Below are 107,290 nucleotides of genomic sequence, written 5' to 3'. Positions count from 1 at the left end.
AAGTGAAAATTTCAAAATCTTAATTTATTCATGTTGGTACCATTTACAATAGGAAAAATGCTTTTTGCACACACTATTTCTTTTTAGGTTTGATGTTATTCTTTCTTTAGTAGCTCTTTGAGGCTTAGTCTTCATCTTAAAATCCTTCCTTAACCTTCAGTTTTCAGTAATTCTTTAGCTGAAAATTAAGTTCTAGGTTGCCCAATATTTTCCTTCAACTCTTTGGTAATTATAGTCCATATTCTACCTGTTCTCTTTTGAGAAGTCTGTTATCAGTCTAAGTAATTTGTCTTTCCTTACTGGTTGCTTTGAAGACTTACTTACACTTCAGTGTATGTGTGTGTTAAATTTAATCGTTTGAGATACTGTAGTTGTGCTTCCTGAATCTAAACATTCATGTCTTTCTTCAATTCGGAAAAATACCGAGTCATTTATTTCTGGAAAATATTATTTATTTTGGCCCATTCTCTCGTCTCCCTTTCTGAAACATGTTGACCTTCTCTTTATCTTTTCCATATCTCTTCATCGCTCCTTCATATTTTTTGTCCCCTTTTCTCTCCAGTCTCATGAATTTCTTTAGATTTATATTTCAATTCGTTAACTCTCTGTTTTGGCTGTTTTTAAACTTTTAAGTGGTTTATTTTTTTATTTCAGTTACTCAATTTTTTATTTCTAGAAGTTCTTTTTGTTTCTTTTTATTTCTTCTAAAGAAATGTGATACATGTGCAGAACGTGCAGGTTTGTTACACAGGTATATGTGTGCCATGGTGGTTTGCTGCACCTATTGACCTGTCCTCTAAGTTCCCTCCCCTCACCCCCTCCCCCACCCCCCGACAGGCCCTGGTGTGTGTTGTTCCCCTCTCTGTGTCCATGTGTTATTAATGTTCAACTACCACTTATGAGTGAGAATATGTGGTGTCTGGTTTTCTGTTCCTGTGTTAGTTTGCTGAGGATGATGGCTTCCAGCTTCATCCATATCCTGCAAAGAACATGATCTCATTCCTTTTTATGGCTGCATAGTATTCCATGGTATATATGTACCACATTTTCTTTATCCAGTCCATCATTGACGGGCATTTGGGTTGGTGTTCTGTGTCTTTGCTATTGTAAACAGTCTTGCAATAAACATACATGTGCATATGTCTTTATAGTAGAATGATTTATACACCTTTGGATATATACCCAGTAATGGGATTGCTGGGACAAATTGTATTTCTGACTCTAGATCCTTGAGGAATCACCATACTGTCTTCCACAGTGGTTGAACTAATTTACATTCCTACCAAGAGTGTCAGAGCGTTCCTATTTCTTTGCAGCCTCGCCAGAAATTATTGTTTCTTGACTTTTTAATAATTGCCTTTCTGATTGGCATGAGATGGTATTTCATTGTGGTTTTGATTTGCATTTCTCTGATGATGTTGAGCTTTTTAAAATGTTTGTTGGCTGCGTAAATGTCTTCTTTTGAGAAGTGTCTGTTCATATCCTTTCCCCACTTCTTGATAGAGTTGTTTGTATTTTTCTTAGTTCCTTGTAAATTCTGGATATTAGACCTTTGTCAGGTGGGTAGATTGAAAAAATTTTCTTCCGTTCTGTAGATTGCCTGTTCACTCTGATGATAGTTTCTTTTGCTGTGCACAAGTTCTTTAGCTTAACTAGATCCCATTTGTCAATTTTGGCTTTTGTTGCAGTTGCTTTTGGTGTTTTTGTCATGAAGTCTCTCTGCCCATGCCTATATCCTGGATGGTACTGCCTAGGTTTTCTTCTAGGGTTTTTACAGTTTTAGGTTTTACACTTAAGTCTTTAATACATCTTGAGTTAATTTTTGTATAAGGTGTAAGGAAGGGGTCCAGTTTCAGTTTTCTGCATATGGCTAGCCAGTTTTCCCCACACCATTTACCGAATAGGAGTTCTGGTTTTATACTGACCTATTTTATTTTTAAAGTGTCTTCCTATATTTTTAGTTTTTTTTTTTAACAAGATGAACTCACATGTGAACAGAAGATATAAATACATTATCTAATTGTTATTAGATAACTAGGCATCTTGTGATTATTTTTAGACAAAGAACAGTGTTGTTTCTGTAACTATAATGACCTACCTGGCATAACAATTAAATTTCTGAATTTCATTCAAAGTTAAACCTTCTCTCCTTCCAAGGTTTGAGTTTTTCAAGTCAGGAAACTGAAATGGAAGAGGGGAGTCTGGTTGTCTTTCATTTTCTTCTCCTTGCCCATGTCCCTGTAGTCAGTAGCCTTAGTTTCTAATCTCTCCGTGGTCTAACCCAGGAGGTTAGAGGAACAGGAGAAAGGGCATATTCGTATAAGGCTGATACTGTCTGTCGGGACAGGGACTCAATTGCTGTCTCTTTTTCTCACAGGATGCTTTTCTGGGTTTCTCAGAGATAACACTCCTTCCCTGCCGTGACAAGTGGAATAAATTCCCATGAGTCAGCAATGCCTTCCTTGTAGTTATTTCCACACTTCTCCAGTCTTGACCCTAGTCTCTTGTATTTTCCCCCTATGAATCATGTTGCTCTCAAGGAGGCCTCTGCAGCAAAGTCCCCTTAAATCCAGCCTCAGGCTGATGGCACACTATGTGAATATTTTTTGGCTCATGAAAACACCAACAGCCCTGTGCTGCCATGAATGAAAGAGCAGCGTGCTCCCAGTGTGGCCTTTTCCTCCTCTCTGCTCGGCCATCTCCAGGCAACTTGGCACAGCTCCTCATTCTGATCCTTAAGCTCACCTAAACTCTAGGGCAGTGCCTCCCAAACTTTAATGCCCATACGAGTCACCTGGGGAATACTGTTAAAATGCAGATTCTGATTCAGCAAGTCTAGGCTGGGGACTGAGATTCTGCATTTCTAACAAGCAACTAGGTGATGCCTATGCTGCTTCTCCATGCACCACACTTTGAGTAGCAAGGCTCTGGGGGATATACATCAGGTTTATTGAATGTCATGTTGTTCTCATTTGCTTGAGATCTAGGGGAAGCACCCTTCTCTTCTGTTTGGGAGTGGGGGAGATAAAGAACCTATTTCATTTATATTTTTCAAAGAAATCCCCTTGCTTGACCTCTTCCACTTGCATTTTTTTATAGACGGGAGGGGACAGACTGCCAGTGCTGAAAGAAACAGTTTTATCACACTTGTGCAAGTGGGGTCTACAGGTCATCTAGCAGGTCATTTATTTATCACACTTGTGCAAGTGGGGTCTAGCAGGTCATTTAAGAATACAGAGTCCTGCTATCTATTTTATTCTAGGCCTTTGGGACTTCATCCACAACTGAAATGGAAAAAAGCCATTAAAATAACTAATTAGAATTATTTTATGTTTTATAATTTCCATAAAATTTTATTACAGAAATGAAAAATATACCCCAAAGTAGAGAGAATCATAATAAATACCAATTTTTTAGTGGGAAGATCAATGATTTTAAAAAAAATAATAATATAAAATATTTCCATCACCCCCAGAAGTTGTCTTGTGACTCTTTTCAGTGAATCCCTGTCATTCTTATTTCTCTCATTATACTTTAGTTTTGTTTGTTCTAGAACTTCATATAATAGAATAACACTCTATGCACTCTTTTATGTCTGTCTTCTTTCATTCATCCTAATGCTTTTGATACTGGTCCCAACTATTGTGGTATCCATAGTCCATTACTTCTTTTTTAATAGAGTAGCATTCCATTGTGTAGATGTACAATTTATTTATCCATTCCTCTGTTGATGGACATTTGTGTTGTTTCCAGGTTTTACCTATTACAAATAGAGCTGCTATGAATTGTTACTATACAAGTCTTTTTATGAACATGTGTTTTCATTTCCCTTGAGTAAACAATTATGAGTAGCGTTACTAAGTCATAGAATAGGACTATGGTTAAATTTGTAAGAAACTGCCAAATAGGTTTTCAAAATGGTTGTACCATTTTTTACTCCCACTGATGCTGTATGAGACTCCTAGTTGGTTTACTTTTCACCAACATTTGACATGCTTAATCTTTTCAATTTTAGTCATTATAGTATATGCGAAGTGATATCTCTTGGAAGTTTTAATTTGTATTTCCCTGGTGCCTTTTGATAATCTTTCCATGGGTCAATTAGCCATTCACTTACATTCTTTCTGCAAAGTGCCAGTTCAGGTATTTTGCTCACTTTTAAATTGGGTTTTTTAATTATTAATTTTTAGGAGATCTCTGTGTATTCCAGATACAAATCCTTTATCAAACACATGTAGAACAAATATTTTTTCCCAGTCTATGAATTGCATTTTCATTTTTTGATGGTATCTTTTGAAGACCAGACGTTTATAATTTTGAAGTCTGATTTATTAATTTTTTTATTTTAGTGTTGTTTCTTGTCTCATAGTTTTTTGCCTATCTCATTATAGTCTCCTATAACCTTTCTTCTGGAAACTTCATCATTTTCCATTTTATGCATAGGTCTACGATTTGTCTCTAAATAATTTTGGTATGAAATTGAGGTGGAGGTTCATGTAATTTTTCCATATAGATACCTAGTTGTTTTGGTACCATTTGTTGAAAGGCTATGCTTTCTCTATTGAATTACCTTGGCTCCTTTGTTGAAAATCAATTGACTGTATATGTGGAAGCCTATTACTGGACTCTATTCTGTCCCATCGATCTACTTAACTAACTCTGCCTCAATATCACACTGTCTTGATTACTGTAATTTTATGGCCTTGAAATCAAGTAGTAGAAATCCTCCAACTTTGATTTCTTTTTCAAAAATTTTTTGATCATTTTAGGTCCTTTGCTTGCTTTCTTAGTTTCTTTCTCTCTTTCTTTCTTTTTCTTTCTTTCTTTTTCTCTCTCCTTCCTTCCTTCCTTCCTTCCTTCCTTCCTTCCTTCCTTCCTTCCTTCCTTCCTTCCTTCGTTCCTTCCTTCCCTCCCTCCCTCCCTCCCTCCCTCCCTCCCTCCCTCCCTCCCTTCCTTCCTTCCTTCCTTCCTTCCCTCTCTCTCTCTCTCTTTCTCTCTCTCTCAAAAAAGCAAAATACTTTTTTGAGAGAAAACCATGGAATAAAGAAGCTTTTTAAATTTTTATTTTATTTAAACTTACTATTATCATTTTAAAATTTTACTTTAAGTTCTGGGATAAATGTGCTGAACGTACAGGTTTGTTACATAGGTATACATGTGCGATGGTGGTTTGCTGCACCTACCAACCTGTCGTCTAGGTTTTAAGCCCCACATGCATTAGGTATTTGTCCTAATACTCTCCCTCCTCTTGCCCCCAACCTCCTGACAGGCCCCTCTGTGTGATGTTCCCCTCCCTGTGTCCATGCGTTCTCATTGTTCAGCTCCCACTTATGGGTGAGAACACCAGGTGTTTGGTTTTCTGTTCCTGTATTAGTTTGCTGAGGATGATGGTTTCTAGCTTCATCCATGTCCCTGCAAAGGGTCCTTTGCTTTCTTATATAAAATTAGAATCAGTTTGTCAATTTCTACAAAAAGGCCTGGTGGAGTTGTGATTAGATAGCATTGATTCTATAGATTGAATTGGGGAGAATTAAAATCTTAACCCATCAACATGGTATAGTTCTTTATGTATTGCCAATCTGGATGACTTTTTATTTCATTTAACTGCTTTTTTACACAGGTAAAATTTCCTGTAGAATGTCAAATAGAAGGAGTAAAAATAAACATCCTGGATTTGTTCCTGATCTTACATATAAAGTGTTCAATATTTTGCCATTAGCCATGCTGTTAGTGGCAGGTCTTCTATAGATGCCCTTTATCAAATTGAGACAAATTTCCTTCTACTTCTAATTTGCTAAGTTTTATTTTTTACTTTTTTGAGGCAAGGTCTTGCTCTGTTGCCCAAGCTGGAATGCAGTAGCATGATCTTGGCTCACTGCAACCTCCACCTCCTGAACCCAAGTGATCCTCCCACCTTACTCTCCTGAGTAGCTGGGACTATAGGCATGTGCCACCACACCACACCCAGCTAATTTTCTGTATGGGTTGTAGAGATGGGGTCTTGCCACGTTGCCCAGACTGGTCTTGAACATCTCGACTCAATCAATTCACCGCCTCAGCCTCCCAAAGTGTTGGGATAATAGGTAACTGTAAGCCACCGTGTTCAGCTGGCATTTTTTTTTTTTTAAATAAAAAATGGGGCCAGGTGTGGTGGCTCATGCCTGTGATCCTAGCACTTTGGGAGGCTAAGGCAGGTGGATCACCTGAGATCAGGAGTTCAAGACCAACCTGGTCAACGTGGTGAAACCTCGTCTCGACTAAAAATACAAAAATCAGCCAGGCATGGTTGTGGGTGCCTGTCATCCCACCTACTTGGGAGGCTGAGGTAGGAGAATCACTTGAACCTGGGAGGTGGAGGCTGCAGTGAGCCAAGATCTGCCACTGCGCTCCATCCTGGGTGACAGAGTGAGACTCAGTCTCAAAAACAAAACAAAACAAAACAAAACAAAAAACCACAGGTGCTAGCTTTTGCCAATTGTATTTTCTGTGTAAATGGAAATTATGATACAATTTTTATTCTTATTTTATTAATCTGGTGAATTACTGAACTTTGATTTTTCAAATGTTGAAACAATCATACATTAACGAGTTAAATCTCAGGCATGCTATATTATCTGCATATGTTGCTACATTTTATTTGCTAATTTTTTGGAGAATCTGTTTTATATGTTCACAAATGATAGTACTCTATAATTTTCCTCTTTTATAATCTTCTTGTCAGGTTTTCATGTTAAAGCTATGTGAGCCTCATGAAATAGGTAGAGAAATTTTCCTTCCTATATTTTCTCAGAGAGTTTTTATAAGATAAATATTATTTTCTTCTTAAATATTTGATAGAATTCATGAGTGAAGCCATCTGGACCTAGAGTTCTGTTCATGAGGTTTTTCATTACATATTCAATTTCTTTGATAAGCATCATGCTAGTCAGACATCTTACTGCTTTTTCTATCAGTTTTGGTAAGTCATGTTGTGTCTGGAAGGTATTCCTTCCGTTGGGTTCTTGGTCTTGCTGTCTTCAAGAATAAAGCCGCAGACCCTCACGGTGAGTGTTACAGCTCTTATAGATGGTATGTCCGGAGTTTGTTCCTTCAGATGTGTCCAGAGTTTCTTCCTTCCTGTGGGTTCGTGGTCTCGCTGACTTCAGGAATGAAGCCGCAGACCCTTGCAGTGAGTGTTACAGCTCATAAAGGTAGTGCAGACCCAAAGAGTGAGCAGTAGCAAGATGTATTGTGAAGAGCAAAACAACTAAGCTTCCACAGCATGGACTGGGACCAGAGCACGTTGCTGCTGCTGGCTGGGGTGGCCAGCTTTTAGTCCCTTATTTGACCCCGCCCACATCCTGCTGATTGGTCCACTTTACAGAGCACTGATTGGTCCATTTTACAGAGTGCTGATTGGTCCATTTTTACAGAGTGCTGATTGTTGTGTTTTTACAGAGTGCTGATTGGTGTGTTTACAATCCTTTGGCTAGACACCGAGTGCTGATTGGTGCGTTTTTACAGAGTGCTGATTGGTGTGTTTACAATATTTTAGCTAGACACAAAAGTTCTCCAAGTCCCCACCCAACCCAGAAGCTCAACTGGCTTCACCTCTCAATGTTTTTAAAGGAATTTGTCCTTTTCATCAACTTGTCAAATTTATCTAATATTATTTTTTAACTTTTTGATGTGTGTAAGAATAGTGATGTCCCCCTTTCATTACTGGTTTGACAATTTGTGGGGTTTTCTTCCTTATCTTGACCAATCTACTATGAGAATATCAGTTTTATCAATCTCTTCAACAGAACAACTCTTGGTTTCCTTGGTTTTCCCTACTATTTGTTTTCTCTTTCATTGCTTTCCATTCTTGTTTTTTTATTTTCGTTTTCTACTTTCTTTGGGTTGATTTTGCCCTTCTTTTTTTCTAGCTTTTTAAATCAGATATTTAGATCATTAATCTTTCACTTTATTTTTTTCTAATACAGGTGGCACCTATGGCTTGACTTACTTTTTTATTTTAAAATTGGTCTATCTGGACATAACCTCATCATAAGTAGAGAAGCATCTGTATAACCAATTAAAACTATAAACATCCTTTTAAGTACTGCTTTGGCTGCAGCACACAAATTTTGATATGTAGTGTTTTCAGTATTATTCTGTTTAAAATTTCTAAATTCTGTTGTGATTCCTTCTTTGATCCATGGGCTATTTATATGTGTGTCACCTAATTTCCAAATATTTGGGGATTTTAAAGATATCTTTTTGTTGTTGGCATCTAATTTACTATCATTTTGGCCAGAGAATAATTTCAAATATTTTAGATTTATTGAAACTTGTTTTATGATTCAAAATATGGTCTATCTTCACAGTGGAGTTTGGGGACTCAGGGGGAAGGGGTAAGAAGGGGGTGAGGGATAAAAGACTACAAATTGGGTTCAATGTATACTGCTCGAGAGAAAGGTGCACCAAAATCTCAAAAATCACCACTAAATGACTTACTCATGTAACCGAATACCACCTGTTCCCCAAAAACCAATGGATATAAAAAATTTTTAAAAATGTGGTCTACCTTGGTGAATATTTCGTGCGTACTTGAAAACATGTATTTTGTAGTTGATGGGTATAACGTTTATAAACACCAATCAGGTAAGTTAGTTGACGGTGTTGTTCAAATCTTCTATAACCTTATTTTTTTGTCTACCTGTCCTATCAACTACTGAGAAGTGTTAAAATCTCCAACTATAATTAGAGATTTGTCTATTTCTCCCTTTAGCTCTGATAATTTTTATTTCATATACTTTGAAGGTTCATTATTTGATGAGTTGACCATTTTATCATCATGAAATGATTTTTTTTCAAGTAATAAGCTCAGTTAAAAAATTACTACAGTATATTGTATCTTTTTAATTTCCACTGCATTTGGAGGTAAGTAATATTATTACATTTATAATTGTAGAGACTGAGTGAAATTGGCCAAGGTTGTACAACTAGTAAATATGGTAGAACGCATAAAAGTTTTCAAACTTGAAGGCTGGGTGCGGTGGCTCAGGCCTGCAATCCCAGCACTTTGGGAGGACGAGGTTGGCAGATCACGAGATCAAGAGATTGAGACCATCCTGGCCAACATGGTCAAACCCCGTCTCTACTAAAAATACAAAAAGTAGCTGGGTGTGGTGGCACACGCCTGTAGTCCCAGCTACTCAGGAGACTGAGGCAGGAGAATCACTTGAAGCCGGGAGGTGGAGGTTGCAGTGAGCCGAGACTGCACTATTGGACTCCAGCCTGGTGACAGAGCGAGTCTCTGTCTCAAAAAAAATAAAAGTTTTCAAACTTGACAGCGAGTCTTAAAAGTCATGGGCATTTTAATTAAGTCCTATAACATGTTTTAGTTTTATTCTTTTGTTTTTCATAACTTTTTACTTATATGCTTATTTCTACACACATTGGTCGTTATTTTCCTCACTCATATTTATACTTTGTACCCATCATTGTTATTTGCCTTTACTATACTAGTTCTATCACAACACGGCATAATGAAAGTAAGCCATGTCCAAGTAATTAAAAAATCTAATATTGAACCTCCTAGAAAGTCTTCCATTATAGCAAGATCATTTATCATGACATATTTTCTTGCTGGTAAATAATAACTAAATTCTTTCAAAGTGAAGTATAAAATTATGTGATTTACTTGTTTTAATATATTTCTTTCGTAATGTTATAGAATGCTATTCAATCTTATATATTTTTTATTGCAAACTGTATGACATTAAAGGCTGAAAACGTCTTAGCCCTTGATCTTCCATTTTAAAGGCATCAACCCTCTGTTTTAGAGGAACTAAAGGTTAAAGCTCTGATTTTTTTTATAGTGCATTCACATTATCTTAGTCTACTGTGTTAGTATTCAAATTACACAAAAACATTAAATATTAATCTGGCCAGTGCCCCTCAAATCCAATTGAAAAAAATCAATCCCGGAGATGAGAATGTTAGTGTCATGTTACAGCTTTCTTTTGCAAAACAAGGAAAAAAGTTTAGTGCATAGAATGCAGAAAATTCTGGCAGGATTTATTTACAACTATTTCCTTTTTCTTTTTCAAGTTTACTAGAATAAATATTTGTGCAGCTGAATGTGTTGTGAGAAGCAGGTCCTTGATGGCTGCCTTAGGCAAAGCCAATATCTAGGCATAGCATGGACATTAGGCTTGGGAGAATGTAGCCTATTATACAAGCTGCTATCACTGTCCACACATGACCTCATCTTTGCCTGGGTGGACCCTCAGCATTCCACAGTTGTTGAACGCATAGAGTCTCCGTAATGTTCTCTTAAAGTATCTTGGTGAAGTGTGTATACATATCTCAGGATGCAAACTTAAGGCAGACAAATATACAACTATTTTTGTAAAAGTGGATCTGAATTCTATTTTGAATTCCCTATTTCTTTCTTTTTTTCTTTGCTTTTCTTTTTTTTTTTTTTTTTTTTTGTCCGAGACTGAGTCTCACTCTGTCGCCAGGCTGGAGTCCAGTGGTGCGACCTTGACTCACTGCAACCTCTGCCTCCCAGCTTCAAGCGATTCTCCTGCCTCAGCCTCCTGAGTAGCTGGGACTACAGGTGCCTGCCACCACGTCCAGTTAATTTTTGTGTTTTTAGTAAAGATAGGGTTTCACCATGTTGGCCAGGATGGTCTCGCTCTCTTGACCTCTTGACCTTATGATCTGCCCGCCTCAGCCTCCCAAAGTGCTGGGATTACAGGCGTGAGCCAACACGCCCGGCTGAACCCCCTATTTCTATCACTGACTGAAGAATTTAGTCTTATGACTTTCTAGGTAACCTCAGGCAAATGCAGCTGTCTCAGTCATTTTAAGTTTATATTTAGGCTTCTGCCCCTTTCATTTTCTCCCTATGTGGCATCTAGGTTCTGAAGAAACTTTAAGGTGTTTTGGTGTTGGGGTAGAGTGGCTGGGTGGTAAACACCTGGCTCACTACATTCCTTTTGGGGGTGATTCTCCCTCCTAATATTTGTATGCTGGCCTCCATCCCTGCTGCATTCACCCCCCAGGTTTCCTTTTAGGTATTTAGCAGCAAAGAACTGACTTGAGTGCTATTCTCCATCACTCTGGGGCTCACAGGAAACTGTGGACTCAGTCCCTCCCGTGTCTATTTCTGCCATGTCACCACTTCAGTACTGCTGTTCCCCATATCAGGTTGGTATGAAGCACTTCCATTAATATTTTCTATCCAAGTCTCAGATGGAAAGCATGGCACAGTACAATATTTCAGGGGTCCCTAACCCCGGGACCACAGACCAGTACCAGTCCTTGGCCTGTTAGGTACAGGACCACACAGCAGGAGGTGAGCAGTGGGCCAGTGAGTAAAGTGCCATCTGTATTAACAGCCACTCCCCATCACTCAAATTACTGCCTGAGCTCTACCTCCTGTGAGATTAGCAGTGACATTATTATAGATTCTCATAGGAGCACAAACCCTATTGTGAACTGCACATGTGAAGGATCTAGATTGCAGGCTCCTTATGAGGATCTAATGCCTGATGATCTGTCACTGTCTCTCATCACCCCCAGATGAGACCGTCTAGTTGCAGGAAAAGAAGCTCAGGGTTCCCACTGATTCTACATTATGGTAAGATGTATAATTATTTCATTATATATTACACGGTAATAATAACAGCAATAAAGTGCATAATGAATGCAATGTGCTTGAATCATCCCAAAACCATCCCCTCTCCCCTGTCTTTTGAAAAATTGTCTTCCACAAAACCGGTCCCTGGTGCCAAAAAGGTTGGGGATCTCTTCTCTATTTGTATCAGTCAGGGTAGTCTGCGTTATGCTGTGGTAACAAATGCTCCCCAAATCTCAGTGGCTTAGAAAGACTAAGGTTTATTTTTCACTCACCTGGCCTTCCTGGGTCAGCCATGGTATTTCTCCCTGCCTTGTTCTCTCCTAGATCCAGGCTGGTGGAGCTGATATTGCTGATACTAGGGTAGAGGAAAAAGAGAATCAAATGAACCTTATGCTGGCTAGAAAAGCTCACACTTTATCAGCCAAAGCAAATCAAATGGATAAGCCTGACATCAATAAGGCAGAGAAGTTGAATTATCCTCTAGAAGGGGCAGCTTCATTTATTTATTTATTTATTTATTTAGAGACAGAGTCTCGTTCTGTCATCCAGGCTGGAGTGCAGTGGCGCGATCTCGGCTCAGTGCAAGCTCTGCCTCCCAGGTTCACACCATTCTCCTGCCTCAGCCTCCCAAATAGCTGGGAGTACAGGCATCCGCCACCACGCCCAGCTATTTTTTTTTTTTTTTTTTTGTATTTTTAGTAGAGACGGGGTTTCACCATGTTAGCCAGGATGGTCTCAGTCTCCTGACCTCATGATCCACTTGCCTTGGCCTCCCAAAGTGCTGGGATTACAGGCTCAAGCCACCGCGCCCAGCCAGGGGCAGCATATATATATATATATATATATATTTTTTATACTTTAAGTTCTAGGGTACATGTGCATAACGTGCAGGTTTGTTACATATGTATACTTATGCCATGTTGGTGTGCTGCACCCACCAACTCGTCAGCACCCATCAATTCATCATTTATATCATGTATAACTCCCCAATGCAATCCCTCCCTCCTCCCCCCTCCCCATGATAGGCCCCAGTGTGTGATGATCCCCTTCCCAAGTCCAAGTGATCTCATTGTTCAGTTCCCACCTATGAGTGAGAACATGCGGTGTTTGGTTTTCTCTTCTTGTGATAGTTTGCTAAGAATGATGGTTTCCAGCAGGGGCAGCTTATATTTTTAAATAATAATGCAATCTACCACTTTATTCCTGGGTTCCTAAACTTAAGGGGAGACCTTAGTGTCCCTAATAACTTAGCCTGAGGAGTGGTGAGGGGTCACAAACACCATGCTCATGGCTTTCAGTGCTATCTCTTCTTTAATTGAAATTCTCCTCCCAGGTCAGGAAACCCTATCTAACCTCCAGGGAGGGTGGTCTGTTTCTTAATCTGTTCTAGTCTAATTGACTGTTTATGGACAAAACATTCATGTTTCACTTCTTTCTGCACTTAGCCCTTTGAAACTCCAGAGAACCCATCTTTTGCAAAATTATAAACGCTGGTGTTTAAGATTTTTCTGCTATGATTTTAAGAAAATCTATTTACAAGCTGAGAATTGATTTCTTTTATTATTTTTCTTATTTTTTATTTTATTTTATTTTTTGAGACAGGGTCTTGCTCTGTCACCCAGGCTGGAGTACAGTCATATAATCATGGCTGCTTGAAGCCTCTACCTCCTGAGCTCAAGCAATCCTCCCACCTCAGCCTCCTGAGTAGCTGGGACCACAGGTGCACATCACCATGCCTGGCTAATTTTTGTATTTTTTGTAGAGACGGGGTTTTGCCATGTTGCCCAGGTTGGTCTGGAACTCCTGGGCTCAAGTGATCTGCCCACCTTGGCCTCCCAAAATGCTGAGGTTACAGACATGTCAGGTGTGCTTTCTGTTTTTTCTTTTAAAAATTTGTTGGGGTTTTTTTTTTGTGTGGTTGTTTTGTTGTTTTTGTGTCCACCCTTGATAAGCGCTCTCAGAAAAATAGATTCCCTTGACTCAGTGAACTGAGGAGTCATGAGGGCAACAAGGAATAGTAGTAAAAGAAAACCTCAATTATTGTCTCCAATAGAATTTCCTCAAAACTGAAAGGTAGGTAAAGTAGTTATGAAAATAGTCTGCTTGGATGGGAGCTTTAGGGCGTTGTTGTCCTGAGTGACTGTTCTAAAGCATGCTTACTGTAGTAGTGGTGGATAATCACTTTCCATCCCATAATCTCCAATGCTTTTTATAAAGGATCTGTAAAAGATTTACAATGTTAGCTTCCTATTTTCTGCTTGAAACTTCCCTTTGAGAATTACAATATTTGCCTATAGTATCGCACTAGCCAAGCTCACAGGTATGCTAAAGTGATACTCAAGTGAATGTACATGAAATTACAATGAACCAGAAACTGAGTAAAACAGGGAGCTTACCTTAGATTCTGTTTTTTCAACATATGTTGATTTTTAGTTTTGATTTTTTTTTATTTGTGTATTATTTCCATGACTTTCAATTGAAGTTACTCATATGCTACTGAGAGATATTCCACAGGGCCACCTACCGTTCTTGTACTCTCTTTGCCAGTGGTTTCTATGGAGTTAACTATTTGCTCAGTCTTTTCTCAGAACTGTTATTTCAGGTACCACTTTCATCTCTCACTTTATAGCTCCCATTTCACTTTCCCACACCATTCACCTGCTGTGGGCTAATTAGTATAGATGAGCAAAATTCAGCAGAGATTCAGTTCAGATACTTCCCAAAGTTAAGAACAACACATCTGTGAATTCCTGCCCATAGGATTGAAGCCCCAAGATGAGTTGGGGACAGAGGAACATGGCCTGTTTCCATAAATCCAGAGAGGAAGAAGCCTTGCCTGAGTCCCACATTGCTTCTCACTGTGGCAGGAGGCAGGCAGTTTTGTATGTTTTTTTAAAATTTATTTTGTTTTTTGGGACAGAGTCTCACTTTGTCACCCAGGCTGGAGAGCAGTGGTGGGATCTCAGCTCACTGCAACCTCTGCCTTCCGGGTTCAAGCGATTCTCCTGTCTCAGCCTCCTGAGTGGCTGGGATTACAGGCGCACGCCCAGCTAATTTTTTGTATTTTTAGTAGAGATGGGGTTTCACCATGTTGGCCAAGCTACTCTTGAACTCCTGACCTTAAAGTGGTCCACCAACCTTGGCCTCCCAAAGACCTGGGATTACAGGCGTGAGCCACCACATCCACCCCCAATTGTTCTTTCAGCCATCACAATTTCATTCTATCAAGCAATGTGGAATGCCCCTTTTACCTCCTTATAGAAACAATGTTATAACTTTTTGTGTTTCCAGGAACACAAAGCACAACACTTATATACATGAAGCTGACCAGCAAACCTTTGTTGAAAGTTTTGAATTACTTTCCAGTCAGTGATCTCTAAGACAAAATATACCCTCAGCCTTTATGCTTGCCATTTTGATGTTAATTTTAATTTGGCTTTGCTAATAAAAACATTTTGGTAGAGAAGTGAGACACCACAGGCCAAACAAGGATTTGTAGGAGGTTCTGCTGGATAATCCCTGGGCTACCTTCTAAAAAGTAGGATTTGGAGGCCACATCTTTCTTTTTAGTTGTCCTTTGCCTCTTGTCTTTTCTTTCCTGCTTCTGCCCCTAGGTATCTTTTTATTTTTATTTTTTATTTTTTTTTTTAATTTTAATCACTGCTTTTCCTCTCTGAATCTGTTTCTCTGTATCACCTTCTGGCTTTCCCCTCACATCTGACCCACATTTGTTTAAAACCATCTAGCTGGAAAGTCTCTTTCTTTTTGCAACACAGCTCCCCATACCGTCTTCACTTTCCTCCTTTTTTAAGGATTCAGATTGAACTCTGTGGGATCCCTGTTCTGCTTTGCAATTACCTCAAGTTCAGGAAGTTCCCAAGGTAATGCAACATAATGTGTTTCCAAAGTGCCTTTGTTAGTAAGTTGTTTGGATTCAGAACCGATTTTCCCAGCACAAGAAGGCTCTTAGTGGTGTTTACAGTCTAGCCTACAACATCTTACTCAAATACTACACATTTGTTGCATCAAGTATTCACTAAATGCTAGTTGTTGAGTATTTCGGTGTTTTCCAGGTTGCCCTTCAGCACCGTGATGTTTGAGCTGAGCTGTTTACTCCCTTGATTGAGCTCTTTTTTTTTTTTTTTTTTTTTTTGAGACAGAGTCTTGCTCTGTTGCCCAGGCTGGAGTGCAGTGGCATGATCTTGGTTAGCTGCAACCTCCGCCTCCCAGGTTCAAGAGATTCTCCTGCCTCAGCCTCCACAGTAGCTGGGATTACAGGCGTGTGCCACCACGCCCGGCTAACTTTTTGTATTTTTAGTAGAGAAGGGTTTTCACCATGTTTGCTACTGAGCTCTTTTTATCATATGCAAGGCTTCTGCTTGTTCTGGTAAACACACGATCTTTCCTTAGCCCTAGCTTCGCAAGTTGCACTTCTCTCTACACAGTTCAACTGCAAGACACCGCAATAATTTTCTGAACACTCAGATGAAATAATACTTTTCACATACTGATGAAAACTTAGCCGTAGCCCTGGGGAGGTTTGAGGCACACTAGGCTATTATGGTCTATAGGATGAGACCCACTGAGTAAGGAATGTCACCTTATTAAAACATCCTCTGCAGGGAGAACAGAATCTCTTTGATGGTAGGGGGCAGATTATCTAACAGGTAGTTTACAAGGTTGAGGTTCCTTGCTGGCACACAGAACGGCCCAGTATTAATGTTGAATGCAAGATGAATGAATGAACGGATGGATGGAGGGCAAAGGGTCACAGGAAGACATGTGGGCACACAACTCTCATTGCTTCCCAAGGGCTTGAAGCCTAAGTGGGAAGGACTTCACCTCACACAGTATTTCCTTTTTGTAAGGTCACCAGGAAAGCACAACTTTGAACATTTCTGTGACTTCGTTATTGCTTTGCAGAATTCAGAGAGAACAACGCCTTCAAGACATTTGTTTTACTTTGCATCTTTCTTTACTAAAGGTGGGTCAGTGGAGGTTTTATATTTCAGTTTTGAAAAACAAAGTATCCAGAACTATTTGCCCCAGGAGGCCAAGAAGCCTCTTACAAGAACCTTAAATGTTTTTGGTTGCTTCTGGGGGCTGTCCGCACCCTCGGGTAGCTTTGGGGTTGAGTTTTCCAGCGTTAGGTCGGGTTTGGAGTAGAGCCTGCCTCCCACGGGTGGTGGGTGTGGGCTGCACTTCCCGCAACCACTTCAAACAAGTCTCTGAGGCCAGAGGGACAGGGGGACTGCATTCTAATACAGAGCTCCGAGGTATGGCTCCGTGAGGCTTGTGGGTACTAGCGGTCCTTTAGTGGGCGCCTTTCCCCCTCGGGGCCGACCACCCACCTGGGGACTATCCCAGGCAGGAACGCATCTGCAAGAGCGCTTCCCTTTGCGCGCAGCTCGCGGTCTTGCCGGTTGGGGGCGCTCTCCCGTGGAAACGTCGGACTCACTGGGCGGGCCAGGACAGGGCGGGCCAGGACAGGGCGGGCCAGGACAGGGCGGGCCAGGACAGGGCGGGCCAGGGCGGGGCCGCTACCCCTCGGTCCCTCCCTCGCACCGCCAAACTTGCCTACGGCTCTGGGCGCGCCGCTGCGGTAGCTGGAGAGGAGGGGTTCTGTCGCCCCCCCCACCCGCCGCGTCCTCCGCTGCGTGTCCGCACCTAGCCGGAGCCCGGCGCCCGGTCGCCCCGTCGCGCTCGGCCCCGAGGGCATGCGGCAGCTGCAGGAGTCCCCGCTCCCTGGCTCGGCGGCGCGGGTGAACGTGAGCGGTGAGTGAGGGTCAGGGAGCGGGAAGGGTACCTTGAGCCGCTGTCAACCGGGCGCGCGTCGTGGGGAGGCCGGGGCGCAGGGTCGCCTGCGGGGCCCCAGTCGGCGGCTTTTCAGGGTTTCCTGGCTTGCAAGCCTGGGCTCCAGACCCACTACAAACCTCTGGGACAGGACTGTCCTGGGGGGTGTATGGCACAACTCGCTTTTTTCCCACCTTTTGCCCCGCTAGGAGCAAAAAGCAATCTAGATGCAAAACTGGCGTTGCGTCCGCTGCTGAGGGCTGACGGGCTGGGCGCAGCGGCGGGGAGAGCGCGGCACAGGTTGCCTCTGCCTTTGCACGTGTGGTTCTTTCCAAACTCAGTCGCACTGCCGTCGATGGTAATTAGGAAGCTGAGGTTCTCTCGTGAAGCCTAGGGATATAACATTTCTCAGCCTCCAGTTACATCTGGTACTGTGGTGTGTCAGTTGGGGAACAGCTTGAACCATGTGCAGGCTTCTAAAGATTTGGAAACTAGTAACTAGCAACACTGTCGGGGTTGTTTGTTCAGGGTATGCCCCCTCACCACCACGAGACAAAAGTGCTTTTGTTTTGTAGCAGAGTTACTTTATTGCTTTCCCTCAACAAGTTGCAGCTACACAAAATTGCTTAGAAATTCCTCACGCGTGAGGAGTGACTGTGAATATTGGAAACAATTTAGTCTTATTAAGGTAATCATTAAAATAGCCCTGAAAAGCATTTGCAGGTCAGTATTCATTTGTTTATTTATTTATTTATTTATTTATGTTTGAGACAGTCTCTCACTATCCTCTGGGCTGGAGTGCAGTGGCGCGATCTCGGCTCACTGCAACCTCCGCCTCCCAGGTTCCAGCGATTCTTCTGCCTTAGCCTCCCGAGTAGCTGGAATTGTAGGCGCCCACCACCACACCAGGCTAACTTTTTGTATTTTTAGTAAAGACGGGGTTTCACTATGTTGACCAGGCTGATCTCTAATGCTTGACCTCGTGATCCACTCGCCTCGGCCTCCCAAAGTGTTGGGATTACAGGCGTGAGCCACCGCGCCCGGCCACGTCAGTTTTTTAAAACAGAGTTATTTCTATGAAATGTTTCCCCCGTAGTTTGTTACTGTCATTACAACGCTTTTCTTCCTCCTGCTTTTCCTCCGAAAGTAGCATTACCTGGTCTTGAGATGTCATTTAGAAATAAAGGGCCTTCTCACGGTTCCGACTTAGTCTGTATCAGAGAATAAAGCAAATGTCAATTACAGACAGTCTCCTCTTTACAAATTTCATGTACCACACAACGTTTCATTAATGCATGGACTTTTGTATTGCTAAGAAGAGTTGTTGGGTTTTCCAGTGATCCATCAACATTTGCTAACCCTGCTTCCCATGGACAGTGGATCCGATATTGTTTAGTGGTCTGAGTGCAGTAAACAGTTTTCCACTTTTGGGGACAGAAGCGACACAGTTAGAAACAGACACCTTGGCTCTGTTAACCCCAGGCTTGTCTAAACAAACGGGACTGTTTTAAAAAGACCAGCAAGCAAACCCTGCCAGTGAGAGTTGTGTACTCGAGATAAGCTTCCAGAGTTGTCTTTTGTGCCTTGAGACAGCAAGGACCTAGTTATCCTGTGGAGATCTGGACATCTAGCCATTTGGACAACATTTATATTGATTGTCACTACCATATAACTAGGAAAATAGGTCACTTTGGCAAAAATTTTTTCTTTGTCTTTAGAATTCGAAACTTTGAGGTTTTGATTTAATTACATATGACACTCCTCTTGTCTAAACATTTCAAATGCATTTATCAACTACCACTTTTTTTTTTATCAGATGAGATCTATTTTAGATATCTTGCTGTTCTGCATGATATTTGTTAGAACAGGCCTGCATATGTTTTCTATGAATGGAGACTGAATTGAGAACATTTAAGTATGAGATTGTTTTTCATGTGTGTTCGCTGGAATCTATTTGAGAAACTACAACATGTTAGCTCTCCATCTCATTTTTCAAAAACACACGTGCACAGTGGAAGAAATGCACACACAGCATTGTAGCCAGGCAGCACCCAGACACACACTGTCAACATCACTTGTACACACATGCCTCAGGCTGGCTGCTTCTCCTTCAAGTTTCTCAGCCTGCTGCTGAGGAGCAGCAGTGCACAATAACTTAAGACCAGCCTCTTATTTCTTTGAGCTGGGGCAAGGGGAATCACTATAACTCAAATGGGAATTACTATAACTCAGATTATCCATTAGCCATTCTCCTTGGAGTATACATTAGTTCAAATGCTTTCTGGCCTGTGATTATACCCAACAGAGTGGTTAAGTCTGATTGCAAGCTTCTAAATGGCAGAGACCAAGCCCAAGGCATTATTAATGTGGTGTAAAGGGAAGACCAAGGCTTTGCAGTCAGACCAGCTTTTGTTCCAGTCCAGGCTTTATGACCTTGGGCACATAGTTTCACCTCTCTAAGCCTTAATTTCCTCATCTGTAAAAATGAAGATTATATCCATCTCCCAAGATTAAAAGAGAAAGCACTGAGCATGGTCTCTCATATACAGGAAGTACTCCTTAAATGCTGGTTGCCCTCTTTTCGTCCTAGATAAAAATTTAAGTATTGACGCTTGTGTAAACATGTGTGCAAATGTATATTCTGGTAAAAGTGCAAAGATAGATTTCTAAGTCTTAGGTGACTTAGAGATGTTATACACACTTTTCTTACCTGCTTTCTCTTTTCCTGGCCATGGGCCTTTTGCTCCTCCCTTTGTCATTCCTCTTGCAGGTACTGAGAGCCTCCCCCTTTCCGGCCTTGATGATCCTTTGTTCCTCATCCCGGATTCTGTATTTGTGGAGGAGTCACCCGGAACTCAGTCCTGCTATGGATGGCAGAGGTGGTGGTAGGGCTGGGGAGCTGTCTGCATAAGTGCAGAGACTTTGTGCCTTTACAAATGGTGGACTAGAGGTACTTGGAGTCCAGGGGTCTGTGTTTGAATCCTGGTCTCACTTTTGTGAGTTCTTGTGACCCTGAATAGATTGTCATCTTTGAATAAGTTTTTTTCATTTATATAATGGGGATAATAATTACATTTATATAATGGGGATAATAACTACCTGTCTGCATGGGTTGTTGTTGGGTTCCATTAACTTATGTATGTAAAAGAGCTTTGTACCCTGTGAAGAGCATATAAATGTTGGAAATAAAGAGGCAGGGCATCCAGATGTGGGCCGCCCCAGGCAGACCCACTCAACTCTGGCTATTGGGGTTGGCAGTATCTCCACAAGCGTGTTTTGAGTGCTAAGGAGGCACTGCTGCAGTTCCTCCACATTCCTCTCTCCTGTCCTCTGACATCATACTGGACGTTGAGGAGGAAATAGCATCAAAGGTTGAGAAACTGCTCTGTGGGGAATGTGACAGCAAGATAAATTTCAGGACTGAGGTTACCTAATACTGCATGATTGAAGGCATAGGAAAAGTTCCAAAGAAACTTTTTAATTTCATGTTGGAATTACCTGTACTGTCTGTGCATCTCAGTTTTTAGTGGACAAACACAAACAGCTGGCCACCTACCCCACAGGTCGGGAGGAGAGTGCTGATGGCAATGTTGGACAATGTATTGGGTCCACCTATACCATCCTCACTCCCCTGTGCCTTCAGGCTGACTTGGGTCTCTTGTTTACTCTGCAAAGTTCTAAACTGACCCAAGGCAGTGCCCCCCACCCCCAAATTAAGCTAATTATTTAATTCAGTCTGAAATATATTTGTTTCTCTCTACCTGTCCTGGCAAGCCGGTGGGGGGACGAAGGGGGTTAGTACCCATTGAGAGGAAGGTTCTGACATCCTGGGTTGTGCCCAAGCCCCTCTTCATCACCCCCAGTCTTATGTCCTCCTCTTTATTCCTCTTCCTTGGCTTGTATCTTGTCCTGTCTGTCTACAGCGTTGAACTCCTCCCTTGCCCATGACCCCTGATACTGCCCTACTCTCATGATCCTGTCACCCCTCTTCAGATGTGAATCATTTGTACACCTCAGACTGGGCCAGACTGGGTGTCACTCTGGAAAGCAACCTGCCCAGCACAGCTTGCCCCACCCCTTCCTGAGGATGTTCATCAGCCCCCCTAATTACTCATCAGCTAGTCCAGTGTCTGCATTGTTCCCTGGGACATTAAGCTGGAGCTTCTACTAGCCCTGGCCTTGACTAACCCATATGCAGATTGACCAGGATGTTATCAAGGGATGGCTTGGCAGGTGGCAGGGCTGGGTTGGAGGGCACATTAGCCCCTCCATAAGCGCACTAGTTTGTCCAAATGCCTTCCAAGCAAACATGCAGTCTAAATAAAAGCAGTGTACTTGCTTTATAAATGCAAGCCCCTGGTCTCCCCTTTTAAGCCAAGCTGTCCTGAAGCACATCCTCTGTAGAAATTCTGGAGCTGCCCCCAGACAGACTCAGACCATGTAATTCAAAGATGGGCAGCGGAATCTGTCAGCAGCATTCACTCCCCAAGGAGGTAGAAAGCCAGAGTTAAGGCTCAGAGCCATTGGCAGTGACTAGTTATAGAACACCAAAGCAAGGGATCAGGTATAGAGTTTATTGGGAACACATCAGTGAATCATTTACCTCCTGCCCTGCTTGATTTTTAATAAGTCAGTTCTTTGAATCGGGGTAAGGAAGGTCTTTCTCTGGACCAAAACTATCACATGGGTCTGGTGAAGAGAAAATAAATAGTATAATCTTTTTCTGTGTCTCCATGGCATTAGGATTGAAGTCTCAATCTCTCCCTCTCTCTCCCTCCCTCCTTCTCTCTGTCTCTCCCTCTCTCTGTATATATATACACATATACACGCATATACATGTATATATGTATAATATATATACATTATATATTATATATATAATATACATCAGTCTTTATTCTGAGAGGAAGTCATAGACGTTGTTCTCCATCACTCTTAAAAACACTCCAGCATAGGCTGGGCACAGTGGCTCATGCCTGTAATCCCAGCACTTTGGGAGGCCGAGGCAGGTGGATCACAAGGTCAGGAGATCGAGACCACGGTGAAACCCCGTCTCTACTACAAATACAAAAAAATTAGCCAGGCATGGTGGCGGGCGCCTGTAGTCCCAGCTACTTGGGAGGCTGAGGCAGGAGAATGGCATGAACCTGGGAGGTGGAGCTTGCAGTGAGCCGAGATCGCGCCACTGCACTCCAGCCTGGGGGACGGAGCAAGACTCCATGTCAAAAAAAAAAAAAAAGAAAAGAAAAAACACTCCAGCTTAAAAAAAAAAAAGCAAGCACTCTGTCCTCCTATATAACCAGCATACACCCATCAAATCAGGAAGTGGACATTGGTACATAACACTAGCATCCAATCCACAGAGCCCATTCCTATCTCATCAGTTATTCCCCAAATGTCTCTTCTACCTGTCTGATCTAGGATTCATGTTACATTTAGTTACCATATCTCTTCTGGAATGCTTCCTCAGACTTTCCCTGTTCCTAAAGTGCTTGCAGTTTTATAGATCCTACATGCTGTAGGATGACTCCCAACCTGGGTGTATTGGGTATTTCTTCACAACCTGACTGAGGTCATGTGTTCTTGGCAGGAATCCTTTAGAAATGAAACTCGGCTCTTCTTAGCTTCTTACAACAGAAGGCACATGGTGCCAACCCATCCCACCACTGGGATATTGACCTCAATCACCTGGTTATGTTTGTGTCTGCCAGATTTCTCCACCTTAAATTTTTCCTTTGAAATGTATTGGTATTTGTGGGGAAGTATTCTAAGGTTATGCAAATAGTCTGTTCCTCATTAAACCTCTACCTACAGACTTACCATATATTGATGACGTCTGCCTGAATCAGCCACTTCTATGAATGTTACCAAATGCTGATTCCTTTTTTTTTCTTTTTAAGACAAGGTCTCACTCTGTTGCCCAGGCTGGAGTGCACTGGCATGATCTTGGCTCACTGCAGCCTCAACCTCCTGGGCTCTAGTGATCCTCCTGCCTCAGCCCCCCAAGTTGATGGAACTACAGGTGTGCACCACCACACCTGGCTTTTTTTTTTTTTTTTTGTATGTTTTGTAGAGATGGGGTTCACCATGGTTCCCAAGTTGGTCTCGAACTCCTGAGCTCAAGTGGTCTGCCTGCCTTGGCCTCCCAAAGTGCTGGGATTACAGGCATGAGCCCCCACTCAGCCTCAAATGGTGATTCTTTATTGCCACCACTCTTTCTACGTTTGTGAGTTGTCGTTCTACTATAAGGAAGAACTTTCTTTTTCTGTCATGTTTTTATTAAGAAGTGTTCATGGATTCCTTATGTATTCAATAAGTTGAAGTCTCACGATTGTTTTTTATTTTAATGCTCAAGTTGTGCTCAGTTTGGCCAACGGGAACCCTTTGGAGCTGGCTCCTGTGTCCTTTTAACACATCCCTATCATTCATTGAGCATTTCATTATTTTCTGGCGCCACCAGATGATCTGGGCTCATCCTGTACTTTCCTCGACCTAGTTAGGCCTCCCTTTTAGTAGAGAATGGTACTTTTGTCTTATTTATATTTTATATATTTAAGGCATACAACATGATATTTTCATGTATTTATCTTAATAAACATAGATATAATGAAGTGATTACTACAGTTAAGCAAATGGACATGCCCATTATCTCATATAGTTACCTTTCTTGTGTTTGTGATAAGAGTACCTAAAATCTACTCTCTTAGCAAATTAGCTGAATACGATATTTGTAATTTTAATTTTTTTATAGACAGAGCCTTGCTCTGTCCTACAGGCTGGAGTGCAGTGGCGTGATCATAGCTCTCTGTTGCCTCGACTCGAGCAGTCCTCCTGCCTCAGCCTCCCAAGTAGCTAGGACTCCAGGTGCTCACCATCATTCCTGGCTAATTTAAAAATGTTTTTTAGAGAAGGAATCTTGCTATGTTGCCCAGGCTGGCCTCCAACTCCAGCCTCAAATCATCCTCCTGCCTTGGCATCCCAAGTGCTGGGATTACAGGTGTGAGCTACCACACTCGGCCTCAATACAGTATTAGTAACTGTAGTCCTTGTGTTTTACATTAGTGGAAGCAGGGGAAAAGGGAAGATGTAGATTAAAAGGTACAAAGTTGCAGTTATGTAGGATGAATAAGTCTTGAGATCTAATATACAATATGAGAATTGTATTTAGACACCGATACATGGAAGGTTGATGTGCCCATTGTTACTGGGGTATTGTTGCTTCTAGATCTTTCAGAGGACAGAGCTAGGAAATATATGTGTATATGTGTACACACATTTATAAATTTTTCTATATTAGGCTGTGTATTATAAAATCATGATTCATACTTATACCTACAATTTCAATCTAACACCCAAAGAGCTTTCTGTTCTTCACCCTTTATATGTTTGTACATATCTTCTCTGGCAGTTAGAAAACCTGACTCTCATTATCTTCAATATTTTTGCTTATTTGCTTAAAGTAACCAGTCTTCCAAATGTGAAGGTCATTCTGCCTCCTCTGTGCCCACCACCTTTGCCACTGCCTCTTGTCCTTGGCTGCCAGGCCTGCTAGCCTGTGTCTCTATGTAGCTTAATCATCAGTCTCCAGTCCCTCTAGCTCACAGCTCTGTGTGGCTTCCCAGCCATAGCTTATGCCTCTGTGTACCTCACCAAAGTCCCCAGCCTCACGTTGCATTCCCAGCTACATGCAGATTGCTCAGTTCTGGGGAAGGAAGAAAAGAGAAGGGAAAGGAAGAGAGAAGATAGGAATGGAAGGAAAGCAAAGATAGGAATAGTGTATATATTTTAAACTCTTTTATTATACATTGCCAAATTGCCTTCCCCCAAAGTTCTATTGGTTTACATTCTCACCAACATGCTACAAGGGTACTGTTTTCCCCACATTCTTGCCAATACTGAATAATAGCCACTTGTTTAAATGTTGTCAATCTGATAGCACTCCACTTTTAGCTCTGTTACAGCTCTGCCACACTTAACCCTGTATTATATGTCTCATCTCACCCTCTAGGTCAGGATTTCTCAACCTTAGCACTACTGACATTTTGGACTGGATACTTCTCTGTTATGGAGAGCTGGCCTGTGCATTGTAGCATGTGCAGCAGCATTCCTGGCCTCTGCCCAGTAGATGCCAATAGTACCCACCCCCTAAAGTCATAACTAATGCAGATGTCTCCAGATATTGCCAGGAATCCCTGGGAGGATGAGAGGATTGGCCCTGGCTGCTCTAGATAATGAGTTTCCTGGGGGAATTTTACATCTTTATACATGTCTTCATGCACCTCTGTCTTTGACTTACATATGGTGAACAGTGAGGGAACGTTAGCTGGACAAGGATGAGAGGAATAAAAGGTTATGTAGAATCCACTACAACAGGACCAGTGGAACTTGTTCATTGCAAGTATGCAACTCTCCACAAATGCAAATTCCAGGAACATCCAACAGAGGGAAGTGAAGAGGAATGTCAGCAAGATTACCTTTCCATGGATTGCTATCAGGTGATTACTTGTCTTTCTGAGTTCATTTTCGCCCCTATTTCATATAGACAGACAATGAGGTCTGTGGCCTATTTCAGCTGATATAGTCTATTTTGCTGAGGGGGAAAGTAGAATGCTTTAGGAGAAGATGTTAATTAACGTCATTTAACATTGTAGAGGTAAACTGAGTTTCTTTAGAGCTTTCTCTGAAGCAGGCAAACTGACTAATGGTTGCTAATTTCTATGATGTATTTAGAGTTTTACTCTGATATTTTCATTTGATTATATGGAATTTCCTCCATGAACACTTACCAAAAATTCTAAGGAGAGATGTGCTTCAAGATTTTTATTGACATTTACCACAATCATTATGTTAGAAATGCAAAATGCTTGTTCCCCAGTGCCACAAAGAAATAGCACTTGAACATAAATTTAATTCTCTTAGCAAGGCAATTTTTACTTTCTGCAGAAAGGGTACACTCACCAGCAGTCTTACCACAAGAGTACACCGAACGAAGGAAAAGCAGACTTATTTATCCCTTACGCATTTGGGTTGTCCTCACTGCTGTGTCCTGCCTGCATCCATTGGCTAGAGCCGAACCTCACAGTCTAAGCCGATACCCGATTTGCTAACAACCTAAAACTTTTTTAAATAGGTAAAGGCAAGGGAGAGCAAAGGAAAAGAGGAAGTTGCTTGCGAAAGATTTAAAGAAGTAATAACATTTCCAAATAAGAAAGGGGCATAGGCTGTGAGCTGGAACATGCCTGTGAGCATGTCCAACAGCTACATAGGATAGGGCTTAACAAAGAGTTATTAACACAAAGCAAGGAGGCTTGAAGAAAGTTTTTAAAAGAAACTATTATTTCTAACATTTATGATTTATTCTTTAACAAGAAGGGAAACTTTGAAGAGGAAACTTTTTACTTTCCGCAATTGTATTTCTTCTAGTTTCAGTAAATGTTTGCAAAAGGCATTAATGTTATTATGGAGAACAAATCTACATCTTTCGTTTCTCTGGGGGTCAGGTGGCAGAGGCTTTGCTTCCAAAAAGAGGCTCCAATGGTCAGTATTGTTTAAAAAAAAAAAAAAAAAAGCCCTGGGCCAGAAGGATGAGAGCTCTTCAGGGTGAATTAGTCGCCGATTTCTAGATTTCTTCTCTGTTAAATGGAGAATGCGTTCACTGGTATATCAGTGAATGTGTTTTGATGGATTACTCCAAGATCCTGATGGGGTGGTTTAGAGGAAGTGTGGTAATATAGTAAGAATGTTAAACATTAGGTTTTCAACCCAGCTGGCTAAACCCCTCTTTCCTGATTGTACACATTCATCTGGGACTCTGGGACTAAAAGGTAGTGAAAAACACCAGCTAGTGACTCTGACTAGAGTGGTAGAGGAGAGAAGCCTTTGGCTTGGGGGTGTTATTGTGGTGACCCACCCATTGTGACGGAAAGGATTCTTCTGTGGTCTCCCCTTCCCAGTATTCTCTGTTGGGGTCCCTTTTCCCCAACCTTTTGGGAATGAGCTCACCCTGGAGCTCAGTGGACTTTCTCTGACTCCTCTAGACCTTGGAGTGGACTGGGGCTTTACATTTGCTATGTCATTCACTTTGTCCCAATAATCTGACGGTTAGATCTTGTCTCTCTTTTACAAAAAAGGAAATTGAAGCTCCATTTTTCAGGTCCCACTGATAATAACAATAATTAAATTAGAACTGTTTGTTAGGGGCTATTCCAAGCACCTTCTTTAAATCTCCTAACAGCCTTAGGAAGAAGTTACCCTTATTATCCCCATTTTGTAGATGAGGAAATTAAGATAGAGAAGATAACTAACTTATTGGTAAGCAAGGCTTTAAAGTCAGGCTTGCTAGCTCCAGGGCCATGCCCTTTTGCATGTGAATATCCACTTTTTTCTAGCACCATTTTTTGTTGTTGTTGTTATACTTTTAAGTTCTAGGGTATGTGTGCACAACATGCAGGTTTGTTATATATGCATAGCACCATTTGTCGAAGAGACTGTTTTTTCTCCATTGTGAATTCTTGGCGCTCTTGTCAAAGATCGGTTGATTGTGTATGTGTGGGTTTATTTTTGGGCTCAGTAGTCTTTTCCATTGGTCTATATGTCAGACTTTATGCCAGTACCATACTACCATACATAGCTTGTAGTATGCTTTAAAATCAGGAAGTGTGAGGCCTCCAGCTTTGTTCTTCTTCCTCATGATTGTTTTAGCTATTCAGGGACCTTTGTAGTTCCAGATGAATTTTAGGATTTTTTTTTATATTTCTGTAAAAAATGTCATTCAGATTTTTATAGGGATTGCATTGAATCTATAGAATGCTTTGGGTAGTATGGACATTTTCACATTATTCAGTCTTCTAATTCATGAACATGAAATGTATTTACTTTTATTTGTGTCTTTAAAAATTTCCTTATCAGTGTTTTATAGTTTTCAGTGCGTAAGTCTTTTGCCCTTCTGATTAAATTTATTTCTCAGAGTTTTATTCTTTTTAATGCTATTGTGAATTGAATTGTTTTCATAATTTCCGTTTTTGGATTGTTTGTTGTTAGTGCATAGAAATAAATGCAAATGATTTTTGTATGTACATTTTGTGTCCTGCAACTTTATTGAATTAGTTTATTAGTTCTAGTTGGTGTTTTGGTAGAGTCTTTGGTGATTTCTTCGTATAAGATCATGTTGTTGATGAACAGAGATAATTTTACTTCTTCCTTTCCAATCTGTATGACTTTTATTTATTTTTCTTGCCTAATTGCTCTGGCTGGGATTTCCAATACTGTGTCGAATAGAAGTGGTAAGAATGGGTATCCTTGCCTTATTCCTCATCTTGGAGCAAAAGCTTTCAGGTTTTCACCTGTTGAGTATAGTGTTAGCTGTGGGGGCCATGCTCTTTAAATACTCTGCTCACCTGCTTATCTACTAGTGTTTGGACCTAAATCCTGTGTTCTGCTGCACTGCATTGCTCTCCTCTCCTCGCTCTCCCCTTCCCCCTTTCCACTCCTGCCTCCCTGCTTTGTTTCAAGCGACAGCAGAGTGAACGTGGCGCTGTCTTAAGCTTAGTCGCTGCAGCACTGAGCCCATACTCAGGCAGGGGGATATTCTTTCTTGGACTATGGTTATTTTAGTGTAGTTACAGGATGATTTTGTCACCATTTCTTGTTAAAGTGAGGTGTTAGGCATGAACAGTTAATCTCCCAGAATGCCAGTTGTATGTTTCACTGAACTTTTTAGAAATTTTGAGTTATCTGACCTTGGAAAGTGCTGTCTGCCATTTACTGAGTGCGTCCTATGTACTAAGCATTTCCTTAAGTGCTCTAGAAATAATTGCTTTAATTTAGTCCATCCAACAATCCTATACGGTTGTCATCATGATTATGCCAGGTTTAGCAAAGGAAAAGGTTCTGGCCAGATTGGCAGTGTGCCAGGTGAGAACCACTGCTAAAAGTGATATGCCTACATCTGACCCAGGTCCAGCTGATGCTGAAGCTTTCCCTTTCCTCCCCTCACCGTCCTGCCCCTACTGTGCCTCACAGCCTGCCATGCTTTCCTTCAGCGCTCAGGTGACCCCAGAACTCCACAGGTCTGGCTGTCCCTTCTCTAACCTCTGTTTTAAATACCCACTCTAAAATGTGCTTTCTGTTCTTTGTTCTGACAAACATCCACTATACAGTGGACGAGTAGAAACAAGAAAACCACAATAAAACCTCCCATTCAGAAGAATTGAAGACATGTAACAGGGGCCTAAAAATGATGAAACCCTGCTGGGCAGGAATTATTAAGACCTCTCTGTCCTGGCAGTGGAGTCAGTTTCGTGGTTGGTCCATGCTTCCGCTCTCTGGGCGGGGCCTCCCAGAAGCCCTGACTTTGTCTTTGTACCCTGGGAAGTCCTTCCTTGTTCTGTACCCTCTCCAGCCACATCTGAAGGGTGTGGAAAGTGTGTACTCCTTGGGGGAGAATGAACGTGGCCCTTTCCGGGCCAAACTGTGGCTTCCCTGGCACTACAATTCCTTATAAACTTGATAGACTTCTAGTCAGTTCCACAGGTCAGTTACCACATCCAGATCCCACTCTGGGTCAAGCTCTTAAGCATGACTTATTTTTCAGCTTCTGTGCTTGGCTCATCTCTCTGCCTTTCTTCAGTAGTGTGTACTCTGGGGTCCTCTGAAGGATGGACTTGGGTGGGAAGATGCACCAATACTCTGATCATTACTACAGACCTGCCTGGCATTGTCCCTTGCAACAGTTTACTGAGAGGTCTTTAAGATAGGCTGAGAGTGGTAATACTATTTTCTGCTCTTTGGAGCTACACGTGCAATTGACTTTTCTGATTCTCCAAGGCCCTCCGTTTCTGGACACTGTCCATTCCTTTCCACCTTTGCTTACATACTTGCAAACAAGTCTTGCCTGAGTTCATCTCTTTCTTGCCTAGCTTGCGAAAAGCTGCAAGGAGCAGCCAAAACAAGCTCATGTTCTGTTTCTGTTCAAGCGATTCTCCTGCCTCAGCCTACCAGGTAGCTGACATTACAGGCATGTGCCACTACGCCCAGCTAATTTTGGAAGATGGGGTTTCTCCATGTTGGTCAGGCTAGTCTCAAACTCCCGACCTCAGACAATCCTCCCGCCTTGGCCTCCCAAAGTGCTGGGATTACAGGCATGAGCCACTGCGCCCAGCCCATGGTGATGTTTTGATACATGTACTATATAGTGATCAGATTGATCAGATCACAGTAATTAAATTGCTATAAACATTTCTAAGTGTTTATTCTGAATTTCTATACTTATTTTCTTGTTGATGGAAATTAGTCCATGGACTACGTGGATTTAGGCTGCCCAAAGGCTTTTCCCTGCTGAGTGTTCAAAGTGGATCACAGGCCTGTTTATGTTCCAACTTGCAGGTAGGGAAAGGAGCACGGAGGAGGGCACCTTCATCGTTTTGGGGCTGACCTGGCAGCAGCACACTTCATTTATGCTCACGTTCCAGTGGCAAGAACCTAGTCACACAGCCACCCTAGCTGCAAGGAGGCTGGAAAACCGAGTGTCCAGTTGGGCATCCTGGTGCCCAGCTTATAAAACCCATTACTCTGTAAGAAAAGGAAAACATGGGCTGGGTGCAGTGGCTCATGGCTGTAATCCCAGCATTTTGGGAGGCTGACGTGGGTGTATCACAAGGCCAGGAGTTTGAGACCATCCTGGCTAACACGGTGAAACCCTGTCTCTATGAAAAATACAAAAAATTAGCCGGGCGTGGTGGCAGGCGCCTGTAGTCCCAGCTACTTGGGAGACTGAGGCAGGAGAATGGCATGAACCCAGGAGGCGGAGCTTGCAGTGAGCCATGATCACGCCACTGCACTGCAGCCTGGGTGACAGAGCGAGACTCCATCTCACAAAAAAAAAGAAAAAAAAGAAAAGGAAAATGTGATTTAGCAGTCTATCCTGCAGAATATAAAGCGAAATAATAATACATAGAAATAATTACAAAAGAAGTCACAGGGCAATATGCAATTATGGGCAAATGAGTTAGAACAGCTGTGAGTTTAGTGTCATACCATCCATTGCAGGAACTTCTTAGAAATGGAGCCTGGGGTCCTGCAGCTTCTTTAATGTAGCCTGAGGGTTGAGGCCAGAGGTTAACCATGCAAAGTTCAAGTGAGAAGAGGCTAAGAACCATTCTCAGTGGGAAAGTTCAGAAACCAAATACCTAGGTTTAGAGCTGAGTTTGAATTCACAAAGCTATGTCCAGAGTGATTGGTCAGGAGCAGATTCAAAGGCCGGGAACACTATAGTAGTCAGGACTTAAATGGGGCCTTAGGGAAAGGGGCTTCAGCAGTCTACCCTGAGCCCAAGAAAAACACCAGAGAAAGGGAGAGCGAAGGATCCTAGCCAGTGTAGTTTGGACGGAGGCTTTCCAGTTCCAAACCATCCTGCCAACTTGCCAATGCTTTATTACAAACAACTCCGGGGTCCTGAAGTCATCGTGATTTTATTCTCTATGTTAAAATCCTGGTGTTTAAAGTTGAAACTTTTTTCCTTATGGTGGCCCCACTATCTTCCAACAGCTGAGCTGAGGTAGGTTGAAAATTCATTTGAGAGCGCATACATGTTGCCCTCATGGTGCCTTTCTTCTTGTTTTAGCTCCAAGGCACATTGGGTTCCTGACATGCAAGTGGTAGCTTAGCATGAAAGAGAGGGCGTGAGAGGTGTCGGGGCTTGTGGTGGTTATTTGGGGTCATCCATATAGAGGAAATAATTTAAGCATTAATATTTTTCGTAGAAGAGAATTTAAAGGGAAAAGAAGACAGGGCTGAGAACCAAGTCTAGAAGTGTCTACAATTCAAGTCTGGTGGAAAAACAGGAGACAGGAATACTGAAGACATTGGGAAAAACCAGGAGAGGCAAGTCATTGAGGCAGCAGGAGGGGAGTTTGAAGAAGGGAATAACTGTTGTCAACTTCCACAGTGAAACCAAAGAAAAAAAGGCTGTAAACAGAAGATTTAGGAGTTATTCAATCAAATTGAATACTTTTAAAAAATTTTATGTCAGATTCTGTTTGTGGTTCAAAAATCAGAGAGACAGAAGGATATCAGCCCTGCTCCTAACAAGTTTAGAAGTGAGGTAAGTCAAATATTTAATAAAATATGTTGAATGTCATGTGAGGTCGTATTTCTCAGCCTTTTTTTTTTCAAGAATACCCTATACTTGGCTTACTTTTTCTGTATCATCCTAACATTGTTCAACACAATTGTCATCAGGTTTCCAAATCCCCTTGTAACCAACTAACTGAAAGTAACCAACTAACTAACACATGGACTAGAGATTTGTTGTGCATCTACTTACTGCATGCCACTGTACTGGACATAAGGGGCACAATCGTGAGTAAGAAACTGTTCTTTTCCTTAAGAAGCTCATGGTCTGGTGATAAAGGCTGACACACAGGCAGAGAATGCGTATACAGTGCAACGTCAGGGGACTCCCCACCCCACCCCATGGCTGAGAGTCCGAATCTAGTAAATAAAAAATCCGCTTTAGGAGCATCAATGTAATGTGTAAAAATTCCAGTTGTGAAGATTAGAGAGGTTCCAAAGTTGAGGATTGCCTCTGATCTTCCCCAAGCATGTTTGTATTCAGATTGGGAGGAGCAGGTGAAGGAGCAGAAGTTAAGAATGCTACAATGAGATGAGGCTGTGGAATATGGAAGAGCTTATTCCTGAGCTCCCTTCTCTGTGCTCTGAGACCCCAAGCTGCTTTGTCTACTTAGGGACTATGTCTGACTTATGTCCCCAGGGTCTAAAGATCATCTGCTGTGATAGTAGTTCCCCTAAGTCTGCAGGCAACAGAGCTTTTCTGAGAGCAACACTTACCCAGCATCCCCCATGGCTGGCCAGTCACTGGAAACACCACTGTGTAGGATAAACCATCGTGCACATCTAAGTGCAGCTCTGTAGCTACATTTGCATTGCTTTTGCCTTGCATCTGGCTGCAGCGTCCTCTTGGGCTCAGGTTGTCATTACCTTACCCCTTGCCAGACATCATAAGAAAAGTCTATTGCTTCCTTCTCTGTAGTGTCTAAATTCAAACGTGGCTAATCCTTAGAATTAAAATGTAAAAAATTAAAATGTAAAAGCATGTATGAAATTTCCATGGTGTACAAGGCCGGAATACAGTTAGAGTTGGAACTGATTCTGATTGACACTGAAGGACATTTGTGAGGAAGACTCCAGTATGCAGTAAACCATGGGTAGATCACTCATTTATTGAATTGCTTACTATCTGCAGAGAAATGTACTAGGGTTTTGGTGTTTGTGAGGGGACACTGAGGACATGAAAAGAATTGTGCTACTGGTCCATGCCCTTGGGAATGGGATGTATTCCCCTTTCTTTCTCTGAGAGTTGTTTTATTTGTAATTAGGAAATATGTACTAGATCATTCTAAAATATTTAAGAAAATCCATAACATGTATGACTTTTCAAATGGCAGTTTCGTTGTTATTACAATGTACTTTAAAAGACAATTGTAGAGTTCCACAGAAAAGAGGTGATACAGTCAACCTAGTAACTGGAGTGACGGGGAGGGGATACTGTTTACAGAGTGAGGGCAGAGATCGTAGAAACCAGCAAGAGATGGTACAGTGTCCCCAAGCTGGAAACAGCAAGGAGTGGTTAACACCTCTCAACCTGAAAGCTAGAGGAGGGAGAAGGGGAGGCTACCCATATATAGAGGGATGCCTGACAGTGGTTAACCCAGCCAACCTACAGCAACCTGGAGGGGAGGAGGCAGGAAAAATCAGTATCTCAACCTCACTCTCCTCCCGCCTTCCAATCTCTTGCTGTGCCTGTCATTGGCAGAAGCTGGAAAGCAAGGAAGCAGTCTCTTAAGGGCCAGCCCTGTAGGATACAGGATAGGGAAGGGAGCTGGAGGATGCATGTGTTGAGATTAGGCACCGCATTCAAATGTGCATTATATTCATTTACATGACCTGGCTACCTTTACTACCAGACAGACATGGGGTAGGAGAGGGAGGCAGGTAGGAGAGGAGGGGTATGAGGTATGAGCCTTCCTCTCCAGTGATGGATGCTACTTCCTGACCAAGGCATAGCATTCTCAAGGAGCCCCTCTGGCTTGTTTGTTTAGCAGTAACAGTGCTCTTCTGTAGTATCTTTGAAGCTTTGATTAGAAGAAGTGTTTCCTACTACAGCTGCAAGCTTTAAAAATATTATTTTCCTTCCTATGTAGAGTTTGAGGATTCAGACAGGCACTAACCTGGGTGTGTATGATCTCCAGAAGCAAGAAGGAGTTGCTGTAGGTCACTGTTAACCTGTTGCTGGCAACAGGATTATTTGGAACAAACCATGTGGAGCACGAGACTCCTGAGTATCCTTATCAGGACAGGAGATGGGAGACAGGTCATGAAATGGAGTGAGAAAGGGAATACAGTACCACATTTGGATTAGGACAGACAATTTAAACCAAAATTTTGTCTGTTGTGAATTTTACAATGTAAAGAAGTAGAATTTCCTTTTCATGGGAATTTGCCTTAGTTCATTTTCTGATGCTATAAAACAGAATACCAAAGACTGGGTAATTTATAAAGAAAAGTAATGTATTTCTCAGAATCTGGAGACAGGGAAGTCCAAGAGCCTGGCACTGGCATCTGGCAAGGGCCATCCCGTGGTGCAAGGGTGGAAGGGAGAAGTGAGCATGCGAGACAGAGAGGAAATCTGGCCAAACTCATTATTTTTAATCAGGAACCCACTCCTGTGATAACAAATCCACTCTCACAGTAACAGTGTTAATCCATTAATCCACCTCTTAAAAGTCCTACCTCTCAACACTGCTGCACTGGGGATTAAATTTCCAACACATGAACTCTGGGGGACATATTTATACCATAGTGGAAGTCATTGGTATAAACAAGCACTTTGAAATGTCTCAAAATATGTTTTTGCGTATGACAAGGTCCTTTGTATAAGAAGAATATCTCTTTCAGCTATGAATGTTCACACTTTAAAATCTGACATTCTCGGCCAAGCACGATGGCTCGCATCTGTAATCCCAGCACTTTGGGAGGCCAAGACAGGTGGATCATCTGAGATCAGGAGTTTGAGACCAATCTGGCCAACATATGAAACCCCATCTCTGCTAAAAATGCAAAACCTAGCCAGGCGTGGTGGCGGGTGCCTGTAGTCCCAGCCACGCAGGAGGCTGAGGCAGGAGAATACCTTGAACCCGGGAAGCGGAGGTTGCAGTGAGCCGATATCGCGCCACTGCACTCCAGCCTGGGTGACAGAGTAAGACTCCATCTCAACAACAACAACAACAAAAATTGATATTCTCAACCCCTTCAAACAGTAAAGCTACTGACATGTGATTATACAATGGTCTAAGGATTATTTGCTGTATAACAGACCATGTCCAGTTATATAATGTATAAATAATATTAATTTTAAGAATTTTGATTAGCATATTTTACTTTTCCTATCCTTTTATGAGTCAAGGGACAAAATGTATTGGTCATCTTTCTAGCCTAATGAGTTACACAAATATTAAAATTTTATAATATATAAAGCAAACACAAGTAAATATTTGTGTTACGTTTGGATAAACTAAGTCAAGGAATTTGCTGATCACATAAAATTCATCTGTCACCTCTTTTATTTAGTTCAATTCTGTATGTTTTCACGTTTCCTTTCCTGTTTAATGAAGATGCTTAAGACAGTCTTCTGCCATCAGGAACATCAGGGGAACAATATCTTTGATTCTAGTTGTTTATTAAACAAGTCCTAGGGTAGAAGCTGTGTATATATACCAAGGCCTTCTGTAAACCCTGCTTGATTGGGAGAGAACAGGAGGTGAGCCCCCTGACGTGCCACGAACTGTCCTCCCTGCCTAAAGGGCTCCGAAACTTGCACTGACACAAGAACCTATTTATTCTGCTAAGCTCAGGCTGCAGTTTTCCCTGCGTGTCGCCATCTCTAAACTGAAGATAACCTGAGATGCTTAAGCTTTGCATTTGTATTAAGTAGTTTTCCAAGCACACCCATTGTACGCTTGCCTCTCTGTGGCTTCTCCTCTTGGAACCTCTGCTGACTAGTACTGTGGAGACTTTGTTGCTACGTGAAACAGGATCTAGATCAGAGCAATTTTAGGTGTCCGAGTTTAAGATTTGTTCTAAAGAGGCCCGGTGCCATGGCTCATGCCTGTAATGCCAGTACTTTGGGAGGCTGAGGCGGGCAGATCACTTGAGGTCAGGAGTTCTAGACCAATCTGGCCAACATGGTGAAACCCCGTCTCTACTAAAAATACAAGAATTAGCTGAGCGTGGTGGCAGGCGCCTGGAATCCCAGCTACTCCAGAGGCTGAAGCAGGAGAATCACTTGAACCCGGGAGGTGGAGGCTGCAGTGAGCAGAGATCGTGCCACTGCACTCCAGCCGGGTGACAGAGCAGAGACTCCTCTCAAAAAAAAAAAAAAATGTTCAAAAGAAACAGAGTAACCAAACTTTAGCAACGCTGAGGGGTTAGCTTTCTCAAGAGAAATGATCTAGAGAATAAGGATACATAAACTGAGTTGTAACCCTACCCTCAACAAGCACCCCTAAAATAAACATATTCGGTTTATCCAAGAATATCAGAGGCATCTCATTCTCAGTTACAGACAATATCTGTTTAAATTTAATCTTGAACAAATTGCCACTCCTCTGTTTATTTTACCATATCAAAGAGTAAAGTAACTGCTCATGAAACATAGGGGCTTTATTTATTTTAAAATTACTGTAGTGTTGTAGAGTCATCCACATGCCTCCTCTTTAAAAATTATTTTTAATATTTATTTACAGAGCAGTCTTCTATATACAGAAAAATTGAACAGATAGTACAGAGAGCTCCTATATTATACCCCCTCCCACACACAGTATCCCTTATTATTAATTCTTACATTACTGTGGTATATTTGTTACAATTAATGAACTGATAGGGATATGTTACTATTAACTAAAATCTGTACTTTAGGTTTCCTTAGTTCTTACCCCTGTCCTTTCGGTGTTCCAGGATCCCACCCAGGATACATATTCTATTTAATCATTATGTCTCCTTAGGCTCCTCTTGGCTGTGACAGTTTTTCAGATTTTCCTTGTTTTTGATGATCTTGCCAGTTTTGAGGAGTACTGGTCAGAAACGCTATAGAATGTTCCCCAACTGCGATTTATCTGATGTTTTTCTCATGATTAGCCTGAGGTTATGGGTTTTGGGAGGAAGATCACAGTAAACTGTGATTTACTCTCTCATCTTCATCATGAAGTAACACGTCTTATCAAGATTACAGACAGCAACATGACTTAGCACTGTTGATGTTGACCTTGATCATCTGGCTGAAGTAGTGTTTGTCAAGTTTCTCTGCTGAGACGTCACTAACCCCGCTATCCCCTGCCTCATTTCCATATTTTGCTCTTTGGAAGGAGGTCCCTATGTACAGCCTACATATAAAGGAGCTATGCTACCCCTCCTTTACAGTGGAATATCTATATTATTTATTTGGTATTCTTCTGCCTGGGAGATTTGTCTCATCTTTCCATTTATTATTTTATTCAATTATTTATTTATGTCAGTATGGACTCATGGATGTTTATTTATACTTGGGGTTATAATCCAATACTACTTTATTTTGTTGCTTGGATTGTTCTAGCTTTGGCCATTGGGTCCCTCTTTTGATGTATTATTCAAAGAGGAATCTTTGTTTCTGGTGTTCATACTACTAGGGAGAGGTCTCTGTTGTGAGACTGTCCTTCAGAATGACCCTGTATGGTCTGCTTAGTTGAGCTGCTTTTCTGGAGGTAGGGAACCCACTCCCTATACCTCTCAGCTTGCAGGACTTGGAGCCAAGTATACCCAGAGGAATGAATGGGTTGTGAGACCCAAATTGGAGAATATACAGAAGCATAAAGTAATAATGCTCAATTTGGGTAAAGGTTAGGGGGCATATAGGCATGAGTGCACAAGCATACTTCATTTAATTCTACATTTAAGAAGTATTTACTGAGTGCCTAATGTGTGCTGGGCATTGTTGCAGGCACCATAACAACATACATTCTTTGCCTTCCTAAGCATACCTTCATCAAAAACAAGGAAAATCTGAAAAACTGTCACACCCAAGAGGAGCCTAAGGAGACATAATGACTAAATAGAAGTTGGGGGAGGTAGATTGTAACCCAAGTAGGTAGTTGAGGTAGGGAGAAATGCTGTGGAGAAAAATAAAGCAGGGTAAATGGCTTAAGGGCAGCAGCAGGTGGAGGCATGGGGTGGTCTTTAGAGAGTGGCAGGGAAGGGATCTCTGAGGAAATGAATTTGAGCAGGAATGAGGTAGAGAAATGAGCCCCCTGGGTAGCTTGAGGAAATGGCTTCTGGGCAGAGGGAATGGCAAGTGCAAAGGCCTTGAAACTAATGGCTAAAATGAACCTCCAGGATTTCATGTGGATTTAAATCTTCCATGCTATCCTGATTTTGCCATTAACATGAATTATTAAAAGGAATTCAGTGAACAGATGTGATTGCTTACCCAGGATTGGTTGCTAGAGTACCAACTAACCTAACATCCAACTCCCATCTGGATAGGGTTTCCTAAGAGGAGAGGACTGGTCTGCATTTGTGAACCATAGAGAAAGAAGATATGCACAGTATTGACTGACCATGTCTTTGATGTAGCATACTTCTTCCTAGGAGGAAGAAGAGATTGTTATCTCTTCTTGTCTGGTAAGATGTAGCTAGAAATAAAAGCTGCTTGAGTGGTTTTCAAATGTCTTAATTTTCATAATTGTTTCCACATTCTGGGCTGGCTGGACATTTTTTCAGGGAAGCAAGTTTGGAGGAGTCTAAATGAAAGCTTTACTCATGAAGTTTTCATTTGGATTCCACATATAGACTTTCTAAACCATCATTTTATGAAGTCTTAAATTACTGAAGTTTGAAGTTGTGGTAATTGCTCCAAAGTTTAGCATCTTTTGTTTCTAGGTTAGAACTATCAAACCCTCTAAACCTTTAGTATAAAAACAAACAAACAAAGAACAGCTTAGGATTTGACAGAAGTAAAGTTGAGCAATGTTAACCTCGTCCTGAAATTGACCATATTGTATCCTACTTACCATAAAAGTTGAAAACATATTTTCAGAAAAGTGTCTTTTCTACCCTTCTTAGGGTTATTTAAGAAAAAAAAAGAAAAGGCCAAAGGCTATTTAGAGTGTCCCCTGTTTTTTATAGTATGGGGCAGTCTTTTAATGTGATTTGATCAGATCATTCTATTTTGGTAATTCTATAACTCTTGTAAGTATAAATATAGTCCTTGGTTCTGTCTAGCGTTTCACATGCCTGTGGAGAGAAAGTATAGTGTTGCAGATAAGAATGAAGGCTGTAGAATGAGGCTGCCTGAATGGAATCCAGGGTCTCCCACTCCTAGTTGTGTGACCTTAAGCAAGGGTGCTTCAGTTTTCTCAAACGCATAATGGGTGTAATAATAGTATCTACATCTTTGTTAGAAGGATACCATGAGATAATCCATGTAAAATGCTTAGTTCAGCACCTGCCACCGATAAGCACTCAAATATTAATAATGAAAAATAGTAATAATAAAGTAGAGATATTATGTACCTGAAAACACTTAGTTAATAGGCAACAGAGCTCGCTAATTGTCATATTTAGTGATTGATGTATAGGTCAGCAAAGGCATTTCACAGAACCTTTTCATTTTAGATGTGGAAAAAGATAGTGTAGGACAGAGATTCATTCATTCATTCAATAAATACTGATCTCGTAGATATGAGCATAATAGGCAGGTTCCCTGCTCTGCTGGAGTGGAACGGTCTAGGGGTGGGAGATGGACAATAAATTCTTAAACACAAAAGGAAATACTGGGTCACAAGCAACTGGGTAGCTCTGATGGAGGTAAACAAGGGCTCTCTGAGAATGAGAGCTATGGAGCTATCTTGAATTGGTCGGAAAAGTGTCTTTGCGGAGGGGACATTTAGGCTAGGACTGAAGTAACTGGTTAATTTGTTGAATATCACAGAATCATGTTTTAAAGGTTAAGGGAGGCCAAGAGATAATAATAAATCAGTCATTTGTTATAAGCTTGCTAAAAGTTTTTGGTAATTTGTAGCTAAGACAAGATGGTAATCTGTAGATGATATGTGCTGGGGAGATCTGTGGTGATGGCATTAGGAAATATTTTAGAGGAGAACTGGTGAAAGCTACATCCTGGTGTGGTTAGGGTTTAGCAAGTCAAGTTTTGGTTATGTGAAGATTAAGTAGAAAACTATTTTATTTTTGTTGTCACTGAAAAACCCTAAAGTGTTCTGTGCTCGTAAGAATAAACTGAACATATGCAAAATCTTTGAGGCTTTTCCTTTGAACATTAATTTGCATTTTTCAAAGCTGTAATTGTAGAAGGAAGATAGAATACATTAAGTAGAATATATGCTCCTAATTAAAAGTCTTGATTTACTTATTACAGAAAATGTGGTAAGAATTTTTTTAAAATGACTTGCAGTTCCACCATTCTTAACTATTTACATTTTGAGATTTTTTCATTATCTTTTTCTATATAGTCAACACACATACATTTTTGTTACGTGTATTGTGTATTAAAGTAATGGCATGGGCTTTTTCTTGTATTACCACAACTTCATAATGGGTATGTTTTTCATGGGCTGTATAGTATTCCATCCTGTCCTATATGAAGTTTTTTTGTCTCATTGCCTGTTTCTCTCAAAAGTAGGATCTGGAGCCAGGGTACAGTGCTGCTTAGTGGGAGTTCTGGCTAATCATAGTTTTTCTGTGATATCTCAACTTTGTAAGACAAAATTGCTTTGCAGTCTCAGGGCAATTTTTGCTAAAAACATGTCTTAAACTATTTTGGTTTTGACAAGGGACAGTTGAATTTGAAGATTTCTGAAGTGAGAATCATTGAGGTTTTAGTGCTTGATATAATTAAAAATTTGACCACATGTAAGAAATAAAACTAAAATTGTAAGATCCTTCAAAATAAAATTAGGAAAATTTGAGCAGTATTTTTGTAGTGTCTTAATTCCACTGTCTTTGAGACATATTCATCTTTATATTTCTAATAAATTAGTCAAAGATAATATAACTTTTAAATTAGAAATATGTATGTAACATAGTAACATGTAGCAAAGTAAAAACATACATTACTTTTAATTAGAAAAGACACATAATAATTGTATTATTAAAATTTCCCATGTGGTGTCTTAGTCTATTCCTCTTGCAATAAATATACTTTAGGTAATTAATAAATAACAGAAATTTATTGCTCACTATTCTGGAAGCTAGGAGGTCCAAGATCAAAGCATCAGCAGATTTGGTCTCTGGTGAGGGCCTGGTCTCTCTTTCCAGAAGAAGGCAAATGCTGTTGTCCTTGAATGGTGGTGTGGCAAAAAGAGTCTCACAAGTTCCCTCAGGCCTCTAATAAGGGCACTAATCCCATTCACTTCCCAATTACTATCTTTTAATAACTAATTATTATATTGTATATCATAATTAATTATAGATTATATAATATATAACATGTATAATTATTAATTATTATATGATTATATATAATATATAATATATCATTATATATTATAATTATTAGTTATATATGATTATATAATATACAATATAATATGTAATTGTATATTATAATTGTTATATATGATTATATATAATATATCATTATATATTATAATTAATTACTATTATATAATATATAATGATATGTTATTATATAACAATATAATATATAATGATATGTTATATTATATTATGTATCTGTTAATAACTAATAACTATTAATATCACTGCAGTTAGGGTTAGGTATCAACATGAATTTTGGAGGCACACAAACATTCAGACCATAGCAAGTGGTTCTCGGATTGTCTTGAATTTCTGTATACTTTCAACATGGTTGAAAGCTGTATTTCTCTTTAAATATTTAAATTGTATTTCACTAGATTAGCACCTTGTATTTAACGCTCATATGCTGCTGGTAAAATTAAAAATATGATCTCTCAGGCTGGGTGTGGTGGCTTATGCTTGTAATCTCAGCACTTTGGGAGGCCGAGGCGGGCGGATCACCTGAGATCAGAGTTCGAGACTAGCCTGGCTAACATGGTGAAACCCCATCTCTACTAAAAACACAAAAAGTAGCTGGGCATGTTGGCACACACCTGTAGTCCCAGCTCCTCAGGAGGCTGAGGCAGGAGAATCGCTTGAACCCAGGAGGCAGAGGCTGCAGTGAGCTGAGATTACACCACTGCACTCCAGTCTGGGTAACAGAGCGAGACTCCATCTTGGAAAAAAAAAATACTATCTTGCTGAAGTACAGTTTGACAAGATATATCAGAAGCCCTTAAATAGATTTATATCCTTTACTTCAATTTGAAATCTATGGGTTATTCCTAAAGAAACAGTTGTCTAGGTATATAAAGATTAATGTGCAAGAATGCAGCCTTGCTTATAAAAGTGAAATACAGGAAGCAACCCTAATATCCAGTATCTAGGGTTAGTTAAATAAGGTGTGGCCTATTCATATAATAGAATATTTTGAAGCTATTAAAATTATACTGTCTGTATTTTTAATTTGGGAAAAGTATGATATAGTATAAATATATGATATATGAATTTATTTGATATTTACAGTTAAATATTGGTGACTGTCTGCCAAAGAGAGTAATTTTTATTTCATCATTATGAAAATTGAGTCTTCCTTTCTTGTAATTGAAAGATACTGGAACCATTTGTCTTTTGAGACTACTCCCAGTTTGTTTTTTTTTAAGCATATAAAATGATATTTGCCTCCCATTTGCTATGGCTGAAAAGCAATATCTGATTTATGTAAAAGTATCATTATACCATTAAAATATAAATTTAAAAGAAGACTGAGATACATTTCTATTTTGTACTACTTAATATTGTTATCTGGTCTTCTTGATTCTGGTTGTGGTATTAGGTTTCAGAATTTTCAGGAACTTTAAAATCTGGGGACTTCTACTAAGCTTTTACTGTCACAGCTCCCAGAGGGCTGCTCAGTCCCTCTGCTGACTAAATGTCTGGTTCTCCAGGGAATAAGCTGCAGCCTCATTCTCAGTGAGGGAGCAGATGGTCATTCTTCCCAGAAGCTAGAACCCTGACGAGCTCAGTCTTCTTCCCTAAGACCGTTCATGGCTGTGACCAGACCACTGTGAGGCAGAACACGTGGTTTTCCCCACCACGTGTAGACAGATGGGCATCCGTGGGGCCTCTGCCCAGTCCTTCCTTGGCCAGGATCCCTCATTTTTGGGATTCAAGAGATCTTTTACTGAGAGGATTAGTGTCTTCCCTATCTGCCTGATGTCCCAGATTGGGGTCTTCTTTCAGACAAGTGTCCCAAGGACATGTCCTCACTTAATGGATTATGTTCTCACATCCACATTGAGTTGGAGATCTGCCCCAATTCCAGATCTCAGTCTTGCCTATGGAAGCCTGATCCTCCACCACCTGCCGTGTTGAGGAATACTGGAAAATCCAGTGAGCAAGTTCACATTGGTACAGTTTGGGTTAGGAGACTATAAGGAAGAAGTGAACAAAAGGTAAGGAAGGAGGGTACTGGGACCAAAGTCTCCATCCCTGCATCATATAGCTAATACATGAATATCAGAGTTGTTTCTTGAAACCGAAAGACGGCAAAAGGAAGATCAGGAGTGGAATCAGAAGTTGTAGAAAACTTGGTCTTTTGGGGAATCTATTTGGTTATGTGAATGGTAATTCAACTCCTATTATCTTGGGAAGAATGTACCTGGAATTACCAACCGCCATTGATTAATGAACATATCCATAAATAACTAATGAACTGGGAGCCAGGAGAAGGCATTAACATAATGTGTTGTCATTGTTACCAGTGCAGAGTGGATATTGCAGGGCTCAGCACATTTGCCCTGTTGATGCCTCCATGATCATTCATTCATTCATTCATTCAGCCAGCCAGCCAACCCATCAATAATTATCTGCCATGAGGCAGACAAAGCAACTGAATCCTAGGGTTATAATGGTGAACAAAAGAGAGATATGCCCTCCTAACCTGAACTGCCTAGTCTGGAAAACAAACAATTAAAATGTGAGCTAAATGCTGTGGTAGGAGGTCAGGGGCTATGTCCTGGAGCAAAGGACATTTGCACTGAGACCTGACACTTCAGGTCTTCAACTCCCTTGATGGGAGTTAGCCAGAAGGGGCTTAGAAGTAGCAATTGATGGTTTAGTGACTGATTTTACAAATGATATTTGTTTCTTCTTTAAATTTCTTTCTAGGATGTTCACTTCTTCTCCACAATGAATGAGTGTCACTATGATAAGCACATGGACTTTTTTTATAATAGGAGCAACACTGATACTGTCGATGACTGGACAGGAACAAAGCTTGTGATTGTTTTGTGTGTGGGGTCGTTTTTCTGCCTGTTTATTTTTTTTTCTAATTCTCTGGTCATTGCGGCAGTGATCAAAAACAGAAAGTTTCATTTCCCCTTCTACTACCTGTTGGCTAATTTAGCTGCTGCAGATTTCTTCGCTGGAATTGCCTATGTATTCCTGATGTTTAACACAGGCCCAGTTTCAAAAACTTTGACTGTCAACCGCTGGTTTCTCCGCCAGGGGCTTCTGGACACTAGCTTGACTGCTTCCCTGACCAACTTGCTGGTTATTGCCGTGGAGAGGCACGTGTCAATCATGAGGATGCGGGTCCATAGCAACCTGACCAAAAAGAGGGTGACGCTGCTCATTTTGCTTGTCTGGGCCATCGCCATTTTTATGGGGTCGGTCCCCACACTGGGCTGGAATTGCCTCTGCAACATCTCTGCCTGCTCTTCCCTGGCTCCCATTTACAGCAGGAGTTACCTTGTTTTCTGGACAGTGTCCAACCTCATGGCCTTCTTCATCATGGTTGTGGTGTACCTGCGGATCTACATGTATGTCAAGAGGAAAACCAATGTCTTGTCTCCACATACAAGTGGGTCCATCAGCCGCCGGAGGACACCGGTGAAGCTAATGAAGACGGTGATGACTGTCTTAGGTGGGTAAGAAAAAGCCATCATTCCCATTCATTCAGCAAATCTTTACTGAGCATCTACGGTGTACCAGGCACTTACTAGGTAGTAAGAATGCAGCAGTGAACAAGAACGGACATAAATCGCCACCCACCTGGAGCTTACACTCTAATAAGGAAAGACAAAATAAGTATTCTAATGGGGATAAACAAAATAAGTAAAATAAGATGAGTCTCCTGTGGGAAAATGAATCAGGGAAGGAAGGAAAACTAAAGCAGGGAAGGGGGCTGAGGAATGCTAAGCTAAGCAGGTATCATTTGTACTTTAAAAAAGTGTGGTGAGGGATGCCTGGAAGATGGCTTTTGAGCAGAAGTGTGAAGGCAGTCAGGGAGTGAACCATACTGGTGTCTGGGGAAGGGTGTTCCAGGTGGGAGAAGCAGTAGGCACAGGAGCCCTGACCAGCAAGGAAGCCACTGTGGCTGCAGGGATCAAGCAGGGGGAGTAGGAGATGAGATCAGGGAGCTGATGAGGTAGGGGGTGGACTACTCAGATAATGTAGGGTCACGTGGTTATAAGGACTTAAGCTTTTCATTTTTTTTCTTTTTTCTTTTTTTGCCAAAGCCTTACTCACTCTGTCACCCAGGCTGGAGTGCAGTGGCGCCATCTCAGCTCACTGCAACCTCCACCTCCCGGGTTCAAGCAATTCTCCTGCCTCAGCCTCCCAAGTAGCTGGGATTACAGGCAGTGCACCATCAGGCCCGGCTAATTTTTGTATTTTTAGTAGAGATGGGGTTTCTCCATGTTGGCTGGGCTGGTCTCAAGTGAGATAAGAAGCTATGGGAAGGTTTTAAACAAGGGAGTGACATGATCTGACTTATATTTTAGTGGTATCTCTCTGGCTACTGTTTTAAGAAACTGCTATAGTGAGGCAATAGCAAAAACAGGAAAATTGTTTAACCTACTTATGCCTGGTGTTCCATTATTGGAATGCTAAGCTTGTGGGAATTATTTATATCCTACTGCTCAAGGTCATTGCCAAGTTCTGATTTTTCACAAAAAAAAATTTGCAACCTCTGGCATACATGGGTTAATAGGGTATTTCAGTACTCAGAAGAGATCACCATTGCCAGATGGTAGTTGAAGGTGATGGTCAGATTCTGTTTTTTTTGTTTTTTGTTTGAGACAGGGCCTGGCTCTGTCATCCAGGCTATAGTGCGGTGGCACGATCTCAGCTCACTGCAACCTCTGCTTCCTGGCCTCAAGTTATCCTTCTACCTCAGCCTCCCAAGTAGCTGGCAGAAGGTGATCCTTCTACCTCAGCCTCCCAAGTAGCTGGGATTACAGGCCCGTGCCACCAGGCCTGGCTAATTTTTATAATTTTTGTAGAGACAGGGTTTCACCATGTTGCCCAGGCTAGTGTCGAACTCCTGAGCTCAAGCCATCTGCCTGCCTCAGCCTCCCACAGTGCTGGGATTACAGGTGTGAGCCACTGCACCTGGCCAGATTCCGGATATTTTTTAAAGGAGTTACTGTTGGGTAAGGTAGAAGGGAAGATGAGAGGTGGAGGAGAAGATGAGGAATGTCATTAACCAAGATGAGGAGGACTGACGAGGAAGAGGTTTTGGGGGAAGATCAGGAGTTTGGTTTTGGACAAACTAAATTTAGGAACTTATTAGACATCCAAGGGGTGTGGCAATTTTATTGAGTGGACAGTTGGATATATGACTCAGGAATTCAAGATTTAGGTCTGGGCTGGAGGTGTACATTTGAGAGTCCTGGGGGGAAAGTGGTATTTTAAATCACAGGATTGCATGAGCTCACCATGAACGTGAATGTGGATATGAAGGAGAGGAGGACCAAGGATGGAGCCATAGGGCAGGCCCTCCAGTGTAAGGAGGTCAGAGGTAAGGGGCAGCCAGCAAAGGAGCCCTAGAAGAGGTGGAAAACCCAGGAGACTCTGGGGAACTAGAAGCAAGAGAAGAAGGCAGTCGAGGAGAGGAAGCATTAGCAGTATACTAACACTGAGTGTACCCCTGAGAGGTAGCGTAAGACCAGGTGTTGCTGGCCTTACTAAAGTGGTGGACTTGTGCTGATCTTGAGATCATCAAATTTGGTATAGCCAAGAGCCTGATTGGAGTAAAATTAAGAAAGAAAGAAAGAGCCTGGGCAACATGGTGAAACCCCATCTCTACAAAAAATACTAAAATTAGCTGGCCATGGTGGTGCGTGCCTGTAGTCCCAGCTACTCGGTGGCTGAGGTGGGAGAATCGCTTGAACCTGGGAGGCTGAGGTTGAATGAGCTGTAATCGCACCATTGCACTCCAACCTGAACAACAGAGCAACAGCCTGTCTTAAGAAAGAAAAACAAAACCAAAAAAAGAAAAGAAAAAAAAAGGGAGGAGAGAAAGGCTGTGAGCCCTGTACCAAGAAGACATGTGGTTTCGTAGAATTTTCCCTTTGCTTTATTTTTTCTGAAGTAGGGGGCCTATTGCCCCACCTCCCCAGTTCTGATTCTGGGTTACAGGTAGAATTTGTAATGCACGGGCAAGCAAGAACTTCTGTGGTTTCACAGACCTTTTCTTATAAGGCATAGAGGGCATTTCTCACTGTGTGTGTGGCTGCGTCAATGGGGACTGTTGCTGAGAGAGGTTCGGGAGTACATTTCTGTCTCTACTCCTTATGAGAAGGAATTATAAAATGAATTATCAGGTAGCAGTTCGTAGTGGAGGATACAGAGTGTGTGTGGTGTGGTATATAAACCTTCACAGTGCCTCTAGGTCCTGAAACTGCTGGTAAGATTTGGAGGTCAGCAGACACAGAGTGTGATTGTTAAAATAATTTCAAACTGAGGATTTATTAACAAATATTTATATAGTGCTTAATATGTGCCATGCATTGTCCTAAGTGGTTTTACAAACATTAACTTATTTAATTCTCATGGAAACCCTGTGAGATAGGTACTATTATACCCGTTTACCAGATGGAGAAACTGAGAGTTGAAGCAGTGTGTCCAGTCTCTCAGCTGTTAACCAATTCACTGTGCAGCTGGCTTCCAGAGTTCACATGTTTATCACCATACTCTGTGGCTACTTTTGATTTATTTGGACTTCTTACTGCTCATCTTTTTGTCCTGTTTTCTGCTTTAACACCGTTGACACTTTGATAAGAAAATGGACAAGAACAAGAAAGAGAGGGTTCACATAATTCAGCATTTCCACTCGAGCTGGAGAAGATACTGATGTTTTTGATAAAGAACGGACTTTGGTATTTACAGATATGTCAATGAACTGTGCTGCTGTCCCTGCTTAACTTGCAGGCATAATCATTTGCTTGGCTATGTGTCTTGAGAAATTACCTGCCTGCTTAAAGAGAAAACTTTCTTTTCCCATCATATTATAATATAGTACACAGCATGATAGAGACAAGGATTCCAAAACCCTAGGTGAAGAGAACAGGACCCTTTGTGATATGGTCATGGTTACTGGCTTCAGTTTTGTATGTAATTTTGTCTGCAACAGATATGGAAGGGGTTAAAAGAAAGGAGCTGGGAGGTTTTGGCAGGTGTGGTATTGGCTAAGAGAAAAACCAGAATCAACAATGAAATTTCCAAGTAGGATAAGAGAAGTCATGTGATTGAGATAAGACAACATTGGAGAATTGGTTAATGGAAGGAAGACAGTTTGGTGTCAAGGACCTCAGAAGTTCCTTAATGGTAAGACGGAGGAACCTGGTGGAAGACAGGAAGTTCAGGGACAAGGGAAATGAAACTCAAGAGCTAGGTGGTGTAAGGCTTAAGCCTTCTAGCTCCTGCTTTCTCTGGATAGCAGAAAGATTTGGGTTTTACCTCCAATTCTTTCATTTTCTACAAGGATGATCTATAGCACATCAGCTCATCTTTTCTTGGTTATATTCCCTCATCAGGTGGCATAGACCATCTTGAAGTTCTTTACAAGTTACAAAGTTCAGTTATCGTTTATAACAGTTAGTAACCAAAGGTGGGAATGAAAAGGGAGAGCAGAGGGAGAGAGAGGGAGAGAGAGAGATTGAGAGAGAGAATATGAATCTTGTGGGGCAACAGCAAACACAGTTCTGTGGATCCAAGCACAGAGCCTCTTTCCTTGACAGCAGTACCTACCACAGTATCTTTCTAGGGAGAAAGCCCCCAATTCCCTATCTACTACATGTAAGAATTCAATTGCCTAAAACAAGCATCTCCCAAATGATAGTATATTAGAAAAATCAACAGTGCTGGCATTAACCATCATATAATCACTAGTTCTGATTATGTGGAGATGAATAGCTTAATACTCATGTCTTTAATAATTGCAGGATTTAAATGTCTTTATGATAAAATGTTAAACCTTTCCATTTATTCCTTGATATATATTTTGTAGGAAAGGTTCATTTAAGATTAAATCCGTCCAGGTGTGGTGGCTCACGCCTGTAATCCCAGCAGTTTGGGAGGCCAAGGCGGGAGGATCACTTGAGGTCAGGAGTTTGAGACCATCCTGGCCAAAATGATGAAGCCCTGTCTCTACTGAAAATACAAAAATTTGCTGGGTGTATTGGTGGGCACCTGTAATTCTAGCTACTCAGGAGGCTGAGGCAGGAGAATTGGTTGAACCCAGGAGGCGGAGGTTGCAGTGAGCCAAGATGGCGACCCTGCGCTCCAGCCTGGGTGACAGAGTAAGACTCTGTATCAAAAAAATAAAATAAAATAAATAAATAAAAAATTAAATCCCAAAATTTCTTCTGAACACTCTTCTTTTATGTATTAGAAAGTCAGTATCTAAGTACATTTTAACTGTCTGTTAAACAATGTCTAAGAGGCACATGGTTGCATGATTTCAGTGAGCTTAATCTTATTTCAGAAGAGGAAAGGGTGGATGGGGCTGCTGAATGTGGAGATGGCTTCTTAGTGGGCTCAGATGTAATCTGGAAGGATAGATGGGATTTGCATGGGCTGGAGGAAGAGATATTTTAAGAGGGAGAAATGGTATACTCGGAAGTGTGATGGCGGAAACATTTAAAGCTTGTACATTACCATGAGGAGGTCCCCACAGAGCACAAATACTTTGCGGTGGCGCAGTGGAAAATAGCTCACCTGTGAACCAGCGAAGTTTAGTTGGCTATCCTCTTTGGAAGGAGAATAGATCAGATGACCTTTGTGTTCCTTTCCAGCTTTAGGATTTTGGTTGAACACAAAAGCTAACAGCATGGGGACTCAGACTCTTGCCTTGAGGGTAGTGGTGGTAGTAAAGATGGTGATGTGAGTTTTCAATCTGTGTGTGCATGATTGGAAAGGCATCTAGGCATCATGTTCTCGTTTCAGCAACCCTGAGGCAAAATGCTTGCTCACTTCTGGGTTAGAGTGTGTGATGGGGCCCTTTATGTGAAAAAAGTTGCTTATTGAATGTTCTCGTTGAAAAGACATTGGAGACATATGATCCTGCTTTCCAAAGAGCACCAAGGCCCTGCCTAAGAAAGGGTTTTGAAATCTTACTTGTCAACAAGCCTAATCAGGTACAGCAACTAAACACACAAGAAACCCCACATGGAAACGTCTCATTTATTGTCAAACAACACACCATGTGAACTGTGCACACAGAAATGTGTTGTTGTTTCCAGAAAATGGGCTGGACTTTCCTCTATTTTGCAGTGTCTTAAAATACAAGAGAAAAGAAAGAGTGAAGGGATTTGCAAACCATTCTTTTGAAGTCTTCCATGAACCTTCCTGTCTTTTAGTGATGTTTTTCAAACTGTAAGTTTTGATACACTGATGAGATCGTAAGCAACATTTTTTAAAATGACATAAAAAGAAGAGAAAATGTCAGAGTGTGTTGCTTTCAACAGGTATCAGTATTGTTTTATAACCTTTCTTTGTGTGCCTGTGTGTGTGCTGGGTTGTGATATAAAATGTATTTCCTATCATGAGTTATTGTCAAGAACGTTTGGAAAACCATGAGGGTGAAGGTTTCTTTTTCTGCCAGAAATCTTTTAAAATATGAAACATTATCATTGTTAAGGGACTTAGAAAAGGGATTTAGGGCTTGGGGTAATTACAACACGGAGCTGGTTGTTTTTCTTCTCACTTCTTCCTCCCTCCTCTCCACTTAGAATGATGCTAAATCTTCCTCTTCTTCTTTTAGGGGAGAGAGGAAGAAGGCAAAGTAGCAGTAAGCAAAGAAACAATAGCTCAAGTTCTCATGCTAGGAGAAAATGGGTGAAAATTAAGTACCATAAAGAGCCTTGCTAGAGTACTAATAATAATCACACATGATGTTTCTGCAGTACTGTGTCTTTTTCAGTTTTAATACACTGTTCTCTTTGGTCTCGTGGAAATCCTGGCAAGCAAGTGGTTAAGGTATTATTATCCGATTTTCCTGCAACTCCCCTGGATGTATCCTATACTCAAGCTATAATGAATTATTTGTGCTTCCCCCATTTTGACTCGAAACCTTTGCAGATGTTGAGATACCTTTTCCCTAGTTCTGCCTGAGAAACTCCCATTCATCTTGAAAGACCTAACTCAAAGGTCTGTCTTCTTTGAATCTCCCTTTGCCCTGTTGGAGTAAATCTGATTACTGCCTCCCTTGGGCCGCCTGTCAGTCTTGTCCATACAACAATCAATGTACTTAATTTTTACATGCCTTTATTTTGCACTAGAGTATACACCCTTCGAAGTCAGGGACTGTACCTTATTTATCTGTCTTTACATATCTAACAGCTAGTACTCTCAGCTAGCACCCTATCTGGCACACACTTGTTGAGATGTACTATAATGAATAAATGAGGAAATTGAGGCTGAGGGGAAAGTAAGTGGCTTTTCAAATGCTGAAGCTAAAAGCAGAACCCAGGTTTCCTCACTTCCATCTTGGCCTTAGATGGGCTCTGGCTGAGACATGCCTGTGAGGTAGACAAGGGCAGGGGAATAGGTGAGAATCATGTTCTTTATTTTTTTTTTCTGAGACAGTCTCGCCCTGTCGCCCAGGCTGGAGTTTCAGTGGTATGATCTCAGCTCACTGCAACCTCCGCCTCCTGGGTTCAAGTGATTCTTGTGCCTCAGCCTCCTGAATAGTTGGGATTGTAGGCATGTGGCACCATGCCCAGCTACTTTTCTTATGTTTTTAGTAGAGATAGGGTTTCACCATGTTGCCCAGGCTGGTCTCAAACTCCTGGCCTCAAGTGATCTGCCCATCTCGGCCTCCCAAAGTGCTGGGATTGCAGGCATGAACCACCATGGCTGGCCCTTGTTTTATTTTATAATTTTGTACTATGAGAAGCCGAGGTCTCTGAAGGTTAAGTAATAGTATTATCTTGAGAAGGAGAAAAGAAATGAGCATATTTTGAATGCTTATGATGAGGTCAGCGTGTTCCATGCTTTTAGGATTTTATTTCACTTAACCCTCATAACAACTCTATGCAGATCTGTTTTTAAGACAAGGGAAATTCAAGTGGACTTAGCCTCTTGCCCACAGACCCATATTGATAAAATTATTAATAGTTAATATTCGTTGTGGGGTATACATGGTTCTGAGTAATTTATATGTTTTATTTCATTTAGTATTCATGACAACCCTGAGGGAAGTTCTGTTATTACCAGTTGAGGAAACCGAGGCCCGAAAAGGTTCAATGTCTTGCTCGAGGTTAGTAGCAGAGCTGAGATTCCAACCCCAGGAGATTGGCTCCATACTCTACTCTTCAGAGTCAGTTAATAGCCTCTTGGAAGTGAGGGACTGGAATGATGTGGACCCAAGTCATGAGGTTTATAACTTGTATCTCCCTTGGTTTCTATAAAGTTTATTTCTATAAAGTCACATGCTCTGTCAACATTTAGCTTGCCCTTGATCCAAATGTTTTGCAGCATGCTATTGACAGCTATGAAAACATCTCCTGGAAAATGACAGCTCTATAGTCTTCAAACTTTATGCTTATCAAAATCGTTGGTAAGAGTAGGGGCTTTGGAGTCGGGGGGAATTGGATTTAAATCCTAGCTTTGTCAATTCCAAGTTGTGTGACCTTGAGCAATTCATCTAACCTGTCTGTGCCTTAGTTTTCTCATCTGTAAGAAAGGGATAATAGTATCGGCCGGGCGCGGTGGCTCAAGCCTGTAATCCCAGCACTTTGGGAGGCCGAGACGGGCGGATCACGAGGTCAGGAGATCGAGACCATCCTGGCTAACACGGTGAAACCCCGTCTCCACTAAAAACTACAAAAAACCAGCCGGGCGACGTGGCGGCGCCTGTAGTCCCAGCTACTCGGGAGGCTGAGACAGGAGAATGGCGTGAACCCGGGAGGCGGAGCTTGCAGTGAGCTGAGATCCGGCCACAGCACTCCAGCCTGGGTGACAGAGCGAGACTCCGTCTCAAAAAAAAAAAAAGAAAGGGATAATAGTATCTTTGGCATGGTGAGGTTTTGAGGATTCAATGAGATAATGCACATAAAGCACCTAGCATAATGTTTGGTACATAGTAAGTACTAAGTAAGTATTAGCTATTCTTCGACCTTAGTTTGACTCTAAAGAGCCATACCCTGTATTCAAACAGAATGCCCTTTTATGTCCAGTTCTATCACCAAGTAACCTGGACACAGGGACTAGAAGCCTACCGTTGGTGCCATCATGATGGAAGATTCTATAAAATGGACAAGTAGCCAGGAGGAAGCTGACCAGGTGTGCTTTGCAGAGGCTGCCTTGACAGATGGCAAATGGTACCAGCTCTGTTACTGGAGACCCAGGACAGTCTGAACACATGGTCACCACAGAACTGAAAAGCTCTGTGCTTGCATTGCTAGTCTCTATAAACCACCCTCTCCCCCATGAAATTCTGTTAATGATTCCTGCCTCTGACAGATGATCTTTCCATTAATAATTCATTTCACTTTTGCAACATTTATGAATAAAACATTATAAATGAGACCCTGGCCACCAAGCATTAGCTTGACAAGAGTCCTGTGATACAGCACCAACATCTTGTGTATAGAGCTCTATTATAGGATGGTCCTCATAAGAAACTGTCCCCCTCTTGCTAACAAATCCTTCTAGAGTACCTAGTTCGTCAGCTGCTATTGTCACCTTTGCTAGGATTGGAAAGTTTGCCCTGTGACTGAAAAGACTTGAGACCAAAACACAGGCCTTTTGATACTGTTCATAAGCTGCATCAACGAACTGTCCTTACTCCATTAAAAGAGAGCGAGCGAGAGAGAAAGAAAACAGTACATTTGCCTAATTTCGTGAGGAATTCTGAAACATTTGTTTTCAGCTTCTGTGGCCTTGTAGTTGCTTCTGCAACACAGAAGCCTGCTTTCAGTGTTTACTGCCTGCATGCCTTAGTAATCAAATATCTGTTAAAAAACAACAACAACAACAACAACAACAGTTAAAGCTTTGCCTTAAGAAATGCTGAGTGAAATGAACAGATTGTTGGCACACAGGAGCTCTCTTGTTGCTGTGCAGAGAGTCATATCAGATGGAGAATGGTTCTTTTCAGAGTATCCAGGCACCAGTACTCAGTATATTGAGTCCAGGGGTGTTCGTACTTTTGTCTTGAAATAGCGAGTCCCAGGAGCACCTTTGTCACAGATGATTTTCCTGTGTGCTTCATGGTATTGCTACAGAGGCCTGTGGGAGGGAGGCATTTGCTTTCAGGGCAGGCTGTCAATCGGTGGGTGCAAAAATGCAGTTGCCACTCAGTTGCAGACCCTACGCTGCTGTTTGACACATCCCCTCTTGTTCTGAGGGGGAATATGGGGACTGAGACGACCTCAATGTCTGATGCTAGAAGGAAGACAGCTTCAAATGAAAAAAGAAAATCCCTCATGTGGCGCTCCATCCCACTTGTTCAAATGCCATCTTGACACCTCTTCCAACACCACATTTCCAGGAGTCTGTCTTCTTTCTTCTGTCTCTGCCGTATGTAGCCATTTGTTACCTCAAGTCTGGCTCTTAGTTCTTTGTTTTCTGCCCATGCCACTGTTTCAGACACCTCCTTTTACAGTCAGTTCAGAAGTGCTTTTCTCAAATCAGTGTTCTTGTTTCCAATGTAACCACTGCCCTGTCTTCTTACTTCTTCCATTTCCTCCTTCTTCAGAACTTCTGTCTGGCTTTTCTTCTTTTTAAAAACCTGAAACCTTCCTCTTAAGCTGAAACAAACCATTATTGAATATTTTCTGAGTGCAAGCTACAGAAACATTTCTCAAATTTGACCTCTTTGAAAAGAAGGTTTGGGGAGAAGTTCCAGTACCCAACTACATCCAACCCTCCTGCCAACACCCAGCCTCCTGGAAGGTTTCATGTTCCAGAACTCAGGAACGCCCTCTCTTAGGGCTTTGATTTCTGCCAAAGGAGAAATGTGGTCATCGTCTGTGACTCAGGCGTCACATCACCGGGCTAATTTACCATCTGGAATAGTATGGTGTGTGCTGGCCAATGGTAGAATTTTATCAAATTCCATGTTAACATTGTTTGTACTTTGAAAATTTCAGCTGGGGACTACTATGTTCAGTGTGTAGCTATGGCAAACATGTTGGGTGGGAATTGGGAGTAAAGGGTGTTTGCTGGAATTATGCCCTGTCATGGACCTAGAGATCAACACAGAAGCTGGGATAAGGGGTAAGGGAACCAAGAGTTATTGGCAGAGGTCATCTTCCCTCCTGCACTGACAGTTTTCCCTCCAGCCCAGCCACCTGCTCTCCCTCACCACCAGATTGTTGTTAACTCTGCAGAGTATGTGGTGGAAAGATCCCATTACCGCAAAGAATCAATATCTGCTGAGAGATTTGACCAAGTTCACCTTGTAAGTTCCTGCAGCATTGTGGCTGCAGCTCTGGACCTTCTAGTTCCTGCAGCATTGTGGCTGCAGCTCTGGACCTTCTAGTTCCTGCTCCTAGTGGGTCCCAACTTCTTGCCTTGGCAAAATATATCTGTCCTCAGATGCCTGAGTGACAGTGAACCACAACAGGGATTGTTTGTTTTCATCAAGTCAGAGAATTTACTGCTCCGTGGTGAACCTATTTTATTCTTTATGTTTTTTCTGCATTTTATATTTTCTCATCGTAAACGTTTATTGACTACCTTCATAGGTTTTAGGCAGTGTACTAACTATGAGACATGGCCTCTACCCTGAAGGCACTGTGAATCTGTGCTTACTCTAGTGTTTTATGGTTGTCAGGAAATGACCAAGATTTATGAGCCAATGGTTGTGTCACATGAGAGATAGATGACATGGAGGTAGACCTGTTCTGTATGGCTTTTCCTGTGTATGACTAATAGAGAACCCTATTTCCAGGCTTATCTGAGGAAATGAGAAACTTACTCAGAAAAGATAACTGAAGGCACAAAGAAATATACACAAGGGCCAAATGAGGGGGCCCAGGCTGAAAAATGCTGTGGGCTTGGATGGTCCATGGAGGCCTCTTCGAGGAGGTACAATGTAAGCCTGATTTCAGTGTAACAGGTGCAGAGCCAAGGGCAAGGTATTGCAGATAGGAGGAAAGGCAGGGTGGGAGACAGGTATACATATGTCTAGGGAGGCCATGCCAGGGCCGTGGGTAGAAAGGAGAGACTGGGCAGACTGATTTCTGGAATAAGGAGTTTGTATAGTAATGCCATTCTAGTTTGAGAGACATAATGGAGCCAGAGAATGGAAGGCCTTGGATCCTAGGGTTCTGTGGACTTCATTGTCAAATATCTAACAGAGACCAGGCAGATAACATGGGTATGTGAATTGGGTCTGGAGTGAATATAAGGAAATAGGGAGGGGTGGTGCCTGTGGCTAACTAGACAGATCATGCCCTGTGTAAAGAAAATCAGTTTCATTTTTTGTTAAAAGACCATGCAGGACAAATTAAATAGGCCTGTGGCCAGTCTTCAGCCCACAGCTGAACTACCTCATCTGGCAAGAAAGAGCCCATGTAGGATCTTGAGGGTTGAGAAGGTGGGAGTTGCAAAATGCAAAGCAGGGTTTTAGAAAGATGAGAGGTGGGTTGGAGAGGGAGAGATCACTTAGGAGACAATAGGAGAGTCCCCAGGATCTGGGGATGGGAGGTAGCTCAGATGCTAGAGAGAGGCGGAGCTGGTCCATCATGGTAGATGCTGTAGGAGGGCACGTTTGTCAGCAGCAGCTAGAAGGCCCATCAGGGGCTGCAGGGGAGGAGAAGAGAAGCAGGCCAGTGGGATGTGAGCTTATGGAAATCTGGCAGGAGGCAGAGGTAGAAGAAGCAGGAAGAGGGATCCATCATGGGAACTAAAATTCAGAGGCAGGGTCAGGCAAGAGCAAGACCTAATCAAACCTTGCCACTTTCCCCAAGGTCTTTGAGCTTTGCCCTCTCTCATTCCCCAGTTGACCTCCCGATCTTTGTTTTCTTCATCTGACATGAACTTCCTTAATTTCCCTCCCTTCATATCTCAGTCCACCTGCACAGGTCACATCCTTACCGTCCTGGCTTTTCACTAGGGCCTGTTCCTTCCAGCCAGGAGCTGGGGGAGCCACGAGCCTACTCTTGTCCTTCTTCTTGCTTTCCTATGAGCTTCATCATTCAAAAATGTAAGCCCTGACCTTAACTCCCCTTCTAACTACTGCTCTGTCTCTCCTTCCCTTCATTAGCAGACTTTTGTTCTTGTCTTTTTTTTTTCTTTTCTTTTCTTATTTAGAGATGGGGTCTCCCTATGTTGCCCAGGCTGGTCTCAAACTCCTGGGCTCAAGCGATTCTTCCGCCTCAGTCTCCCAAAGTACTGGGATTATAGGCACAAGCCAATGTGCCCAGCCAATTTTTTTACTCTTATTTATTCTCTTTTCTTAATACTTCAAACCATAGTAAGCTAGCTTCTTCCTATAATATTCTAATATGACTGTGTTTGATTAAGCCACTATTGTCTTCCTAGTTGCCAAATTTAATGATCTACCTTGACCTTCCTGTTATGCGCCTGCTTGCTTCATGCTCGCTTTGATGGTATCTTCCTCCTTCTGTTCCTTCTCTGCTGCTTGTGCAGTGTCTCCTATTTCTGACCATCTCTGAAATGCCCTTTGTTCCTTCTCCTTTGGGTCCCCAAGTTCTTTCCAGGTGATTTTACTCCCGCAGCTTGAACCAACCCCTCCATGTGAACGTCTCTCAGAGTAGCCTCTCCATCCTCAGCCTCTCAGGAGATCCCAATCTGTTTCCAGCTGCTTTCAGGTGCACACCTGGATGTCCTGGAGGCACCACAAGCTTCAGCTGCCCTGCAGACCTGCTCTACCTGTTATATAGGATCTCTGCAATGGGTTCCATCTGCTTTGCCTTCCAAGCTGGAAAGCTTGGTAGTACCATCTCTCTCACCACCTATAACCAATTAATCACCAAATCTAAAATTAGTCACCAAATCGGCCGGGCATGGTGGCTCATGCCTGTAATACCAGCACTTTGGGAGGCTGAGGCGGGCAGATCATGAGATCAAGAGATTGAGTCCATCCTGACCAACATGGTGAAACCCCGTCTCTACTAAAAATACAAAAATTAGCTGGGTGTGGTGGTGCACGCTTGTAGTCCCAACTACTCGGGAGGCTGAGGCAAGGAGAATCTCTTGGGCCTGGGAGGCAGAGGTTGCAGTGAGCTGGGATCGCGCCACTGCACTCCAGCCTGGTGACAGAGCAAGACTCCATCTCAAAAAAAAAAAAAAAAAAAAAAAAAATTAGTCACCAAATTTACCTCAGTGGTGTCTCAGATCCTACTACATGCCTTTAGACCAAGACTTGCTCTGTGTTGCTAACGGTCATCTCCGTCTGGATTCCCTCCTCCGGCATTTTCTTGCTCCAGGCCTTCCCCCACCACCAGCTGGGGCATTTTCCTAAAAAGCACAGTTAGCTCTGATCTTTTCTTGTCTATTCTTGCAAACTGGAAAAAGTCCAAATTAGTTGGGATTACAAGGCTGCTTTCCCAGTCCTATTCCCAGCCTCCTTTTCCATGCACTCCACCCACACAGCCCCTGCATCTGTCATGCAAAGCTTCTCACTGTCTTGCACATGCGCAGTGACTGCCTCAGTCTCCTGGAAGTTTTCTGTAGCATGGCAAACTCCTGTCCATCTTTCAAGATCCAAATCAAGAGTCTGCCTTCTCTATATTTTCTCTGACTCCCCAAGGCAGAGTTAATTATCCAGTGCTTCTGTAGTATACTATTTATATATGAAAAGAATTAACTCATAAAAGTAACCCACTCTATTAAAATATATTTGCTAAGTGCCTCTCTTACCAGACTGTGAGCTTCTCAGGGACAGGACTGTGTGCATGTGTGTTTTCACTTGTGCAGTACCTGGCACACAGTAGGCACTCAGTAAATGTTTATATAGTAAGCCAACAAACATGCTTATTGGGTGGGAGCTGGGGTGGGAACTGGCAGTTAGTGGAGGGTCTGGTCACAAGAACAAAGGTTAAGAGGGACTGGGAAGGAGAATGTGGAAGAGAATCGACATTTATGAAGCACTTTGAATTGTCAGGCATTTTTATGTATAATTGTCTCATTTCTAATAACAGCTCGTTTGTAATAACAGCCCTATGAAGAAAAAAGGGATTTTAAAAAATTGATCACCACTTTGTGCCGGGCATTTATATACACTCTGTTTAATCCTCTTGGAAGGTGTTGCTGCCATTATTTTAAATATGAGGAAATGGAAGCTCAGAGAGATGGAAACCTGCCCCAGGTCATATATCAAGGTGCGGTGAAGGCTCCCCCTGCCCCAGGGCATACCCTCCTCACAGTGCTGGGAGCCACCATCCCTGCAGCCCACAGCGGGTGGGAGAGGCAGCCTCGGTGACAGTGGTTCTGGGCTGGTCCACCCAGACTGACTCAGCCTGGGTCCTTGTGCTGATCATAACTACAGGGACTGGTTCTGCATTGCCTGGGACCCCTCTTACTAACTGTGCATCAGCCATGAATTGTTTCCTGGAATGGAGGCCTCCTGTGTCCTGGTTCTCTCCAGTGGTTATCTTGGCCTGAGCTGGGGGAATCTGTGATATTGAGTTAGCCTGGGTCTGGAATTGACTTTTGTGAGCGATCCAAAGGCATGAAAGATTTCTTTGGTTAGGGTTGGGACTAGAGGTTGGGGGATCTCCAGAGTAGTTTTGTTTCTTTTTTCCCTTTCAAGGCAACATCTGGCTCTGTCACCCAGGCTGGAGTGCAGTAGCGCGATCTTGGATCACTGCAACCTTTGCCCACACCAGGTTCAAACGATCCTCCCACCTCAGCCTCCTGAGCAGATGGGAGTACAGGCGCACGCCACCATGTCCAGCTATGTTTTTTTTTTTTTTTTTTTGTAGAGACAGGGTTTCACCATGTTATCCAGGCTGGTCTCAGTCTCCTGGTCTCAAGTGATTCTCCTGCGTCAGCCTCCCAAAGTGCTGGGATACACTTTGAGTGAGCCACTGCGTCTGGCTTGTTTGTTAGTCTTTAACTCTCTCCTTTGCATGGTGGCTGGTTACATAGGAGGGGGTTCCATCAGGACTGCTGACAGCCTGCTACATAATTTGTGGGTCTTTTGTTCAAAAGACAGGGGAGATGTGCCACTGAAGGTACTAAAATATAAAGCTCTCTCCCTTCTTCCGCCTGTCTCCTCTGCTCACCCTCATGCTCCTCTGGCTCCCTTACAAAATACAAGTTCAAAGAGAAAATTGTTGACGATTTCAAGAGTGTGACAGCAGAGCTGTCAACCAAGTGCAGGTCCTTCTGAGCACAGACCTGTGTGATCACACAGGGCCACCCATCCGAGAGGCCGGCCCTGGAATGCTTGGCCTTAACTAGCCTAGGACCAACCCTACTGTGATCCAGGGAGCTTCAGGAGACTTAGGTGTCATTAAATTAGCTCTCCTGGGATCATGAGGGTTAGAGGATTAGCTGTGTACCTTGCCTCTGATCAGCCTCCTTGGTTTTGAGAAGTATTTGCCTTGAGGCCTCTTTGTCTTTTCTAGGGCTGGTATCTTTCCCCAGGGTGAGACTCCTTATCACCAGCCTCAAGCACTGGCAGAAGGGACACTGGTGCTATGTGGCAGAGACCTTCTTCCAGTTATCTTAGCAACTGGTGAGTCTCAGGGACTTCCCTTAGAGTTTCTACATTACTGGGCTTTCAGAACTGGACTCACTAATGAGTCAGGGAGACAGTGTTCCTGCTGTCTATCTGTGCTGAGTCTGCCTATCTGGGCCCTTGACAAGGCTTATGATATAAGTGTTGTGTCCAGAACAGTCTTCCTCGTGACTCAGTTTACAGCCTCAGAATCCTATAAATGGGCCCCAGACCAAAGGACTTTTCTTTCTTTCTTTATTTTTTTGAGATAAGTCTCCCTCTGTCGCCAGGCTATAGTGCAGTGTCGCAATCTTGGCTCACTGCAACCTCTGCCTCCCAGGTTCAAGCGATTCTCCTGTCTCAGCCTCCCGAGTAGCTGGGACTACAGGCACATGCCACCACGCCCAGCTAATTTTTGGATTTTTAGTAGAGACGAGGTTTCACCATTTTGGCCAGGTTGGTCTTGATCTCTTGACCTCGTGGTCCGCCCGCCTTGGCCTCCCAAAGTGCAGGGATTACACGCGTGAGCCACCGTGCCCAGCCAGAACTTTTTATACCAGTTAAATAACTCTTCCCTTGGAAGGTCAGTGTTTTCCTCCCCAGGATATGTTCCAAGCTTCTTGGTTCTAGGGCATCTTACAATTAGGCCTGATGTTCTATTGAGGGTTCTCTAGACATTGTACTGTTCTGTTGAAGGATGCTCCAGAGACATCATACTGAGTTTACTTCTGAGGGTCCATATGTTGCAAAACATGTAGCAGAGTTCCTAGGATCTGCGTGACTGCTTAGACATCCCTCTGTGACTCCTGACATGTGGCAAACTTACAAATGCTGTGTCAGAGTGGAGCTCTGTGCTTTCTGCTGGGACTGGAAGAACTAGTGAAGATGCTAAGGTGACACAGCAGACCCAGGTTGTTCTGAAACTACTGAGGTATTCTAAAGGTTAATGCCCATTTATGGGGTGATAACTGGACCCTTCTTCATTTGTTCCAACTTGGAAAGGAAATGTTGTGTCTCTGGTCTAAGGCAACTTGCAGCTCAGGGAGGGTAGCTTTTGGGTGAGCCTGGAGAATATTTTGGGTTCTTGACTCTTGGCCTCTGCATGACAGGGATCACACAGGGCTTCCTGGCTCAGGGAGGCTCTCTAAATGTGGTCCACAGGGACAGTGCCAAGAACCAGCCGCTAGATTCTGTACTTCTGTCATTTGGGAGGGAAAGTGGGCAGCCTCAGGGCCCAGCAGGGGCATTCTGGGGTTCTTAAGTCGAAGGCTTTCTTGGCGGGACCTGCATTTAAGGTGAAGGAAGCCATATAAGATGGTGGCTGGCCATATCCAGATGGACAACACTAGTCCCTTCCAGCAGCCACTGTCTGAGCTCTGCAGTGGGTGGTGGAAGGCTCAGGTGACTGGCAGGCTGTGGCCAGGCTTGTTGGACAATTCAGTAGAGGGAAGAAACTGGCTAGATCTGAGTAGACTCACAAAGGCCCATGCCTGCTGTTCAATGCGGTGTTAAGGGAGTGCTGCAGACAGACCAGTGTTTAGTGGCAGCTCCTAGATGACAGGGCAAAACTGTAGTTCCCACAGAAACATGGGCCCTAGAATAGTGCCCAGGAGCCACCAAGGAAGGGGTGGGACCTAGGCAGGAGATTTGGGGACCACAGATGCTACTTCCTTTAACTAAAATCAGGTGCTTAAATGCACTTTGGGCTCTGTAGTTGGAAGTCAGGGTCAGAGAAACCTGGAAGCAGTTAATGAGGTCTGACCATGGATGTGGGCCAGGTTGGGAATCAGGAAAGGTAGATGCATCCGCTGGAGTGATGGTAAGTCTCTGAAAGACTGACAGGAGTTGAGGAAGACTCTGGCATCAGCAGAGCTAGAGTACCAGTCAGGCTACCCTGGAGACCCCAAGTAGTGGAGCTAGGATATAAAGCAGACGCCCAGGTCCCAATTAGCAAGCACAGCTGAGGACTGGGGGTCTTCATATTCCCTGATAGGAAATGGACTTGCTTCCTGGGCCTGTTGATGGACTCCAACTGGCTGCAGGCACTTGGGTTTGGAAGTTTGCCAAAACAGGGATGGCCCAGACAATTCTTCATAGAAATGTGGGTTTCAGGAGGTGGTGTGGTGCTTTGTATCAACATCACCAGGGCAACGTGCCCAGCGTATGCATGAGCTCTCCCTCCACTCCCACACACACATGCTGGTTTCTAATCCAGTGATCCACTAGTACAGCCCTGACATCCCTGTTTTGAAGAAACTACTGAGGTATTCTAAAGGCCCTTACCGCAGGCACAAACCTTTCAGAAGCAAGTTACTGTGAAAGCAGCGAGAAAACAAAAGGAAGAATGGATTTAAAATACATTAAAATGATAGAAGCTTCAGGAGGTGGTGACACATTGAGGCTGAGGGGAGTAGCAAAAGGATGAATCCAGCTTCAGAGCTTTAAATTTGAATGACTAAAAGAACAAAGAAGATGGGGTAGAAATGGAGGAAACTCAGTGAAATAGAGAAGTCTAAAGTGGAATCTCTGATATTGCCAGGGAATATAAGATATAATTTTTTGTAAAACCTTTGGAAAATACCTCATACCCTCCCATTTCTAGGAGGATAAACTACAGGGTAGCCCCCTCCAAAATTTCCAGATAGCAAATTAAAACTCTTGTAGGACCTATTTAAAAAATACATTTCTTCTCTTCTGCTTGTATGTCATAAAAAGACTACAATTTTTTGTCATTGTCTTGTTCTTCTAGTTATTAGAAATAAACTATTTTATTAGGTTGAAATTAGCCAGTTTGAATTTGGATGAGATCTCATTTGCTCTGACACAAATAACCCCTTTGTGGGTAGTGAAAACAATTTAATGGTGTGGTCTGAAGGAGAAAACAATATTACTCAAGCTATTAACACCAGGAGACTTCTCACTGACCTCTTACAGTGACCTGCAAACTCTGCTTCCAGTATTACTGCACTCTTGAGGAAGCATGGAATGAAGTTTTGCCCAAAAATATTTTAGAGAATGCTTCATGTGGAAAGTCATAAAGCAGAGAAATATAAGCAGCTATAAATGAGAGGGGAGAAGGGACTTGTAAAATTAGCCTGATGACAAGGTTTACTAGTTTCAAGCAGAATGTCACCAATCTGAATTGGGCACAGGAGCCTATCACTATAGCATCATGAAAATAAAAAATTGTATTATTGTGTTTTGAGACTCTCTAATAAGACTGGAACTTTCAAGGAAACACAAATTAGAGCATTTCCAACTTTAATTGGAGCAGTGTGATTCGTAGTTCTCTACTACCCCTTTATGTAGCTGAAACATCTTTAAAATGGCTTTTTTAACGTGAGAATTTGTCTGGAAAGTCTTTTTGACATATTTTATGATGAATAAACTTACAATCTTGAATTTGTTTGTTTTCTTACTGGACCTGTGGTACTGGAAAATTGATTCTATTTTGTAATATGAGACCAAAATTTACTTACTTGAAGCTGAGGGAATTGGAGCCTACCCACCTTATTTAGAAATGAGCCCTCTTATATGAAGCTTTGGTAAGAGTAATGACTTCGGATTGTGGCTGTGTGGAATTGGTAGAACGTGTCCTGTCGCTGTGTTTGTATACTTTGTTTGTGTATCTTGCTAGTATTCCTGTAACAAGCAAACTCACAGAAACCTCCCAGTGGATAAAGTATCCTTTTCACAGCTTGGTGAATTCACTTGCCCCTACTTTTTTCTAGAAATCTCATTTTTCCCCAAGTAAACACATGTTGAGTTTATCAAAGCCTAAATTTTATTTTCTTTTTATAAAACCTTGAAGATATATTCTGGAGAGGTTTTCCTAAACTGTTCTGATTTCTAGTTTGGAGTGCATAAAAAGGTTTGAGCATAATTAAAAAGATTAATTGGTTTTGGTAATGATGGACCAACACAGTGCAGGATAAGAAACATACAATTTTTTCACTGTACTTTTATTTTCTTTTCTAGTTCAAAAGGTGCTTATTACTGCTCCTGACTATAATCCTAGTCCCTTTCATGTTTGACAGATTTATAGTTTACAGGGCCTTTATACCTACCTGCTCTCTGAGTAGTGTGGGAGATGGAAGTGAAATGAAGTGTGGGATAAAGTTTGAGTGTTTGATTCTAGTTCTGCTTTCCAAGTAAGAAATTCAATTTCTCTACACCTCAGTTTCCTCATCTGTAAAAGTCATAACACAAATCCCTCCTAGAGTGTATTGTGAGTCAATGAAATACAGATAGAATGCTAACAAGAAGCTTAAACAATGTATATAATGGCCACTTGGAATTAATTTAGTGATTTAAAAACGCTTTTCAGTGTTCTTCCCATTGATTTGATTTAGCCATCCAATAACCCTAAGCAGTAGAAGGAAAAGCATTTTTAGCTTCATTTTATGGATCAGGAATAAATAAAGCCTGGAGAAGTTACCAGATTTGTTAATGTGAACATTGGGCCCAGAGCTCAGAATTTAAATAGTTTTATAAATATTGACGTACTTTGGCACCAGAATTTAAATGAAGTTTAAAAATCTTAATTGTTTTTGTTATTGTGGATGTAATTTGCTTGTTTCTAAAATGTACACATTGTAGAATATATGATTTAGAAAGTGGAAGTCCCCCTTAGTTCTCTCTTTAGAGATTTTAGAACCACTGTTAACAGGTTAATATGCTGGCTTGCAGACACTTTCCCTGCAAATAATAAAAGACTGTGGCAGGGGTCGGGGGTATGTGTGTATACAGTACTCTCAGAGTAATGATTTTTGTACAGAAATGTGTTCTTGATAGTCATAATAGTTCTCCATCTTTTTTCACTTGACAACATACGAATATTTTTTCATGTCTCTATAAACATATGTCTAATTATCTTCAGTGGCTATATAAGGCTACATTGTATACATACTGATTGATGATATTTTATGAGCTATTTCCAATTTTTTGCCATTAAAATATCCCTGCAATGAGGGTCCTTTTATATACATCTCCAAGCATTCCTGGGTCTATTTTTGTGAATTGTATTTATTCAAGTAGGTCAAGAAAATGCATGTTTAAAATTTTGTTAAGCTATCTCTAAATTGTCCTCCAACAGATTGCATCCATCTCCACTCCCACAAACAGTGCAGTAAATCTTTCTCCTTATGCTTCCCATCAACATCAGGTTTTTATAATTCACACACCTTAAATGAAACATTTCTGCTGCAGCACAAGACATTTAAAAAGACCAGAACTATCTATCTGTCTGTCAGTGCCTGTCAGCAAACCAAGGGCAGGAAGCATAGAAGAGTAAATTAAAGCTGACAGGGCAGTGAGCACATGTTAAGCTAGAAACTGAGATATTTGGCCACGATTCTTATTCATTCATTCATATAACATTTGCTGAGGTCTGCAGTGGGCCAAGCCCTCTTTAGGTTCTGGGAACAGAGTGATGAGCAAGACAAAGTCCCTGGCTTCATGAGCTTGCATTGTAGTGCAGGTGAACCATCAGCAAATAAATTAAAACAGAGTGTCAAGAATTGTTAAGACCTCTGATAACAAAGTGGGGAGAGGGATAAGGGTGGTAGGACACAGGTAGGGAGGCTGCTTTAGACTGGGTGGTCATGGACTTCTTAAATAGAAACCCAAATGCAGGGTAGACTGAGCCCACTGGTGACCTGGGAGAGCCCATCCAGGCAGAGCTGGCAACAGCAGATGCAAAAGGCCTGAGAAAGGAGCCAGCTTGATGGGTTCCAGACATAGCCCCAAAGCTGCACTGACTTTTGATTTACCGGAGAGGATAATTGGGCTACTTACTTTCTTTATAGAATGCCATCTTTGGGCAAATGAACTTGTGAAGCACTTAGATCTCTTTAGAAAAGTGATGTTATTAGCATAGGGTAGGATTTTAACCGCTAAAATCCATCAGCGAGTCTCTGCCAACACCCAGCAGGTGTGGCGTTTCACACAGCCCCTCTCCCTAGCTCAAGACTGTCCTTGTTGAAACCTATACCAGTGCAGAATAGACCCACTGCACCTCCAGCTTGGAAAAGTCTAGACCAACACACTTTCATGACTGACAGACCCTTCTGCTGCTGCTTTGCCTCGTAAGAACCCAGTTCATTAAATGTGTTTTAATACCATTGGGAGAGAAGAAATCACAGTTGAAAAAAGAGGTTTGTTGGAAGGTGGTCACAAAGAGAAACTTCCACTTACCAAGCCTGGGAAGTTTCTTGGGTGTCTAAAAATAGTACACCACCCCCTACTTGGAATTCCAGTATTGGCTGAGAGCAGGTGATGAGGCGTAGCTGTGTGGAGGGCTAAAGAGGACAGGATAAAAGAAGAAAGGGAGTTTTAAATGTGAAGGTGAAGACAGGAGTTAGAGTTTCTGCAGGCCAGAGCCTCCACAGGCATTGCACTTGTGGCTCAGCCCTGTCCCCACCCCAGGCTTGATGGACTTTTAAGCAGCCTGAAGACCAAGGCGGGAGCTCACTTTCTCTTCAGTACTTGGTCCTCCTCCTTTCAGCCTCATCTTTTAAGGGGAGGATTGAAATTGCCTTGACAGAACGCTTCCAGAGACTGAAGCACTGCTTATTGGGTGGCTTTCATTTCCTGCACTCTAATTCTTCCATGTCTCAACATGTAGGGAATCTTTTTTTTTTTCTTCTTTGCTCTCCTGCAACAGTCTTATGCAAGAGAGCTGAAACAAGAAAAACCTCCTTGTGAACAAAACAGCACCCCTGGAAGACTTTGAAATTCACGCCAAATGTGATCTTGAACTTGAAGTTCAAACATAGGACTGTTATACGATTATCTTCTACTTCTGAAAAGAACTTCTGAGTCTACCCTCATTTACCTACATAAAGAAAAAATGTGCTTACTCGTAAGTACTTTAGCAGATAAATTTTTTCAGAAGACCATTTTTAAGAGTGCTATGAATAAGCAGACTGATGAAGTTTATAATTTGCACTAATACTTTTTATTTTATCAAAATGAAAACTAATCTACTTAAGTGCATTTCTTTTAAAACCTCTTTTCAAACCTGTAACTTATGGAGCTAAAGGAAATGTAAGGAAAATGATTTCTGCTCATTCATTTGCATGATTAAAATTCAGCTTGCATAACCATACATTATAGGTTTGTTTCAAACCCTGGGAACTTTTTGGCTTTTGACCAGTGACTGAATTTCTTTTGTTTGGGACTCTAGAATTATAGCAAATGATTGATCCAATAATGGTGGTTATGACTTATCTGGAAGGAACTGTGTGTTTCAATTTCTTGCCCTGTACTTAAACGTAGAATTCCATTCAATGTATTAACTATACTTTTGATTGCAAAAACAGGAACCAACTCATGTCAGCTTAAGTGAAAATGGAGAGGAACACTAGTGTCTCTATAACCCGAGGGTGTGGAGATTACCGTGCCTAAGGAACAGCCTGGAACCAGGTGTTGGAAAGCCCTGTGTTATTCAGGAAATTCTTTCTATTCATTTCTCATCTGAGTTTCTTTCCTTGAGCTAATTTTATTCTTCCTCTACAAACTTTTCTTTTTTCTGTCCTGCTTCTTCTGCTTATGTTGTACCAAACATGGCAGCCAGTAGCTCCTAAGTATATAAATCGAGGTCTCCCTCTTTCTCTCATTTGCAAATTTTCTGGGAATGGACTCCACTGCTCCAGCCTGAAATCAGATGCCAACCCTTAGATCATTCAAGTCTGGCCAGAGCTGGGGTCCAGGGAGGGACTTATGATCAGTCCAGTCTGCCTCAGGTGCTTTGAAGCTAACAGTTTTGGTCAGGAGTGAAATCAGGTTTGTCAGGAGCCTCACCTGTGTAACCATATGAATGGAGGCTATGTGGTTGTGTAGCCACACACCAGAGAGTTTGATTGAGAGGAGTGTGCAGGTAGAAGCAGTTACCATGGAAGAGGGAATCTTTGACTTGTAGGTGTCTATTTTATTTATTTATTTAGTTAGTTTTTCTGGTATAACATTGAATAGAAGTTGTCAATTTTAATCTCAAAACATGAAGTTGTAACATTAAATGACCTGAAAGTATAGACGTAAAAGCTTGGAGACTGACAGGAACCACTGAATTTCCTAGGCTCTCATGGGGGTTTCATTCATTTTTCTTTTCCTCCAAAGGACAAACTCCACAGCGAAATCCAGAGACTCTCCAGATTTTTCGTTGTAATGGGCTTTTTGTTTCAAAATGTTTTTAATAATGAGTAAAGCAAACCTTAGTTGTCATAAGGGGCCGTTGGTTGTCCTTGTAAGGACCTCTTAAGTAAGTAAAAATGTTCATGATTATGCTGTGTTTTTAAAGTAGGATTTAATATGTATCACAAAAATGGGAAATGGAGTTTCAGGAATTCATTTTTGATCTGTGATCTAGAGAGGATTCCTCAATGAATATTTATTATTTTCATTGCCAAAGCCTGGATAACTTGAAAACTGAAGGACTGGTTACCATTTGAGGTAAAAGTTCTGGTAACTGTTTCACAAGGAAATTCCAGTGAGCATTTCAGTATGTTGTAGACATGAGGATCAAGACTTTGGCTTGCTCAGAAGAAGGTCTGCAGTGAATAAAATTTTTCTGTATTTCTGTATCTTCTTTGGTAAAAACCGGCCACTGTTTTCAGGAAATGGGGTTTCCATTCCAGTAATCTTTGAGCAAAAGACTGTGTCCCTGACAAGGGATACAATACTTAATTACACTATAAAATCCTGGCACAATGTTGACTCCTTTGATTGTATCTTTTCTTAAACACAATTATTGTTTTAAAGAGACATCTGTTTCACTTTGAAGAATACACAATCCCATCAAAGTCTGAGGATGCAATTTTTTTTCAGTGTCGGTGACTAAATTGTTCAGAAAAGTTTCCTCATAAAATGGCATTTCTTTGGTCCTAAACATTCTCAAAATCTGAGGAAACATTTCCTTGTAACTTTATTATAAATTTGGTCCTTATGCATAAAAGTTTATTGTTTGTATGAGTAAGTGGACTCTGAATGATACTTCTGGATTGTTTCCTCTTTAGGGTTTGCAAGGAGCCTACTCATTCGTCTGCTGTTGTTGGTTTTTGTTATTATTAAAAGTCTTCTATAAGATTTTTTAAAGGAATTCTTAATCTAGATATTTGACACTTTGTAATGGGATGATGATACTTAATTCTAGGACCAGCACATATCTGACAATTGTCAGTTTTACCTTTGTCAGTTCCTCTTGCCTGTGAAATTGCGCTAATGATATTCATTTAGTTTTACAAGTGCTTTTGGTTTCTTCATTTTCACTAATGCTAATAAAGGCAAGCACTGGTCAGGCATGGCGGCTCATACATGTAATTCCAGCACTTTGGGAGGCCAAGGCAGGAGAACTGCCTGAGCCCAGGAGTTTGAAACTAGCTGGGCAACACAGTGAGACCCCCCCATCTCTACAAATAAATAAATAAGTAAGCCAGGCATGGTGGCACACACCTGTGGTCCCCACTACTTGGGAGACTGAGGTGGGAGGAGTGCTTGAGCCAGGAATTCAAGGCTGCAGTGAGCTGTGATTTTGCCACTGTGTTTCAGCCTGGGTGACAAAGTGACACCCTGTTTGAAAAATAAAAGCAAACACTTACATAATTGTATTTGCCAGGAACTTAAGCACTCTATGGATATTTACTTATTTAATTCTTATATTAAGTATGTATTGTCACCATTCCTATTCTAAGCAGAAAAATTAAATAACTTGCCCAAGGTCACACAGTAATTAGAAGAGCTAAGATTTGAGTGCACTTTGGTCCTAGGATATGTACCTAACCCTTACATCATATTGCATGGTGTTGTCATCATTTATTTTATTTTATTATTATATTTTATTTTATTTTGTTTTATGTATTTATTTATTTAGAGACAGAGTCCTGCTCTGTCATCCAGGCTGGAGTACAGTGATCATAGCTCATTGTAACCTTGAATTCCTGGGCTCAAGTGATCCTCCTACCTCAACTTCTCAAGTAGCTAGGACTACAGATGTGCACCATGCCCAGCTAATTGTTTCTACTTTTTGCAGAGACAGTTCTCATTATGTTGCCCAGGCTAGTCTTGAACCCCTGGCCTCAAGAGATCCTCCACCTTTGGCCTCCCAAAGTGCTGGGATTACAGGCATGAGCTATCGTACCTAGTCCACATTTATTAACTCAGCAAACACTTATTGAGCTTAATCTAGGAGACCATAAAGAATCAGACATGTCTTTTCGCTTAAGAACCTACAGTCTATGGTGCAAGAAATTGGGAAAACATATCATTATGAAAACACATAATTCTAATTTGAAAATAAGCCGTGGGAGCTTGGGAGCACACAGAAGATGCATATGATCCAGCCTTGAAGATCATTCACTTGGTTTCCACACCAAATGCTATCTAAATGGTGCCAGTTTCTTAATCTATGAAAAGACACCATGATAATACCTATCTCAAATGCTTGATAGGAGGATTAAATGGCAGAATATATAAAAATGGTTTGAATGGAACCCTGCACAATAAGTGTAAGCTACCATTTTCATGAAACAGAGCACCGAAACCTGTGGTGGTGTGTGAGGACCTGGATTGTGGACCTGTAAGGCATGTTGAAGGCAAAGGTAGCTGCAGAGACAAAACCTAGAAATGAAAGATGGCATGGCCAGTCCGGAGCACTGCAAATTCCAAGACAGGAACAAGGGATTAAAAGAGAGGTTAGTCAGAGGAGCAGGGAGGTGGATGGGTCAGTTGGGGAGAAGTCATAAACACTTGCCTGTCCGGCTGTGTCCTTTGGCCCTTATCTGGAAGACTTTGAAGAAGGAGATAACTTACCTTATATTTAATATGAAGACCATTGACCACACTATGGAGAATGAATTAGAGAGGCTGAGACTAGAGGCAAGAAAGCCATTTGGCTATTAAAGTAATTCAGACTTGAGATGATAGTGGTCTGATGTAACCACCATCAGAAGGAAAGGATAGGATAGTTAGAAATAAATGGATGGATTAGGGAGATAACTGAGGAGGCAGAGTCAATGGTACTTACTGATTGTTCACATGTTGGGGTGGGGAGAGGGAAGTCAAGGATGACACACAAGTTTCTATCCTGGACAACTGGATGCACAGTGATACTGTTCACTGTAACTCAAGGCATGTAGCCCATATGAAAAGATGGTGGAGTATGCCATGCAAGAGGGTGATCTGTGAAAGAATCCACGATGGATCCCTGTGTCAGTGCTGGCTGGCACAGATTTCTTAGCATTCATGCCGAGAGACTAATGGCTAGAGTATTGGCACGGGGCTGTTGGCAACAGTGATCCTCACCCTCAGATACCTTTTGCCCCAAGGATCCCCTGCTTGTCCCCAGCTCCCAGGGACTACGTTTGTGGGAGGTGAGTACAGCTTGTATCTCCAGGAGCTGGCCTGTGCTCTTTATGCCCCAATACATGCTAGAACTGTGTTTTTCAGAGCTCTAGTGTTCTAAGTAGATGTTTTAATCACATCACATTATACCAGTGGGAACCATAGGAGTCATCTAGTTAAACATCCCCAGGATATTTCACAAGTAGATGTCCTAGAAATGAATTATGTATAATCTAAGGATACCATTTCTGAATTGTATCATTTTTCTTCTAGCTCCAAATAGCAGATACCCTGGTTTTGTGCAAATAGGAACATACATTTTTTTTCACAGATGGAAACCATATACCCTTTGATTTTGCAGTGGTCCAGAAAAGAAGTGGTATATAAAAGAAAGTGAATTTGATTACAACCTGCACAAACTCTTCTAGCCTTACTACCCTTCTGTTTCTTTATCTCTTTACCATCGTTAGCATTTCAGACTCTGTTTTCAGTGTCAACAAACTTATGAATATTATTTATGTGTGGGTGTGTAATAACATATAATAAAGACTTTGCTAATGCACTGTATTTCCATGTTTTATAATGAGAAACTTATGAATATTATTTATGTGTGGGTGTGTAATAACGTGTAATAAAGACTTTGTTAATGCACTGTATTTCCATGTTTTATGATGAGAAACTTCTGCCTAAGTTTGGCAGTGTATACACTCCTCTGTTGACTGTATCAGAGGTGATGTTGTCTTGTTTTGTTTCTATAGTGGGAAAAGACTCCAAATTCTTGCTGGCCCCAGACTGGCTTAGAACCTGCAGGGAAGCATACCTGCTGACTATGTGGGATCAGCCTAGGGGAATTTTCTTTCTTTAAATAATTGAAGTGTGATATTTATATCAAGTGTGGTTTTTAAAAATTAAAGTGGCCTGGAGCAGTGGCTCATGCCTGTAATCCCAGCACTTTGGGAGGCCGAGGCTGGTGGATCATGAGGTCGGGAGATAAGACCATCCTGGCTAACATGGTGAAACCCTGTCTCTACTAAAAATACAAAAAATTAGCTGGGTGTGGTGGCATGTGCCTGTCAGTCCCAGCTACTCGGGAGGCTGCGGCAGGAAAATCACTTGAATGTGGGAGGCAGAGGTTGCAGTGAGCCATTGCACCATTGCACTCCAGCCTGGGTGACAGAGTGAGACTCCGTCTCAAAAACAAAAACAAAAACAAAAAAAAATTAAAGTGATAAAGTAAGATTTTTTCCTTTAGTGATAGAATTTTTTTTTCTTAAGAATATAAGGCTTTTGGATATATTAACTACACTGATTGGATCATTATACAATGTATATATGTATCAAAACATCCAATTGTAAACCGTAAATAGGTACAATTATAATGTATCAATTTAAAACAAACATAAATAATATAGAGCTTTTAATTTGCAGTGTAAGATTGGCTTTCATTATATTATTTGCTAATATTTACTTAGCCTCAGTCTTCTCGTCTATAAAATAAGGCAATTAGAAAGGACAGAAATAACTGTTAAATTTGAGAACTGTGGTTTCGTTTTGTTTTGATTTTCCTAAAAGGCCATTTCAGCTTCAGAGAGAACTATGATTTTAAGATTTTGTTCTAATTTTCTAAATTAAATTCCAAATAAGTTATTATAATTAATTGAAAATGAAATAAGTTCTTATTCTTCCCCAGGACATAGTGTATATTTGAGAAAAAAGGAACATGTCAGTTTTAAAGAGTAGAACTTTAAATTTCATTTTCTAACCACGTGCAGAAGATTGGAAATATTTTATAAATGAGTGGTTTTATATTAGACATGAATTTATATTGGTTAACTATTTTAATGTTTGATGACAAATTGTATATGCTCAGCAAAATTGCAGAATGGGTTTTTTTGTTTTTGTTTTTGTTTTTTTAAAGACAGGGTCTCATTGTATCACCCAGGTTGGTGTGCAGTGTCGCAATGATGACTCACTGAGGCCTTGACATCCTGGGCTCAAGCAATCCTCCCAGCTTAGCCTCCTGAGTGGCTGGAACTATAGGCGTGTGCCACCATGCCCAGCCAATTTTTGTATTTTTTTGTAGAGACAGAGTTTTGCCATGTTGCCCAAGCTGGTCTTGAACTCCTGGGTTCACGCAATCTGCCTGCCTTGACTTCCCAAAGTGCTGGGATTACAGGTGTGAGCCACCACACCCAGCCATGTAGAATGGGTTTCTAAGTAAAAAAAAAAAAAAAAGTGGCATTCATACCACATCAGGTAAATTAAACAACTCAATTTACGTTTTGTGATAAGGTTGCTAGTTAAATAAAGAAAATGCTCTAGAAAGTATATAGTATATGGATGTCCAGAAGGCCTTTGATAATTGGACACAATATTCTGTTGACCAAGAAGTGTGGGCAGGGTGCTAGAACAGTTAGGAGATTCATCGATAACTGAACAGTTACACCTGAAGTTTGGTGATTAAGACAAGATTGATGTCAATCTAGCAAGAATCTCAAGAAGTGCCAGAGAAATCTGCACTTGGTCTGTATTTTTTGAGCAAAATAGTAATATTGGACTTGTAGAAGATATTTTAAAAATTGCATGTAAATGGCAAAATGTGTTGGAAGAATAGCTAATATGTTAAGTAGGAGGTTCCAGATCTAAATAGCCATCAACAGAGTAGAATGTTATGCCAAAACAAGTAAGAACAGCATTTTAAGAGATTAGATGTGCTCATTGTTTAGATAAAACACACACGTACACACACATACACACATTTGCAAATCGCAAATACGCAAAGATGAGTAAGACCGTCTTGATAACTGCACGTTCAAGGAAAACAAAAGACTTAAGGGTTTCCATGAACCAGATATGCTGTGGGGTAGATGACATCATGCCCACCTGGTTCTCCAAAAAGGGAACATGCAATTGCAGGCAAGTTAATCAAAGGTGGAGAATCCAGAGTTGGAGAACAGATTGTTTTGCTTTCTTTGGACACAAGTCAGTCCATGGTGCATCTTAAGGCCAATTCTGGCCATCACATTTTAAGAGGAATTTAGTCAGTGTAGTAAGCACCTGTAGGAAGGTAACTGGAGTTTTGAAGGATCCAGAACAGATGAAGGAGTTGGGGGAGTGTCACCAAAGAAGAGAAGAAATGACATAGCAATTCTCTTAAAACATTTTAAGAATTGTTACCTGAAAAAGGAATTTTAGTTCAGAGGTCTGAAAGTTAAAACTAGGACCAAGTAGAAGTTACAGGAAGAATATTTTAACTCATTATCAGAAGACTTTTCTAAAAATCAGAGCTGTCCAGTGGAGCTGGCAGCTTGGTGCAGTGAGGTGAAGGCCTGTGGGAAGTGTTAGGTGGATGTTGATGACCCTTGTGTGTAGTGCTGTTTAGGAGATTCCTTCATAGAGTGGGAGGAAAGATAGGCACTCTGTAAGAATTCTTGCAAGTCTCAGAGTCTGTGACTCTACCCAAAAAAAAAAAAAAAAAAAAGATTTATTGCTAAGACTTTATATAAGAATGGGCTGATGACTTGATCTCATTTTAACTAGGCACAAACGTTAAATACTTCAATTGCATGGGTATGTATTATGAATCATCGTACACACACATACAAAGAAAAGGAAACAAGCAGTCTTGCCAAAGACCCCATGAAACACATTTGCTCTGGCTGGACTAACTAGAATTGCCAAGCAAACAAGATGATTCATAATTAAACCTCTGTTCAGTAAAATGGACCCATAGGAACTGTAAAATTGATTTTCCAGGGTATGGTAACATCACTTCTGTTCATCTGTCTTCTCATTTGCTGTCGGCTCCAACCTGGTTATCTAAGGGTCAAATTCAACTCTTATTAGTATGCAAAGATCCTCTTGCACTTTGGCAAATAGCTACCTGTATCTTCAGATTATTCATTTATGCGCTCATTTGATCATTTACTCATTAGTAAATATTGATTAAATGCCTGCCTTATGACAGGCACTGTGCTACACACTGGAAATATGAAAGTAAATGGTACCAATATATAGTCCCAATCCCTGATATCTATATTATCTAGTTGAGAAAGTGGACATGAACTTTTTTAAAAAAATATTTGCAGCATGGCTAGGCTTTAATAGAGGCATGCTTAATGGCTCAGTCTCGGCACACTACTTCTACCACTCAGGTCTTTTTCACTTAGCTCCATCTGGGCAGCTTTGTTCTAAATGATTAAATTTATTTTTGAAAAGTCAACACCCCTCTAGAATTACTTAGAAAAGAATAGCTAGTTTCTGCATCTCACTTAGCTCTGGTTTCTAAGCATTTTTCCAGCTCTTCCCAGATTCTTGAGTTTGAGTCTGACCATCTTTAAAGCTGGAGAGCAGTGTCAACAGCAAGAATGGCTGACACATAGAGCCTTACTCTGCACCAAGCACTGTTCTGGACACTTTAGGTATCGTAAGTCATTTAGCCCTTACAGCCACCCCTGCAGCTGGGTGTTCTTATCCCCGTGTGACAGATAAGGTAATGAGGTACAGGTGGGCTAACAGGTTAAACACACCTTGCCTAAGGTTACCCATAAGGAAGTGATAGATTTGGGATTTGAATCCAGCAGTCTGGCTCTAGAAGCCATGCTGCTAAAACACTGTGCCATATTGCCCCTCTGACCAGTGCTGTTCTAGGTTTTCAAATATCAGACCCCACAAGGCCTTTCCTGGAGTAATAAAGCAAGCTAATGATCATGATGATGCCCCACTGTTAGATGGCTGATATCCATTCTCTCACTCAGTCCTTACCAATCCTAGGAGGGGGATTTATTTATTGTCTCTGTTTTACAGATGAGGAAACAAGGCTTAGGGAGTATTACCCAAGTTTACCTAACTAGTAAATGTTTCAGTGTATCTATATCATTAGGTAAAAATGCCAAATGAGTCATTGTTTACAATAATAAACACATTATTGTATAATAAACAAAATAAAAAGGAATATGTTGAAACAGGAAGTTCTAATGTTTTTCCTAGTGGGCAGCAGAAAAGCCTAAAGGACATGAGTATGAGCTTTTTGTTATTTGAGGGTCATGGTGTCTTTAGTTCCACAGTTTAAGAGAGATGGTAATACCACATTCCCGTTACTGAACTTAGGGTGTTTGATATCTCCCATATCCTGAACCAAAGCAAACAATCTCTAATTCAAAGAAAGAACCGTTTAAACTTTAATCGTTCTCAGCCTCTATATTTATGTGGTTTAGAAGTTTCTTCAATGATTAACAATTTGCAAAATATTTATTGTTGTTTACACATTTTGACTTACTCATCTCATTTGATTACGAGGATAGTAAAAGTAACTTTTTAAATAGAGGATTCTTTCAAACTATGACATAATGTGGTTTCAGTATCTTTGATTTACCCAAATGTGGAAACTCATGGCCTGTAAGAAGAGCCTCACACTCTTCTGTTCTAGGTTATAATAAACCATTCAAAATTAAAGGAGAACCCCTAGCTGCCCAGCCACCTGTGATAACAGTTTCTTTGGGTGAAACGTGCACTGGAAGGTGACCCAGCTTGTTGTTATTACAGCACCAAGGGATGGTACCTGATCACGAAGGCGTTTGGTGTATTTATATGTTATATATTTGGCCAGAGGTGTAGAGGGACAAATGGAGAGTACTCCTTTTCCCTAGTAATTCAATTCCTGCAACTCCTTTGTGACCCTGCCCCTAAACCCTATCTTCTGCATCACGTCGTCTTCAGTTACCTCAACCTGTGATATCTTCTCTAAGTTCCTGACTCATTCACCTATTCCATTTATATAATATGTGTCATTTACTGCCTATGACAGTTATTTCTATGTGTGTGCACATTTTGACTTACTGGGGGCAAACAGTTGGAGGAAAGGTATTGTCTTTCAAACCGTCTTGACTTCCCAACACTTATTACAGAGATTTATAAGTGAGTTGATGATTGTAGGAAGAAACAAGAAAAGGCACATTAGAATTTTGTATCAGTGCTCCTAGATGGGGAGGGGGCCTGTTTATGGCTCACAATACAGATTGTAACTGTGACTGTCCTTTCGGGGGGATCGTGGTGGATCGGCAGTATAGCACTGTTCATGCAGGTGGTCCTTATATTTGAGCTTGCTGCATGCTTTCCAGAACAAAATGATAGAAACTCAAGTTCAGTCAAATTTTCAGTAGGGGCAATGTCTTAATAGGGAACTGGGTTTCCACCCAAGAGCCTGGAATGTTCGGTATTTCTCTAATGGGAGTCTTTACCAATACTCTATTTTATTGACTCTGAATTACCTATATATAACATAAAGTAAGCCTGTATCTTTGAAGTATGTGTATGTATGTGCATATGTGTATGTGTATATATATATATCATACAGTGTAAAGAGGGTAATCAGTTATATGTTTTAAGATGTAATTTAGCTTATTTTATTTTTTTTAGAGATGGAGTCCTGCTCTGTCACCCATGTGGGAATGCAGTGGCACAATCATAGCTTCCTACAGCTTCATACTCCTGGGCTCAAACCATCCTCTCACCTCAGCCTCCGGAGTTCACTAGAACTACAGGTGTGAGCCACTGCACCAGGCCAGCTTATTTTCAAATACAGAGATGTGAGAGATATCAGGAATGGTGGGAAGGACTGAGGGGTCTTGGAGAAATAACCAAAAAAACAGAGGCAGACCAATTCTACTCCTTGCAGGAACTGGCAGGGTCTCACACAAGGTGAGGTTCACTGTTTGAGAGGAGACTGTTGAAACTGCTTCTGAATATTAGCAAGGGTAAAAAAAAGGGTTAACTGGCCAAGAATTTTTTTTTAAAAAAACTACAAATTAAATTGCTGTAAGTCTGGAATTGCCTGTAAAGTAATCAACTATATACAGGGGAAATAGGCTTTCCTGAGAGACCTATGAGCCACATGAGTCAGTGTGCTCATGACAGTGTCTTTTAAATTCCAAACAACCAATTTGCAAAGCTTGGGAACAGAACTGGCTATTGAGTAAATCCGTAAGGTGGGTCTCCTGTGGTGCTGTAGCCTCGCACTTACCCGGGGATAAGGTAAAAGTGATTAGGGTCGATTGCTTGAGAAACATTCCGTCTGAGAACAGTAGAAGGGAATGAGTCATTCTACATGAAATCCTGGCAGGGAGCACATTTAATTTTCCATTGCATTCCCTCTGTGTTTCCTCTCTGACATTTCAGCTTTCCTTTGCTGCCTCTCTGAAAATTGAACACCTACTAAGCATCTGGTCTGATGAGGTGTCGAAAATCCAAGCTGAAAATGGCAGTGTTTCTGCCCTTGAAGGTGCTCTCAGTCTAGCTGACGAGATGGATAATCCACTGATGGTGTCTGATTTGACAATAAGTCTGTAGAGTGTGCTGTGGAATGGGGAACGTTGCTCAACCTAAAGGAGAGTGACTGGAGAAAGATTCCCACACAGGTGACAAAGTGAGCTGGCTTTCAAAGAATGAGGAGGAGGTCACCAGGCACTAACAGTGGCAGGGGGAAGAACATGAATGAGGGATGGAGGTCCCAGCTAATTTGCCTGTTTCTTTCCTCCCTTTGACTTGCCCTGTCTCTGGATAGTCTGTTTATGTATCTAATTAACTAGAATGGGGACATATTTATTTGGACAGAGGAAATATAATTACCAAGGAGTTCAGATACTCAATACTTGGCAAGTCCAGTTACAAACAGGTTGCCTTTTGAAGAGAATCAGAATAAGAGAGAACTAGCAGAACTAGCTATGAGAACAGGCTGATCTTGACCAAGAAGTTTTCTCTCTGGGAATTGCATATGGTTCTTCTAGACATCCCTGGCTCCAGTGACATTCTTTCTTCTGAGATGTCATTGCCTTTGGTCAGATTTCAGTAAAGGTTTTACAGGTGTGGGACTATAATATCTCTGCATGGTGACTTTGGTTTAGGGCTTAACTCAAAGAGCAGCCTTTCTTCTCTCTTCAGGTTTTTATGGGATACCTTAATGGCCTCGCCCTGTACCACTTGCCCTGTCTGTCCCTTGCTTTCCTTCCCTTGCTGTCTCTTACACATGTTCTGTTTATGTCCTCTGCCTTACTTGGTCGCTTTCTGCTTTGCTCCTTACTCTACTCCCATTCCCTCATATTCCTTCTATTAAACTTTGAAAGTTTGCTCAGTGCAAACTAAGAAAACATTTCCAAAGAATGTTTCTTTTTCTTTTTTCTGGATGGATATTTTTGTCATTATAGTACATTATTAACCAAATTGTGCATTACCATTAATTTTTTTCTTGAGCATGAGCCTGACTGACATGATCTTTTATAAGTTCCTATAGGCCCATGCTGTTCATTATTACCAAGTGACATTTCCCAGGAGCCTTCAGAATGTATCTTTCCAGGAGAAGGATCCCCCAATGGGATGGAAGCAGATATGGTCATCAAACTTTCGGATTGGCAGATGAGTTAGAGATCTGGGTTTGTATAAACTCCAGCACCTCCCACTTTCACCTGAGCATGGGAATCCCTCGGGGAATCTGGTAGACATTCAAATTCCTGGGCCCCATTCCAGACTCGTGGAATTGGAATCTCTAGAGGGGAACTAGACAGCACCTTATACATGGAAGGTACCTGCAGATGAATTAAATGGGCAAAGTTCCCACTGTCAAGTTTACTTTCCAACTAGGGTAATGACAATAAGCAAATCAATCCATCCACCAATCAACCAATAAGCACAAAAAAAAAAAAAAAAAAAAAAAAAAAACCGCAGAGAGGGATACAAGGAAGTCAAGCATAATAATATTGTAGGGAATGGCTAGGCTGGGTATTAATTTATATGGCACAAAGAAAAACCTCTCCAAAGATATCCCCTTGGAGCTGAGACCTAAACTATGAGAAGGAGCCAAGGAAGTCAGGAGCTAGGGAAGAGCTCATGTCCATCTTGTTTACCTGTGTCCTGAGTATTAGCACTAACGTTGGCTCCTGTTGGGGGCTTAATAAATACTTGTTGGATGATGCATGAAGTCCTTGGACAGCAATGTCGTACCCATAATCTGAACAATGGAATCAATGGAGTGCTCTTGAAGTTCGAAGGGGTTACTAAATTAAGAGAGGTTGCTATCACAAATAGAATATTTACAGAATATCTGAGGAAATTCTGCAAGAAGCAGAATTCCCGAGGAAAAAGAGAAAATGAAGAAAAGTGTATAAAGGAGAACATGTGAGACAAGAGGCCTGGAGGACCACGGGACAGCCAAGAAGCTAAGAAACAAGGAGAGGAAGAAAACAAGTCCATGCTCCACCTGTGGCCTTATGACCTGCCAGTTCAAAGGATAATCAGTAATTAGTGCCATATTCTTGGGATTGAGCACTGTGCTCTTACTAACATTGCTTTGTATATTATGAAGTAAACTTTTAAAAAGCCTTTAGAAAACAAAGATGGTGTCATATTACATCCCTTTGAAGAAAATCAGAGTAAATACCAATTCTAACAAGCTTAAGGAAAAGTGAGATATGATCAGAAGTCACAAGTGGAAGGTATTTCGATAGAATTTGAATGTTGCTCTGAATCAGACCCCTGCCAATTTAAAACTATAAATAATTGCCATTTGAATTTTTTTCACCTCCTGGCAGCAAAAAGCATAAAAAAGCAAAATACATTATTGGAGAAGCTGAGTATTTAAGAATTATCGGTGTACACTCACAGCAGCATGTCTCTACATCTGTGTGTGTGTCCAAGACTCACTTATCCTGCTTTTAGTGAGGGCCTGGAATAGAAAAAAAAAAAAAAAGAGACAGAGAGAGATGAATGTGTTTTCCTGGGTCCTAGTGCCAGTGTCCAGGTCTCAGATGAAACTTGGTAACTAAGCTATAAATACTTGCTAAATAATTATTTCTTCATCTTTTTACCCCTCCATCCCCTCCTCTTCTTCTTTTGGTTTAGCTGTTTTTTTGTTTGTTTGGATTTTCAGTAATCACAATGGTGGAGTGTTGTCCATCTTTCATGAGAAAGAATGAATTCTTAAAATTAGCCCATGTGGATATGAATTGTGTGTTCTTGGTGTCCCTGGACTTATTTAATCTATAAAACAATCTTCTGGTACCTACACCCATGGTAGAAAATGTCTTCTGAACACAAATAGTTGTCTCAAAGCCTTTCAAAGTGCTTTATTCATGATGCCATTCTTCAGACCTCTGTTGACTTTATTTAGTTGCAGTTCTTACCAGATGTGGTTATCTGCATTCTAAGTCAACTATAAATTAGCAAACTGAATGGTCAGCAGTGCCTGTTAGGGGCACAGGGAACACGGGTATGGCTCCATCGTGAGGGCACAAGTGAAGGGCAACTCTACAGTCATATCACCCACTCTGAGGGTAACATGCTCATGGTGATGACAGTTTGTCAAGAAAAGACAGAGGTGTGATCAGTAGGCTTCACTTCTCAAGGAAGGGAGGGTATGCTTCTATTTTAAAGGTTTTTAAGCTTTGGTTATCTGGAAGATGGAGTTGTCGACCTTCATCCTCTTATAATAAATGAATGAATTTAACAACCCCTACCCCCATAATACATAATCTGTAGTGACTTCCATCTCCCCCAGCCCCTGTTTTCTGATGGGGACCAGCCAGAGTTGTGCTCTTGGAGAGAAGGGGAAAATGATCATTTGTGACTTTTGACTCAGTGTACAGTACAGTATGTTTCCCTGTGCTTTTTGTGACTTAATGTACAACTAATAGAACAAATTTTAAATTAATACTGCAATAACAAAGCGCACATTGTATACAATTGATTTTTATTGGTTCCACTTCAAGGATTATGTTGTGGTTTTACCCTTGAATGACTCCCTCATATAAAATGCATTGCGGTGCGTTTTTCTGTTTATTAAATTGTAGATAAAATTAAGTGAAACTGCCATTAAAAGATTAATTGGTAAAGTCAGTCATGACTTTTGAGTTTCTTAACTTGTATCAATCTTATAGTGTTTCTTGCCGTAGAAATCTAGTGCATGCAAATGTATTTGTTCCCAAAATGGAAACAGGAGTAGTTTTAGTGAGGATGTATTACTTAAAAGAAAGACGCGCTCATGGCAAAAAATTAAGACAATAATGAAAGATGTAAGGAAGAGGTAAAAATAATTTGGATCATGTTGCCTAAAGATTATATGTGCTAGGATTTTGGGGTATCTGTTTCAGGATCTTTTTTAAGCACACACATGCACAAATGCCTGGTTAATTTATCAATCAGTTTATTTAATGAATTAATTAATGTAGTCAGAATGGTATCATACTATGCATAGTGTTTTGGAACCTTTTTTTGGTTAAAAACGATATATAATAAACATCTTTCATATAGATATTATTATTTTCAATAGCTGCATAGTATGCCACTGTTTGGATGAATCATGATTTTCAGGGGTGTTAGCTGCATTATAAAATTCCTAAATGTAGCTGAGTTTACTAAATGTAAAGACCTAAAGATTTTACAGTTTACTAAATTTAAGATTTAAAAAAAAAAAAAAAACAAGCTCTGGCAACCATTTAAAGAAAATGTCAGCTAGAAAGGAAAAATAATCTTGAAAACCTATAGTATTCCCAGAGTATTTGTGACCTCAAAACTTAAAGTTCTTTTTGAATTTTTCTGATATGATTTCATCAAAAATGACAAATACTAGCATGATGAAATGACTGAAATTCTTCAGACTATCTATACAAATCACATCTTTCCTTTATTTAAGATAGAGCTGTTGAGCGCTACTGACCTATAATACATATTATATGTTGCTATTTTACATAATTCAAAAATATATGTAAAATAACTCTTGAACTCTAGAGTAGTGACATTTCTTCACACTGCACGACTCCACAAGGCACCGTTATCATTATATTTTCTAGTGTACACCCAGCAATACCTTACATTCAGGAAAGTCATGTCCACATGGTATTTTTATACTGGTTTTCACATCATTTAAATAGCCTGAAGGGTTCCATTAGTACTTAGTGTGATTGCTGTGTAACTTTGGAATATTGTTTATACATTTGTTCTTTTGTTCATTGTCAGATTTTCTGAGTACCCACAGTAAGCGGGGACTGAGATCCTCAGGGTTTGCCCACCGTACTAGTGACCAAGACAGGCTAGTAGGCCCTGCCTCCTGGGCCTTTCTCTGTTTGAGTTAGGAACCTCTTACCGTCATCATCAAACCTGGCAACATTTTGTTTAATGGTGCATTTTTAAACAGAGGGAGCTTAGAAACATGGTGTAGCACTCATAGATTTGTGACTAGAGTAGAAGAGCAGAGAGAGAAAGTACAGTCCTGGAGACCTGGAGAAAGAGCGGATGTTTAGTGAACCCCTTTGCATCACCTTTATCCATAATGCCCAACCAGAGGGATTCTTAACATTCCTGTCCATTTAAAAACACAGAACATGGTGGCCTTGCAGAAAACATTAAATTCAGCCCTTGTGAAGACAGTTAGGCAGTGTGCCCTTACATCATCTTGGGTATATCTTGCCTGGAATCATTTACTTCTGTCTCTCTTATCTTGCTAGTCCCAGTGATGAGCACAATGCCTGACACTTAACAAATGCCCATTGCATGTTAGATATTGAATATCTGAGAGCATTCCTGTACTCCATCAAGATCCCAGTTTTTGCTGGAGTCAGGTGACAGATGTCTTAAGTTTCACCACAAGATTCTCTCACATTGCACAATGCAGAGCATCCATGTTTGCCTTTCTCCTTAGTTCCTAGCACTGCGTGTTGGCTGTGACTAAAGGAAGCTATGAGAGAACCCCACAACCATCAAATGTAACAGCAGACAGGACCCTTACAGGGCACTCTCATCCAATCCCAGTAACATATAGATGGAGATACTGGGAGCAGAGAAATAGAATGGCCTTTTAAAACTCACACTGTAGTCCAGGATCTGGACTTGAATGAAGACTCCTTACTCCTTTATTCAGCAAACATTTTTTAAGCACCACTAGGTGTGTGGCATTTGGCTAAGCACTGGGTAATCTAAGTTGAATAAGACACAAAAGAGATCTCCCCCGAGGGTCTCAGTCCAGCAGGGCAGCCAGATGGATACAGAAACAGGGCAGAGTGTGAGAAATTGTGTGCGCGCACACGTGTAGGCGCACAGCAGCAACTGAAACACTCTCCCAGATCTGCTTATAAGTTGCCTAAGAAGGACAGCAGAGGAAGTAACCAACACTGTCTGGGTAGTCAGAGCTAATATTTTCTGAGTGCTTTCTGTGTTGGACACTTCCCACATATTATCTCATTAAATTTTCACAAAAATCCTGTTGGGTCATATCATCATGCTCATTCCATAGCTAAGAAATGGAGGCCCAGGAAGGTGATCTGATTTGCCGTTAGTCATAACCAGGATTTCAACTCAGGGTCTGCTTGATTTCAACCCTATGCTCATTTCACTCTAATGGGGATAAGTAGGTTTCATTTCAAGACTGATTCTATTTGATTGCCAGAAACTGCTTGGAGCATTGTGCTGCAAGAGATTCTAGGTCGTATCTGAGCCCGGAAACAAATAGTGTCATCGTTTATTAACCATGAGTGGAGGATGGAAAGTGGTAGCCTGTGTCAGGACCATATCATTCCTGAGCTGTACCATGCTATAGTTCTTCCAGGTCCATCTCTCTGTAAGGCAGCGTGGTTTCAACCACGCCCCAGTGCCTGCCACTTCATTCATACTCCTTTCCTCTGAACTCACAATGATATTTTGTGCCACCTGTTATGTCCAGAATCTTGTGTCCTAGGTAGGTCAAGTTTCTTGTGCAATGTCCAATGCTGTAGTCCTTTCACAGTGTTTCAACCCCATCAGAGATATCTCTTATACATTCCCCCAGGGCCCTGTTCTGTACTAATGACAGTTTATATGATTAAATACTACATGCCCATAGCCTAATATGTTAGCATTTCTAGGTGAGTTGCAACAGAGGACTTGTGAATCCAAAGGAGTGACTTCAGCAGGAAGAATGTTCAATCCTTGGGAAGGTTAGTTGGGATCTGTTGTTCTTTAAGATTATACCAGGCAAACAACTGCTGCTCTGTCAGTACACACAGCTGACCTCACCTTTTTTAGCTGCCACAGAGCCCTTGATATAATAGCTAGTGAAGTACTGAGGCATTGCTGTTTAGAACACATAACACTTAAAGTGGAATCTGGAGGTGGAGATGGTGTTTTCTTACACGGTTTATGACTTCCAGCTGTTGCCTATAGTTAAACACTAGAATTAGGTCTAGGCAGTGGTTCTAGCTGGTATGCCTCTGCTTTAAATTTTATCTTTTATTGCCCTTGGTATCAAGATTTTCAGTTTTCAAAGCTGGAAAGCTGGCCACAAGTTTAAAACAAGTATCTAAAACTAGTCGTTAGAATCAAAATATCCAACAGTAGTAACAATAGTGTTAAATGAATCATTTATGGAATGTTTAACTGCTCATCATCGATTTGAAGCATCTTAGTGTCTTTTTTTCTACAATAAAAATATAAGTCACATTTACTAAAGGTATATATTTTCATTCCTTTCACATATGTGACAATCTATTTTCTGAGTTATTGGACTTCTGAAATGCTGTGGGTAAATGAATGTGAATTGGACTGCATACCACATCTGAAAGTGTTATTTTTAAATTGTTAATCAAATTCTTTAATGTAGTGAGAGCATTTTCACCTGAATATTCTGTTAATATGTGACTTATACATTATAATGCTTCTAACCAAAAGTAGATGCTTACTTTGAAATTCTACTTTAACAATTCCTTTTCAAATAAGAAGAATGCCTCCCTAGGATGAGGTCCACAAACCTGACTTTCATGTAGAGTTATAATTTTCTATTTTAGTAAATCAGATGGCCCTGCGGCTTACTAGGTTAGTATTATTGCTTGTGCCCTGCTGCTTTTTCCTAGACTAAAAACAAAGAATAAGAGAGTGAACAGATTTAAAATATATCCTCCCTTTTGATGAAATTAGTAGTCCATGTGGCAAAGTGAGAGTATTCTGCATGATTGTTTTTATCATTATGGATGTTTTGTGTGCCACTCATATGTCAACATTCTTTGATTAATTGCATGTGTGAATTTTTAAACAGATGGAAATATGGCTGCAAGTCTAAATAGAAGGAATAGAAAAGTTTGAGTGTTGAACAGGCCTTGTGTAAACTGAGACCTTGTCCATCACCAAAACCCCAGGAATGCTGAAATGTCTGAAATACGTTCCAGTGGAGGGTGCTTCTCCAACGGGAGAGTGCTCTCCCTTCTTATTTCCTATAATGTGGAGATGAGGTATTAACCAAGGTACTGTTTGAGGTGTTTTGTGAACTTCCAAATTTGGGTGTGGGGGTTGTTATCGAGTATCTAAATAATAATGTTGACTAGGGACTTTGTAAGATCTTTTACTTCGCTTGTCACCAATATAATTGTACCTTCCAAAGTGTTAGACATTCCTTAATTTGATGTTTCTGATTACCTTAAATTGCAGTCATTAAGATATCATCTCAGTGCTGTAATTGAATATTCTAGCATACTATTCACTAAACTTTAACATTGAACTCATGTTATTGATTTTTGAGTACAGCTCTCAAACTAGTTTATTTAATTACTAGAGGAAAGCTTATTTATAGTCTAATCGAACTATTAGTGAGTCTCTTAAACGGGTACTGAAGGAATGTAGAGCATCATTAAAATTTTTAAAAATTGCTTCTTATCAATATAACTGACCTGTCACTTGGCCACAGAAGGAAATAGGTTTGTTATACAAACTTAGTCATCATAAAGGCATTCACTGACACATGGTAGGTAATTGCTTAGTAAATATTTATTAATAGAAGGACATTTGCCTTAGTTACTACCTACTGCTGATGACTCACAAATCAGCATTTCAGTTTGGAGCTCTCAGAGTTCTGACCCACGCTCCTGGCTGCCTTCTACACGTCTCCAACTGGAGAAGCCACAGACGTTCTAAGTGCCCGACGCCTAAAACTGAACACTGTCTCCTCTTAAACCTGTCCCTGCTGTCTCCCTGCTTAGTTATCATAGCCACATGCTACCCACTCACCCTGGAGTCTTTCCTCCCGTCACTTCCTAGATCCAAATATTCATCAGGTCTCACATTTCCTTCCCCCTTACAACTTCTCTGACCATCTCCACAACCATTGCTTTTTCATATCCTGATAGTTTCACCTGGATTTTAGCTAGTCTTCAGATGACTCTCCCTTTGTAGGCCAGCAGTACTCAAATTTTACTATGCAAAAGCATCCCCCAGGGAGATGGCTAACATGGAGGTTCCTAGATCACACCTTCCTCACTTTCTCATTTGGCAGGACTAGGTTTTAAGAAATCAGAATTTTAAGCAGGCAGCTCAAATGATTCTGATGCAGATTGGAACTGACTTCTAGTTCCACAAATACCTCTTGTCCGCCCCGAGCACTCAGATAAAGATTTACTCTAAAATACAATATTTGTTCACATCCCTGATTCAAAATCTTCAAAGAACTACCATTCTATAACAGTATTTTTAAAGTAGTGGTCAGGAGAGTTGCCAAGAGTCCCTCAGAGGGGCCTCGGTGTGCAGACGTGTGTGGAGAGAGGCTGTTTGGAGTACGAAGATGAGAGCCCATTCTGATACATAGGGCTTTAGTCAACACCCCCTCCTCCATCTCTTTCTTTAGTCAGAGCAGCTCTGATTTTGAAGTTTAACGAGATATTTCCTTTAGGAAAAGTATTCCTCTACTTAAAAAAAAAAGTAGTTTGAAAACCACTGATCTATTGAAGTGGATTTCAAACTTTAAAAAAAAAAAATCAGGACCCACAGTAAGAAATAGTGTACATTTTGTATCACAGCCCAGTGTACACACTTATTTTTCTGTGTAATTGAAACAAGTTTTATGAAACATGCCCTTACTATACTTGATGCACTCTGATGTTTTCTGTTTCTATTTCATTTTTTTAAAAAATTGCTGGTTGCAACTCACTAAATTGACTTCACAACCCACTGATTTGCTATTTTGTCTGGAAAAACTTTGATCTAGACTTTCTCAATGGGGTTCCTTTATGAACCGTGGAACATAGAAATATTTTCAAGGATGGTACAGAATTCACACCATTCTAGATGTTTAGAAGTTAATTCATTACATACAATGGGTGCCTGAGGGCATTCAGACTTTATTTTCTGCATGAACTCCTGGTTGAAAAAGGCTTATTACTGTCTGATCTGTAATAAATCCAAACTCTTGATTATTACACATAGGGCTCTTCTGAATCTAGCCCTGTGTTCACCTCTCAGACTTTATCTTACTTCCTCAATCATCTTCCTGGGTTAAAACCATCCTGAACCACTTGGAATTGCCCAGATACATCACGCAGTTTCTCACCAGTGCACAGTCATTCTTGCCCTTCAGCACCTGCTCAACTGAGTGTCACTTCGACTGAGACCCTCATTAACAGGAGTTAGAGTCGTCAGGTCCAGGTTCTGTCCCTGTCAATCCCTGAAGGGATGAATAAATTTCAGTCACATTCACCTGGCTCATCTCCTGTGCTACTGAGTGGGGGGGGTCGATACTTAGTTCTAAGAATATAAACACATGAAGCCGGGCGCGGTGGCTCAAGCCTGTAATCCCAGCACTTTGGGAGGCCGGGGCGGGCGGATCACGAGGTCAGGAGATCAAGACCATCCTGGCTAACACGGTGAAACCCCGTCTCTACTAAAAAATACAAAAAACTAGCCGGGCGAGGTGGCGGGCGCCTGTAGTCCCAGCTACTCGGAAGGCTGAGGCAGGAGAATGGCGTGAACCCGGGAGGCGGAGCTTGCAGTGAGCTGAGATCCGGCCACTGCACTCCAGCCTGGGCGACAAAAAAAAAAAAAAAAAAAAAAAAAAAAAAGAATATAAACACATGAGGCACAGCGTACATGCTTAAGGAGCTTAGAACACACCTGAGACACAAGACATATGTATTAAAAACTACCTCAGTGCTCAAGAGTTTGCATGGGGAAGTAAGGTCTGAGTTCAAATGATAACTTCTATTTTTTGACTTGTGCACCTAGGACAAACTGTTGAGCTACTCTAAACTTCAGATTTATTGTATGTTAGTCTAGGATAATAATAAAAGTAGCAACTTTGTAGGACTGTGAGTTTTACAGGTGAAGTGCATGTAAAGCCCTGAGCACACTGCCTGACCCAGAGCTCTCAGGAAATGCTAGAGAGGAATTAAGCAGGTAATGTGCCCAGTGCCACGTGAATGCAATAGGTAGAAAGTGCTACAGGAGTTGAGAGGAGGAAATGGACACTGTGGTGGGAGATGGGAGAGCTCCAGTGGAGAAGGCAGAGTATGCACTAAGCTTAGAAAGAAAAGCAGGCCTCAGATTAGGAAGTGAGAAGGCATTCCTGGCACGGCGAGCCAAAGAGCAGCAGAGTAGGACTGTGGATGCCTTGCCTATAGACTACTTTTTTTTTTTTTTTTTAATACTTTAAGTTCTAGGGTACATGTGCATAACGTGCAGGTTTGTTACATATGTATACTTATGCCATGTTGGTGTGCTGCACCCATCAACTCATCAGCACCCATCAATTCATCATTTATATCATGTATAACTCCCCAATGCAATCCCTCCCTCCTCCCCCCTCCCCATGATAGGCCCCAGTGTGTGATGTTCCCCTTCCCGAGTCCAAGTGATCTCATTGTTCAGTTCCCACCTATGAGTGAGAACATGCGGTGTTTGGTTTTCTCTTCTTGTGATAGTTTGCTAAGAATGATGGTTTCCAGCTGCATCCATGTCCCTACAAAGGACGCAAACTCATCCTTTTTTATGGCTGCATAGTATTCCATGGTGTATATGTGCCACATTTTCTTAATCCAGTCTGTCACAGATGGACATTTGGGTTGATTCCAAGTCTTTGCTATTGTGAATAGTGCCGCAATAAACATACGTGTGCATGTGTCTTTGTAGTAGAATAATTTATAATCCTTTGGGTATATACCCGGTAGTGGGATGGCTGGGTCATATGGTACATCTAGTTCTAGATCCTTGAGGAATTGCCATACTGTTTTCCATAATGGTTGAACTAGTTTACAATCCCACCAACAGTGTAAAAGTGTTCCTATTTCTCCACATCCTCTCCAACACCTGTTGTTTCCTGACTTCTTAATGATTGCCATTCTAACTGGTGTGAGATGGTATCTCATTGTGGTTTTGATTTGCATTTCTCTGATGGCGAGTGATGATGAGCATTTTTTCATGTGTCTGTTGGCTGCATGAATGTCTTCTTTTGAGAAATGTCTGTTCATATCCTTTGCCCGCTTTTTGATGGGGTTGTTTGTTTTTTCTTGTATATTTGTTTGAGTTCTTTGTAGATTCTGGATATTAGCCCTTTGTCAGATGAGTAGGTTGCAAAAATGTTCTCCCATTCTGTAGGTTGCCTGTTCACTCGGATGGTAGTTTCTTTTGCTGTGCAAAAGCTCTTTAGTTTAATTAAATCCCATTTGTCAATTTTGGCTTTTGCTGCCGTTGCTTTTGGTGTTTTAGACATGAAGTCCTTGCCCATGCCTATGTCCTGAATGGTACTACCTAGATTTTCTTCTAGGGTTTTTATGGTATTAGGTCTAACATTTAAGTCTCTAATCCATCTTGAATTAATCTTCGTATAAGGGGTAAGGAAAGGATCCAGTTTCAGCTTTCTACTTATGGCTAGCCAATTTTCCCAGCACCATTTATTAAATAGGGATTCCTTTCCCCATTTCTTGTTTCTCTCAGGTTTGTCAAAGATCAGATGGCTGTAGATGTGTGGTATTATTTCTGAGGACTCTGTTCTGTTCCATTGGTCTATATCTCTGTTTTGGTACCAGTACCATGCTGTTTTGGTTACTGTAGCCTTGTAGTATAGTTTGAAGTCAGGTAGCGTGACGCCTCCAGCTTTGTCCTTTTGACTTAGGATTGACTTGGCAATGCAGGCTCTTTTTTGGTTCCATATGAACTTTAAAGCAGTTTTTTCCAATTCTGTGAAGAAACTCATTGGTAGCTTGATGGGGATGGCATTGAATCTATAAATAACCTTGGGCAGTATGGCCATTTTCACGATATTGATTCTTCCTATCCATGAGCATGGTATGTTCTTCCATTTGTTTGTGTCCTCTTTTATTTCACTGAGCAGTGGTTTGTAGTTCTCCTTGAAGAGGTCCTTTACATCCCTTGTAAGCTGGATTCCTAGGTATTTTATTCTCTTTGAAGCAATTGTGAATGGAAGTTCATTCCTGATTTGGCTCTCTGCTTGTCTGTTACTGGTGTATAAGAATGCTTGTGATTTTTCAAAGCCTGGCAGAGACACAACAAAAAAAGAGAATTTTAGACCAATATCCCTGATGAACATCGATGCAAAAATTCTCAATAAAATACTGGCAAACTGGATTCAGCAGCACATCAAAAAGCTTATCCACCATGATCAAGTGGGCTTCATCCCTGGGATGCAAGGCTGGTTCAACATTCGCAAATCAATAAACGTAATCCAGCATATAAACAGAACCAAAGACAAGAACCACATGATTATCTCAATAGATGCAGAAAAGGCTTTTGACAAAATTCAACAGCTAAATTCTTCATGCTAAAAACGCTCAATAAATTCGGTATTGATGGAACGTACCTCAAAATAATAACAGCTATTTATGACAAACCCACAGCTAATATCATTCTGAATGGGCAAAAACTGGAAAAATTCCCTTTGAAAACTGGCACAAGACAGGGATGCCCTCTCTCACCACTCCTATTCAACATAGTGTTGGAAGTTCTGGCTAGGGCAATCAGGCAAGAGAAAGAAATCAAGGGTACTCAGTTAGGAAAAGAAGAAGTCAAATTGTCCCTGTTTGCAGATGACATGATTGTATATTTAGAAAACCCCATTGTCTCAGCCCAAAATCTCCTTAACCTGATAAGCAACTTCAGCAAAGTCTCAGGATACAAAATTAATGTGCAAAAATCACAAGCCTATAGACTACTTTTGCTGCCACTCTTTGTGTATTTATTTTTGCATATGTGCTCAAACATTTTCCCAAGTGCAAGTTGAAGCTATTCATCTCTAGAGATGCTTATTTTCTCATTTGAAAAAAGTGTGCTTCCTCTCTCTTTTCCATGGCTTTTTGCTAAGTCTATATGGCATCTATGGTTTTGCTTATGGAGTCAGCTTGATTAAACCATTGTGGGTCAGCATGGGGAAATAGGTTACAAAACTGGCTGCGCATCATGACCACCCAGGGAACTTTTTAGTCCTGCACATTTCTTTGTCCCACCCCAGAGATTCTGACTATTGGGTCTGATGTGGGACCAGGGAATATGCATTATTTTAAAAGTTCCTTTCTTTTCCATTTGGCTTGGTCAAAAGTTTGAAAAACACTAGTAATCTTTAAGGTCCCATCCAGCTGCAGTGATCTGTATTTCCCATAACAGAGTAACACTTTTATTCTCTCTGCTATTCCCAAGAGAGGGTTACTGTGTTGTCAAGAGAGAAAAACTAAACAAGCCAGACATCAAAAGCTATGGCTGCCAACTTTGATGTGAAGAGTCCTTTCTATATGAAGTTGTATAATTCCAAAAAATCCAGGTGGCAGTGTTCCAAGGTCCTTATGTTGACGGGAAGGAAGGACAAACACTGGCCAACTTTATACTTTGTTAAACATATAAGTCAAAATTAATAGAGTCTATAACTTCCAAACCAATGGAAGGGGGAAAATGAAACCAAAGGAAATGAAAAAAAATCTCAATACAAAAAAAGAGGGAGAAGAAAACGAAACATAGAAAAAATGAAACAAATAACAAAATAAGATGCTAGACGTGAATTCCAATGTAATGATAATCAAAATCAATGTAAATCATGGTACAGTTGAAAAACAGATCAATCTAAACAATATGATGTCTAACATTACATCCATATATTGGAAAACCATGAGAAAAAGCAAGAAGATGTTTAGCCCAAAATGTATGATACATTTATCTCAGCAGGAGAGAGGGCTACTGGGGTGGGCACCCAGGAGGCTCTAAAGATACAACAGTGTTCTTTTAAGTTTCTTTAAGTTCTTTAAGTTGGGTGGTAAGTAAACAGGTATTCTTATTTTTATTATTTTAAGCGTTATTTTTTAAAGTTCACAATTTCTTTTGTAGTTTTGTTTGAATAATATAGTACACCCCCTTGCAAGTGTGCATCGCACACACACACACTCAAAAAAGGATGAAAGTAAATTGCCAATGTTTTCCTAAAACCCCACTCTCATGTTATTAGATGTGAATTTTTTAATGTGATTTTTTAATTTTTTAATGATGTGACTTTTTTAGCATGAAAGTTTTCTCCCCAGCACAAAACTCTGTTTTGAATTAATCACATGACCCAACACTCCAAATAAGTCTTCACATTGATGCTGCTTGTCATATGGTAATTCTACATATTTTCCCTTTTCGTTGAATTACATAAAATAATTCATTCAGTTAAAACCTTATAAACTTTTTATTGAGCAATGATTTTATGTCAGGTACTGTTTTAATCATTGTATATGAATTAATCCATTTAATTTTTATAAATCCCTTGGGAATGTTACTAATACTGCCCTCATTTTAAACCTGAGGTAACTACAGCACAGATAAGTTACGTGATATGGTCAAAGGCACACAACTGATCAGTGGAAGAGCCAGGATTTGAACCCAGGCAGCCTGGCACCAGAGCCATGTTCCTGTCTTTATGCTAGGCTGCTCAACTGTGGGCCATAAAGCATCTAACTACTAAAGAGAGTGAAGGAGGAGTGGGAGGGTACCTCTGGACTTCAAGGGCCCCTCCGTAGTATGTTGTGTCTGACCATGAAGCTGCATATATCACAATTACGTCATTCTTTGGTTTGTTAAAGGAAAGATTTTTTTTTTTTTTTGGCCAGGAAAAGAAGAAAGGGAGGGATGGAGGAGGAAGGAGGGAAGGAATCCAAAGGAATCCAGCAAAAATATTGGTTGATCACCTGGCCGTGGTGTCAGAAGAGAAATAAAAACCTGCCGATCTTATCTTTATACTGTTTCCAGTGAACAACAAAAGGCAAATCTTCTTTGACAGAACAGCCCAAACATACTAGGCAGCTAAACTAGAGAACAGGTGCTTCAGAGATGTTGCCTTGAGCCGATGCTCCCCGGCAGTGACCCTGGGAAACACAGTTGTTCCAAGCCTCCTCCACCTGGAGGCCAAGATCTCTCTCCAAACACATCTCGGAAGAGATGCACCGTTTATCCAACAATTCATTCTTTGGGGGGATTTTGCTGTATTGTCAGCAGTTAAATATAAGACCTCCCCACACACCCCCACACCCTGAGCTCTGTAGTCTTGGAGAATTCATAGAGAATGTGGAGATGTCAGGAACATTCAAACAGGTAACTGAACTAATGCTTAAAAGTGAGGGGAGGGCGTGTATGTGTGTGTGTGTGTATGTGTGTGTGTGTGTGTGTGTGTGTATGATAAATCCTTGAAAATATATATCAGACAGTTGCCTACCAATCTGCATAAATTCCGTAAGAAACTAAAAGGAATGTCTTTTGAGTATTTAGCCTCAATGCTCAGACTATGACTGCTGGGAACCAGCAGGGTTCAAAGAAGAGTTTGTGTGAAGCCCAGATTACTTAAAAAAAAAAAAAAAAAAAAAAAAAAAAAAAAAATCTCAGCATTAACAAATATGAATGAGTCCAGAGGTATCCATCTGGGAACGAGTAGATAAAATTAAATATGTGTCTCCTGGAGAAAAGGCTAAAGAAAGACACAAAGCGTTAACTGTCTTCAAAACCCTGAAGGGCATCACATAGAGAAAGCACAGACTTTTCCTGGGCTATTGCAGGAGATCACACAAAACAAATGGAAGAGTATAACAGGCAGAGTTTGGATGCAATCCTTCTTTTCAAGTAAATGGAGGTATTTATATTTTTTTTTACTTTATACTTTTTTGGAGATGGAGTCTTGCTCTATTGCCCAGGCTGGAGTGCAGTGGCATGATCTCGGCTCACTGCAACTGCTGCTTCCTGGGTTCAAACGATCCTCCTGCCTCAGCCTTCCAGGCAGCTGGGACTACAGGCACCTGCCACTATACCCGGCTAATTTTTGCATTTTAGTAGAGACACAATTTCGCCATGTTGGCCAGGCTGTTCTGAAACTCCTGACCTGGGTGATCCACCCACCTCAGCCTCCCAAAGTGCTGGAATTATAAGTGTGAGCCACCGCGCCCGGCCTAAATGAAGGCATTTAAGAGAAGCAACCATTGTTCAGCAGGTGAAGAGCCTCCCTTGACCAGGGCATTTCCTTTGCCCGGATTGTCCTGAGATGTACAAAAGGAAAGCCTTTTTCCTATGAATGAAAAATAGGACGAAGCCGCTTCCGAACTCTTTTCCAAGTAGGAAACTGCTGATCTGTGAAACTATGGCTTTTAACTCTCCATAAAACTCAAACAAATTTGACTTGTTTCTCAGACACAATTATCGGGTGGTATGGCTAGAAACTTACTAAAATGAATTCTCAAGCTGGCAGTTCCAAACTTGGCTTCCCATCCAGTTCTTTCATTTGTTTCAAACCAGTCTAAATAAAACAAAACACCAGTCTGAACCTGTTACATTGATTGCACAGCCACTAACGAGTTCTGCCCCACCACTAGAAAAGCTCACACCTAGCCTAAAGTCAGTCGTTAGTTTACAGCTGAGGAAGCCGAGCCCAGGGCGATGACATGGGTCTCCCAGAGTTGTACAGTAAGTGAAGAATTAGGACCCAAATCTCTGATCTCTTATCTCCAAGTCCAGTTCTTTATTCACATATATCAGCCAGACCAAAAATAATAATACAGGGTGAAGAAAAAAGGGAACCACTGCTGAACTGTAATTATGAAATAAGGAATTCAACCCCCTTGCTAGCTACTAAACCTACAGATATTTTTTGTGGAAATAAAGCACCTCATGATAACTGCTGCTCAGTGAACCCACCACAGTGTTGGGTACCAGTTTCAATGACCTCTGATCCTCACAACCACCACCTCACATGGTTGGGTTTATTAGCTTTATTATATAAAGGAGGGAATGGAGGCTGAGAAAAGTGAAGTAATTCCCATAATTCGGGTCGCTTATAGGTTGAGCTGTGCATATGTGTCTGACCCCAAAGCTCGTGCCTCTTCCCTCCCTTACACTGCCTCTCTATAATCCTTGACTTGCCCTGCATAGTATTATATCTCTTAGAAGTAAGATAAAGCAACAAGAGAAATGCTGTGCAGAACTAGTTCTAACCAGTAGAGTAGTTGGTGATATCATCTATAGACTTGCTTGTTTGTCATCTCCTCTGTTAGTATTTTAGCTCCCTGAGTGCATGGCCTTCACCTCACTCACTGTCTAGTACAGCTCCTGGCACATTGTAAGCTTCAGATGAATATTTATGAATGGACAAGCAAGTGCATTTAGATGACAAGGACGTTCGACAAAAGCAACCACATCATACTATAGAGGCGGGTCATATAGTGACCCAGAGCACAGCCTGTGGAGAAAGATGGCCTCTGTTCAAAATTGTGTCTCTTAAGAGTTATTTGATAATAGACAAGTTACTTAACTTCTCTTGTGCCTCAGTTTCCTGGGGATAATAATAATGCCAATGTCATAGTGTGGTCCTGTGAGTTAATCAATGAAAGCATTTGCCCCAGTGCCTCGCTTATAGTAAGTGCTGTATAAAGATTAGTTGTTATTGCTATCTTAGGTTATGATAATAGTAGGGAAACAGTGGACCCATGTCTTATAGGAGAAAAATATGAAATTTAGAGGTAAGGTAAGTATGATCCTGTGGCTAGAGACTTAGAACAGACTACTGTTCATGTTCAATTACAGAGTCTGAAAAGTAGATTTTTAACTATCTCATCATGAAAGATTTATTTCTGACCAAAAAATCTAAATGTAGAGCAGATGATTATGCAGATGGCCCATGAATGTGTCAAAAAGAATATAGTGCTTACTAAGCATCCACATGAATTTATGAAGAATGAAATTTATGAGTAGGTGACTTAGTTAAACCACTAGGAGGATGCCATAGACTCATTGTGTCTTATTTTCAAGAGCACATTTAGAAAATCTGATTTCTAGAACAGCAGAATGTAGGGTGAAGTGTGGGAGCCCTGGAGTCAGAGAGTTCTCCCCTCATCTCCCCCTAGAATTGGGCCTTGGTTTTCTTGTCTGTCCAATGTGGATAATGAGTGCAGCAGCCTCCCAGTGTGGTTCAGAGAACTAACAGAGATCATGCATGTGCAGTGCCTCCTAAGCAGAATGTGAATGTGAGCCTCTCATAATCACAAGACCTGGGTAAGCAGAAAAGAAAGTGAAATGAAATGTGACTGATAGTCAAGGAGGTTCCCAGCTATTTGCCTGTACCAAGCCCAGGTCTCAAACGCTCAGATGGTAGGTGGAAGTTTGCCTTGCAGTTGTCAAAACAAATCATGAGGGCCCCTTGATGCCACTGACTGAAGGCTGGGAGAGAAGAAAACCTGAATAAGCACCCTAAGGTCTGAGCGTCTGTTGCTTCCTCTTCTCTTCTTGCAGGGGCATTCGTGGTGTGCTGGACCCCAGGCCTGGTGGTTCTGCTCCTCGATGGTCTGAACTGCAGGCAGTGTGGCGTGCAGCACGTGAAAAGGTGGTTCCTGCTGCTGGCGCTGCTCAACTCCGTCATGAACCCCATCATCTACTCCTACAAGGACGAGGACATGTATGGCACTATGAAGAAGATGATCTGCTGCTTCTCTCAGGAGAACTCAGAGAGGCGTCCCTCTCGCGTCCCCTCCACGGTCCTCAGCAGGAGTGACACAGGCAGCCAGTACATAGAGGAGGATAGTATTAGCCAAGGCACAGTCTGCAATAAAAGCAGTTCCTAAACTCTGGACGCCTCTCTGCCCACCCAGGCCTCCTCTGGGAAAAGAGCTGTTAAGAATAGTTACCTGTTTCTTAACAAAGCCCATGTATAGTGTTATTTGAGGTCTCCATTAATCACTGCTACATTTCTTTTAAAATTTGTTTTTCATAGTTTAAAAGCATGGGCAGTAAAGAGAGAACCTGGTGCATTTAGAGAAAGCACAGAAACGGGAGAGGTACGGCAGGTCCCTACTTGTCCTGTGAACTGCTCAGAGCTCCTGTCAGTCCGGCTGGGCCTTCTGGGTTCTGGCACCATTTCGTAGCCATTCTCTTTGTATTTTAGAAGGACGTTATGAAAGGGCTTAGACCAAAATAAATAATAATGTTACTTGAGCCGCCTTATATAGCTGCTTGGAAAGTCTATGTAGTCCTTTCTGCATGCATTAACAGTGTTTAGAAATGCTTCAGCAATGGTATTTTTTTCCTCAAAGAAACCATGGCCAGTAGGTAGGTGTTCAGTAGGAATCAAAGAAAAATCAGTAAGAGCTCCAGATTAAACCTGATTTTTAACTAAAGGAACATTCTGAGGAAAAATACTTAAAAGTAACAAAAAAGGTCAATGTGAAAACCCTTTCTGACCTGAAAAAGACCTTGGTATGGTCCTCCGTGCATGTGTGTATATATGCATGTGTGTGTGTATATATATAAATTTTTTTCCCTGTTTTTACTGATTTTTATTGATTTTATTCAAAGATATCTGGGGATGAGACTGGGGAATGCTTAGTCTGACTATTGAAAGAAACATGGATCCCTGGAGTATTTCAGATACAGGGTTACCGCCCCAGACTGCCTCCCACCAGCCCACATTATTTCTCGTTTTCCCTCATGATGGTGAAAAACAGTGGAGAGCAAGTAAAGGGTTTAATGCAGAAAACAAGGAGAAGAGAATGTGAAGTTTGAAGTGCCTGTGAAACATCCAGCTGATACTCCTGTCATAAGAGAAAAAGAAGCCAAGAGAACACCAATGTTTAAGGAGCAGGTAGAGAAAACCCAGCAAAGGGGCAGAGGAATAAGAGGACCAAAGAACAGTGTGAAGAATCAAGGGGAGAGGTCGGGCACGCGGGCTCACGCCTGTAATCCCAGCACTTTGGGAGGCTGAGGCAGGTGGATCACTTGAGGCCAGCCTGGGCAATGTGGTGAAACCAACTTTACTAAAAATACAAAAAACTAGCCAGGCATGATGGCACATGCCTGTAGTACCAGCTACTTGGGAAGTTGAGACACGAGAATCACGAACTTGGAAGGTGGAGGTTGCAGAGTGAGCCAAGATCACATCTCTGCACTCTAGTCTGGGTGACAGAGCGAGACTCTGTCTCAAAAAAAGAAAAAAAAAGAGAATGTCAGGGAGTGCATGTGTGTATTTAAACAACTTCACTTTGCATTTAAAGACTCGAAGGACAGCGAAGGTGAAATCAATTCACAGGTCACCTAGACTTTCCACTCTAGGACTAGAGCTGTAGCAATGATCTGTTGTGCTATACAAGAAAAGAGAAAGAGGTGTTCGTTTGAAAACAGATGTTTCTATACATCAGAGTAAAAGCTGTATTGATAAGCAGGCTGAATCCCTTCCACATAGAATGAAATGTGAGCTTGACTCCAGTCCTTATCTTCAGTTACCTCCATACCAACTGGTGGCATGTTGGATTTAGCATGTAGAATAATTTTATAGCTCTTATTTTTCCCAAAGTTAACGGCATCCTTCTGGTATCTGTCTTACATGTGAACTAAATTTTTATCTGGGTTCTATTTTGAATTTTTCTCCTTCAGAGACCTAAGTAGACAACATGAAAGACAAGTCAGTAAGAAAGAAAAAATACTGTTTCATACACGTAGGCTACCAACCAGAGTTTTCTATGTAAAATATTTAGAGTGTATTCTGATTTAAAATGAGAATAACTTCAAGGCAGATATTATAGTATTTATGTAGTTTGCAGAAGTTTACATTTTTTTGCTATTGTGATATAACATTTATGTGCAAGAACTACTTGTAATAAAAGGATTTGAGAAGTCATGCTTCTAAATATAATAGCCTAAAATAGAGAATATTATGATTTGAAAGTGTAGATTTCACAAACTCTGTATAGTATGTGGGTCTATCTGAAGCTTTTATCAAAGCTACCTATAAAATAAAATTTTGAAAGATCTGTTCTCTCTTGTTGAGGTGCATTATTGCTTGTGTATTTTCTAAGTAAAAATATAGTTTGTGGTAACTACAGCACAAATTTCTGTTGCAGAAGAAAAATCAAATTTGTCATGAAGTACATACTCTCAATGTTTTATGTAAGCATTTTGAATCTATAGCTGGCCAAAGAGTGGAGAATTGAAATTGAATTCCAGTCCCCAAATAGCTACTAAGGGATCTTTAAAGGTTTTATTTTGAGGAAAGAACCATTTTTAGTACCCTGCAGCAGAGTGTCATATTCAGAATGGTGTCTGGAGGGGGTCCAACGTGTGGAAACTCAGGGTAGAAATATATAGCTTTTGTTTGTATGCACGCACACGTCTCAGCAAGGGCACAAGAGTAGGGAAGTCGGGAATATTTAGAAACGACGAGCGGCAGGGGTCACAGAGCTCACCAAGGACCCTTGACAAACCCTGGCCCTTTCTGTGTGTTTGTGTGTCCTCAGATTCTAGGATCCAAAGCTTATCTACAAGCCATTAAGATGGTGGTCCTGAAAATTTCATCTAGACCTCCTCAGACCAGCCCTTGACTCAAAGCAGCCGCTACTCCCTAGCTAAATGATACTTAATTTTCTTCTTAGATTTGTAGCACTGTCCAAGGTGTTCTGATAAATCTGTACTGGTGAAAGAATTTAGTACCTCATGAAGACAGTTTGCTTGGAAAGAAGTAATCCTTTGGAAATAAATTGTTGAATTTTGTGGTGAATTTTTTTGAAGTGAATAGTAAACCTGGAACCACTTTGTGACCTTGAGAAGCCCTAAGCACGGAAATGATTATCGCACCACCCTGCCCCCATTCATGTAATTCCAAATAAAAACAATACCAAACCTTGAAATAAATGTAAGCCTCCAATAAAGTTATAATTTTCCTCACACTCAGCATCTTGATGCTTTTTATAAATACTAATTAAGATTTAGAAATTCTGGTGCCCCAGCTTCATCGGCACGCAGAGCACGCGCTCGGCCCCGGTTGGATGGACCAAGACCAAGGACCCGATGGAGTTGGCTGCGGCGGCATCAGGCGCTGCAGGGGGTGCGGTTCTCTTCATCTGCAGATGTCACCCCTCGCAGACCACAGAGCCTGCCATGCTCCGTGTTTGTAGACTAGTGTTTCTCCTGAGCTTGAGAGTGTTTTGTTTAGCTCATTAATCCTCTAATCATTCTGGGAAGGGGGCAATAAGATTACTTGGCTCTCTTTTTTAGTTGGTTGAGCAGACATAATGAAGGTGAGGCCTGTGAAGATGCCCGTGAAGGTGACTTAGTGACAAACTCCGGCCGTGTTAGCGCCTGGAGTAAAAACACATGATGATGCATCTCACTGTATGCTAAAAGGAATTAAAAACATGCAAAAACAGATCTGACTTCCAGGAGACTTAACAGAGAATTATATCCCTTTCTGGACCACGAAATGTGGTAGTAAATGGGAAACTCGTAGGGCTCCTTCCAATTTTACACATTGTCTTTCAGGCATGGGAGTAAAGACAGGAAGAGTTTTTAAAGTCAGGGAAGCAGCGTTTTTTTGTGAGGGATGCCCTCCTGAACACATCACATGGTTTAAAATATTCGTAATTTAAGGCTAGTTTTCACAGATACATAAACATTCGATGGGCGATGCTGTTGGTGTGGGTTATTTTCTTTTTTTGGCCCTAATGCCATATTTTATCTTTACACCCTTCTCTTTAGTGCCTTCTGGTGTGCTCGCTACTAAATTAACAGATGGTAAGCTACTAATGGCAGTTGTTAGAGGTTCAGAATGTTATGTTATCTATAACTTCTGAGTTAAAGGTTTATAGTGCAGGCTGAGCATGGTGGCTCATGCCTGTAATCGCAGCACTTTGGGAGCCTGAGGCAGGCAGATCGCTTGAGCTCAGGAGTTCAAGACCAGCCTGGCCAACATGGAGAAGCCCACCCTGTCTCTACCAAAAATACAAAGATTAGCCGGGCGTGACGGTGCACGCCTGTAATCCCAGCTACTCGGCAGGCTGAGGCAGAAGAATCACTTGAACCCAGGAGGTGGAGGTTGCAGTGAGCTGAGATTGTGCTGCCATATTCCAGCCTGGGTGACAGAGTGAGACTCTGTCTCAAAAATAAATTAATTAAGTTAAATACAAGTTTATTGTGCAAATAATAGCAAACGGTCACTGGAATCACATGCAGGCAGGTTCCAGAGTACATCAATAAAAGTGTGGGTCACATCCTACTAATGTAATGCAGCAGCCTCTGCATGACACTCCATGAACATGGTTCGCAATTCACTGCACTAGCCCATTTTAGAATTTGCAATTCTTGTCAGCTGTTTAGGAAGTTGCAATTTTATGCAGCAAAGCTTTGTAATATTTTTCTGTATCAGCAATTTCAACTTTGTATAATTCAAATTTTCTTAAAATGCATCTGTATTGTATTTTGTTATTGAGATTAGAGCCTCCACACTGTATATTAATAAGATATATGAAAGAAAGAGGGGGAGGGCTGCCTGCCACAAGCCCATGTTACATCTTTTTGCATATTAGAAAAATGATAGCTCTTCTTCAAGATGCTTGCATCTGTTGGAAAGACTTTACTGCTACCAGCCAGAAAACTCTGCTAATACATGTGCCTGTCCACAGTACTGCTGACACATGGAGATAACACATTGGACTGAAAGTCAGAATACTTCTGTTCTGATTTCTGTTCTGCCCTAAACTGCCAAAGAAACTCTAGATATGATTGCTGATCTTCTAAATGAGAGGCTTAAATTAAATGATTTGTAAGGACCTTTTCAGCTCCAAAATTCACTTTCTGTGCATCATCTCCCAAATGTGAATCCTAGAAAAGAGACCCAAGTCTTTGGATTCTGTGCATTTCACTCTTGGCATAGAGATTTCAAAGAAAAGGAGCTCTGTTTTCATTTACTGCAGTGGTTCTCAAGCTTTAGTGTGCAACAACAGAATTACCTAGGGAGACAACCTAAAATCTATGCGCTTTAGGCAGGTGTGAGATATGTCATCATAAATTCATCATCAGGGGAAAAAGGATTTTCAAAATAAAATGGAACTGCTATCCCATATGGAAAACCGAAGAGCTTGATGATTTCCTTATGTTTCCTGAGCGAACTTAATTTGATATGTGTGAGCTGCTGTTTACTCCATCAAGCCAAATAGAAGACCACATATTTATTTTACAATTAATTTAACCAACATTTTTAGAACATTTCCTAGGTGATGGAGACCCATTCCCAAAAAAACCTGCCCTTAAAAGAATAAACAAAAATCATAAATCAAGCATATGCACAAATACACAAATAAGAGAACTAAAGTGAAAGGGAGGTGAAAATATAAAGGATGGACATGTTTCTATTGCTTTAGCCATCCTCAAGGCATTACACTGGAACACTGGTGATATTGGCTGTTGGCATTGAGGTTTTTAGATTGGGCCTCTGTAATTTGATATAGAATTATCTGAGACCTAGAGGAATAAAATCATATAAGCAGGCTTCTTTTTTCTTTTTCTTTCTTTCTTTCTTTTTTTTTTTTTTTTTTTTTTTTGAGGCAGAGTCTCACTCTGTCACCCAGGCCAGAGTGCAGTGACACAATCTCAGCTCACTTCAACCTCTGCCTCCCAAGCTTAGCAATCCTCCTATCTCAGCCCTCTGAGTAGCTGGGACTACAGGTGTATGCCATCACGCCTGGCTAATTTTTGTGGTTTTTGTAGAGATGGAGTTTTGCCATCTTGCCCAAGCTGGTCGTGAACTCCTGAGCTCAAGGTCGTGAACACCTCAGCCTCCCAAAGTGCTGGGATTACAGGTGTGAGCCACCGCACCCCGCTATATAGGCTTCTTTTTGAGTTAAAGATATTTTACAGTTTATGGTTTGGGGATCTGATACTGTTCATGTAAACTAGACTTATCTGTTTGTTCTGTTTTATCTTGCTTAGGTGGATATCTGACCACAGGTTTATATAAGTCTTAAAGATGGGACATATCAGTCAGTATTCAGTCAGAAAAACAGAAACCATTCTGGGTATTTGAAGCAGGAAGGTATTGAAAACAGACAGATGCTTATGAACAGTTGGAAAGGCTAGAGGGAACAAAGGCAAAGGAAGCCCATAGTTAGCTCTCAGGTTTGCAGCTAACTTTTAGGGAATTATTGCCACACAGGTCAGAAACTTCTGGAAAGTGGCCCCTGGGGCTGTGACTTGTGGAAGGACACCACAGGCCACTCCAAACTCTCAAATCTGCCACTAGTAGAAGAATATGGCTTCTGCTTCCCTCTGCCCTCTTCATCTCTTGTAATTGTCTGTTGCTGGCGGAATCTAAACTGAGATATTTACTGGGTGTATATTCTGGGAAATATAGTTCCCAGGCTTCCAGCCTTTCTGATACAGGGGACAGCATAGAAAGGAACAGCAATAAAATTGACTGTCAGCAGACTAGCCAGCATACAGAGAAGGAAACAAATGAAGGGGAGAGGGGTCTTCTTGGCTTCTGCAACTTTCTCCTTTCTAAGAACAGTTGTATTCGTTTTTTATGACTGAGGGAAGAAGATAATATAACAGTTTTAGAGTAAGGTGAAAATTTTCTTAAAAATAAAATGCTGGGGTCAGGCGTGGTGGCTCACACCTGTAATCCCAGCACTTTGAGAGGCCAAGGCGGGCGGCTCACAAGGTCAGGAGTTCAAGACCAGCCTGGCCAACATGGTGAAACTCCATCTCTACTAAAAATACAAAAGTTAGCTGGGCGTGGTAGCAGATGCCTGTAATCTCAGCTATTCAGGAGGCTGAGGCAGGAGAATCATTTGAACCCAGGAGGTGGAGGTTGCAGTGAGTCGAGATGGTGCCATTGCACTCCAGCCTGGGCGACAGGGTGAAACTCCATCTCAAAAAAATAAAAATAAATTTAAAAAATAATATATTGGTGCATATAACATAGGAGTTCCACATTGTAGTATAGGGATCATCCAAAGATTGAATGGAAAAAAGCCTAAAAAGAATATAACATCAGGCCAGGCACGGTGACTCACACCTGTAATCCCAGCACTTTGGGAGGCTGAGGCAGGCAGATTACGAGGCCAGGAGATGGACACCGTCCTGGCCAATATGGTGAAACCTCATCTCTACTGAAAATACAAAAATTATCAGGGCGTGGTGGTGCATGCCTGTATTCCCAGCTACTCAGGAGGCTGAGGCAGGAGAATCGCTTGAACCAGGGAGGCAGAGGTTGCAGTGAGCTGAGATGTCACCACTGTACTCCAACCTGACAACAGAGTGAGATTCCACCTCAAAAAAAAATCATAGTTCACTTATCATTAGCTATTCAATATCCAAATCTGTGATATCAAAGTTGAGTTTAGAGCATGAGAAATAAAATATGTGTGGTCATAGTTGATATAAAACCATGGCAAATACATCAATACGTAATCTTTCCTTCAGCTTTC

At 41.2% G+C, this 107,290-nt stretch overlaps 1 protein-coding gene across 1 annotated transcript; it reads left to right on the top strand.

Annotated features, from left to right (window-relative positions):
• Positions 1-17,129: 17,129 nt before the first annotated feature.
• On the top strand, positions 17,130-100,895 carry LPAR3 (lysophosphatidic acid receptor 3). Its single transcript, XM_030913287.1, has 3 exons — positions 17,130-17,389; positions 44,720-45,476; positions 99,333-100,895. The coding sequence occupies exons 2-3, from the start codon at positions 44,741-44,743 to the stop codon at positions 99,659-99,661; spliced, it is 1,065 nt and encodes a 354-aa protein (XP_030769147.1). The 5' UTR covers positions 17,130-17,389; positions 44,720-44,740; the 3' UTR covers positions 99,662-100,895.
• The last annotated feature ends 6,395 nt before the right edge of the window (positions 100,896-107,290 follow it).

Source organism: Rhinopithecus roxellana, chromosome 12 (assembly GCF_007565055.1).
Source record: "Rhinopithecus roxellana isolate Shanxi Qingling chromosome 12, ASM756505v1, whole genome shotgun sequence".
Taxonomy (NCBI): domain Eukaryota; kingdom Metazoa; phylum Chordata; class Mammalia; order Primates; family Cercopithecidae; genus Rhinopithecus; species Rhinopithecus roxellana.
Note: the sequence above shows the minus strand (reverse complement) of the source record. Positions and strands in the feature narration are given on the sequence as shown.

Bases quoted from the DNA above. Each gene is read 5' to 3' on its own strand.
- LPAR3 (XM_030913287.1), top strand. From the start codon at position 44,741: ATGAATGAGTGTCACTATGATAAGCACATGGACTTTTTTTATAATAGG. The intron at 45,477-99,332 runs GTGGGTAAGAAA...CTCTTCTTGCAG, and splicing joins GACGGTGATGACTGTCTTAG to GGGCATTCGTGGTGTGCTGG.